A 144179-nucleotide genomic window follows, 5' to 3' on the forward strand; every position below is an offset into this window, starting at 1 on the left:
TGCGTTTATTATTTCTGCCCTATTTATGCATCGGGCTTATTCACGTTCATTAAAAGTATAGCTAATAGTTCCCCTATCATCATCAAACAGATTTTCAATATATATCTTCCAACGAAGCAGCTTCTTTTCTATATCTAATATAATACGCCCATCTTCGTCTTTCATGATAGTTGATGACGTTCCTCTCGCAATACCCAATGTTTCCTTTATCTTCTTGTAATCTTGTGCATATTAAAGGAATCGTATTTTCGTTGGAGATTTTCAATTTCTTTGCATTGGTCGGACATCCATTCTTCTTTAGCTGTACGAATTTTACTTTTTATGGTATTATGAATTCTCCTATATTGATTTTCATTTTTATTTTTCCAATTTCTTCTTTCGTCCAAAGGACAGAATCTCATCTGTCATCCATTTTTGCTTCTTAGCTGTTCTTTTATATGCTAATTGATTATTAGATATGGAGGAGAACACATTTTTTATCCTGTCCCACTTGTCTGTTATGTCAGAGGATGTAATGACTGAAGTTTTTAGTTGTTCTATTTCTGTGTTCAGTGCACTTTTTACTTGTTGTTTGACTTCGGGATCTTAACACGTTGGGTTGTTTATTTTTGGTTGGTTTTTACTGTAGCTACAACAGGATTGTGGTCAGATGAGATGTCAGTAGGTACCTGGATGTGTTTTAGTAGATGTTAGGCCATTTCTGTAACGATTGCGAATTAATATAATATATAGTCTATTTGATTTCTTACAATGTTATTGCCATCGTCTTGTGGGGATTTCCATGTATACAATCGCCTTGCTGGAAGTTTGAATAATATGTTACAAACAACCATACTCTGTTCCTGGCAAAATTGTAGTTATCTTTCTCCTCGATCATTTCTTTGTCCTAGACCAAATTCTCCTACTAACTCTCCACTTTTACCTTTACCAATCTTTGCGTTGAAATCTCCTATAATCACGGTAACTTCATAAGCTTTCGTCGATTTTAAAATTTCATTTATCTATTCATAGAATTCTTCTATAACATTGTCATCTTTGTCGGCAGTTGGAGCGTACACCTGTATTATATTAACATTACCCATCCACGATTTGAGTTGTAATAGCCAGTGACGTCCCTAGACAAAATCCCACCCCTAGGCAGCGTCAAAATGCCGCCCCATTTTTTTTATCATCCTTTCATTACTCCAATATCTAAGAAATGTGTTGTATGAAGCATGGCCCCCTCATCCTGAAGCGGGACCCATGTAAGGATCTTTGTCCCCCCCTACCTATCGCTAAGGATAAAAGCGGTGTGACGCTCTACAGTAATGTTTTCCAAATGGTGTACGCGTTAAAATTGATGTGTATATTTAGTGTTTTTTTGTATATTTTAATACATAGGGGAGAGTGGGTCACAGTGAATCACGGGGTACAGTGGATTATTCACTATAACTCAATTTGTATAACGCTTACGCAAACAAACGAACGCGTGGTTGCCGCTCGCCCATACCCCTATCCTACGCACTAGTCGCTGACGCGGTATCAAAGCGGGAAGATGTGCTATCACACTCCGGTCAGTAGGTAAGTAACGAAACTATTTTTTCACGTGGTTTTAAAATTTGTTTTGTCTCTAGGTGAATAAGAAATGTAAATGTTTATATTTTGTTTTACGCTTGTTATTTCTTTAATCCGTTGTCAACTATGTTGTTTTGTCTTTGAGTTAAATAGTTTTTTTTTGTTATATTTTTTTTACCATAACGGCCAATGGGTCACAGTGAATCATTTCGTTTTGGGTCACAGTGGATCGCTGATCCAGTGTAACCCATGAAGCTAATCTGTTCTTTTTTCGTAGGTAAAAATGTAAGAAGTCAGTAAAAGAAGTCGCTAGTGCGTTTAAAAGTGGGAGGAGCTTGTTAGTTCACAGTTTTAACACGTGGACAACTCGTGGCTAACTGGAAGGCGCTTCAATCGGAGTGCGGTTAAAAATGGGAGGAGCTTGTTAGTTCACAGTTTTAGCACGTAGCCAAGAAGATCCTGTTGGACAGTAGTATCGGACTTCATACTGAAGAACAGATGAGAAGCCAAATGTGCCCGATATTGCCACGGTTGCACTTCACGACATTAAGATGATTTTACCAAAACCTAAGTTTTCTGGCAACACAAAGAGAAAACAATCTATGTATCAGACTATCAATTTGACATTAATTTTTCCAACACAAATTTACGTTAATTTCATTTTGATCGCAAATTAAACCTTAACATTATTTTTTTAAATTATAAAACTGTCTTGAATATGTAATAAAATGTATCTAAGAGTACAAATAAATGAGTAATAATATGGAAATTGTTGTCTTTTACTGTATTTTTTTTATAGATCCAATGTGTCCCAGTCGATTCACTGTCACCCATGTATTGATCCAAAGTGACCCATTCCCATTTTTTTTAAAGTGGTTATAACTTGTAAGTTTAGGTAATACTCGCCAATAAATGCCCTTTTCTTTGAAGATTAGATACTCACATTATGATTTAATTTCAGAGATTAATTATTTGGCCATAAAATTTGGAATTGCAAGACTTGAAAAAAAAAGTGATCCACTGTGACCCACTCTCCCCTACACTTGAATTGTGGAGTTTTTGAGTATCGCTACACAATTATAAATTGTATTGTGTAACCACATAATTTTGAATAATATCATTATTGAAGGAAAATAGCGCCGCAGACGATTTTTTTGCTATTAGAGCAAATTTGTGATAAGTGTTTATCTCACTTATCGAGTCCGAGCCCCAGGTTAGAGCCCTGTCAGCCCCCCCCCCCCTTGTGGGGGCCATGGTTTGGATACATTACTAATAAAATATACACCTACCACTAAGCTGAAACATACAAAATTAAATTTAGATATCAATAAATAAATAAGCGAATAAATATAATATTAGTTAGACACTTACCCAAATCACCAGAGTCTGAGATGCCATTTGGTTAATATGTCTGACCAGCGCTCGAAATGGAAAAGTTTACGAACCGGAGCGCTCGGCAAATTTTCTGAAGATATTTACATAGTCATCAAATCGTATGTGTATTTTATAAAAATGTCAGATTTTCTATTCTATGGCCTATCTAGCTCAGACGGTCAACATATTTTTTCCATGAGACGGAGCTATAATTTTACAAAATTCACGAGCCGGAACGGCGCTCCGGTGCATTCCGTTCCATTTCGAGCCCTGTGTCTGACACATTTGGTTTGTATCATTTAGTAATACCTACGCAGATGTATTATTTTCACATCATTTTTTCTATGCTATTATTGTACCCTACAACATGTAAACAAAATAATTTTCCTCATTATTTTTTTAATATAAACCTAAATTTAATCATAAATACACTATTAATTAATAGTCTCAACATTCAACCGTTGATGATTGAAATAAACTACAAATCTACACTATTATCAGCAAAAAATATGTTGACAAAAAAACGACTCAAAAGAAGGTATTGCACAGTATTGTATTCACAGCACTTTTTATTACAATTAGCTGGTACTTAACGTAAATACCTATTATATGCACGAATACTAATTGATTATGTCAAATGTCAATAAGGATTAATAATCATTATGAATAGGTATCTATTTGCAATAGGTACATCCGGCAACTTTTAAATCTCGCGAATGACTGGCAAAAATATTTGGATAAATTAAAAAATACGGTATGTACCTACCTACCTATAAATCTCTACCATAAATTCTCCTTGTTTCGTTACCAACGTTGATATAATATATAATATTATTTTCTTTTAATAACTATGGCGCGACATAATTATTGGCTTTTGCGCAGTATACCTACCACTGTTATGAAAGGAACTCTTTAATCTGAGTAAATGACATTATATTATTATGACTGATTTATTATTCGTTTGTGATGTTTTACATTTATAAAAATATTCATAATGTGTATAGGCGCCAAGTTTATTAGCATTTGTATACGAAACCGAGCAGTCAAAAATAAAATAAAAAAATCTCTAGCGGAGCGTGGTGACATCATACTAAAATCGCTGCGAGTACCGACTGGATAATAATAAAAAAAAGCATCCGGAACAAAACATCTCCAAAGCTCTGGTTATAATATAACTAAGTTTAGGTAGCTATTTCTATATAATACCAAATGATTCTCCTCGATTTGCCGCCCTTTGAGTATCTGCCGCCCCCAAGCGACGCTCAATCTGCCTACCCCCACGGGACGTCACTGGTAATAGCATTACTCTGTCAGAGTAGGGAACAAAACTATTGACCAGTCTGTTAATTTTATCGGTCACTATGATACCCACTCCATTTCGATGGTGGTTATCATCATTTCCCGAGTAATACAAGATGCCGTTATCAGTTTTAAATCTGCCGTTTCCCTTCCATTTCACTTCGCTGATACCAAGGATATCTAATTTTAACCGATTCATTTCCATAATAACGTTTTGCAATTTTCCACTTTTATATATTGATCGCACATTCCAGGTCGCAATCTTCATAGCTGGCCTGGGGATTCTTAGCACTCTCTGACCATTTAAGGCCTGCCGGGGACTGAGGACCATGCAATTTGATTTTCCAGCCATGATGATTACTAGGGATATAGTTAATGTGGTAGTTTCCCGTTGCTTTCCACATCGCAGTGTCAAAGCCATTAACGCCGTTGCGACCATGCCTTCAGTTATCTAAATGTAAGCTGTACCGAAGTCCATCCTCTCCACCTTACATCAGTACTGGTAATTGCTGCTGCCCAATACCAGGGATATTTATTGACTTCCTAGGCTAGATCCGCTGTGTTTTGCGATACCAGGGTCACCTCTATGAGGATGTGGTGCTGGCACCACGCACAGACGGTCTCGGTAACTGAGAGGCTAATGATCTGTTTTAGATCTATATTACGCATCCACTTGCCTTGTAGGACAGCGAGGACCAGTGTCTGGTTTACTCAGAACAAAGGTACTACATCTGCAGTCCAACTTAACCCTTCATTACCTCTATAATATGTAAAATAAATAAATTTGAATAATTTGAAATTAATTTATGTTGCTACAATCTCTTTGGTTGCTAAGACTCTATTCATGTCTTGACCACTACGAAGGCTTTTCGATGACTTTAATTTTTTTCATTTGTGTTGAAGATTTCACGAAAATAAGTTAATTCAAAAATTCATAGAATGTATTTTGAAATAAAAGAAAAAACATTTCCTTATGAATTACTATTCAAATATTCTTTTTTAAATTGACTTTTTTATTTTATTTAAAATTAACAAAATTTATAAATATTAAGTGGCTGTGTAAATAGAGCGGTAAATAGCCTTATAAATTGACGTCAGTGCTGCCCGCGAAATCACAAACAAAAATTTACAAAATGTCAAACTGAAAAAGTTCACGCTGTCGGCTGTCAAAAGTAATTTAATTTAATATATCATAATATATTTCGAAAGTTTTTTCGCATAGAGTTTCTTGGTTGTCAGCTCACAAAACTTCTGCAGCGAAATGGCTGCCTTGTTAAGAGTGTACAAGCGTATACTATTTACATACCCGACTGTTACCCAATCGGTGCAGGCCGGGTTTTTGATGGGATTCGGAGACATCATAGCTCAAACTGCAGTGGAGAAAAAGAAATTTGAAAACGTGGAATGGAAGCGGACCGCCAGATTTACCTCCGTCGGACTTTTAGTGGCTGTGAGTGACGCAAAATTATTATCTTATCCCAATGTTATCGTTGTATTTTCAAGAACACATAATTCGCTGATGTAGGAAAATATCAACCGAAGAAGATTTCTATCGAATAGTGTGTGGAAGGCCCTAGCTTCAGTACCCAGATTCGTAAAGTTGACATCAATTCAAACGTTTTTGTACTTATTTAAAAACTGCTGTTAATCTCCATGGTATGGCTAAATAGAAATACAGTCGAACTCGGTTATTACGAGGAAGATGGGACCGACTGAATTTGCTCGCAATAAGCGTTACTCGTTATATCAGAGAATAGGTATTTTTAAATGACCGGTCACATAACACAAAAATACACAATTAGAATTTTTCCCCAAAACAAGCATGACTACAAAAGAAGTTATGGTAAATGTGCCACAGAGATTTTATAACTTTCTTTTTAGACCAAACCTAACCTAACTTAACCTACCCCGACCTAATATAATTTTTGTTTGTGATAATGATGCATCAAAATATATGAAAAATTCAAATTTTAAATTAACAATTATTATTGGATCAAAAAGCCTATGCGCCGACAGAAAAAGGTTTTTATTATAATTGTCTATATGTAATAAACTGTTTTCAAAAAAAAAATTATAAAAGCTCATGACGGCATCTGCGGCTCAATTACCAAAGTTGTTTATTGTAATGAACGCTGGTAGGTACCTACTTACTTCACAAACGTTGGATTTTTTTTTCAACCATATCCGTGGATACTTTTTCAATATTGTCGGCGAAAACACCAATTAGGTAGGTACTTAGACACTTCGCTAGTGTCATAAATGTAATCCGATCACGGCGGCATCCTGTCCGGTCAGATTTTGTTGCTTAGTGTCAAATTTTTTAACACATTAACAGTTTTAAGAAAATTTTACCTCGGTATATCCGATAAGTTGCTCGTTATAACAGTGAATAAATGTATGGAGAAAATCATAAACTAAAATGTCAACGAATGTTTCCTCATTACATTCGAGATCTCACTATATCCATGATCGTAATAACCGAGTTCGACTGTATTTGACATTATTTTTCCTCTGAAATACTCTGTTTCTCAGTAAGTAGATAGTGTGAACATCAATTTAAGTTTTTTTATGTATCTGTCATTTTATGTTTAAGATTGGCGAAAATTAATAATAAATTGGGTAAGTATGTACCTAACAAATTTGCAGACAATTTCAAACCAAAAATAAGAGAGGACAGTCTGTTTTAAGGGATGCACTTTGCCTAGGGACGTCACTAGTTATTGGTTACTCCATCTAGCCAGCAATTTTAGCCGGCTCTTTTTCTGCATCATTTTTCTGCATCATATTAAATTGCTTTCATTGTCATTCATACGGCACATGGCCTTGTCAACTCAGTCTTGCAATCTCAATTGATTTAACCGCTCTGCAATCTTCATAAAGACAGCATTGTATCTTACTCCATTGTCGCTGATTAACCCATGAATACTGTAGAGAATTTCTCTTCCATAAGGTTCAAGGCGCATTCATTTTGCAGACTTAATGCCCATGTTTCCAATAGATAGGTGAGCGCAGGCTTTACAAATGTCTTTTAAAGCGTACTTTTAGTATATCGAGGTAGTAGGCTGTTACAAATTAATTTTCAAGCTTTCTTGCAATTTGCTAAAGAATAGCTGATAATAAATTCATTTTAAACATGTGAATTGCGATCAAAATAATCTCTAGATTCCATTGAAATTATACAGATGTCACCGTTTGCTTGCAGTGCGCATAATTTAAATAAATCGATCTGTAATACTGATCACATATTGTGATTTAATAAATACTTGCATTAAAATGATTTCTTTATAAGTAAAGGTAAACGTAATCTAATCTATTGAACATATAACTTGAAAACTAGAAAAAATCAAACTTGCAAAAAGAAATACGATGCTCGACGGGATTTGACCCCGTATAACCACTGGTATCGCGCCAACTGTGCATTAACCAATTATGCTACGAGCCTCCTATCTAATTGTAACTAAAACTGTAAACTAGTAGGTCATACGTGAAATGCTTATCAAATTGCGTTATTATTGACTATCAGTTTTTGTGTATTAAATCGAGGAATATTAATTACCTTAATTACTAACCGACGCCCGGCTCTCGCCAAATATTTTAGTTATAACGTCTACTTGAACTTGCTAACAATTTTTTTCTAGTGAGTATATATCGGAGGTGTTTTTAAGTTATGTATGTTCAATATATGGAATGTTACATTCTCAAAATATTGTGAATTATACATTGAATAAAAGAAATGGTTTAGTAATCTAATCCATTACTTTAAGTTTTCACGATTGTCATGTACATTTGTCTGTCAGCCCCTCTTTACGACTGATTAATATTAATAAGCTATATTTTTGTTTCAGGGTCCTGTATTGCACGTATGGTACGGAGTCATGAATAAATACATCGGTTCTTCAGGGCCAGCGGTAGCTATCAAAAAAGTGATCGTCGACCAGTGCCTGTTCGCTCCCTGCTTTCTACTGCTCTTCGTCAGTACAATAGGAGCTGTGAACGGCCGGAGTTATACTGAAATTAAAGCAGATATGGAGTTGAAATATTTAGACATTTTAAAAACTAATTATTGCGTTTGGCCATGGGTACAAACGGTAAATTTCTATGTCATGCCGCTGCAGTACCAAGTCCTGTTTGCTCAGATTGTTGCCGTGTTTTGGAACACTTACCTGTCGTGGAAGACAAACAATAATCCGGAGACTAAACCTTAAATATACCTCAAACAATGCTGTGTTAAATGTTTACTTTTATGAGATATTAAGGTTGCAAGCCAAAGTTTCAGTCATGCACTGTAACATTAATTCAATTCAATTCAAGTACAAAATCATTCTTATATTATACCTAATAATCATCGACGTTTTTATGATTACTAAAATTCTTCTCTACTAGAGGTTGTAATCGAAAAGTCTCAAGAAATAATCAGAAAAGGCTAATCTCAAATCTCTCAGCCGAAAGAACTAAATAATAAAAAAGGTCTCAACTTGCATTGTGAACAGAATTTGATAAATTTCTCGTCAATATCAAAAAACCAATCTCGAATTATCTCGAGATATGAAAATAGTTCAGAAATTAAAAACTCTATTCTCTACTAGAAGGTTTCTAAATAATGTTTAAGGGCGGACGTGCTCAGCGTGGGTCAAAATTGAGCTTTTTTTTCTATTTTCAAAGCATGATCCTGGACATACCTTAAACGTTGTAGATAATCTATTTATATAATTTTGAAGCCTTATTATCCTTTATATTTATTTTAAACATTTAATGACTGCATAAAGTATTTTTATTACATAAAATAGTATTCTTTTAAACCTCTCGCTCTAATGTTTTAGAATATAGTCATATTTCAGTACATAAATGTGCAGTGCTGTTAAGATTTTTTACGTTTATTAATTTTTAAACGCATTTATAAAACCATCAGTATAATTTATATCGACATTATTATAGTGAAATATTTACGATAAAAAATTATATTGATAATCTCTGTGATAACCTAACCGAATTTTTTTTTTTTTTTTAAACGGTACATGTTCAAACACACGCGTTAACATCATTTTACTCCCTACCTCAATTATAGTTTGTCAATTTATGGCTACGGCCGTATGTTGTAGCTTAACCACTGGGGAATGCCAAAAGAAATGGCGTATTTCAAAAAAACACTACCTTATTCTTAGGTCAATAATTATTATAAAGCAATCATTATTCGTAGGATGTTTATCACACTTGAATGGTCAAAGACTTAGCTTAAAATACGTATCTTTAGAATTATCTTCAAATGTGTTAATCTTGCCCATTTTTTGAATAATAAAATGCCTAATTCTTGTCAAATTTGGGATCACAGAGATTATCAATATAATTTTTTATCGTAAATATTTCACTATAATAATGTCGATATAAATTATACTGATGGTTTTATAAATGCGTATAAAAATTAATAAATGTAAAAATTCTTAACACCACTGCATATTTATGTACTGAAATATGACTATATTCTAAAACTTTAGAGCGATAGGTTTAAAAGAATACTATTTTATGTAATAAAAATACTTTATGCAGTCATCAAATGTTTAAAATAAATATAAAGGATAATAAGGCTTCAAAATTATATAAATAGATTATCTAATGCTTTGAAAATAGAACAAAAGCTCCATTTTGACCTACGCTGAGCATGTCCCCCCTTAATACTAACTAAAAAAACATTACTTAGGACTAATATTTAAATTATATGCGAGTTGTTTTGGATTTCGGATTTGTTTCTAGCAAACTTCACACTATTATCACCCTCATCTGTCCTACATTCACTCTTAACTGTCAATTTTGCAGATATTGCTAACATAAATCCTGAAACTTGAATTTGTTACGAATAGATGATATTTTTTTTTTTAATTACTACATACATTGACCATTTTCGAATACGAAATATGTTTGACTTGTACCTAAACCAAAGCATTCATATCATAATACATTATGCAGCTATAACTGCCTGTGAATAGAAATTACTCTACATAGTTAGGTAGCTCAATACAGTGAACAATCATTTTTTAGAATGTTTAGATGTAGTCACAAAAAATCACAAACATAATAATGATAAGTCAAAATAGGTCACCATATTATTATATAATAGTTTATAGCTACCATCTTACAACGTGTCAACATACAGATTATTATTTTTTATATGGCTATCAATTCAACCAACCTAAAAACGTTGAAGAATCGCCTTCCAGTGTTAAATACAAAGAAATTATAATACTCTGAGGCCCTCCTCCCACGGCGCAACTGAAATCTGACGGAACTGGTTGGTGATGGAACTCATAAACTGACCAATGTGATGTTTCGCACACAGCGCTACTGAAACCCACTTGAAATAATAATCATATAACCTCAAACTGTCAAACTGGACCATCAGCTGTTTTGTACAAAAACTGACAACACGCACGCTGCTGCGTTTACTCAAATACAATTAGGTTATTTCAATTTTGCTTATCTTGTATTTTTGACGTCTTGGGTTGTTATGGTTTTTATAGCATGACGCTTGTTACGCAGTGTTACCAATTTTGCTAAGAAAATATGATTTTTCACCGAATCTACTGACATTGGTACCACTGTTTTACGGTGACTGGAAACTTGAGAGAACGCGCGAGTAGCATGTCGCGTCTCTTCGCGACCGTTTTGAATCTAAGAGATTCTAGTCTCGCCGTCAGCGAGCTGCCATTGAAATACATTAGCTAGATACTGGCTGGAATTTTAGTTTCAGTTCCGTCGGATTTCAGTTGCTCCGTGGGAGGAGGGCCTAAACTTGAATAGTCATAGATTATTTAATCCGAGGACGTATCGTTGACGTTACTCGATTTTCAGTATTTTTGATCCGTCCCCTCCCCGGATTGTCACTCTTCGTCACAAAATCTTTTACTCCCCCCCCAGTCTAAATTATGTCACTAGTTACGATCTATCGGTTTTCTATTATATCTTTGATTCTAATGGATTACTTTATTCTCTAAAACAAAAAATCTTTCGATTTTGTCAGTTTTCTGATGTCACATTTTCTACAACCCATCTACCATCCCTTTCATCACAAATCATGTTATATTAGACCCCACCCCCGCCTCTTTAGGTTGTGACATCATATTATGTGGACAACCCCTTATTTGGTTTGGTTAACTAATACTGTGATATGTAAGCAGAATCCATTTGGATTCATCCTCATAGAATAAGATAAACATGACCTGTTTTTTCGGCCCCATTTTTGTGAGCCTTGACAAATTTGTACAAAACTTGTAAAACGAATCAGTTTTGTTTGAGATTTGACATGGTGTGTGACCTGACCTTTAAGTTTACTGGTTTAGTTTGTTTTGTTCGTACATTTAAGGGTCACTTGAGCTGATGACCTTTCAATATGTTGATGTTTGTTGAATCTCTGTTACTCTAATAAATTATTAAAAACTGCACTATGGTTTTTACTCTACCGATAAAAATATGTACAGTAGGCGCTCGGTAATCCGGCGTTCACCAATCCGGCACGTCCAATAGTCCGGCATTTTGCAACTCAGCTCTCCTGCTCTATAATCTGGCAGGTTTCACATTAAACTGCCGGTTTACAGAGCGGAGAGCCGTTCGCTCGGCAATTTGGTGGCCGACCTTGACAGATAATTTATTATTTCCTGTAGAAATCCAATAATCCGGCATTTCCAACAATCCGGTGACAGGTGAAAAAATATGGTTACAGGATTACCAAGCGCAACTGTATCTACATATCTAATAACCCCTTGGATTAATAATTATTTTAACTCTATATGGGGATGTCTATGTCATAATTATTATAACTATATCAAAAAACCACATTACTCTCAAAAATCAAGGTTTTCAAATCTAAATGAAAATTTTATACAAATTTCAAATGTTTTCAAACAAGAAACAAAGTTTTTGAGTTGTTTCTGTAATGAACCAGGGATGGGGAACTTTTTCATGTTGAAAGGCTGTATTAAGTTAGCTATTGCCTAATAGCTCACATTCAATAAACTCCAATTTATTAACTAACATAATATGCCCATTGTGGCTGAGTGGCATAAGCGTCGGTTTATAATGTCGTTAGGTTCCAGGTTCGAATCCTGGGTCTGGCAAATACACATTTTTCAATTTGTGTTTTAAGTCAGAGTATGGACCTAATAGGTTGAGCAAGTGGCTAACATCCATTTCTCGTAAAAACAAAAATCTGTTAATACAACCTCCACACTGTGGAAGCCCATATCGTCGATGAAACTAGAAAATTGTGTAACTCACTACTTAAAAGGAGAGACAAAAAACAATATGGTTTCGTATAAAAATATAATATGGTTATGGAGTTAAATCATCCATGATTTAACAATTTTACATTTTTTTTGGAATTACATCATTTGCAAGACGGGTAGGTAATAACAACGGCCACTAGATGGCATTCAAAGTCAATTTTCGATTAAAACGGAGTTACACATTTTTCCAGTTTCAACGACAACATGATCCTTTCGGGATCGAACATGGTGATGTAAGTAACTAGTTGTTAAATAATAACACGTAGGTGCTAAATTTAAAAAATTGAAATACACATCTTTAAATAACTAGGGATGCACATCACAAGAGATGGCACTTTAAAAAGAGAACTTGTTTCCAAATGAGAATGGCTTAAACAACATGCAACTTAATGCGGAATATTTGAGATAATAGAGTGGACCACTGCTTCTCATCATGTTGAGAGTGAAGAAATGACGTTGGACCTGGCTCGCCTGTTCTTCAAAGTAAACAGATTTCAGCGCCCTGGAAGACCACTAAATACAAGCCACAGTGTGCATTTATTGTGGTTGAACTACAGGATGCTAGTAAAATCTGGTAAGATGCAAGAACACTGACGATCGACAGGGATTCCTGAATGTGCCGTATGGTAGTGGCAAGGGATGGATATTATTAGTTTTGATATTGATGCATCAAAATGTATGAAAATTTCAAATTTTAAATTAACAATTATTATTGGATCGAAAAACCTATGCGCCGACAGAAAAAGGTATGGTAATTGTGCCACAGAGGTGGACACGAGCTTTTATATTATTTTTTTTACGTAAACAGCTTATTCCATGTAGACAATTATAATAAATACCTTTTTCTGATGGCGCATCGGCTTTTCGATCCAATAATCTTTAATTGAAAATTTGAAATTTTCATACATTTTGATACACCATTATCACAAATTAGGATTATATTATTAGGTTGGGGTAGGTTAGATTAGGTTAGGTTTGGTTTGGTCTTAAGGGGGGACATGCTCGTCGTAGGTCAAAATTGAGTTTTTATTGTATTTTCAAACCATGATCCTGGACACTCCTTAAACGTTGAAGATAATCTATTTATATAATTTTGACAAGATGACGGCATAAAGTATTTTTGTTACATAAAATAGTATTCTTTTAAACCTCTCGCTCTAATGTTTTAGAATATAGTCATATTTCGGTACATAACTGTGCAGTGGTGTTAAGATTTTTTACTTTTATTAATTTTTAAACGCATTTATAAAACCATTAGTATAATTTATGTCGACATTATTATAGTGAAATATTTATGATAAATAAATATATTGATAATCTCTGTGATCCCAAATTTGACAAGAATAATGCCTTGATTACACGTAACGAGTACAGTGGCGAGACAGTGTTCTCGGCTGAGTGCTCGGTTGGTTCGGACTAGTAGGATCCCGAGACAGTCAGTCGGAACCTTTTCTATTTACTAGACCGAGTGCCCAACCCCCACACCCTACCGGCACTGACTCGCTAGCCTGCTCGGCATGTTTAATCACACACTCGGTGCCACTTGTATCATTGGAGTAATATTTTTAAAAATCTATTAAAACGTTCTACATCCATTGTCAGAAGCGCTCTAAATTCATCAGGCTCTTCTAACTCCAATTCACTAAAAAGAGTGTATGTTGCAGCACGATCTAGTCTCCTTAAAATCCATTGTCTTGTCCAAAGACGTTTATCTTCTTCGCGCAATAATTCATTCAATTCTTCTATCAGGGTATGAGCAGCTTAGTATTATTTTTTAATGTACGTTTTACGATCCATGTTTCGGTACACAAAACTAGCCTGCTTTTTAATCGAAAGCAAACTGACTCGCCGCAAAAGTTTAAAACAGAAAAATACGTCTAAACACTCTCGGCCTAGTGACATTTTGCCGTCTCGCCACTGTACTTGTTACATGTAATCAAGGCATTATCAATAGTATATCATCTGTCTATCTTGCAATATAGTATATACTATCTTATATACTATTACTAGTATATACTATCTTGCGACATAAGTTTATCGGGATATACCAAAGATAGGGCTTAGATCAGTGGTTCTTAACCTTGTTGGAGGTACTTACCCCCACCAGTTTCATATGCGCATTCACCGCACCCTTCTTAATTGGAAAAATAAAATATGAATTTTTTCAAATTCAAAACATAGGTATATATTTTACTGGCGCACAAAATGAACCGTGTATCAACATCACTGTGTTCAAAGAACAAAACCATTAAAACATGATTTTCACACAAAAACAAAAACATAATAATGAATATTTACTGCAAATCAGTGTGACTTCTGCTGTTGCCTTTCAGAGACCAGTTCAGAAGTGAGCGGGTTCACCTTGGCAAGTGCCACTCTCATGTCATTTTCGCCACAAAGTCTGTTCCTTTTCTTCGTTTTTATGTCGAGCATCCTTGAAAAGGATTGCTCGCAAAGATATGTTGTAACAAACGGTATGAAAATCTCCAGAGCTTTCTTAGCAATAACAGGGTACGTTACCATTTGTTGACACCAAAACGGGCGTGTCATCACGAATCATATGAGTCGGGTGTGTGTCTTGACCTCCGCCGAACTCCTGAGACTGACTCTCCGAACCCCTGGGGTTCGATCGAACCCAGGTTAAGAACCACTGGTTTAGATGGAGCCTAAATCTATTAAATTGAAGCAAAAAAAGAACCACTGTCCACTGAGTAAGTTGGCTACAAGCGATTTTGCAATGCAAGTTTATTTACAGAGATGTTACAGATTCACCCTGTTGCTATGACATTTATTTGCCAATTTTCACATGATGCAAAGATAATCGAGAGGAGAAAAAAGAGATATTATCTAGTATGAACGGATATAGAATATGTACTATTATTTGGGATACGTTGTGATTTTTCATCTAAATATTCTAAAATGTTAATGCTGGTTCATTGTATAAACCTTACGTAAACCAAGCCATAGACAAAAAAATCATCGCCTATAAAATAATTATCTAAAAATATTATGCCATCAAATCATACATCATTTTAAATATTTTATAGATACAATATTTTTTTATCTATTATGGTTTGGTTAGGCAGGGCTTAATCGAATTTGAAAAACCATCTGCGATTTGTATTCTTCTTCACGCACGATGGCCGCGCGGCTTAACGTTGGCCTATTGCGTCGTGGGTTCCAGGTTCGAATCCTGGGTCTGGCAAGTATACATATTGTTTTATAATTTGTGTATGAGTCAGAGTATGGACCTAATAGATGAGCAAGTGGCTGACATCTATTTCTCGTGAAAACAAAAATCTGTCAATACGAACCTCCACTCTGTCAAGACCCATATGATCCTATTAGGATCAGACATGGTCGAAAAAAAGAAAAAATTGTAAATATCAAAATGCTTTGCGTGGTGTAGTTTCTATTTTTTCCGGCAGGTTCGCCACTATCGTTCTACTGCGCAGGCGCAGAAATCGCACAAATTCCAATTGTCGCGTGAAAATTCAGAACTTTTTTGATCCATGAATGCAATCTTGCAACTTGCACGATAATACGTATTTACACGTGCATTTTCTTGTAATGGCCGCGATAATACCTACCGTCACCAGTACATCCATGCACTTGTAAACGGGTTATTATGATAATGCCCCGCAACTATTCATCAAAAGTGTTGAATGTGTCGGTGAGAGTTGGTTGGAATAATTGTTTGACAAGTTTCAAAAAGCCATGCTTCATTTCCAATAAAGGCGCGCATTCTAGTCGCAACATGAAATTAATCAATCTTTCTTTTTTTAATTGAGTCACTTAGTCGCCAAACCCGCTCTGCGCGATTTTTCAATAAAAGTTTTGAATGTACGTATGGTCTCAATAGGTCTACCAGCCTATCGTGGTGCGAGTTTTAAATTCTGCCCTGTTTCATCAAAAAATCAAAATGACTTGCCGTCTTGAGTCGCCAAATCCATTCTAGGATAAATAACAGGTCACTAAATTCGCTCTACATAGCCGACCGATCAGACGTCGCGATTCAAACCATGATTTTTAGCATATGCTTAAATCGGTATAGAAACATGACCACTACTAGCATCAACATCATCGTAAATGCACAAAACAGTTATTCGTGATTTCCTCGAAACTCAAATCACCTCCAGAGCGGGTTTAGCGACTTAAGGCGATACTTCAGTGAAACAGGAAATAATTTTCAACTATAGGCGCGACAAAATTAACGTCGAGGTGTGAATACGTCAATTTGTTTCGTGATGGCGACAGGGGGTATTAATTCTTAAATCGTGTAAAGATGACTAAAAACGTTACCCATTTACTTTAAAAAGAAAACATGTCTATGAATATATTATTATTGTTACTAATAGAACAATAAACAGAACATTAAATGGACGCATGTTGGATTTATATGACAAATTATATTTCGTTCGGCATGCGTCATTTGCACCCGCAATCCGCGCATCGCCTAGCCACGATCTTTTTAGACCATGCCTCAAATGAGGTATAGCCTTAAGCAATTCATATTATGTTTTTAACTAGGATTCGATTAGGATTTTCAAAAACCAGCGAAGCGACCCTATTTTATTTATCATTACACTGCTAGTGATGTCGATTATTTTGTTTTCCAGGGACAATGTCTTCTCATTTGTTTCTCAATAGCTGACAGAAATTCGTTGAAAATGTCACAAAGAAATGGCTACCGGAAATAAAAATGTACGTGCCTAAGAAACCCATCATGCTGATTGGTAAGAATTTCATACACAACGTCATAGTGGGGCCTTGTATAACATGGCGTGGTGACAAAGGGATTCAAGGGAGCGAATTCAATGGAAACAAATAAGCAAAACCTACTAAAACTGTTGCACTATGTTTGTCGGATCTCCACAGCCTACCTCCAACCTTCGCCACTGCTACATGGCAGATTAGATCAGCTTCTCTGGGATTGATTCTAAATTCTACAATAACCCAAGCCAAAAGAGTTCAATTAGATTGATATGAGTATATTTGTATTATTGGCACTTCAATCAAATGCGCGTCTTGACCACCTTCAAGAAATATCTCTACTCCCCTCTGTCTGTCTGAAACTCTCTCCACCTGCGTAGCCTCAGGAGTGCTATGTGTATTTTTACTTAATCCAACCACTGCAGTCTAGGTGTCCTGACCTTCCCTTACCCTCCTGGTAAAATAAACCGTTCTACGTTTGCGTTGCTACATTGGCGATTATTAGATTCACCACATTCTAATTTTATTTATTTTTCTAAATCGTAATTTATGTTTCAGGAACTAAAATTGATCTAAGGGAATCTGAACCGGATAGTCAGTTGATAACGTATGAAGAGGGATCCAAGTTAGCAGCGGAGATCAAGTGAGTTCTATCATGTTATTCCATTTTTTTAACCATTCCTTTAAACATATTATCGATGGTGTGGCTTGTTGCAACAAGCGGACAAACCATCACGTCATATTCCGCAGTTTCCCTGGCTCCACATTCACAGTTTGGAGGATACTGTGGTACCGAGCTGTGTGAAATTGAAGCAAAAATTTTGCATGGCATTTAAAAAGACTGATAAAGTTTAGTGTGCACTATTTATGGCGGATCTTAACAGCTTACCTCCAGCCTTCGCTACTGGTGTCTAATGGGTCGATGACATTGAGCTACTTTTTAAGCTGCTTGTAGGCGAATTTACAATCTGCCTGTAAAGTCGCCCGGCGATTGTGGCGACCTCCCGGTAAAAAACAAACTACGTTCTGTCAAAATAGTCGCTAGCTTGTTGGCTTCTCAGCGAATAGAAAGTTTTGTGTGTCATCATCACAATCGCAGTAGCTGAATCGCCCGCTTTTAAATTCGCCAACAAGCAGCTTGTAAAGTAGCTCAATGTCATTGAGGCTTAAGATATGTTTTTTTAATGTCTGCTTTTAGGGCTCACTCATACATGGAATGCTCGTCAAAGGAAAACCGAGGTCTGCAGGAGATATTCACTGAAGCTGTGAGACTCATTAAATCCAAATCAAAAAAGAAAAAACGGTGCAATTTCTTATAAACATTTCGATGGCTTATGATTGGATGACCAGACTAGATGATGCCGATCCTCGTTGGCAATTGTCAAACTTAAATAGTAATTACACATAATGATTCAACCATCAAAATTAATAATTGTCTAAACTTTTCTTTTGCTAGTGTCAAAAAATTATCTCTCTTGTATCCTATGCCTCTTTACTAAGAATGATAATCAATTAAATTACGAGAGTTGTCAACAATCTCTTTCCATCTGGAGGGATCCTTCTCTGATCTTGCTGCTTTTTGATGGTGTCACTCCATCTGGACGACGCACAGCTTCGCCACCTCCTCTCTTTGACTCCGCCAGAGATCTCTTCTCTACAGCTGCTCGGTTGTAGTTAGCTGAGATTAATATATTCTTTGTTGCAAAGCTCTTCCAGTACAGAGACATTTGTACGCCTGGCCGTCCATGTAATGCGAAGCATCCTCCATCAGCACCACATATTGAACGCATCGATTCTCTTCCTATTGGATTTTCTGAAAGTTCAGGTTTCAACACCGTATAGGACAGTGACGAAGGGTGGAGGTAGGCTATGTACATTCGACATAAATAGTGCACACAAAATTTTTGTCAGTCATACTTATTTGTTTTTATTAAAGTAAGAATGCAAATTGCAGATGGTGTCAAATAGTTTATAGAATTCAATCGATCGTTAGTCGACGGTTTAGCTGTAACACGCCTAGGTGCGCCCGTTGTCTTGAGGTAACTAAATGTTATTCAATCACGGTCGACTGATGACCAATAACTCAGTTGCGCCTGGACTTGCGGATTTTGATTGGAAAACTAACCAACACCATCTGCAAATTGTAGTCTTGGTTCAATAAAAACAAATACGTATGACTAACAAGGCTTAATGTGCACGGTTTATGGCGGATCTTAACAGCCTACCTCCACCCTTTGCTACTGCAATACACCATCTCTTTCTGTCATGTCTTGGGAGTTGCAAACATTCGGCTTGAGTTTTGGAAATCAATTTGCTCATTTTACGTAATAGCCAGAACCAGCTGTCAATATAGTTAATTCAAATATTTAGAATTAACAAAACAACCTTTATAAACGAGTTGTATGTACCATTTAAATGCTTTTTTTATATGTAAAAGATTAAAGATTAAAAATAATCTTTTATCTGAAAATAAATGAATGTTGAAATGTATTAATGTAATGTTATTTTTTATTCATGTAGGTATAATATATAATAAACCACGAGAAAAAACAATGTGTCAGTTAAAGTATGACGCGTTTGAGATAAAGAAACAATTGATAAGAGTTGACCAAATGAAGTGGCGTAGTGTGTCCATATGGAAATGACTTATTAGTAAGTAATAATTTTTGAAGATTTTTCCAAGACCTTTCAAGTAGCAGGTATTCAGGGAACTCGGAAATAATGGAAACTGAAATACCTAACGTGTGTGGAGTAATAGGCAACTGATCTCAAGTGTGGAATAATACGGGATAAACTTAAATACTGAACTGTTCTCAGTTTATGCAATGACGCTCATTGAATATTGGTGTATTTGAAGGTTGCTGCACACACTATTGCACGTCTATTATAATGCGTGGTTCATTTTCGTAGGACACTCACAAACCCTGCGTCAAAATGTAGTGTATTGGGATATAGCCTATCGGAATTCTATTTATTAATCTGTTCTGTGCAGGCACCCCACTTTTATAAGTGATGACTAGTGAATCACTGTACAATATGTACAGTAGGTATACGGTTCTATGGCTTAATCTGAAATGTCTGTAAACCATTGTAGGATTTATTTGGCTAGTTTTGAGGAGAAATTCATGATTTCAGATGTAGAGCTTCAATAAAGATCATGTATTTTGCTTCTTCCGATGCAGTAAATGCCTCTTTTAAGCTGGTACCGATCTTTCCACTATGTCATTATCACCGGCATATTCGACTCGGCAAAAAATGTTGAGAAAAACCTTTTTCTCCACAGCCTAATTGTATGAAATTTAAGTAAAAAAGGACCTCTAGTCTAATGATTAAGTTAGCTGCGTGCAGATTCATTTGAAGATAACTTCACACTACTTCTACTATGACATTCCCCTATAACCTCAGATTCACTCAATTAATTAATTATATACATGAGTAGAGACCGGATTATAATATGCAACATAAAAAGCTTAAAATATGCATGAAAAGTGTCAAAATCCCACCATTCAAGTACCAATTATTGCGTGAAAATTCAGAAGCTTCTGAACTCTTTTGTTCCATCCATGCAATCATACAATTCGCACGATAATATGTGTTTACACATGTATTTTCTTGTTATGGCTACGATAATATGTACTGTCAGCAGTAAATACATTTACAATCAGTATTAATCCGACTTCAATTTATAAAAGCAGATATTTGAAATGTACAATTTAGCTACAAATAACTGTGGAAAAATACTACTGCTTGAATTTTATGTAGGTAGCGAAACCAATGCATTAAAGTGAATAATCACTCAAAACACCGAGAAATACATACATAGGCTATGTAAACAAAGCAACAGATTTCAAAGCAGAATACAGCCACCATTTTGTTTTTGGGGACAAGGACAACGGAAGTAAACCAGACATCACGAACCAAAAAAAATTAAAGTCCTGTTAAAACTTTTATCTTCTTCTTCTTCCACGGCGCTACATCCCGGGGTGGGATTTGGCCTCCTCCACAACCGCTCTCCACTCACTCCGGTCTCTCGCCAGTTACCGGGTCTTCGTATATGAAGCCAGTCCACTTCTACGGCGTCAGCCCATCTCCTTCTTGGACGGCCTCTGGGTCTCTTCCGTTGGGGTAGCCACTTCGTCATGATCCTTGGCGCTCTAACTTCAGGCATTCTCTCCACATGTCCCGCCCATCGTAGTCTTTGGGACTTACAGTATCTTATGATTGTTTGCTGTTCAATCAGCTCTTCCAACTCGTGGTTCATTTTTATTCTGTAGTTCCCATTTTCCAACGTGGGTCCAAATATTTTTCGAAGTATTTTGCGCTCGAAGACAGCTTATTTGTTTTCCGTTAAAAACTTTTATAGTATGTACCTAATTAATATATAATTATTTTGTTTCTAACCAGTAAGCTGAATCTTTTAATGGAAAGATATTTCCGTTATTATTAAGTTTAGGTAGCTACCTATATATACCCAATGATTCTCCTCGATTTCCGCCCTTTGGATAACTGCCGCCCCCAAGCGACGCTTAATCTGCCTACCCCCACGGGACTTCACTGCGACAGCCTACAATATTTCCAACACGAAAAGCGATTCTTTTCTTTTAAGTGAGCATTTTGTGTCAATTACCCAATTTTATTTACTTCTCTCCATCATCCAACGCCACTGGTTAATGTGTTTCTCTTGATAGTGTTTTAAATGAGTAAAATAAAATATTTTATTTTATACTGTTGCGTGAATCATTCTTGCAACTTCCTGTACCTATTCACTGCTTGCGACAGAGCTGTACTTGCATTTTTTTATAATATATCCTCACCAGATGAGTATCAAACCACTGGTTTAGCAAATTCACGTATATTCAATGTGCAATGACCTAATATGTTGAGGAAGTGGCATCCATTTCTTGTAAAAAGAATATCTTTAGAAACTTCTTCAAGGGGCGGCCAACATCCATTACGGATTGTAGGGCCAAAGAGATGGATCTATATATGGAGCATAATATACCTATCATCCTATGGCAGTGATGTCATTCTGTATACTTGAGCAGTATATACAAGTCTTTAGACCAGTGTTCTTCAACCGGTGGTCCGCAGACCGGCGACGGTTCTCAAGAATTTATTACCGGTCCGCGAAAGCTTTCACCATGTTATCAACCGACAATATCGTTACACGATTTGGGGAATTCGCACTAGATGAAATGCTTGGAGAATTTTTAAATCCTGCTGATTGTCAGAAAGTCATATTCAACATCATAAGCCAACATTTAAAACCGTTAGCTGAAAACTTTAACAAATATTTCTCTGAAAGTTAAGATCTAGGTAAAGGCAGACCTCTAACCTCTGAATTAATAATCCCTTTTTGGAAGATATTAAATCATGCGCACTTGATTCTCATGAGAAAGAAAAGCTGATCGAGCTATCTTCTGATGTCACTCTGGTATCCAGACATAAAATGCAATCATTGTCTCAATTTTGGATATCCCTTGATAAAGAATATCTATCTCTGAACTATAAAGATCAGATTATTGGTAGTTTTTTTGACTTCCTATTTATGTGAAAACAATTTTTCATCTATGTCAGTAATAAAAACCAAACAGAAATCGAATGGATGTTAATGCAGTGCTTCGTCTCTCAAAAACAATGCTGCAACCATATCAAATATCGTCATATCAAATCGCCTTACAAAAAAGCAGCAGCAGATGTGGCATTAATCAAAAGTTGTAATTTTAAAACATAAGATTTAATAAATAAAATTCTATCTATAATGGTTATTATTCCTGGCTGATACCGGTGCGCGAAATATTTCTCCTATGTTCACCGGGCCACGGGTGTTAAAAGGTTGAAGAACACTGCTTTAGACTGAAAAGCGACATGAAAATGTTTGAATATGAAACCACGTCGACAGTTCCGAAAGATTAACTATAAACTAAAATGCATATTATTAGCTATTGAAAATAGCATATTCTTTCACACGTGTTAAGTTTATCCCATATTTTTCCACACTTGAGATATTTAGCCTGTTATAACCACACCCAGCAGGGTAAGACAGTTCCCATTAATTTTGTGTTACCCGCTAACCACTCAAGCCAAGCCTCATTTTCATATATCGTCGGTGTTTTGCAAAAAGAGTGAATCGACCATTTTGGCGAAATTGAGATTTTAATGAAAAAACAATATGTACCTCACTAGCTTTGTTGTGTAAAAATGGCGAATTTGTATCTCCATAGGAAAGTACTTAAAAACAATAATCGTAAGCGTGAATATCCACTTAGTATTACGAATAAAAATCGAATGTGAGATATTAGGCTTTTTAAAATATTATAATATAAAGCCATTACGCTGAGAGTGAAGAGGCAACGTTGGACCTGACTCGGCCACGTTCTGCGGATGCCAGAAGAGAACCTCAACCTGGCTTGCCTGTTTTTCAAACTGACCGGATTCCGGCGTCCTAGAAGTAATACTATCTATAGAGTGTATACGGCGGAGCTACAGGATGCTGTTTGACCTGGAACGAAGCAAGAAGACTGGCGAGCGACAGGGATTCTTGGAAGCGCTGCGTAGTGCCCATATGCTCCAACTAAGGGGCGGATATGGCCGAAGAAGAAGAAGACGATTTAAAGTCAGCATTGTTTCTAAGCTTTATTATAAACTTGTTAGACATTTCGCGAGTGGAGAACTACAAGGTTCTAAGTGTTTGTCCTTGGAGAAACAAAAGTAACAATGAGGCAGCTTAGAATACTACTTCATTGTTGGGTTTGTTTTTTCAAGGACGAACACTTAGAACCTTGTAGTATTCGGCTCGCGATTTATAATCATCCACAGGTAATTAATAATTAATCACACAATCGGTGCAATAACGTCATAAATGCACTTTTTTTCAAGAGAGGCATTTAAAGATTGTGAACTTGATAGAGTCACATGGTATCATGATTTGACATATTATGAGACCTTGGACGGAAACTATAAGAACTACACTTATGACATTGACGCACCAGTGGGTCTATTCTGTACTTATCGACTGCTAAAATGATAAAGTGATATATATTATCAAACTTAGGGTAGGTATGTATCAAAGTATTAGCACTTATTGTAACAATTACTATACGTTGGTTGTAATTGTTGCAATAAGCGTTTCATTTTAACAGCGTCTCTCGTGCTGCTGTTAAAATATAGCACTTATTGCAACAATACAACCAACGTATTGTAATTGTTACAATAAGTGCTAATACTTTGATACAAACCTACCCTAAATTTGATAATATCTATCACTTTATCTTAGCGGTCGATAAGTATAGAATAGACCCACAGGTGCGGACACCTATTAAGCATGTTTTTTGACATTAATCTCATTTTTGATTTTTTAGCGCCTGTGACGTTGTTGTCAAATGTTAAAAATCCTCCTGTAAAATGGCATTTTTACAAAACACCGACGATATATTGAGGCTCTGTCTTCAGTAAATTTTTCATCTTCGGTTTAAATTAACTTAGATATTATAAAAGTATTGTAGGGTATATAATAATATTAGTGCAGCCCTGTTGCCCATTGTTAGTTTTCTGCACAGCGTAATTTCGTAGATAAGTATATATGTATGGAATGGTTATATTATTATATTTTAATGTTATTAGGTTTGTTTGTTAAGTTGGGTTTCTAATCCTGACACGGAAACATCTGCATAAAATTAATTGGGTGGTTTTTTAAACCAATTATAAAACATTAAAATTTTACAAAGTGACTTATATTTTTTTATTCGTATCTGAAAGTTTTTTTAACATTTCATTATCGACAATTACTCCTGAGAAGTTTGAATTAAGTTTTTATTTAATGCAATACAAAGATTTTAAAAATGGCGGGTGCGATAATAAAGCCGATAAAAATGGCTGCTGTTAGCGAGACGAAAAATAAAAGTGGAATATGTTATTTGATCACATTTACAATCCACGATTCTCCGGAAGACTTCTATTTTACTCTGTAAGTATAATGTAGTACCGTTAATGCTCACCGTGTACTATACGAAAGAGATGCTCGTCTTATATCTCTACTGTAGAAAGAAGTCCGTTGTATCCTTCATATGGTCACTTCTATAAATCAGGAGCCATCTACGTCATTTGATTTTACTTCTATCTAAAAGCTCACTATCCGAATGGGAATGGCTGGAGCAACATTCATCTCGATGCGGAGTGTCTGGGACTCAAAATTTTACTTGATCAAAACCAAATGCCGCATATTCGACGCTTGCATTCTGACGGTGCTGCTTTACGGTAGCGAATCATGGCACCTTACGAAGGCTCAGAGTAATCGTATACTGAGCTCGAAAACACATATTTGCAATGGATACTGGGTGTGCGGTGGTACGACTTTAGGAGATAAGAGAACGCACCAAGCAGCCTCTCAGCACGCTGAGAGTGAAGAGGCGACGTTGGACCTGGCTCGGCCACATGCTGCGGATGCCAGAAGAGAACGTCAACCTGGCTTGTCAGTTCTTCAAGCCAACCGGATTTCGGAACTATCTATAGAGTGAAGACTGGCGAGCGATAGGGATTTTTGGAGGCGCCTCGTGGTATCCATATGCTCCATCTAAGGGGCGGATATGACCGAAAATGAAGAAGAAGAAAAGCCTTTACAGATCAACATTCCTGCGGGCGATATGACCAAAAAATTAACTGTGTCTTACGCTTAATGTCGAGAGCCAATCCTGGATGCTCAGTTCATGGAGTTTATAGCATGTCTCTCCAACACCACATCTCAAAACCATCCAATCTACTTAAAACCCTCTACAGATCGACATTGCTGCACGCAATATCACCAATAAATTATGTGTATCTTACGCATAGCGTCGAGAGCATATTCTGGATGCTCAGCTCCTTTCAGTCCATGGAATTTAAAGCATCTTTCTTCAACACCGAATCTCAAAACCGTCCAGTCAATTTATCCCTCACCTTAAATATCAATGTTTCCAAACTGCATAGGCATATGGTGAAATTCTAGTTGTCAAAGTTAGTTTAATATAGATTTAAAAATTATAAAAGTTCATCGCTAATATTGACAGAATGAAGAAGTAGTTTATAAGAGAAACCTACACGTGTTTCAGTCAATAATTACCAAGGTGATATTTTACTTTCAATAAAAAATAATTCATTGACGAAAATAGTGGTTCACAGTCATCTAGGGAGTTATCAAGTTTAGATTTAAAAATTTTACTCTCATGAAACCTTATGGTTTAAATATTATGATTATTATTAAATTTCCAGTCTTGCAAATTACGGATGTGATATCAGAGGGGACAACAGCGAAGAAGTGGACATGACTCCACTAGACGGTTTGCGACAGGAGAGCCATGACAGGATACGAGAACGGATTTGCTATTACCATGTAATGTCTTTTCTATATTTACATCCATGTTTTGAAAAAGATTCCAATCTATTTAAAATCGAGTGCGAAATGGAGAAATTATGTACAGGTAACCCTTTGATCGCGAGGCATATGTTTTGGTCACAGTCCCGATGAAGTGAAGTTTCACGATCTGAAAAACTCTATAAATATCAAAAATTTATTAATAAACTAAAAATTATGTAACAAAATAAATGTCTCACATAAAATAAAAGTAACCTCTCTAATGTTCAAATTCTTTGGTCCAAACACTTAGCTTGTGAATTTGTCAGATCCGGAATTTTCAGAACGTTCTGTTCAGGCATTATAACTCAATTCAGTAAAAACTGTAAATACCAGTGGCGAGGGGTGGAGGTAGGCTGTTAAGATTCGACATATAGTGCACACTAAACCTTGTCAGTCATACTTATTTGTTTTCATTGAACTAAGAACACAATTTGCAAGATGGTACTGGTTAGTTTTTAAAATTCAATTAAACCCTGCTTAAACCGAGCCATAATAATTTAGGTATGCTATGAGCGATCTGACAAAAAAAGTGTACACTTTTTCGGTCATACTTATTTATTACAACGTTTTTCTTAGCTCGTATTCTTATTTGTCCGGTGGTTCTTTGTCCGATACAAATCTTGCAATCAATTTTTAACTAACTTCCCGACCAGCTAGACATTTGAAACTTTTAGAATATATCAGCACACTGCCAATGCATTTTTATTTGAATGCCATCTTTAAGTAGAATTGCATTCATTTTCAGTTAATTCTGTTTATGAAAATGTGTATGAAAAGTTATTTCGACACCAACTAAATTATTCAAGCAACTAAATTATTAATATATACGTGCGTTATGAATGCCATAATGTAGTGTCATATCCTGCCAAGTCGGGAGCGAGAAGAGGAATGCATCTTTTCGCTCCGGACTTGATATGATATGATACGACCAGGATATGATAGTAGGTATATTACCGAAACATTAAAATAGCTGCCAAAGATAATGGTTATAAACAATGCCGCATTGTTTCAATGTGCCAACTTATAGTATATTAATTTTTCTGTACCTACCATTTCAACCTCGCTAAAATGTACCATAAGTACTGTTAAGTTCGTAGGGCTTTCACTAATAATAATCCAAGCTCTTAAGAATAACTTAAAGATTTCTATTATTTTATTTCAGAGCGATTGCTTCATCCTGTGCTTCTCAATCGCAAGCAAAACTTCTTTCGAAAATGTTGAGGACCAGTGGTATCCGTTAATAAAATATAAACGATTTTCAAAACGGAAACCAATTATACTAGTAGGTAAGAATTCAAATAATTATTCATACTTACTCACCTTTCCCTTCTTGCCGTGTCAGATGTGCAGCGGGTAGATCGCTCTTGTAACATCGCAGCTGTATGAAGCAGGGTCCGGCCACGATGATGAATCCGTGCGGCTGTTAAATGTCGCATTCTTGAACAGCATCTGGAGCATATATCTCAGCCTTGTGAGGCACATTTTTGTGATTACATCTATCACCAAGAATAGGCTTGTTTACTTACAAACTCGAGTGTTTGTGATGGGGCTGTACCAGTATACCCCTAAGATTCCGAAGAAATATAAATTTTGCCTCCCATCAGCCTTCGTAGTCCAACGCGGAAAGTACTGTTTTCACATCTGGGTTCCCGGTTCACTCTTGGGCTTTCATCACATACAGAAGCACCTTGAAAACCTTGAAACAGGCCGCTATTTTATTTGTACCGCCATCTTTAAATGCGCCAACATAATATGATATATTAATTTGTCTATGGTTACACTAAAAATTTTCTTTCCATCAAGTATAATATATAAAGTTCATGATTCGTTATGAAGAGCGCAACGCTGTGGCGAAGGGTGGAGGTAGGCTGTGGAGATTCGACAAGAATAGTACACACTTTGTCAGTCATACTTATTTGCTTGCATTAAAACTAAGAATATAAATTGCAGCACATCTATTCTATGCACAAGACTGCTATCGGCCGCTATCCATATTTTTTTATTAAAGTATTATAATTTTTACAATAAGTTAGTTGTAATTGTTACAATAAGTGCTATGTTTTAACAACACTTCTCTTGGCTGTGTTAACTTTTAGAGCGTGATAGACAGTTTTGACTGTTTATACTGCTAACTTATTGTAACAAATATAATACCTCAATACAAACATATGATAAACTACCCTCGATAACCGCCGATAGCAATCTTATGTATAGAATAGATACGCAGATGGTGTTGGTTAGTTTTAAAATTTAATTAAACCCTGCCTCAGCCAAACCATAATAATATTATATAAATAATATTCTTCTATCTAAAACACATATTATTAAAACTTCTTTGGGTCAAGTTTCTGTCTCTTGTCATATGGTGAAAACTGCCCGTTGTACAGAAGTTAACAATACACTCTTGCATAGCAAATCGGATTCAATGTTGAAAGTTTTTAAGTCTGTACAAGTCTTTCTTATTTCTCGAAATTGCAGTGCTAATTACCTATGTCATTGTGTCTCTCAAGGATGCTAGGTCTCGTTCAATGCTGTTCTAAATAATGGAATTATTTCCAGGCACGCAGAAAGAGCTTAGAGACGCTAAAGCTGAGAATTTAATAACAGTAGAAGATGGACAGCAGTTAGCAAAAAAAATGAAGTAAGTATCTGAGATCCCCGGGGTTCCAGCGGCTAGCTCAGGTGTCCATCGAACCCCGGATTCACAAAAAAAAGTACGATATATTTGAGGGTGGAATTAAATAAAACCACGTCTGTCTCGTGTAACTAGGTATTCCTTATATTTTACACTTTCTTTACATGTTTAGGTTTTTACAATTAGTTACGCAGGTCCGTATATGTCGGAAAGGGGACGCTTACTAATTTATTTATTTTTTTAAACTTCGCGTACCCACGCCATTAGTAAAAGGGACTAGTGATTGGCCAAATCTTGATCGCATGATCTTTGATTCGGCGAATCACGAGCCTGACCCTGGCGCCGGCGCGCGAGGATTTCACGCACAATGCGCGGCAAAATTTATTATATTTGAATACTTATATTTAGTCTTAAAATTATCGCTTTCATCCATCATCATTTATACTTTTTAAATTAAATTAAATTTATCTTAATTACACCTCCGCCCAATATGTGATTTTCACACACCGGACGAAGGACCTTACTTATAAATAAAAAATACTTACGTGGTTGAGCAAGGAATCAGATTAGATGTTTTATGAAGCCGTTTCTAGAGGTCAGGGTTACGTTTCGACTTGAGCTACTAAATGATTATTTTACACCGGGAGAAGCCCGCCTGTAACAGGGGTGTATCAATTCGCCCCATCTGGATTAAAGTCGAAAGGTACGCTCTGATCTCATCGGCCACCCATCCAATTCCTTGTTCATCCGTTAAGTACATGGCATGATAACAGTTTATAAAAAAATTCAACTACAATCTAACTATTCTAACAAAAAAAAAAAAAAAAAACTCTACACAACCTAACCGAATTTTTTTTTATTTTTTTTTTAAACGGTACATGTTCAAACACGCGCGTCAATATCATTTTACTCCCTACTTCAATTTTAGTTTGTCAATTTATGGCTACGGCCGTGTGTTGTAGCTTAACCACTGGGGAATGACAAAAGAAATGGCGTATTTCAAAAAAACACTACCTTATTCTTTGGTCAATAATTATTATAAAGCAATCATTATTCATAAGATGTTTATCACACTTGAATGGTCAAAGACATAGCTTATAACAAATATCTTTAGAATCATCTTCAAATGTGTTAATCTTGCCGATTTTTTGAATAATAAAATGCCTAATTCTTGTCAAATTTGGGATCACAGAGATTATCAATATAATTTCTTATCGTGAATATTTTACAAAAATTATCTCGTAATAAATTATACTAATGGTTTTATAAATGCGTTTAAAAATTAATAAATGTAAAAAATCTTAACACCACTGCACAGTTATGTACCGAAATATGACTATATTCTAAAACATTAGAGCGAGAGGTTTAAAAGAATACTATTTTATGTAACAAAAATACTTTATGCAGTCATCAAATGTTTAAAATAACTATAAAGGATAATAAGGCTTCAAAATTATATAAATAGATTATCTACAACGTTTAAGGAGTGTCCAGGATCATGGTTTGAAAATACAATAAAAACTCAATTTTGACCTTCGACGAGCATGTCCCCCCTTAACACGGCGTAACTTTGAAACAGGTTTAGCGCTACTGTAGAATATCCTCTTTCCCGTTTATAAAATTGTTTGCGATTTTCAATGTTAATGTTTTCGAATTCATTCATATTTACTTTATTTGAACGGAAAGAATTGGCGTCACTCTGCGAAGCGTTATTTTTAAAACTAGAATGTACATTTTTCTTACTAATGAACTTAAGTTTACAAGGCTCAGAAAGTGGATCCTTAATTAACTTTGTATCCGTAATTAGAAGAATTTCCGGATGTTTTATTCGTATAATCTACACATTTCACTTCCAACAGGAACTCGGCGTTCACCCTTGACTCGAGGGTTGGCGACTGGTCCTGCTTCATCTCCTCGTGGTCGAGCCTGCGCCCGCACAGCTTCTTTGATTCCTCTCAGCTTGCGCGCCTTCTCAGCCCTCTTTTGAGGCTCCCTGGCCTCCCGTTTCCTTTTTCTCTCCTCACCGAATATCCCGTGGTCGAATAGGGTACACAACATGTTGGTGATACCCTATGAAAATCGGCATTTTGCTCGCCGTTTTTCGTCGCGAGTGGGCCGTGGCCTCTACGAGCCCTCCTCGCTGGATACCGTCGATGATGTGTCTGGTCTCCATAGGTGGGATTTGTGCAGCCATTCGTCGTACTGGAGACGCGCTGGTGCTACGGTCTCCAGCACGACGCTAGGCGCGGTCAGCTCCGTATGTGGACTATCTTCGAACACCAGAGGAGGGCTCTCCCGGTTTGGTGTTGGAGACAGCACTTCTTCTTTGATAAGGGTCACGTCGGAGTCCACTTTTTAGTTAACCATTTCTTGGTTGTTCCGGCTCCTGGATCATAAACTTTTATTTAGCGTTCGCGGGCGTAAATTTTATTTCGCGGGTTCGGAAGAAACCATGCGATTCTTCGAGCTTCACGTTGCCAAGGCGCCATTGAGATCCCCGGGGTTCCAGCGGCTAGCTCAGGTGTCCATCGAACCCCGGATTCACAAAAAAAAGTACGATATATTTGAGGGTGGAATTAAATAAAACCACGTCTGTCTCGTGTAACTAGGTATTCCTTATATTTTACACTTTCTTTACATGTTTAGGTTTTTACAATTAGTTACGCAGGTCCGTATATGTCGGAAAGGGGACGCTTACTAATTTATTTATTTTTTTAAACTTCGCGTACCCACGCCATTAGTAAAAGGGACTAGTGATTGGCCAAATCTTGATCGCATGATCTTTGATTCGGCGAATCACGAGCCTGACCCTGGCGCCGGCGCGCGAGGATTTCACGCACAATGCGCGGCAAAATTTATTATATTTGAATACTTATATTTAGTCTTAAAATTATCGCTTTCATCCATCATCATTTATACTTTTTAAATTAAATTAAATTTATCTTAATTACACCTCCGCCCAATATGTGATTTTCACACACCGGACGAAGGCCCTTACTTATAAATAAAAAATACTTACGTGGTTGAGCAAGGAATCAGATTAGATGTTTTATGAAGCCGTTTCTAGAGGTCAGGGTTACGTTTCGACTTGAGCTACTAAATGATTATTTTACACCGGGAGAAGCCCGCCTGTAACAGGGGTGTATCATATCTTTTACTACTCTCAGTCGCTATTGACCAAGTTTTTGAAGCTGGATTCGGTTTATTATTTTATGACCTAAAAACCCGCTGAGTATCCTAAAATATTGCCAATATTGAATGCGCGTTTCTTTTACGTGACAAACTATAATGCTCAAATTACATTGGCAGATTGCGGCCCGATCATCTGCCACGATTGCCAAAATCTATTATCTATGGTTTTCCGGAATCGTGAACGATAGTGAGCAAATTGGAACCAATCCTATTTCCGTCTGCCACGATTCACAAAGATTCAAGCGAAGATTCCCGAGAACGTACGAAAATACCCGAAGCTACGGCCCGCTTCCGAGGTTAGGTTTGACAGCTGAGTTTTGACGTAAAATTGTGAGGGAAAACTGTTCAGTGTAGCCACCAATCTAACGAAGAAATAGTTTTCGGTCAACCTATATTTTTAATGATAGCAACACTATGATTATTTTAAACCTTGGACATTGGTCACGACGGTTGGCGTGGATTGTTGGATCTGGTTGAATCTGCATGTCTGCCAATATTGAAAATAATATAATATTTTTTAACATGTGTTGAAGTTTATCTCATATTTCATTACATTCGAGAACTATACCTTCTTATAGCCACATCCAGAAGGTAACCCAATTCCCTTATTTTTATGTTCCCTGATTAAAGTTAATTACAGTCGAACTTGGTTATTACGAAGAAGATGGGACTGACTGAATTTGCTCATTATAAGCATTACTCATTATATCGTTAAATAACATTTTTCGCACCACATTATATTTAAGCATAGAACATAAAAAATCTGAAAACCATCATAAAAATCACCGAAACTGAGCCGCCGGCGCTGGTAGGTACCTACTGACTTGACAAAGTTTGGAATTTTTATATGCAATTTCAACCATAATATGCGTGGATACTTTTTCAATGTTGTCGGCGAAAACACCAATTAGGTAGGTACTAAGACACTTAACTAGTGTCATAAACGTAATCCGATCCCGGCGGCACCGGTCTAGTTAACTGCCTGGTCGGATTTTATTGCTTAGGGTTGAAAATATTGTTTTTAAACGATCGACACATTAACAGTTTTCCTCGGTATACCCGATAAGTAGCTTGTTATAAAGTGAATAAATGTATGGAGAAAATCATAAACTAAAATGTCAATGCATGTTTCTTTACATCCGAAATCTCGCTGTTTCCGTGATCGTAATAACCAAGTTCGACTGTATTTCAATTGTCATCATTATATGCTACAAATAATGTTACCGTAAAACCCCCTAACTTCGCCAAGTGTCCCTAACTTCACCTAAATCAATTAAACACTAAAAACTCATGTTTTTACTATTGCACCACTTTAAGTCACTGAGGCGATTTTAAAGATAATATTCGTCCTGTCACCACACAATTTTCAAACCGCCATTATTTTCGCCGTGTTTGTGTTAGTACCGTTTTTTCGAGTCCGGTTTGAAGAGATTTTTTCGGAATACCTCTGAACTTTTGCTGATTTCTACGAATCTTGTAGAGGTAGGTTCTTCATATTTTTTATATACTATAGTGATATATTCTGCTTGCCAAATGTAACGTGCGATTTCCGATATTTATAATAAAACATCAATTATTTGAGTATGCAATGTCAGGCTATGTTTTTTGAACTACTTGTTCCTACACTTCCCCTGGCTTTAGGGTTGTCACAAAAAAACGATTTTCTTGAAATAAATGTGTTTTTTTATTTTTATTGTTTTTAGACTAAAAACTATTCATCACTTTGAATCACCAGTTAACAATTTTTCTCATATTTCCTTTATTAAAAATTTACTATGTAAATCAACACATAAAAATGATACTATAATGCTTTGGGTTTTGGCAGCCCTAGCGTAAATTGGTAGGTTGTATGAAACAGTCATTGAAGTGATTCCTATCTTCGCCAACGTAGTTTTTTTTTTTAAAATATGTCAAATTGTCTCTAATATAAGACCTGAATTTGCTTAAGGCTATTTTTTAATAGATTTCGTGAGTATCCATAGACAATATTTTTTTATTGTACCTACTAAAACACATTAGGCGAAGTTAGGGAATCGTGCCGTAACTTCGTCTATATAAAAAATAGTGATTTATTGTATTATTTAGTATGAAAAGGGTATTACTTCAATATAAATAAAATTAAACACTATCATTGTGCATTTCATAAGATCTATAAGATTTCATATTGGTGGATATTTTGGTGGCAAAACGACTTTCTGTTAAAAAACCGGGCGAAGTTAGGGGGTTTTACGGTACCAATATTGTTGGAAATAAACATCGTTTAATTATTCTCTAGTTTCGAATTAGGAACGTTGATAACTGTTTTGTGTTATCGTCGAAAATGCATCGCAATAATTATTTATTTTATTTTTTCTATTTATTTCAGAGCCTTGAAATACTTTGAATGCTCGGCCCTGATGAAAGACGGGCTGGATGAAATATTTTCGGCAGCCATCACCGAAGTTATCAAAGAGCGATCCCTGAAATCACGAATGTTGAGATTGTGTACGCTGTTATAGCAGTGAATTGCTGTGTGTCTATGGTCTTTAATCTACGGTCGGTAATCTATGCTGCAAATGTCTTTGGACATCAGTGGCGAAGGGTGGGGGGAGGCTGTTAAGATCCGCCATAAATAAGTGCACATTAAACTTTTTCAGACATACGTATTTGTTTTCATTGAAATAAGATTACAATTTACAGATGGTGTTGGTTAGTTTTTAAAATTCAATTAATATCTCAAATTATGCAATTAAATCATACATAACTTTGAATATTTTATAGATAGGATAATATTTATTATTTATTATAGTTTGGCTTAGGCAGGGCTTATTGAATTAAAAAAATGAACCAACAATATGTGTTATATGCATTTTTAATCCAACGAAAACAAATAAGTATGAATGAAAAAGTGTGTACAATTTTGTTGTATTGCCCAAAATAGACCAAAACTATTATGGTTTTGTTTAGGCAGGGTTTAATTGATTTTAAAAAACTAACTAACACCATCTGTAAATTGCAGTCTTATGTCAATAAAAACAAATACGTATGACTAACAAAGTTTAGTGTGCATTATTCATGGCGGATATTAACAGCCTACCTCCACTCTTCGCCTCTGATTACAGTACCACAAATTTATCTGTAGAATTGGTGGGGAAACCACAGTCAATAGCGCAATCAATATGGCATCATTAGACTCGTTGCGTATGTATTGTAGTTCCATTTGCTCTACGGGTAAGTTTGAGGAACTAGGGCTTAGCGCTTGGCCGTAGTCATGGGGCGTCTTCGACGCGGAATTGGCGCGGGGACGGGCACGGGTAGAGTGTCCGTAGTAGCCCGCGCGCGTCCAGTCATGTTCAGCGTCAAATCAGGGATAGGAAACCATTAACACAGAAAAGTTTTTACTGGAAAACTCCTATTTGAAATGGCAAAACTTTGCACCAAAATATGGGGCCAATGAAATCAATATGGAAAGCACTAATTTAGCAGAAGAATTTTATAACTTATACAAGAAACTGCGGGAACAACCAGACAAGTTTTTCGAAAAAGAGTAACATGAGAAAATATTTGATTAGGTATATTCTAATTGATCTAAGTTTTTATCTATTCTTTTTGAGTAATTTTTTGCGATCCGACTATCGCCTTTTGGCATCTTCAAACACCACCAATGGTGAATATACACTGTCATCTGATACAGTTAATTCCTGTTTATTTGGTAAATTTATATTTATGAATTTAAATTCAAATTCCATCAAGTACCCTTGGTCGATTTTATAATTTGATTATATATTGGATAATATGTAAGTTAAAGTTTAAAAAAGACTTTTCGGTTCATATGGTGTGAATGTAGGTGTAGAATGTACGCTTCATAACTTTGCACCCCGGCTCTAGGATGGAAATGATGTACCTACTTAATATATTTTATTTTTATTATGTTTATATTTTTTTATTAAGGAAAACATACAGTTACATAGACTACAAATATGTATAAAATAGACTAGAAAAAGATATTGCAACAAGCAAAGTTTCCATATAAATTATAATAAGTATAGTTAATCATATTAAAATTTAAATACAGAGAAATTAGATAAAGAGATAAATGAGAAAGAATATTGAATAATTATAGACAAAAAAAAACATTTTTTTATGTACCTACCTTTATAACTATAAGTAAAATAAGTATACAATATTATATGTGCGTTAAGAATTATTGAAATGTAAAGATATTATTTTTACATAATATATATTTATTTAGTACTACATATTATATTAATACAAGTGAATATATAATTTTTATATATAATTGATATAATTTTATGCGACGTAATAAGGCAAAGAGGCGTATCAGTGTAGTGAAAAGTGCAACGTTATAAAAAGTATACCTACTTTACATCACTTCGCACTATCTATGCTTTGTGAAAATAATACCATAAATACACCAGACGCACGCGGTAAGCTCATGATGGTTTGAGACACCCGCAACTCGCTCGTTTCCCGCGTCGGTGCCCGTCCATTCAGTGCGGACACCTCTATGCGCGCAGTATGGGAAGAGCCCGCCGCATGTACGATCTTGCCTGCGTTGAGCTAGACGCGCCAAAACAACACGCGCGAACACCCGTCCCCGCGCATTGTCTACGGACACGTCGAGACGTGTTCATACGTTTGAGTTGCCCGCCCCGCCGCCGCCCCGCGCCCGCCTAACCACCACGGACGAGCGCTTAGTTTCTGTGTACGGCTTTATCTATGGTCTTTATCTATGCTGCATATATTTATGAGTTTAGTCTCTGCCTATTGCTTTATGTCTGTGGTATCAAGTATATGATATAATAATGCTGCTTATGTCTATGGTCACAGTGTGTGGCTTTAGTCTATGTCTGTGATCGAAGGAAAACTTCTTCGCTTTTAAAAAAATGTGGCGTCTCTTATTTTTGGAGGTTATGTTTGTGTTGTGTACTTATCGGTTTTTGTAAATAGACGCCTTAGCTATTTATAATGTCTAATGTGCTAAAAATTTATTAGAAGTGTTTGTAAAAGATAAATCTATTGTACATTGTAAGATTAAAAGATTAAATGATTGACTGTAACAGAGGTAAGGAACTTAGGCAATATTGGTGCCCGATAACGTTATATTTATTGACACATTTTTACCTGTAATACATTATTAATTATTGTAAAAAATAAAATATTTAAAATACAACTCTTTGTTTTTGTTTTACTATTATGGAATTTAAGCCATTAGAGATATTGCTATCGAGACAGAACACCAACTCTAGTTTGATAACGTTTATTCCTCCATAATATCAAGCTCGAATTACATTGGTAGATTCTCAGCCCAACCGTTGCTACGATTGCCCCCGATCGTGAAAAGTCACTTGAGTCATTCCCTGGAGTTGTGAGCAGTCGTGAGCGAATTGGAGCAGTTTTTCTTTTTTGGGCACGAAAACAAAAAATATCCGAATTAACCTTGAGCTTCCATGAGGGGCCGTACAAGTATGTCCTGTCTTGCATTTGACATAACAACACAAATTTGACGTTTACGTAATGAAGGCTGCCTGACTTTACTCATTAATTTTATAGACAATAATAAAAACAAAAATAATATCCTAGAAAATACAATCAGCAACTCTCTTGTCTAAGTTTCATTGGTTGTTTTACTTATAATTGTTCACACTAGCAGCTCAGCATATATTATTATGAATCAATCAAATCTAACATCAATATAATCGAATTGGTAGCTTGATCGTTCCGTGCATGGCCCCCACAAGTGGGGGGGCTAACAGGGCCCTAGGCTGGAGGCCCGGGCTTAAGGGGGGCCCGGCGTGGCGAATCAACCAGTCAAGTGAGATAAACACATCATAAAATTGCACTAACAGTAAAAAAATGTCTCCTGCGGCGCTATTTCACTTCAAGCATACTAACCACAGAAAAGAAAAATAAATAGAACTCTGATCCAAGGTCCTGCAAACGCTGCAAATTGAAGCAGGATTTTAGAAGTGTGCGTTAATAGGGTGGACGGACAAAAAATGACCTTCACAGCGCACACAGAGCCGCATCATTGATGTCTACTTTTTATTAGAAATATATTTCATACGAAACAATATAATATTATAAATACATATTACTAATATTGGTGTTTTAACGCGTTTTTTAAATTAACATACTTTTCACACACAGTTATGAATATACTTTATAGAAATTGAAAAAAGGATATTAATTGTATTTTGTAGTAAGTATATTTCTATGTTTGTACATTGTACAGAATAATTATGAAAAATATTAAATATAATTATTAAAACCTCATCAAACTTATACGTGACATAATATATAAGATTAAGTAATAACAAGATAAGTACATAAATATTTACATACAAAGGTAATTCTAAATAGGCATAACATTAATCGCATTTATAATTATATATTAACAGAAAATATCATTATATAACATATAAATCAAATATCAAGTTTTTTGACTATTCTGTCGCATGTATAATGGAAGATCTCTCTAAACATGGCATCATCACTTCCCTTCCGAATAAATATGGGTAGGTACAAAAAGAAATTTTAAATAATTGCTTACTTGATGACAAAACGGTATCTAAATACTAATTAATAACTGAAACATTTTATCACTTGATTTTATTATTTTTATTTTATAATTAAAATGAATATTGACAGTAAATAAATGCACATTTACCTATGCAACAATAAATCATTATGATAAACGAAAACAGTTATCCCTAATTGATTATTATAAATATTGTCTAATATTCCCTGTCTGAAATGCGGCCCTGTTATTCAAACAAAATACACGCAATATATGCATTACAGTGGTGTGCGTTGCACTCGTCAATAACGTTTAACATTGTTTGTGCGTGAACGTCAAATGCCATGCAGAAAATAAATTTTAATGCATGTTACGATATTGACATAAATATTCAAAATAACAATAAAAATATGCTTACTTGTGAAATGTAGTTGCACTATTTGTTTTATTTTTCATATTTGTATCATTACCATAACTTTTTACTGAGCAGATTGCTATTTTCAATTTTAAATGAACATAAAACCGACAGTAGTTGTCAGGGCAACGCACAAGTTTAGAATAACGTTTTATTAACACGCGTTTAATGTTATCCTTACCCGAGATCGGTTGCCTGCGTAGCCTTACCAGTTGGGTATTTCAGTTCCCATTATTTCTGAGTTCCCTGATACTAACATTTCAAAATATGTAAGTACTTGTGCGATGCAATTTTTGATTATTGTTTGTTGAAATTCGACAAATCCGTAATTCAAGTGGGTGTATTAAAAAATACATAAAATCGCTATAAAATACCCTAAATTTTACTTTGAACACTATTTAGGATACACAACTGTAGGATCGTCATACTGCCTTTAACCTTAGCGATAGGTAGGGGGGGGGCACCGAAGATTTTAGCCTGGGGGCCCGCTTCAACATGTGGGGGCCATTGTTCTGTGTAATTGTTATTTAAAGCCGACGATCGTTGGGTCTGCGAGTCTGTTGTTCTAATTAGGCATTTATATATTTATTTCATATTATGTGAACCCAGTATAAATCCTCTTCATACTGATTTTGTATGTGCTAAATACAGAATCCATGTGAAGTAGTAGATGCCCCTGAAGCCGTGGGTTGTGGATTCAGAATGATGATTCATAAATGTGTGTTTCAACCAAAGCATGGACCCAATGGGTTGGGCAAATGAGCAAATACCATTACTTGTAAAATAGTCGTACCTAGTTATAAACTTACATTTTGTGGAGGCCTAAAGTATGGTCAGTGCTCAGATGGACGGTTTAATTGTTCCACAAATTATTGCAAATATTGTATTGAGGCTGCAGATCACAATTATTTAACTTGTTCTTGATAGAAATTTTAGCATATTTTCTGTCAAGCTTACCCCATCTGGCTTATTTTTTGTAAATAACAGCTGGCAGTACTGTAATGAACTGGTAAATATTTTTAAATACCTAGGTACTGGCAAGATATGTGTACCTATCTGTCAAAATGAAAATCGTTATAACCTCAAAAAACTGACAGTTGATTATTGAATAAATATGTCGCTAAGAACACTATTATGTCGTAGCAGACCAACTTACCAATGTTCGTCATTTCTTCAGTCAAAGCGAAACTCCTACAAACTTGTTTCACGAGAAGACGATGGTAAATTAAAAAATCCTAACCCTCCAAAAAACCAAAACGAAACAAAACTTACAAATCGTCTAGAACAACGAATAAAGCTTACGGGACCTATATCGATCGCAGAATATATGAAAGAAGTCCTCACCGATCCGTCAGCGGGTTACTACATGACAAGGGACGTTTTTGGAGCCAGTGGAGACTTTATAACGTCTCCTGAGATTAGTCAGATTTTTGGTGAAATCTTGGGCGTTTGGTTGGCTACAGAATGGAAGAAGCTTGGCTCTCCCAAGCCTTTACAGATTATTGAATTGGGGCCAGGGAGAGGAACTCTTCTGCTGGATATTTTAAGAGTAAGACAAGTTATTTAACGTTTATATCAAGCTAGGATTTCCATTCATTCATTCCAAGTCACAATATATGTAAGTAGGTACCTACACATGTAATTTTTTCATGCCTGGGTGTTTTTGTAATGTGTTCACTATCTACCGAAGTTGGATCTCATCGTCTCCTGTAGTATTAAAATAAATAGATTAATATTATTTTGCCTTAGACACAAAAGTACAAAACAAAGCCGGTTCATTTGCCGTTCAAGCAAAATTAACTTCAAGAAAATATCTTTGCAACTATATATTCTTTTTAGCACTAGAAGCCCAATGACAGTAGTGTGGTAATTATAAGTGAACCAATCACAGTTACACCCAGGCTTTGAGCATATCACATAAATATATTGTGACCTCACCAAGATTGAACCCGGAACCCCTGGATGAAAGGCCAACGAGGACTAAACTACGAAAGACTACTATAGTTATCATTTTGACTGCAAAAAAATTCATACTTACCACAAAATTGATCGAGCTAGTAAAAAAATAATAAAACTCAGTAATCCGCCGCTTGATTATCCGATAACTACTTGCTTTTCCCTCCACCACCCGCCACGTCTCCACACCCGTTATGCAGGCGTATACCGTGGCATAACGAACGATAGGCGCTGTTCAAATTTGTGCCGAAAGTGTCCCAGGAGCAACTTCCCAAGACCTTGGTCGGCGTGCACTAGAGTGTGCGTGATTCCGATAACTACTATAATCCGCCGTTATTTTTACTAATTGAAAACACAAAATCAAGCTCTATAATTCGCCGGTATTCGATTGTCAAATTCAGTAGTCCGCCGCGTACAAGTATACAACACAGATGAGACGGGTTTATTTTGGAAACTTCTCCTTCGTAAAACATACGTTCATCATGAAGAAAGTAATGTACCTACCAGGGAGGAAAGTGCCCAAGAACCGCATCACAATAATGCCGTGCTCCAATGCAACCGGGACACACGAAATGAAGCTTTTGGTCATAGGGAAAGCCAGGAATACTAAGCCATTCAAGAATATCTGCCTCACTGAACAACTGGATGTGTCAAGTGATTTACTGTTTAATATTTAGTTAATAAACTTTAAACTGTAATTTTCTAGTACAAATATCTCAAAAAAACAATTTTGACGAAATACCTGTTTTAATTTTTACCATATTTTGTCTGTATGCATGCACTATAATCCACCGCTTACACTAATTCGATACTTGTCTGGTTTTTGGAGTGGCGGATTACTGAGAGAGTACTGTACTCAGACATTTGCCTCAAATAAGAGGACTTGTCCGGTAAAAAGACATTGTCTGAGGAGCCAGTTATTAATTTAACTTCGTTTATGGATCTCAATAGTTATTTGATCGTTTTTATTATCCGATTAATATTATAGTCTCACTTTTCACAGGTAACCAAAAAAGTCGGCTTGGACAAAAGCATTGTGACCATTCATCTCGTCGAAGTGTCTCCTGCCCTACAACGATTGCAAGCCGATAGGCTTTGCTTGGCTCACAAGGCGTGTGAAAATTCACCATTCTACCATGAGGTAACATATAACTTCATTTATAATAATGTTATATTATATAATTTTACAGTCTTATGCATGAGTCTTCTTATATTTTAAAAACACCACAGTCGAATTTGGTTATTACGATCACGAAAATAGCGAGATCTCGAATGTAATGAGGAAACATTCATTGACATTTTAGTTTATGATTTTCTCCATACATTTATTCACTTTTATAACAAGCTACTTCTCGGGTATACCGAGTAAAACTGATAATGTCTCGATCGTTTAAAAACAACATTTTCGACCCTAAGCAATAAAATCCGACCGGGCAGTTAACTAGACTGATGCCGCCGGGATCAGATTACGTTTATGACACTTACTAGTTAAGTGTCTAAGTACCTAATTGGTCTTTTCGCTGACAACATTGAAAAAGTATCCACGCATATGGTTGAAATTGCGTGTAAAAAATCCAAGCTTTGTGAAGTCAGTAGGTACCTACCAGCGCCGGCGTGAATAGGTGAAGTACATGAATAGTATATATTGTAATGTTTCATTAAAATGATGGGAAACATTTTGCAAAGCACGAAAAAGATTTATTGAAAGGTTTTAGAAGACATTTTGACCATCTGGACTATTTCATTAATTTATTATTATAAATAGTGAAAATAATAATTTAACATACGCAAGACATTTTCCTTGGCAGTGGTAAAAAAAATTGTGATGGGATTAAGTACATACTGAATTTATACAAGGACTTTATAGTGTTAAAGCGACCAGTGAAGGCGCCTACTGAGGATAACCTTCTCTAACCTTGATAGAAGCTGAGGACTGTGAGGATTGGAGAGTCTTATGCTAGAAACACATTACCGTCATGTCGCGTGAGCTTTTGATAAGCTCACTCCACGGGTAAAAAGTATGCCATGTCTTTTTACTTGGTATTTAAATGTATCAGTTTTATTTTCTGAAGATTTACCTACACATTTTTGAGTCTGTGTCCAGAAAATTATACGTTTGCAGTTTTCCGTAGCACATTTCACCGTGAGCTGTTGTATCAGAAATATATGACCGTATAGCATTGAGATCAAATTCAATTCAAGTCGTGTTCTCACTTATTTTTGATTTTAATGGTTGGGAAGGGAACTACAAATGACAGGTAATTGACACAATGTTTGTGTAAGTTGTGAGACTCTAGTTTGTTTTTTCTCTAACTGATTACTTGTAATTTTTATTCTAAATGTCATGTTGTGAACGTCCTGAATTAATATTTTGTTATGTACTCAACGTGTCTTTTTTAAATAAATAAATTATTGAACATTCTGATGGTTCTAGTACCTATATAATATGATCTCACATGACGTTATAATAATGTGTTTCTAGCGTCAGTCGCAAGGAAACTGGCTGCATTTCAGGGTCGTCACAGGTGAGGGAACGATCAAGAAGAAAAGTGAATGTATGAAATGTCATTGCATGAATGTATGATATTATCACCGGCCTTCTTGCGCTCTTAGGCGGAGATGGCAGACCGTGATAATGTCATGGCCAAGAAGCGGGGGTGGGGGACAGAAACGCACAGTGTATTTTGTCAAGGCTGGTTTATTTTTATCGTATTTGCGATTTGGCGGGCTGCAGACGTGGTGTCGCGGGCTGGGCTACTTGTTGCTTGGGCTGCAGACATGACTGGTGTCGCGGGCTGGGCTACTTGTTGCTTTGGCTGCAGACGTGGTGTCGCGGACTTGGCTGCTGGGGCTTCGCATCCGAGGCGATGCTCGCTGTCCGATGGGAGATAGGATCGGGGCTTGCGGCTTGGCGTGCTGCCGATGTGGTCCTTTGTTTCCTGGAGATGCTTGAGAAGCCTGCCGACGCGGTCCTTTTGGCAGGAGATGTATCTTGGCTTCGTGTCCGAGGCGAGCAGAGACGATGCTCGCTGTCTGGCGGCCAATCGAAGAAGAGGGCTTTTCACGCGTGTTCAACCGTCAGATTCGGCGTCATCCCGCTCTCGGTCGCGAACCTCCCTGTTTTACCGACAAATTGACCGGTGGCGGCGCTATCGGTAGGCCGCGTCTGTTTTGGCGGGATCGCTGACGAATTTGAATTTTTGATTTCGAGGCGGGCTCCGCTTAGCAGAGAACCGCGAAGAGTGGACGTAGGCTGTGGTGTTCTGGGAAAGTTGCTGGTTCGGTCCGCCCTTTGAGGTAGTCTCCTGTGGGAGACTTCCATCTGGTATCAATATTTTTATTTTCCAGTTTTACATACTTTCCAGTAATTCAACATCATACATAGCTCTCGTCTCTTTGATATCTCCCTAATTACAATAAGTTGTCTTTTGTTTAGTCCATTGACACCCTTAGTTACTTGTTGTTAAGAATATTCGATTGGTGTGATTTCGACTATTGCATTGTACCTACTCAATATTATATTATTGATCAACCCCAACTTGTCCACCCTATCTAGCTGTGTTTCCACACGCATATAAACCCTTGTACTAAACTAAGCTTCACTAATATTATTTACTTATTTTTTTATATTTATAACATTGTAAATTATTCAAATACCATTCGACTTGTTCAAACATAACTCAGCTCTACTCTCCAAATTGTTTTACTGCGGATACAACTCTCCTGAGTTCTTTCACTTTTATTTATACCATGTACCCCATACCTTGAGATTATTTGACGAATAAACAACAGTGAAGGTTAACATTCACTGAGTTTTATAACTGACATTCACCTTCCACTGGACCACGTGGAAGGATTTCCGTTGCCGAACAGATATCATAGTAATGGATTATTAAGATTATACTGTAAGTTGTATTATAAATTGCAGGGAGAAACGATAAGTGGCTACAGAGTGTTCTGGTACAAAGAATTGAAAGACGTTCCCAAAGGATTTAGTTGGGTCATCGCTCATGAATTTTTTGATGCTTTACCAATACATAAATTTAAGGTATGTTTCATTATATAATCCTGTGTGTTAATAGTTTTCAAACTTATACATTACAGTCTTTTAAGTTTCAAAGTCGGTAACCTTTAGCCGGTTCTCACATACAATGTGTCAAATACGATGACATTATCGTTATTCACAAAACACACGTTGCCAAATGGACCTCCGCAGATTGGTCCAATGCGACTGTTTCGTTTGAAAAAAACATTACTGTTGCAATCGACAAGATGCATGCTTCTTGGGCTTCGAGTCGAAGACGCCAAGTCGCATACAAACACCTACGAATTGGTCATTCCTATACCGGCTCGCCGATCGCCGCATTCAAATATCCATATTATGTTTCGTATGCTACGAGCGACTGTCGCTAGGTAGATATGTGCGGTCTTCACTAGCAACACTGAATCGCCGTTTTCGGAAGGTTTGATTTATGGCTGTGCGGCACACAAGGCGAGTTTAGATGTGAGAGCCAACTTATAGTCCCACCATTTTGAGATAATCGCAAGAAACCGCCTAAGCTGCATAACATTTAGAAATGCAAATTGAATATTTTCTTTATGTAAACATATTATTTAACAATAATTAGAAAAAGTGAACAGCAAGTTAAAATATCGTTAACATCATTGATTTTTTTGGGGCCCCTTCAACATTAGATCCAACTTTGGCGGCTTGACTGGGAATTAATCATGATACTGAGGGATATACTTAAGAAAATATTTGCTATACATATTAGCCCAGTTGTACATTGAAGATCGTCTCGACTGGGATATAGTCATAAATAAAAATTCGGAGCAATGTTGCAACTTTCTTCCGTGCGCATAGGCCATGTCAGGATAGTGACGTCACGCGGCTAGCTGAAACTAATGAAGAAGCAGCTCCTGCACATGTGCGAATGCAACATTTTAGTATTATACCTGCCCCATGGCGAGTTATATTTAGCTGTTTTTTTCAAACTAAAATGTCGCATTCGAGCTCCATATACGTTATGAGAATTCCAGCAAAATTATATCGACATATTCGACGTGTTGCAGTCAACACAAGTTTAGATGTGCGACCCGGCTTACTTAAACTAAGAAATTGTATACAGATTCTAAGTGTACGTCCTGAGTGGCAGCGTTCGGCGCAGCGTTGAGCATTTTGCGCAACTCAAACGTATAACCGTGGGTGACAAATTTCGTAGACAATGTCTTTTTATGGTTATACATTTATACGGTTATACGTTTGAGTTGCGCAAAACGCTCAACACTGCGCCGCACGCTGGCACTGAGGCCTCACACTAAGGAGTAATGACAATTATAAGGAAACACAGTTAAATTCAGTAGAAGTTAACACCTACATACTGCCAGTCTATTTATAACTATTAAAACTTGTTTTAGAAAACTGACAAAGGGTGGAGGGAGATTTTCGTGGACGTAGACCCCTCAAAGTCATCACCAGGTGATGCAAAATTCAAATATACCATTTCCAACAGCGAGACAGTTGCATCAAAACTGTACGTGCAGGCCGCTCTGAGTGACGCAACCTTAGACCAACTTGAAGTCAGTCCCCAGTCTTTGGTTATCGCTAAACAGTTAGCCAATCGGATCGACGAAGACGGAGGCATAGGATTGATTGCAGATTACGGACACAACGGGACAAAAGGAGATACTTTTAGGGTATATATCTTTTTGTGTTAATTTCACAATTCCTGCCTTACGATTGGCCAATGGAATATGAGCATAGAATGCTATGATTTTCAGTATTTTTTTGTAATTCAAAGGACAATGCCGTCAATTGATCATCTGGTATGAAAATGTTAGTATGTTAAACCATCTAGTGTCTGGAAATCGGTGGCGGAGGGGGCCTGGTTTGTTGAAGGTTGGTGGCTGTGGTAGATAACTGAAAAAAAATTTCTAGGACAGTCATATTTACAGACCTGAACCGGACCCGAGACCCGTTGTGTGTGCACCTGCAAAAAAAATAAACTCCAAGTTTTATGCTTACCCTGATAAAACAGCACTTCGGTTTGCGCACTTAGCGACACCGGTGGCAAAACAGCTGTCACATAATTACGTTTTGGAAACAGAAATAGTAAATATAGTTTTGAAGAAAGAAACATTGTATTGATTACCGATTATCTACCCAAACACCAACCAAAAATAAATGATTTTTTTGAAAGCAATTGAAAAGTAACATCTTATTTAATCGATGAAGTGAACACGGTGAGCGTATTGCCATTACATTATATATTTGGCTAGATTTATCTATCTGTCTGTAACACTTATGCTGTTTCTCTATGATGCATGTAAATTTTCTTGTGAAGTTCGTATCTTTTTTTTGCGCGATCGCATAAATAGAACAACCATGTTACATCCCTCTCATGCACGCTGCACTTAATCGCTTAGTCACGTATATGCATTTCACTCCCACGCATAAATTACACCGGATTAATCGAAATAGATACCCACCAATCCATATTAATATTCAAATTGACGCTTTCTTTAGCTACTAATATTGTTACCCTATATTGCTTTGCTTATGATGTTAGTGTACGATCTAGTATTCAATTAGGTTTACCCGCCGTGCTCGCATTTGGAATAATAAAACATTGATAAAGTAGCCATTAGATTATTTCAAGTTTGTATTACTATGCGCCCTCTATATATTGTTATACGTCACGGCGCTGTATGCAATTACAGTATTACGCCACGGGTTTTTTTCATGCTAACGGTATTGCAACGGTTAGTTCCAGAAACAACCGCGGTGACGTGTATGTCTCGATATAGAAGCCGCAGCATATCTATTACTTTATAATTACCTATTCAATTTATACTGTGCAGTTTTCATATTATTACCGTTATAATTGCGGGAAGCAACGTTGCCAGTTTAGTCACGGTTTCGGTATCTTGTCATTCCATTTACATCTAAACACAACTTATAATTTTGATTAGATTTGCATATCATCGAGATTCTATGTATCAGGAGTTAAATTGTAATTCTAATTTCAGGCTTTTAAGAATCACACCCAAACACATCCCCTGGAGAATATCGGTTCATCAGATCTCACAGCGGATGTCGACTTTCACCAATTGAAACAGGTCGCAGCGGATGCCAAGGTGTTCGGACCTGTTACGCAAAAGCATTTCCTTGAATCGGCCCTAGTACAAGTTCGGTTAAAGGTAAATAGAATCTGAATGATATTAAGGTGATTGCCCTCAATATGATCCGAGTGGAGCTGTTTACCAGGGTCCGTCCACATACGGGCCCAATTGGCCACGCCGACTTGATATCAACCAAGGCCAACTTTGAGGCATCTGAAAAATTTTCTGTGTCAAATGGAGGACGGAATAATTCCGACCCCTCCTTAGATTCATTTCGGCGGCAGAGTTTCAGTACACGGGTGCAGAGGAAACTTCACGTCATTAAAGATAAATGACGGCAGAGCAAGTCAAAACTCTTTTTATTTTCTAAAAAACTCTTTCTTTAAGCACTAAGGTGCATGGTTGTTACAACAGTCCCGTGACCGTCGCTTCGAGACAAGGAAGTGTGTCACTAAAATCTTTTCATTCTGACACGTTTATAGTGTCATGGAAGGCGGCAGTGCACAATCAGCGGCTGCATATACATGGCGGGTGGAGATGGTGTAACTCAAATCATGCCCTCAATATGTATTTTTTCAAGCATTATTTAAATTAACCCACATTAGCCATTTTATTTTCATATGACTTTATGAATGAAATCTTATTAGGTACGAGGGTGGGTCAATAAATCCTTAGAAAAGCCGACAGGTGGCGCGACTAGTACTGTAAGCGGTTTGTTTTCATGCAGCGGCACTACCGATTCAGTATGCTGCGAAGTTTCAATCAGATTGGTCGGGTTGTTGTGTGTTTCTCGTACATTTAAAAAAAAATTTGCTTGTGGAAAATGGAAAATGGAGAAAATTGAGTTTAGAGCTGTTATTAAACATTTTAATATAAAAGGGTTAACAGCAAAGGAAATAAAAAATGAGTTGGATTTAGTTCACGGCATATCTGCTCCTTCACTTGCAACTATTTATAACTGGTTAAATGAATTTAAACGTGGTCGTACATCAACAAAGGATGAACCACGCTCAGGACGTCCTGTAGAGGTGACTACACCAGAAATGATCAATAAAATCCACGATATGGTGTTAAGTGACCGAAGATTAAAGTTGAGTGAGATAATTGAGGTTACAGGGATCTCAAAAGGTAGCGTCATTTCTATTTTACATGACAAATTGGGCATGAAAAATATTTCTGCAAGATGGGTGTCGCGTTTGCTCACAGTCGACAATAAACGCAATAGGGTGGTGGCCTCTAAAGCCCTGTTGTCGCTCATGCAACGCAATCCGGATGAATTTTTTCGTCGCTTTGTGACTGTAGATGAAACATGGATACACCACTATACTCCCGAGACGAAAGAACAGTCAAAGCAGTGGATTGCGAAGGCAAACCATGTCCAAAGAAGGCGAAAACCGTAAAATCAGCTGGTAAGGTTATGGCTACTGTATTTTGGGATGCACGTGAAATTATTTTCGTTGACTATTTGGAAAAAGGAAAAACAATAACAGGGGATTATTATGCATCTTTATTGGACCAGCTAAAAAACAAAATTGAAGAAAAACGGCCTCATTTAAACAGGAAAAAAATCCTCTTTCATCAGGACAATGCCCGTGTTCACACATGTTTACGATCAATGGCTAAAATTGAAGAATTGAAGTTCGAATTGGTCGACCACCCACCGTATTCGCCAGATTTAGCCCCCCCAGTGACTTTTTCCTTTTCCCAAACTTAAAAAAATGGCTAAGTGGACAACGTTTTTTTTCAAATGAAGAAGTCATCGATCGGACAAATGCTTATTTTGAGGACCTTCCGAAAACTTATTTTTCTGACGGTTTAAAAAAAATTGAGAAACGTCTAACCAAGTGTATTGAGCTCCAAGGAGATTATGTTGAGAAATAAAAAAAAAATACAAAAATAAAAACTGTTTTAATGCTTTTTTCTAAGGAATTATTGACCCACCCTCGTATCTCAGGACTATGCTGACAATTTTATTGCTTTTGACCAGTAATGGACCGTTATTTTCTTTTTAGATTTTGTTGGAGAATGCAACTCCGGAACAACAGGAGAGTTTGAAATCTGGATACAACATGCTCACAAGCCCCGAGAAGATGGGGGAGGTCTTCAAATTCATGGCAATCTTTCCTAATATTTCCGAAGACCACTATAAGAAATTTCCTGTGACGGGTTTTAATAATTAATAAATATTTATTTCATTACACACTTTGAGTTTCATTTTTGAGGTGCTTTTGACGGTGCAGTTTAATCAGTCAGAATACTTTGCAACATATCAGAGGGTCTTCCATATATGACATTACATGATTATTTGTAATGAAGGGGATTAGAAAATTTGGTCACAAAACCAACAAAATATAACTTCATAAACTGAAATCGATTATTTTCAAAATGGATTTCATTGGCAAAATCTGTGTCTTTAAACGAAATACTGATCTAAATTTGGATTCTTATTTGTGAATTAGAAACTTCATAAAATTAACAAAGGGCGGATCATATCTGACAGTGGCGAAGGGTAGACTGTTAAGATCCACACTTAGCTACTGATATCTGGATGTAAGCCAGTGTCATCGATATCCAAAAAAGTCTTTGTATGGCAGCCAGGGGGAAATAAGAGTCAGTCAGGTAGCCCTGGGGTACGGGAAGAGTTTGGTGGGGGTACGTGCTGCACCGAGTTTTGGCTGCGCCTGGTGCAACAAGCATTAATACGACATCAATACAAAATCCATGCCCGAAGGTTTATCACAATTGTTGGAATTAGCTTCAGACGAATTCTTGAAAAATAAATATAAGGAGTGTATCTACTTTATCATCATTTTGTTGCAAATGTATTATGTATATACAGTTTTAACAGAGGAACTCCTGAAATACATCTTGCCTTTTCCAACTTCATATCTATATGAAGTTACTTTTTCAGCATTTTGTAGATATAAGTCAAAAAAAAGGAACAGACTTTTGGATGTGGAACCGCATCTCAGATTAAACTTAACAACCAGGGAACCAAATTATGATGATCTGAATGATGAGCATAAAAAATTTCGTCCTTCTCATTGATTGTAATGAATGTTATTACAACGTTTTTCTTAAGGTGACGCATCAGTGAAACGCCAAATAATGTTCAACTGTACGCGCGACGAAAATTTGTACTTGCTTCGCATTCATTGAGAGAACGTGGAGTCGGACGCACGTCACTTTGCTGCGTGATGGCGACGGGCCAATTAATTCTAAAATCGTGTAAAGATGACTAAAAACTTTACCCATTTACTTTAAAAAGCAAACATGTCAATGAATATATTATTATTGATACTAATAGAATAATAAACAGAACATAAAATGGACGTATGTTGGATTTATATGAGAAATAATATTTCGTTTGACAGGCGTCATTTTCACCCGCGACCCGCAATCCGCACATCGCCTAGCAACGATCTTTTTAGACCGTGCCTCAACTAATGCATGGCCTTAACTCGTTTGTATTCTTCATTGTCCGGTACAAATCTTGCAATCGATTTTTAACTAACTTCCCAACTAGCTAGACATTTGAAACTTTTAGAATATATCAGAACACGATGCCAATGCATTTTTAAATACTTTTAGCCATCTTTAAGTAGAATTGAATTCATTTTCAGTTAATTCTGTTTTGTATGAAAAGTTATTTCGACACCATATCGGTTGCTAGGGCTCTGGGGTCCTAGATGGATTCTAGCAACTAAATTATTAATATATACATGCGTTACTATGGAAATCAATATGACATGTACAAATTTTTTTGATCGTTTAAGCTAGTCAAGTCAAGTTTATATGGTTAAACAGAAAATTTAAAAACGTATTTAAAATGTTCTTTTTATCTTGTAATTATTTATAATATAACTTTTAAGTATATTAATTTATTATGAATGAATTTTATTTTTTGTTTATGTAGGTACTTTATAAAAAGGAAAAAATAAATAAGTATATTTTGATTGTTACAAAATTACGAAAATTATAGAAGCGGTACACAGATGTCGAAAGTTTGGTAATTTCAGTGATTTGAGGTAGTGTATCCGCAATTTCTTCAATAAGTTCGATAAAAGTTGTCAAACACAATTTGATTTAATTCAAATATTTTTTATTAATTTTTTTATGAAAAAATATACATTGTTTCGTTTCAAATTGAGCCTGTTGTATATTAATTATAATGTTTAAAAACAAAATAACTAAAAATTCATTACACTCACAGGCCTCTTGCATAAAAATAGATACATAGATAATATAGACTAATCTCTGGAAGTTTCTTTAAGTATCATAGACTAAAAAATATTATATTATGCTGTACAACCAAAGAAAGAAATTTTTAAAAATTATTTGACACATAACGGCCATTAATATCGTTCATTCGTTAAAAAATAAAAGATCACTTTACAAAATTCATATTCTTATAAAATTAACAATATTGAACATTTTTAGAAATTGGATACCCAGTTATATGTAAACTTTCATTAATGTCTACATAATTTATAGCTAGATAGGAATATTGTCAAGAGAAAAAAATGTGATTTAAGAGTTTAAGATCTAATTAAGCAGCTCCATGGAATTATACATATGATAGCTCGCCGGCAGGACATGAGACTTTTCTTTTCATTTTTTAATTCCTAATCAAATGCACCGACATATCGCCTCTATAATAATTATAAAAAGATACGCTGACATCTGCAATCCTTTTATGTGCCGTTTCAAAAGCTTATTTCCTGTATACCCAGAGACTTGAAATTCGGTACACAGGTGATAATGCAGTGACAATACATTCTATTAAAATTTGAAGGTGATCCAATACTCCAAACGAAAAAATCTAACATTTTTGTTAAAATCCTAGGTATTCTCGATCTACTTTTCGAGATAATGGAACTTATGCATTGCATTACTGCACATCGTTGTTTTTCACACACTATAAAGTAAGGGTCTTCCCACCGGAGATATACAATATAAAAGAATTACAACATGTGTGTACAGATGTGTGTTTATCTCACTTATCTGGTCGACTCGCCTCGCCGGGGCCCCAGGTTAGAGCCTTGTCAGCCCCCCCTTGTGGGGGCCATGCTTAAGTTTATTGCTCAATGACTTTGTACCACATAATCGAATATTAAAACCGATTACGTAGTCAAAATGGCGTCATAGATTATTTAATCAAATTACAACTGGGTATTCAGTATCTAGAAAACCAGCGACTAAAGAAAATATAAAGATTAGAAATATGATGCTGAAAAATCGTGTATTAGAGATTGGTGTGATTTAAAACGATCTTTAAATGCAATTGTAAATATGGGATGTCACGATAAAGGTAAAACCATGAACTTACAAGCATTATTACTTATGCGTTGACATTTAAGTAGTGGGCGACTCGTATGGGCATGCCGTAACTTAAGGATCCTGTTCTAAACAAATAGGGGAAGGAGTCGTTCAAAAATATGACGAAATTTTGTTTTATGACGATGGGTAATGTGACGCATTCAAGGATGACGTCAAAGTATAATGGTACCCTCGGAAACCAATATTTTAGCATAATCTTATATTTTCTTCAATCGCTGATTATGACAAGTCTTTTATACATTAAGATTTCTCTAATATTCTTACATAATTACATTATTATTAATATATCTATATTGTTTAATGATTTCTTTATTCTAAATATTCCTTTGCTTTGCTTTAAACGTCATCAATAAATATTTAATGACTTCGATCGTCATTATACCTCGTTTACACGTGCATGGATTTACTGCTGACAGTACGTATTATCGCGGCAATAACAAGAAAATGCACATGTAAACAGTGCTAGTTGCAAGATTGCATGCATGGTTCAAAAAAGTTCAGAAGCTTCTGAAAAAATCTGTCAAATAATACCATACAATGACAACATCAGATCTCGCTTACAGTTGAAGAATGAAATTGGAGAGACAGTCAGTACTTTTACGTGTAAACAATTTTTATTGTGATGGTTTAAAATTGGTGCCAGTAAATCCATGCACATGTACAGGCGCTTTTACATTTGTAATAAATTTTTAATTTATCGTGCGTGATTTTTAATTTTACAGCTAAAAGGCAAAAGTGCAGTCTCGTAATGACTATTCTACAGTAAAACATGACTTACAATATGTAATTATATTTAAAGGGCTCGGGATAAAATAGAGTCAACCCGAAATAATTTAGACTGTGTCATACACTGTCTCTATTATGACGTTTGAACGCAAGATTTTTCTCAAAACTAACAATATTCTTGACACTTTTATTCCGAGCCCTTCATTTCTGCCAACAATTGGTTCAGGTTCAAGCAAACGTGAACTAAATCGCTGTCCTAAAATATGCCTTATTCATGCAACATGTATGAAAAAGACAAACTACATACAAGTATGTCAAATATTTTATACAGATTTTGAATTAATTCATAATATTCACTCACACATCCAAATATTGGCAGAAATACATAATATTATACAGTCGTAAAGATGGTTTTTACATAGTTTTTTACAATATACCTATAGAATACAATAATATACGCATGTACCAATGTTCCGCTAAGGTGTGCGAATAATTACTTCCTTATTACGTTTAGTACTTTATTTCGCGGTGTTTCATTTATCTACTGCTTTTTTTAAAATTTTGATTATATGGATTTGAATTTCTATTGTATTTAGGGTAACCATTCATACTGTGATACAATTTTATTGCATATTTCAAGTTTTTTTTGTATTTGTATTGCCCTAGTTCTTTTTATATGGAAACAATTCATAATTGCATGGTTTAGAGATGTAGAAAGACATTTTCAATATAATTCATAAAATCGAATATCTCTTTCTGGCATTAATCAATAATTCAATACTATAGTATGCCTGTGTCGATTCCTTATTTAATTGTAAAATTTTATTGACGTAACCAAAATAAAAAACAGTTTTTAAATTAAAATAAGCTTTTTACAAAGGTTTTTTCAGTTATTTCCCTTAGGGTACTGTATATTGTGTACCAATTATCAGGGTGGGGGGGTTGGATTATTGTTCTCCCTGTAAATGAATTGAGCGATTAGTTTGACAGAAATTGGTAAACAAAATAAACACAGCGTTTGGTTCCTCTTCAAGAGAATCATGAACTTCAGTAATAAATATTCTATTGAGCTACATATTTGGAAGGTTTTTATACAACAAGGAATCATCAAGTACATTTGCAGGCATTCTAATCTTCATATCTCTTATGAGCCAAGTTGACGTTAAAATCAATGGTATTTCATCCAAGACTCCAAGCAGAGCTGCATCCTAAACAGTATATGCTATCAAAACCTTATATTTGAGCGATTGGGTGATCATGAAAATTGACAGTTCTGCACAAATCCTGTTATAACCTATTCATTGATCTGACAGAAAAATTTGTTTCATTTGTTTTGACTTTTCCAAATTTAAATCTGAATTTGTACAAAATTCGAATTGATTCAAAAACCCCTCTCAAATCATGCCACCCTGATACTTTTCGAGATGAATTTTATTTTGGTCTGATATTTCCTTCTTACTGCCGCCAAAGTTTTATAGCTATCTCCTAGTAATAAATACATAAAGTCAACCGACATTATAGATGTGTTAAGAGTTGAGGCGAAGCAATACTCACACAGATGCATTGTTTATAAACAGGATATTTCAAATTTTTAAATCGACATCAATGTATACGCATGTTGTCCTCTTTTCGCTAAGCACAATAAGTAGGCGTAAGCAAGACAAATGTCTGTTTCTCGTTGACGTTGTGCAATGCCCATTGCCTCAGAAATGCACTAATACACACAATCTTTCGTATCTGTGTTCGCCTCAACTTTCATTGCGTGACCACCTATACTTGTACTAAACATGACATTTATTTGTTGTAACGAGATTCAATAAATTATTCTATGACCAGCGTGTCAAGGCTGCGATTAGTGTAATGGATGATACGTGAAAGGGAGAGGTTTGTAGTTCCACCGATCACCACTGAGACATCCGCAGCCAAGATATAATATACACGATTTAATCAAAATACAGTTGGTACCCTATTGCATAAGAACATTATAGTTACATTGGCCTAATTGAATTGTACATTATTACAATCATTATCAATCAACATTATTACAATCATCAGCCTGAACCGAATTCACTGCCTCTCCAAGCTAATTATTTTCCCCTCGATTTTGTGCATTATGTTAACACGATTTTCATAAAACTATCTCAACAATCCATTTTCTGGATTTTTACACCGATTATCTCTACTTGGAACAATGTTTCCTGCCCAATTCAATTCACAGTTATTACTAAATTATTTCATTTTTCTCTTTTTACTGAGGATCCATACGTGATTAGGGAGAGTAGAATGGTGTCAGATTTTTCTGGCAGTGCAGGCGAGGAAGTGATTTGACCGTTGCGCCTAATGTGTACTGTCAGTGCTCACGTATGCATGTAAAAACATGGACATCCAAAATTAAAAAAACACGGAAAGATGCATGTTGGGCAGAAAACACACAACAAAAACAAAGAGATAAGGCAATAGACAAGAGGTTGTGATGCCATAGATGTAGCCAGACTAAGGGTGAATTTAATGTTGTCGTACAATGGTCCCTAGAGGCATTAAATGGCCACCGAGCTGTTCTAAAACTGTCTGGATAAGCGAATTGATTATGTGAGCAAACATAATGATCGAGAAAAATGAAAGTAGCTAAGAAAGGCATTCATCCAGCAGTGAATGATAACATATAATTAATAACAATTAAATGTCAGGTGGATAAAACGAATTATTATTTTTATTCATTCGGCCAATTGTGTGAAGGATTAGTGGAAAAGAAATCAGAAAACAATGTGCGTTGAAATAAAACTATTGGTTAATTTCTTATACTTAAAAATGAATACATAGGCGATGAGACTAGTAATCATTAACATATTTATATAAAAATGAGAACATGTTTTTTATATAAGTAGACCTGCGACTAGTCGAACAGTGCTTTCCCTGCCATAATGGTAGTTTTCGGAACTGACAATTATTCACTATGCCCCGGCTACGGCGATGGTGATGTAAGCATTGTTAGACCGGTCACAGTATCCCAACGATAGTTTAAGAGTACTCCACAGCGCAAATCATTTAAATAATGTCTCATTTAAGGTCAATCGCGGATATTTCTCTTTATTCTGATTCTGTACGTACTTCTCCATCGTATGTATATTCATAAAATATCGAATACAGCTCTGTTTGTTTTTGTGTCAGAATTAAACCGAATGTTCGTATTTAAACGCCATTTTTTATATTTTACGACTAACTTGAAACTTGATTTTTTTATTAATTTTAACGACGTTAAGACCATTTTATTTTTAATTGTTTACTAATACAATAAACTATTTCTTTTTCAAGCTCATCACAATATAAAAAGTATTGAATGATATGTCAAATGTTAAGATGTGGCGCCTCACTCAGCGGACAACTTAAAATGGTGGATCTATAGTGATTATATTATATTCCTCTGACGTGTTTTCAAATTATGTATGTTTACTAATGCTTAGAAAAAGAAAATATTATATTTGCAGTCCTAAATGTGCTTGACAATATTTTGCATCTCAAAATGGCGGAATATTGAGGTTACCAACATTGAAACTAACATCGTCATATGTCTTATTCGGAGTCTTAATTATTGTGGAGTACAGTTAAACTATCATTGGGTGAATTTCTGGCCTGGACATTCATATTATTATTTGATATTATTTACATTGATCATCTTAACTTAAATGCAGTTCAATCGTCACTTATAGCATAAATCGTCCCTTCCATATTTTACAATCACTCACAAAAAAACAATAACAACTGATTATTTTTAAAACGGCAACACATTATAACTAATATGGAGTATTAAAATGGTGGTAGACTAACGCTTATAAAATTAATGTCTCTTTATATTTCTGATCACATACTAAAGCCTCGTCCAAACCAAGAACCATCGTAGAATAATCGTTCGTAAATGTTTGGAAGCAATTTTGATACACAGTTTGTATACAATGTTCACTGAACGATGAAAAAAATACAGATTAAACACTGACTTATGTTTCGCATTCCCGTTATGGCGCAAAACCTACTGGAAGCAGCGTGGATATCGCAATAACGGTGTGTATTGCAGATATTTTTTCATGTATTTTACCTATTTTGCTAACGTGTCCACTTTAATATTGAGATTTTCTATTGAAGCGTATAAGTCAGTGGTATATTCAAATGTTACAGGTGACACAAAGTGGTCAATGTGTGAGTGTGTAATATTTTTTTGAATGAGCTTGTGAATCCGTCTGCGTGTGCAATTAACTTGATGCGCCCGCCGTGTAACGTTGTAACAATACGATAATATGTGTCAGAGTTCATATTGTCCGGTGGTAATCTACGCAACCAACTGCTGCACTCGCGCGAGCAGGGCATCGCACGTCTTCTTGGCGTCTCCCAGCAACATGGCCGTGTTGGGTCTGTAGAAGACGGGGTTGTCCACTGCGGCGTACCCAACGCCCAGAGATCTCTTCAGTACTACCACCTGCGGGAAAACACATTTTAATTACTATAATTACTATCCCGTAGCACATTTTGAACCTTTAAACTAACATTGTCGGTTGTCAAAATCTGCCGAAATCACCAGAACAATAATGAGGTCACCTCACGTTGAACTGCACTACATCGACACCTGCATGACTCAATGAACATTTTTATCTTCTACATGCCTACACTTTTCAACTGTCATGTCAAAATCAGGTTTTTTTTTGTTTTTAGCGGTTGGCACTATGTATTTTCTATAAGAATGTTAGCTATTATCTATGATCTGCAGGTTGGGTTCTGTTCAAAATATCATCAATGGATGTCATGTCGCAAGTAATTTTAACGCACGCACACGTAGAAACTGTTAAAATTAATTGAAATTAGCATGAATAATTAATAATAATTCAAATTACTAATACATTATAGTTGGCACTCTTCATCGGTGTCATTCTACAGTGAATTTACGGAGATGGTGATCGTTCAAAATATTCTGCAAAATTACGAAACCATGGACTAAATTTGTCGCGTCGACAGTGTGACAGTAGGCGACATGCACCTCAATTTCAAGGAGCCTTATACGATATTTCTGTTATGACAATAGAAATTATTTTGCAAACCCATGAAGCATAATGGATAAGTTGGTGAACTCTAAAAATATTAACATTGTTCAGTTGTCACTCTGATTTTCTTACTCACACAAAATGGCTACCATTTTCTAATGTTCATTGAGCTTTATACTACTACTCGAGTGCTGTTATAAACGGTTTTACACAAATTTTACATGATTTTTCAACTAAATAATTATGCCGAAGTGTAGTATTATTGACTGCTTATCTTCTCATCATGATGGATTGTCTTTTTATACGCTCTACAAATTGGCAAATAAATGTCATAGCAGTAGTGTGAAGTTCTCTGCAAATGAATCTGCAATGCAGTCATTTATAGATCAACTTAATCAGTGTGTTTTGCTTTAATTTCATACATTTAGGCTCCATCTCTATAGAAGAAGGTGTTTTCAACATCTTTGGGTTGATCATACCATAGTTCCGGTCCATAGGATTGAGTCATGGCAATGTAAAAAGGGTATAATATTATCATTTCGTTGATATTTTGAAGAGAAAACATTAAGGCCGTACATCAGTTGAGGCACGGTCTAAAAAGATCGTTGCTAGGCGATGCGCGGATTGCGCAGGTGCAAATGACGCCTGTCAAACGAAATATTATTTGTCATATAAATCCAACATACCTCCATTTTATGTTCTGTTTATTATTCTATTAGTAACAATAATAATATATTCATTGACATGTTTTCTTTTTAAAGTAAATGGGTAACGTTTTTAGTCATCTTTACACGATTTAAGAATTAATTGGCCCGTCGCCATCACGAAGCAAAGTGACATGTCTCTAGCTCGACGTTCTCTCACTGAATGCGAGCGAGTCCAAAATTTCGTCGCGCCTACAGTTGAAAATTATTTGCCGTTTCACTGATGCGTCACCTTAAACATTACTATTTTTATTTATTTAACCAGATTACTTGAAAGTCGTTTTCAAATTAACCATGAGGACGCCGACGTTACCTCGTCATGTGCCTTCATTCTAACTGCATCACTTTAAAAAGGACTCATAGTCTACTGTTTGAATTATGATTTCGTCTTGCGGATTCATTCGTAGCAATCCTCACTATTTTTAATCGCATCTGTCAAACTTTTCAACACAGTTTTGGATTCACCAGAACAATTAATTTCATAAATAAATTACTATGATCATTTTGCTCGATTTATGAAGTAACTTTGAATAGTAATGAAATTTGAATGTTACCTGTTGCGCTTGCCAAACTTTGAGAACAGGCATGCCGGCGATTGGTGAATTGGGATCGTCTTCCGCCGCACTGTTTACTGTGTCGTTAGCACCTGAAAAAATTACCATTAAATAAAATATTTAGATTAATGTAAACGCTACCTACTACCTTCCCCATGCTCACTGCCTTGGCTTGTCGAGTCGCCTCTGAGCAGAAATGGGTTCAAGTTGATATTGAGCTTCGGGGCAGAGAAGAGCTGTGACTTGTAGATGTCGTTGAGAACGTCAAGGACCTCAAATGTGCACTGGCATTGGGAAAGACGAAAGAGCTCGCAATTGTGTATTTTAGAGAGTAGACCTCAACAACGGATCCTCAATCAGAGGAAAAGAGGCGATATGACAGCGGGTCGCAGTGAAATCCTCAGTAAAGTTATAAAAAAACTTCTTTTATAAAGACGAAATCAAAATATTTAGATTAATGATTTAATTACACGGAAGTCATTTCGCATTGCAAATACTTGGTTATTACGATCACGGAAATAGCGAGATCTCGGATGTAATGAGGAAACATTCGTTGACATTTTAGTTTATGACTTTCTCCATACATTTGTTCACTTTTAAAATAAACAAATTAATTGAAATGTTATCTCACCGATGACGAGTACCAGCTCCGTGTCGGGGAAGTCAGAGTTGATCTCCTCCATCTCGAGTACGTCGTCGTACGGCACACCGGCTTCAGCAAGCAGCACATTCAACTGACCAGGCATACGTCCTACAACAAACATTCATTCATTGAATTCACAAAAAAAAATTGCTCCAGTGTCCTCCAGGTGTCTGCACCGGCCACCTTCGATTGTTTATTGGCACTGTCAGCCACCGAAGTTTGGACCTGCATGTTTACCTGTATCTGCTGTCCAAGATCTGTGTTGCCAACTCTCATCAACAGAAATATTATGTATTTACACATAAAGTAAATTAATCTGTTAGGACCATGCAGTCTTTTGTAATATTACAAGTGAATTAATCTTGAAATTAACTGATATATAAATTTATTCGCTATACACCAATAGCTCACTTTATGGCTGAGAAAGATTCTTGGAAAGTTGACTATAATGTGAAATGTGATGTGAAATCACTTAAAGGTTCTTAATTATTTTATTGAAATTGCATTATTTTTATTTCAAAATTACATTTCCCTCAAAATCAATTTGAAGTAATTGTTCATTACTCCTTCGAAATGAGAAAGCGGTTTTGATCCATCGACGTTATCTGTCGGCCAAGTAGTTTTTGTCAGATGTCATTTAGGATGCAGGCGTTCATGACTTATCGTTTTGCATCCAGTACAAATATTTTCATCTCCAATTATTTGTTTTAAATACTTTTAACAGTGCTTTTGAGAGGGTCAAGAATTTCGTGTATGTGGGGTCCTCCATTAAAAGTGAGAGTAGTCTAGAAATCGAAATAAATGTCGCTTCGGTATAATGAAGGTGCTTCGTACCAAGGTATTGAACCGAAACTTAAAACGTATCTTGTAGAAAACACTAATAAGATCAGTTATCATGTAAAGCATGGAAAGAGTGTTGGGCTCATTTGACCGGAGCGTGCTGCATGGTATTTTGGGGCTGTACGATTTGTACGGGCACTCTTTACAAAACACTTGTAAAGCCAGTGCTCACCTACGCATCGGAAACCTGGACATTAACTCTGCGAAATGAACGAGCCCTGAACATCTTTGAAAGAAAAATTCTCCGCCGTATATATGGACCGATCAGGGATGGCACCAATTGGAGGAGAAGATATAATGCTGAGCTCTACGGACTGTACGAAGATTGCAGCGCAGTTCAATCAATTAAGATTGGGAGACTGCGATGGCTAGGTCATGTGCACCGTATGAATGACAATGAACCGGCAAAGAGAGTGATGTCCAGCAATCCAATAGGACGTAGAAGAAGAAGGAGGCCAAAGATTCGCTGGTTAGATGGAGCTGCCAGTGACTGCCGTATTCTGGGGGTACCAAATTGGAAAGCGGCCACACTGGATAGGGACAGGTGGAGGGAGCTGTTGGAGGAGGCCAGGACCCACACCGGGTTGTCGCGCCCCTGATGATGATGATGACGATTTGTACGGGAGCCTGCATATTGTACAGTCCATCAAATTGGGCCGCCTTAGATGGCTGAGTCGTCTACACAGAATGGACGAATCATGTATGACAAAAAGAAATTGACATTCGAAAAGCGGAAGACAAATGAAGACCAGGTCGGCCTTGTACAAAATGGAAGATAGTGTCGAGCTGGATTTAATGACTTTGGGTGTCTTAAACTGGAGGGAAACGGCTTTGCACAAAGAGCTAGATGTTAAATGTGCATGTCTCTCTTCTCCTGATTAGTTGTATTCTCGCTTCATAGAAGTAAGTAGATTGAACAACTCACCGGCCACAGGGTGAATGGCGAACCGAACAGTCTTTCCCATCTTCTTCAGCATGGTGACCAACTCAGCGATGGGATATTGTGCCTTCGCAACACACAGACCATAACCTGGAAAATATAATAATTATTTGTTTGATGAATTGGAATTTACATTGGTCAATTCGGCCCCTTAGAGTCAAAGAAACATATCTTAATTCTTAGCAAATTTGAGTTACGTGTGTTACCATAAAATAACAAATTACGTAAGGTGACAAAGAGACAAGGAAATCAATTGATAAAAGATGATTCAATACACTTTGTGTAAATGTCAGTGGAATGTAAATATACTTGTGTTTGGGGTGTCTTGTAATGTAAAGAAAAATGAGATATGTTTCTTTGACCCCAAGAGGCCGAATTGTTCTACAGTTAAACGATTATTATCAACCGAGGTCGATCCACTGCTGGATAGCTCCTTTTAGCTATTTAGCACATCTAAGCTGGCCTTGTCTGCCACACAGCCATAAATGTTGCATATGAATAACGCGCACATAGACGCCTAGCGACAGTCGCTCGTAACGTGGAACTCGTGAAACGTGGATATGTATGGGATGCGGCAACTGGCAAGCCGGTATAGAAATGACCAATTCGTAGCGTGTGCGTATGCGTACTAGCGGCTTTGACTCACAGCCCAAAACACATGCAATTTGTTGCTAGCAGCAATAGATGTTTTTTCAAACTCGTCGCATTCCACCAATGTGCTGAGCTTTATTTGGCAACATGTGTTTAGTGAATAACGTTGACGTATTCGACACATTGCAGACGAGACGAGTTTAGATGTGCGAGTCGGCTTACTCGTTTTGATCCCTAGATTTTCAGTGCGATGTACATCTGACGTTTTAGTTCAGTTATACATTATTTCCCACTTGGGCCCTCATAAGGGGGGGGCTGACAGGGCTCTAGCCTAGGGGACCGGGCGTGGCGGGTCGATCAGATATACTAGATAAACACGCGTCCAAATTTGCTGTAATAATAAAAAAAACGCCTGTGGCACCATTTCACGAAGGGGATATTAACATTTAAAAAATGAGGTTGTAAGATACAATTTTTGATTGTTTTGTGTTGTTACTAGAAAACTAAACCTATAAAAAATCGCTAAAAAGACTGAAGGCCCTTACTTTTACCGCTAAAACAATTTTGAAAACGCTTCTGTTGTTATTTCATATTTTTCTGTTGTTGTTATTTTTGTTGTTATGCCATTAAACTTAGCGATAGGTAGGGGGGCCCGCCAAAGATCCTGACTCGTTTTAGGCTGTGGGGGCCATGACGACGGTTGTCTACTAGCTCATTGCTATTTTACAGTTGTTAGTCATGCTATACGATTTGAACACACAAAAAAAAAGCGGTGGTCTGTATCGTCTACTACTCTATTGCAGGTGCAGGAATAAACTTTATTATGGAAATTATCCTAACAAGCATGCAAAGAATAAGAGCCTGCATGAACGAGCCTGAATCTACTGTTTTCATTATATCATAAACCGATAAATATGGTTGAAAATCTATGCTGTGATAAGCATGCCCCCCACATCCTGAAGCGGGCCCCCGGGCAAGGATAGAGGCGGGCCCCTTACCTAAGGGCAGCGTGATGTTCTACAGCAGTGTTCCCTAAATGGTATTAAGCGGAACCCCAGGGTTCCACAAGGTAAAATTAAGGGCGTTCCGGGTATCTTCATCGTATTTTTAAATAAATTTAGTCATTGGTACTTGGCATCATATTAGAAGCACTGATAGAGACTCTTTTTTGTGGTAGCCAAGTAATATGTGACCCTTCGCCATATTTGATAAATAGCCATTTTACAACATTTTTCTTAGCTCGTATTCTTATTTGCCCGGTACAAATCTTGCAATCGATTTTTAACTAACTTCCTGACTAGCTAGACATTTGAAACTTTTAGAATATATCAAAACACGATGCCAATGCATTTTTTTAATTCTTTTAGCCATCTTTAAGTAGAATTGAATTCATTTTCAGTTAATTCTGTTTTGTATGAAAAGTTATTTTGACACCATTATCGGTTGCTAGTGCTCTGGGGTCCTAGCAACTAAATTATTAATATATACGTGCGTTACTATGGAAATCAATATGAAATAAAATGATATTAAGTACAATTTTTTTTGATCGTTTAAGCTAGTCAAGTCAAGTTTATATGGTTCAACAGAAAATTTAAAAACGTTGTATATAAAAAGTTCTTGTTATCTTGTAATTATTTATTAGTCAGAAAATACACTAAAAATAATTATAAAATAAAATTCTTCACGTGAATTATTATTTATTTATATTAATTATCATACCTATCACATCAAATTCCATCACACAGCCAAATAGTTTAAAATATTTAAGTGAAATAGCAAATACGCTAATAATGACTATTGGAGTAAATTTTGTGGTGTGTTTATCTCATTTTACTGGCCGACGTAAAGCCCTGTCAGCCCCTCCTCTTGTGGGACTTGTGGTGATAAGGGTCATTATTGCAAATTATGCCTTTCCAACATTGTTGTCCTACACAGCTGCAGTCATCTGCTTGAATATTTCCATATACACATAAAATGTATTCATTGCAAATTCGCGTATGTCTCTAAAACATTATAAAAACAATATTTTTATGTGGACAATAGAAGATGTCACATTCTTACCTGGCGTAATGATGATGGAGCTAGCCTTGTGAATGAGATCGGAAACGGAGTCCACGGTCATCTCCGTGTGAGTGGCTCCCTCAGCGCGCGCTGCCTGACCCGACGATGTCACGCCGTAGCCTCCCAGGATCACGTTTGGAAGAGAGCGGTTCATCGCCTGTGAATAGAGAAAATGACCATTATTTTATGCAAGGCAATAAACAGCTCTATTAGAATAATGCTGTTTTTCTACCTTGGGGCTCAAATTTTACAATAATTTTCAATGATACGATAAAATGGAACTAGTCAAGTCGATTCAACAAATTGCTGGGCCCATCGGACCATCCGACCTGGTTGCCACAAAGGCCAATTTTATTGCTTTAAAAAAAAATTTTGAGTGTTGCAGATCTCTTCACTTTTTGCTAGTTTGGCAGTTTAATATTGACATTTGATTTATATTTCTGTCTGTTCTCTGTGCTCCTCTTACCCATAGATACTATTAACTTAAAGTCAAGGAAACTCAGTCTAAGCACACTTGAGTGCAAGGTGACCTCAGTCTTGGGTAACTGCTCCTGAGACATTTCCTTCCAAAGCATAAACAGCTGGTGATACTTTACATCCTGTGTGGTGCGGGACGGATTGATTTGGAGGGTCTATGTTTGTGTTGTCTCCTTACCTTGCACATGATGTAGGAGAGGATAGCTCCTGAGGATCCAATGAGGGCACCGACCACCGTCATGAGCGAGTTGTCAAGCATGAAGCCCTCCGCACACAGCGCCCATCCAGAGTAACTGTTCAATACGGTGATTACCACTGGCATATCGGCACCTGTAACAATAATAATACACCTTGTCGGTCTATCTTGTATAACTCGTAAATCCCATTTTGGTCAAAAAATTTGTATGGAATACAACAGCGTGCAGTTTACAATGATACAGTCGAACTTGGTTATTACGAGGAAGATGGGACCGACTGAATTTGCTCGTTATAAGCATTACTCGTTATATCAGAGAATAGGTATTTTTAAATGAGCGGTCACATAACACAAAAAGTCGCAATTCAAACAAAAATACACAATTAGAATTTTTCCCCGAAACAAGCATGACATTCATAAACTACAAAAGAAGTTGTTTATTGTAATGAACGCTGGTAGGTACCTACTGACTTCAGCTTGGATTTTTTACATGCAATTTCAACCATATGCGGGGATACTTTTTCAACGTTGTCGGCAAAAACACTATTCAGGTATTTAGACACTTAACTAGTGTCATAAACGTAATCCGATCCCGGCCGCATCGATCTAGATAACTGCCCGGTCGGATTTTATTGCTTAGGGTCGAAAATGTTGTTTTTAAACGATCGACACATTAACAGTTTTGCTCGGTATACCCGAAAAGTAGCTCGTTATAAAAGTGAATAAATGTATGGAGAAAATCATAAACTAAAATGTCAACGAATGTTTCCTCATTACATCCGAGATCTCTCTATTTCTGTGTTAGTAATGACTGTAATTCTATTCTATAGATTAGAGAATTAAAATCATACAACCTGCCCGGCGAGGGGCGAGTTCCCAACTGTGTTACCTGCAATAATTCTCAGGTAACAGCAAGTGACAATGCTATCTAACTGTCATCCCTTTCTGGTGCCGAGTGTCGGTGTGACCTTTTCGGAAATGGCTCACTGGCAGAACATTCAGGTGAAGATATGTTTACAATCTTATAGAAAATTTATAGAGATACATAAAATACAACTAAATCTTAATCTAAATCTAAATTTAAGCTAACTCCTAGTTATAAAACCACCAGAAGTTAGCTCCGACCTAATCACCAAAGGCGAATCAATATTATTGTGGGTTGGCTGGTCCAGTCTGGAACTAGTAGGCTGGTCCAGCTGGAACAGTCAATAAATAGAATTCTGATAGGCTATATTCAATACACTACATTTTGATGCAGGGTTTTGAATGTGAGTGTCCTTCGAAAATGAACCATGCATTATGGACGTGCACTAGTGTGTGTAATACATCAATATTAAATGAGCGTCAACGCATAACCCGAGAGCAGTTGTCAGTATCCGACGTATTACGTATTCTTGACACGTGTTTAAGTTCATCTCGTATTCTTCCGCACTCGAGATCGGTTGCGTGCTACTCCTTACCCGTTAGGTATTTCAGTTCCCATAATTTCTATCTATGTGTACGATTCTTGCACATATAACGCATCGAGAATCAATCCACAGGAAACCATGTAAATCGTGTCCATATCAATTTAAAATTATGTATGTTTGCATATTGAAAAATTCGCAGCTTAAAACTATTATTTTTGTTTATGTTTATTTTTTACCTCCGATAGCAGCTGTCAGTGTCACTCCCATGATGGAACTGAGTGCTGCAGTAGCCCCCAACAGCGGTAATCCAGGCACTTCTGGCATGGCCAATAGAGCCACGGCGCAACCACCACTGCTTGCCAGCAGGCCAGCGTTCAAAAGATGGCGGCCAGGCAGAAGGAGGGGTGCTGACGAGAGCACTCCTTGGAGTTTGCCGTATGCCACCAGGGATCCACTGGAATGTAAAAACACATAGTCAGTTGATATACCAGATAATTTAATATTTCTAAACCATTGCGATATGATATAGATGTTGCCTAATATCATATAGCAGTCGGAAGCCAACAGCGGTGGAGTGAGGTTGTACAACTTCGCTTGCGTATTCGTGTCGCTATTCGCCTGGTTACTCGCGAACGGTTATAAATACGGGATACAACAAAAATAATATTGTTTGTAAATGAATTTGACAATAAACTCAACATGTGTGGTCCCATGTGATTTTGACAATCAGTGCCAGTGCTTGAGAAAAAGTGAAAAATATTTATTGTTGCACGGATAGTGCACTTTGTGCGGGGAGTGCGTCAAACGCTGTGAAGCGAGGGGTTGTCCACACTGTTTTTTGTTCACACTGTTGCGCGAATTCCAAGACCGCGTGAACGGCAAAAACAATAAAATGGAAAACACCACAATGGAAGTGAATGAAACCAAAAAAACGAAGAAGAAAAGAAACGATGATGAAGAGGAAGTGGTTGGAGAAAAAGAAGAAGAATGGCAGACGGTGACCTCTGGAAAAAAACCCAGAAGAGACTCTGGGGTCACTCCAAAGGGAAACCAAAACATCGTCATGATAGCGACGGGAAGTAAAATTCCATTAAAGTTAAAAATAGCGCAGATGCTGCATAAGGCAGGAGTAAAAGTACAGAAAATTTACAATAAAAATTTAAAGACGTACATCCAAGTAGAAGACGAAAAAGAAGCAGATAAAGTGAAACAAGCTGGAGAACTCAAAGATCTCGGTTTTGTGACCAAAGAGAATGACTCCTGCTCTTATGGAGTAATAAGAAAAGTCGATATTGATATGGACCTCCAAGAACTGCAAATGGAAATCAAAAGTGATGCAAAAGTAATCAACCTTAAGAGGTTGACAAGAAAAGGTGATACAGGAGAGCTGACAAAGACCTCGTCAGTCAGTATTAAATTTGGGGAGAAAATATTGCCGAGAACAATTTACATATATGGAGTCTCTTTTGCTGTAGAACCGTATGTATTCAGGGTTATGCAATGCTACAAATGCTGGCGATATGGGCATATCGCGAACAATTGCGGACGTACAGTAGAAACGTGCCCTAAGTGTGGTGAAAACCACAAAACCTGCGAAAAAAATGAGGAAATTACGTGCATCAATTGCAAAGGTAACCACGCGGCAAACAGCCAAAAATGCCCAAAGTGGCAAGAGGAAAAGAATTGCAAAGAAGCAATGAAAAAAATGAACATACCTTTCAAGGAAGCAAAAAAAAATATGTTAAATAATAGCTATGCTGACATATTAAAACAAAAAAAAATCGTAGGAAGAGATGAAAGCGAAACAATTCAAAAAACTAAGGAAATCAAAAAGAAAGAAGAAGCGGTGGTAGAAGCTTCAGGCTCAACAATAATAGCTACAGGTAGTAGCGTAAAGCCTACAAAAAATAAGAAAAATTCAAAGGGGAAGACAGAGGTTAACGCGATGGGAGAAATTATGAAAGTCTTGCTGAAAGGGGGAGACTGGCAGCAGATCATTAAACAACTAATAATTAAAGCAGTGGACTGGGTATGCAAACAATTCAAAGAAGGACACTTAAAGGAAATTCTAGGAGAGGTTCTGGAGCAAAATGGATAGTAAAAAACAAATTAGGATTTTACAATGGAATGCCAGAAGTATGAAGCAAAAAAAGGATGATAATTATAGAGCTCTACTTAATAAGACAAAAAATTTCAATAGCATTAATCTCAGAGACTTGGCTGAGGTCTGAATTAGACTATCTGAAATTCAATGATTACACGATGTATAGAAAAGACAGAGGGGATGGTTACGGAGGAATAGCTATTCTGGTGCATAAAACACTGGCGTCTAAAGAAAAGACCCTACAAGGCCTTCCAACTAAACTGGAGGCATGTCAAGTCGAAATCAGAGGGACACAAAAACTAAAAACAGTGACAGCAATATATTGTAAACCCAATGTTACCATTCGGAAAAACGCATGGAGCAGGCTCTTCGATCAAATGGGAGAGGGATCAATTATGGGTGGGGATTTCAATGCACACCACCCAATGTGGGATCATATACTTCGAGACGCAAGAGGAGAGGATGTCGCTGACGTATGCCTTGACTCTGACTTAGTAGCGATTAACAATGGACAAAGTACCAGGGTCGCCCCTCCAAATCAGAGAGGAGCGGCACCGGATATAACATTTATCTCCAACGAGCTGGTACTGGAAACCGATTGGAAAATAGACTCCGATACGATGGGCAGTGACCACTTACCCATTATCATCGAGTTTGTGGAAAATCAATGCCAAACAGAAATCATCCCAAGAAGAAATTACCCTAAAGCAAACTGGGAACAATATCGAGAAATAGTCTCAAATGACATAGACAGACTTACAGAACCTACCAGAGATGCACAAGTAGAGTATGATAAATTGGAGGCAATATTGAATAATGGGGAAAATTCAAGCATTCCGAGACTCAAAGTATGCAGTCACCCAAACTTTAGACCAAAACCATGGTGGAACTCCGAAGTATCAAAGGCAATCGCTGAGAGAAGGCTTGCCTATACTCGCTTCAAAAAAATCAGCAAGCCACGACTCGAAAAGTAATCCTAAAAGCCAAAAGAGAAAGTTGGAAAACATTTTGTGACTCCGTCAACTCGGAAACTTCCTACTCAGAAATGTGGAGAAAAATGAGTTGGATGAAGGGCAAATCGGGAAACAAATTCAAAAATCAACTGGATGAAAGCATGGCGTCACTCCTCCTTCAACAACTAGCAAGTAAAAGTGACGAAACGAAGGAAGAAATCGCAGAACAGGAAACATATAATCCTAATGATACAATGAATGAAATTCTTACAGTGGCGGAACTAAGATCAGTAACCAAAAATAAAGACACTGCCCCCGGCATGGACGAAGTTTCATATTCCATGATCGCTCAGCTGCCAGAGATCGGAAAAAATAAACTAGTGGAGATATTCAACTTAATCATGGAAACCGGCAAAGTCCCTAGGCAATGGAAGGAAACGATGATTATCCCAATCTTAAAACCAGGGCGAGACCCTACCCTAGTGTCGTCAGTCAGACCAATTGCACTCATATCATGCATGTGCAAAACGTTCAACCAGATGATTGCAAGAAGAATCGAATGGTTTGCAGAGAAAAAACAACTATTTCATCACAATACTACGGGATTCAGAAGGCAAAAGTCGACTCTGGAGAACATAGGCAACCTAGTACTAGACATCAATGCAGCACAGGTCAAAAACGAAGTAACCCTGACAACATTCCTGGACATCCAGGATGCGTATAATAATGTGCATGTGAAAGAAGTGTCAAGGGTGTTGAATGAATGGGGAATCGGTGGGAAGATCACTAAATATCTTAAGCAGTATTTAAATGAAAGAAAAATCACCATGTGCATTAATAATGAAAAGAAGAGTACGGTATGCTCAAGAGGCCTTCCGCAAGGAGACCCCTTATCCCCATTACTATTCAACATTCTTACAACTGACATATTAAAGTTAATGACGAGGGTCAACATTGTACAATATGCAGATGATTTCGCACTTTTTTGTTCGGGAAAAAGAGTAGATGAATGTCAAAGGTTAATGCAGAAGAGTCTTGACGAAATGAAATTATTATTGGAAACGCGAGGCCTCAAAGTAGCTCCCAGCAAAACTAAGGTGGTTCTTTTTGCCAGAGGCAAGAGACAAAACCAGCTTAACTTAAAAATCGACGGCACTATAATAGAAAGAGTAGACACTTATAAATTTTTAGGTATGAACCTGGACTATAGACTAACGTGGAAGCATCATATTAGTCATTGCGCGAATAGCCTGACATAACCTCTGAACATACTCAAAGTACTGGCGGGAGGTGGGTGGGGCGTACACCCCATTCATATGAGAAGGTTATACACGGCACTCATTAGAAGCCGATTAGATTACGGGAGCATGTTTTACCACTCCGCTGCCGAAACTAATTCGGTGAGGCTAGACCGCATCCAGTCCAAAGCATTAAGAATATGTGGAGGATTTATCAGGACAACACCCATTCACGTGCTCCAAGCGGAACTCAGCGTACCTCCACTGAATGTCAGGAGATGGGCACTGGCTACCAAGACATGGATGAAGTGGAAATCTATAATAGATAACCCCATATTGGCAAAGGTGAAACTCCTATACGAGCTTGTTGAAAGCAATACATACTATGAGAAAAGAAAGCTCCCTCTACTGGTAGGAATCCTAAAAGCCACAGAAAGTTGGGAGGTATTAAATACAAAATGCCTAGGTATGTATTCGCTGAGGAGGCCAGTTGGTACCTATGACCTCAGCTCTGTTATCCAACTAGAGGTCAAAGGAATAGAGAAACCAAAACGGAGCATAGTATCCGATAAAGGAAGAGAGCGTGTCGAAAAAATGCTGACAGAGAGGTATGCAGGATGGAGCCACCTTTATACAGATGGATCCAAAGATCAGAATAGAGCAGGAGCAGCTCTTGTGATACCAGAAGTAGGTATAAACAAGAGCTGGAAGCTAAACCCAGCAATACCAATAATGACGGCGGAACTCATCGCGATAAACGAAGCAATTAAATACACTTAAGCGATGATTTCTCGGCGCAATCCGCTGTCATTTTAACAGACTCCAAAAGCGCTTTACAACATCTTGCCGCAGCAACTCGCTCACATAACAGTAAAACCATAGCATACCACATCCTTGACCAGATCGACGCCAAGAGAAATAGAGGAGGAGATCTATGCCTTCAATGGATCCCATCGCACATGGGCATTGAGGGAAATGAAAGGGCAGATGAGCTGGCAAAGGTAGCCGGCCATTCAGGGGTACCATATCAGTGGATACCAGAAAACCTGGACTGGAATGAGGCTATAAAGAAAATGTGCCATAGTATGTGGATAGATTTTCACCATAGGGCATCATTAGAAAAGGGGAAATGGAGTAAGTCGATTCTACCAACACCACGAGAGGTGCCCTGGTTTGTAGAGTCTTCTTTGACGAGGAATGAGCTTAAGTTAATACTGAGGCTAAGAACAGGGCACACCATGGGCAAAAGATTTGATGTCCTCATGGGAAGAAGCGAATCGCAGCTCTGCGATGAATGTCATGTTTTAGAGGACATTGTACATATAGCACTGCAATGCCCCAAATATGAAGTTCACAGAGTACAGCTGCGAATTGCAGATATCTATGAGAATGTCGACGAATTGAAGGGTGTCCTGGCGGTGGGTAAGACGGAAGAGCTAGGCAAAATTGTAAAGTTATTTAACAGAATAGGAGTGAGGACCTGATCGACGGATCCCCTTCTAGAAGAGAAGAGGCGATATGACAGCGAGTCGCAGTCAAAGCCTCGGTAAAATCACAAAAAAAAAAAAAAAATATCATATAGGTTTTACATTTCACGTAAAGGCCTGCTCATTAATCGGCTTATTGCCATGCAGGCAATGAGGTTTTGAGAACCAAAAAAAAGAATATCAAGGGAGGATACACTCGGGAAAAATTTTGGAGGGTAACTAAACTCTCGAAAGCACCACTGTTTTTAAGTAATTGAAACTGGCATCTGCCAAAAGAACGAGATGAAACTTGAACATTCCAGCGGACTGAAGAGTGGAAATGCAGCGTTCTTCATTAAGAGTCTGTTCACGTCCAAGTCGTTCTGTATGGGTGAGCCTAACAGAGAGATAAGAAGGCTAGATTTCAACCCAATATAGTCAATGCCTTGGTGCAAAGACCATGGCCCCCACAAGGGGTAGGGGGCCCGCCGTGGCGGGTTGACCAGATAAGTGAGATAAACACACATCACAAATTAGCTTTAATAGTAAAAAAAGTCACCTGCGAATTATGTACATGATTGTGCAATATACTTTTTGATTATTGTGCGTCAATACTCTACAACTCCATAATTAAAGTAGATGTATTAAAAATCGCTAATAATACACTGTGTAAGTACCCTTAATTTGACCTAAAACACAATTTGAAAAACATTAATGTAGTGCGTCACACTGCTTTTGACCTTAGCAGTAGGTAGGGGGCCTGCCAAAGATCCTAGTCTGAGGGTCCGCTTCAAGATGTGGGGGCCATGGTGAAGACTCAGATGAACTAGTTACGCTGTTAGATGCAATGGATCTAGAGCTCTCAGTCCCTGGGCAGCCTCCGGAGGAGATGGGTGGATAACGTCAAGAAGGACACAGAAAGGCTGGGTGTGACCAACTGGAGAGAGCACAGGATCGAGATCTTTGGTCTGTAGAGCCAGCTTTAGTAAGTAAGAAATGTGCAGTTAACTTCATCTTCAGCTTCCAGAAATGCGATGAAGTGTTCCGATACTAAAATTCTTATTATAGTTAAAATCGTTTATATTTTTAATACTATTTATTACACCAGAATTGAGGATACCATTTGTTTATCAGCTTTATCCATTGTGATTAATGAATATACATCAAAAAGATTCAATGTTTGCGAGAATTAAACATTATTTCAAAAGATTTGTACCTGAATGTGACTCCTCCGATGTAAGTTCCGAGAAACAGCGCTGTCTTGATGGCGTTTGCGGCGGGATCTGCTGCCATGGCGGGGAAGTCGTGCATGTAAGTGGCCAGGCAAGTGAGCATGGCCGCCATGCCTACCAGGCTGTGGAACCCAGCAACCAACTGCGGCAGATCTGTGATCTCAATGCGCTTGGCAATGAGGGCACCCAGACCGCCACCGATGGCTGCGGTGCCGCCCATTTGGCAGAGGACCTCCATTGACGGGGCCAAAGCGCCCAACGTAGCGGCTATTCCACCAGATACACCAATCTAAAATTTTTAAAATAAAATGTGTTCTTCCTTAGCTATGGTGCTAATTTGTATATTGTCTATTAGCTACCGCCGACAGTTTTTACATAACTTCTGTCGTATCGGCTTGTCTCTATCGAACCTTGTCTTATGATTTGACACATGTTAGATGGAAGTGATAATTAAAAAGACCATTAAATTGGGTAGCGTTGTCGACCAATGATTTGTCATATGGCAAAAAAAGGGAGTAAAGTGACATCACAAAAAACACCTATCAAAGCATGTGAATCTATCAACGATTGCATGGGATTATTTTTTTGAATGTCTTGCGGCACCACTGGAAATTAATCTCCGGGACACCGAGGTGCACAATTTGAATACCTCTACAATATGACAATAAGCAACAAGTGAATGTTTACAAATTTTGTAAAATAATATATCATAAAAAAATAACAAATGCAGTGCTTAAAAATTATGGCCAATAGGCCAAGTGAAAAAAAAATAGTTTCTAACCATGCCAAGGTAGTTTCCTTTACGGGCAGTTCCTTGGGATGCCAGTCCGGCTAAAGCACCCACGCAGCACAGCGAGGAAGCCAGGTAAGCCATCTGATGAACCTCCGGGTAACCCTGGAACCAATCAATAAACCATTATAAACACTCGTTTTCCGTGGCACGGACGAATTAACTCGCCAAAGCATATATGTCACGTCAGACCACGAACGAATTAACTCGCGGGTTCTTGTAAACGTCATAACTTCTGAATAAACATTCTGTGTATATTTTCTAAACAATATTTATCATTTTAGTGTGAAAATATTCACGACAAACTCGATAAACATGTTGTGTTGGTAAGTTTTCACAAATATTTATCATTCCGAAAATAGCTGGCCTACAAGTGTCCGCCTTGTAAAAATTGGCTGGCAGTGATAAGGTTAAAGTAGGCAATATTGAGCCTGACAATATTAATAGGAATGTCATGGTTTCCTGCACTTTCAGTCAAACCCAATATTCCATCTGGTATGTCTGGTCGTCACAACTAACACAGCTATACAGTTGTACAGCACAGTTAGGCTGAATTAACGGCTACATCTCTGCATTTGGCCGATAGTGTTTTGAAAGTGAATGACAATGATTCGGTGCAAATAATAATGCCCATACCTGCATAGTGGTAGCAAGGTAGCCTCCGAGAAAAGCCACAGCAGGAATTGAATACAAGCTGCCATATTCCTTGGGATCTCCAGGCCTACAAACAAAACAAAACTTATTATAACACAAATTTCCATTACTCGGTGCTTCTAATAAATAAATAGGAGCGGTCTAAAAAAAATACCAATCGGTGGTATGGATGAGGCATTATTTGTTGATAACGGAGTTTCTCAAATTATGGTTTATTGTACCATATTGACTATTTTTGAAACACAAAACAACGGATAGGCCATTCGGCATAAGTAAAGTTATCTAATAAATTAAACGAGGCGTCTAATTACAAAAAGCGACAGGTCCACAATATGATATTTGCGGGAAACAACGTTTTTATGTTTCTAGCTTCAATTATTTGTTTTCACGTGAGATTATTTTTTTCGTTGTATTCTATGTCGAAATTAGAACCAAATGGCAATTTGTTTCAGCCGATAAACTCTTAAATGTAATAAATATAGGCAAAATAAAATTGGATGTAGCGCTACTTGTACCTAACTTTTTAATTTATTCCGCATAAGGCACATATTTCCGTGACACTGTCATGAGTTTACCGGATGCTACACCATGGTAGACGCCATTTCCAATATGTTATATAACGTTCCCTTATTGGTTGACTTAGCACGAGCGAAATCAACCATGCTTTAAATAATATGAAACACGGACTTAGCGCTTTTTGTAATAAATCGAGACTTAAAATATTTTTTTTGGTAGGGATTTGTCATGTTTTGGAATTCATAGATGAATACATATTGTGTAAAATTATACAAAGAATACGTGCGTATTTTTTCTCAATTTTGACCAAATGTGGACTTATCGCTTTTTGGAATTAGACTCCTCAAATATCCGATTTGGACTCTGTGCGTAATGTCTGCGGTAATGGAAGAGTACAGTATGTATGAAAACAGTATGCTGCATTATTTGTTGTTTGCATTGTCTTGCTATGTTTTCAGCAACAGAAATCCTTACCAACGGGCCCCGATCCTTCACGTGGTCTAGTGGAAGGTGTATGTCAGTAATAAGACTCGATGTATGTTAATCTTCAGAGATGTTTATTCGTCATGTCCCAATTTACAGTTACATGGTGTAAAAATAAAAGGGAAAGAACTCTGGAGAATTCGATCCGCAGTGAAACAACTCGGTGAGCAGAGCTGAGTTAAGTTTGAACAAGTTGAATGGTCCGAGTTGAATGATATTAGAATCATTGACAGTAGTATAAATATGAGATAGTAAGTAATATTAGTGATGCTTAGTTTATGTACAAGGTTTTAATACTTGAATTACGGTATCTTTAATTACCTTTTGAACATGTCCAACATGCGCTGGGTGACGAGGAATCCACCGAAAACGTTCACGAATGAGATGAGAGCTGCTGTTGCTGCCAAACCCTGAAATTGAAACCATTTATCAATCACACATACATCACCATGTGCGATCCTAAGAGTATCATATGGTGCCAAGCGCCGATGTGACCTTATCAGAAATGGCTCATTCGCAGAACATTCAGGCAAAGGTAAGTTATCATCTTCCAGCTATCAAATTTGTACAGATACATAAAATATTACTAAATCTTAATGTTTTTCTTTACCATGTTTGATCCTAAGAAGATCGTTTGTCCCTCTGCAGAGTGGAGGTTGTATTAACAGATTCTTGTTTTTATGAGAAATCAATGTTAGCCACTTACTCAATCTATTAGGTCCATACTCTAATTCATACACAAATTAAAAAACAATATGTATACTTGCCAGACCCAGGATTCGAGCCTGGGACCCAAGACACTATAGGACGATGTTTAAGCAGCGCGGCCATCGTGTGTTGGATTAAACAACCATCGCTCGTTAAAAAAAGTCTTAATACAACGTCCACTCTGTTGAGGCCATTTACTTTTTTTAATTCAAGTGTATTCAAATTATTTTGAAATCGAGGTAAACATTGAATTATCCTGTAGAATTGAGTCTTTGCCAGTGGTATCTAGGGCATTAGGAATCCATTAGTAATGTTATAATTATCATAACGTACCTGAACAGTATTGGAAGGAAGATAATCGCCGCCCATGAGCAGGAGACCTCCAACAGCTGTTATTCCGGAGATGGCGTTAGTCACGGACATGAGTGGCGAATGAAGCGCTGGCACTACTCCCCACACCGTGTGATAACCGACAACACCTGTAAAACATTGATTAGGAAACTGGATTATGAAAAATATACTTTCCAGTAGTAATTATATTTTTCAAACAAACACTGATAAATAGCTGGTACTTTTAGAAAACCACATATGACAATCGATTAATGATAGTAAATGATGAATAACTTACCGGAGAGCGCGAAAGTCGTGGCCATTGTTGTGAATGCCGCGTTGGGTGAAACCATTCCGAGACCGAGTAAAGTTGCCATACCTAAAACAGATTAAATGATTAAATTATTTATATAATTCTGAATATGTTGAAAAAACCCAAAGTATTCTTGTTCACAGTTTGTATGAAAATTAGTAGACCAGCAGTTTTACTCCGTATACCCACCGCGAGTGCAATATATTATGCTGTGTCACGGTTAATTATCACCTCGGTTACTCTGGCAAACTCATGGTAATAATTGAATAATTTTCCATCACATAAAACTGTTTTGTCTTATAATTGTGTAACTTTTAATAATTAATAATATATCCAAACTGTGCAGTCACTTTACATAATCTATCCATGTCTCTACTTCAAAAATAATCCATATATCTGTCTTGACTCTCACATGTGCCTGTCCTCCCGTCAAAGAGGTATCGCCTCGTCAGTCAAGGAGTGCCAGGAAAGATGAGACATGCCAAGGTGCTATCAATATTTTAAGAAAAGTATTCACATCGTTACTCACCTGAAGTAAGCAAAAAGCTGTCCTTCAGTCGTACAGTGAAGGGATCTTCTGGGACGGGAGCAAGTTTAGCGGCAGCAGGGACGGAACGGCAGGCCCGGTCTTAGCTAACACTGGTGGTGGTGGTGCCGGCCACATCAGCTTTCCCTCGTGAAGGATTATACTGCCGCGGGTTACTTCATCCAGAAGGTTTATGTTAAAGTGCTCCGATGAACCTACAAACAATAATTTAGGTAATATGGTAATTAAGTCGCGCAGTTTTTTACGGAATGATCGATTCCATCGACTGTACCCTCATGACAACGGGATGATTGGACTACGCATAAAATACATGGTACATTACAATCGGAACTAACAAGCAGATAAGCAACTTACCAAGACTGAGCAAGAATCCAGAGATATTGTTTCCGTAGAGGGTAGAGGATTGAGCCGGCATCCTGGACGGCAGATCAGTCAAACCGACGTGGGTGACCCCGTATACTTGAGCGACCTGGCCTGGCTTGGTGGTCTCCACGTTGCCACCTGCCTCCGCTGCTAAGTCCACCACCACGCTGCCCGGTGCCATGCCTCTTATGGCATCCTGCGCAATTAACAACAAATTTACATGACCGCAGTGTTACACGGGTGAATAGATGGATTCAAGTTGTTGATTATTGGATTCGCCATCTTCTACCCTAGATAGTAACTAATGTCATACATGTTTAAATCAAGTGTTACCGCTTGTGAACAATGTTCTGCGCATGATAATCACATCATAATGCCGTCCTGCTCGTAGACTGAACGTAAAAATTACGTTTGAACGCTGGCTGCTAGTTCACACAGTTGCACAGCAGTTTAATTTGTTTACTCGAAGTGATTGGATGGCATTTATTACTCAATTCAATAAGTTTTCAATGGTTAGAAGTAGATAAAGGTGACCCTGGGGGGTAGCATATCATGATTGAAAGTGAAATATCAGATAAAGTTATGATCTTGGAAAATGAGGATGGAAGTGAAGATAGCGACGAAGATGAAACAATACGCCCAAAAATAAAGTTATCAGTGATAAGATGAAATTCAACTATATTACACGCATTTTCGTAATTTTAGATAGTAGATTATAAAAAAAACAGCAGTCTTCAAAATTTTTTTTTTAAAGCAGAACATTAACGTCACTCCACAACGGGTGTCTGGATACATCATTCGAAGACGAATAAACAGAATTTTATTTGTGTTTTTAGATAACAGAGTTTTGGCTTTAACAGATACCCCCTCATCCGCATTAGTATGTGATATCGAGGTTCCACTGTATTAACTATGTATGTTTCAATCTGGTAAAAGTGTGGATGAAACAAGAAGCGAAATATTCACCTGCAATATAAGTAGAGGTGCAGGTTTTCCTGGGATGAGTGCAGTAGTGATGACCACATCAGCCTGTCTCGCCTCCTTTCCCAGGAGATCTCTCTCCGCCTTCAGGAAAGCGTCACTCATCTCTTTGGCATAACCTCCAGTGCCACCGCCGTCTTCCTGTGAGACAATAAATTTACTAAAACTTGTTCTTATTTTAATCGTGAAAAGATTGTAATTTCTGGTGTATAAATTCACCAGTATATTTACAATTTCTGAGCTATCTGGGTAGACTCTCCGTAATCCACTTTTTCAGTAAACTCCTCGTTTCCGGATAATGACAGACTCTTTCTTTTAAAAGGTTAACTAATGTATAGCCCTATCTCCTGTCAATTGAATTGACTATCTAATTTAACATAGTATTATGTATCGCTAACACTTTCGACATTTTATACATTGGCACAACCAATTGGGTGAAGGATGAAATACAACAGCTATACCTGCATGTCCATTGTCACGAACGTTGCACCGAGTGATTCAATCTGCTCCCTGACGGCCGGCCTGGTGTCGAAAGCTCTCACTTTGGCTCCCATACACTTGGCTTGGGCAGCCGCGGCCAACCCGGCGACACCCCCACCTACCACTAAAACGCGGCACGGCGGTACACGACCAGCTGCTGTGATTTGGCCTAGAATATAAAAAAAATGTATTAAAAGCCGGACATCGTACCAGGTCGATAGACAGATTAGAGTCAGACTTAAATATTTTCATCATCAGGATTTATCTTGTTCCTATATATTGTGGCCGCATTCTAGTTCGGTACACGATGTATACACCTGTCATTGGTAGTTTCATCTAGCCTGATTCCAAATCGTGAACTGAAATATTTTAGAAGTCCAACAATGAAGGGAGGTGGCTTTGGGCAGACTTGGATGGAGTACTGTCAGTGTGTGATCTGACTCGTGTGGTAGTGGCGAGGGGTGGAGATAGGCTGTTAAGATCCGACATAAATAAAGCACACTAAACTTTGTCAGTCATACTATTATTTGTTTTCATTGGAACCAAGAATACAAATTTGCAGATTATGCTGGTTAGTTTTTATCAATCAATTAAACACTTCCAAAACCAAATCATAATAGTTTTGGTATGATATGGGCGATCCGGCAAATATAGTGCACACTTTTTCAGTCATATTTATTTGTTTTCGCTGAATTAAGAATACATATTATTATTATACATAGATGGTGTTGTTAGTTTTTTTAAATTCTGCCTAACCAAATCATAATAGATAAAAAATATTCTTCTATCTATAAAATATTTGAGTCTACATTTGGTCAAAATCGAGAAAAAAATACGCACGTATTCTTTGTATAATTTTACACAATATGTATTGATCTATAAATTCCAAAACGCGACATAACCCTACGAAAAAAAATATTTGAAGTCTCGGTTTATTACAAAAAGCGCCAAGTCCGTGTTTCATATTATTTAAAGTTTGGTTGATTTCGCGCGTGTTTAAGTCAACCAATAAGGGAACGTCCAATATTGAAAAGGGCATCTCCCATGCTGTAGCATCTGGTAAACTCATGACAGTGCCACGGAAATATGTGCCTTATGCGGAGTAAATTAAAAAGTGAGCTACAAATAGCGCTACGTCCAATTTTATTTTGCCTATATTTATTACATTTAAGAGTTTATCGGCTGAAACAAATTGCCATTTGGTTCTAATTTCGACATAGAATACAACGGAAAAAATAATCTCACGTTAAAACAAATAATTGAAGCTTGAAACATAAAAACGTTGTTTCCCGAAAATATTGAAATGTGGACTTGTCGCTTTTTGTAATTAGACGCCTCATTTAACATTATATATGATTTAATGGCATAATTTTAGATATTTATAGGTAGATAAATACTTTTTGACTATTATTTATTATGGCTTGGATTTCACAGGGTTTAATTGAATTTTAAAAACTAACCATCTGTAAATTTTAGTCTTATTTCAATGAAAATCAATACATATAACTAACAAAGCTTAGTGTGCACTATTTATGGCAGATCTTAACAGCCTACCTCCACCCTTTGCCACTGATGTATTGCATTGAATAGCCTGACTGTTATTAATTAATCATTAAACCAAAACAGCCTTCAAAACTCTTGCTCTATGGCGACTAACTTTTTTATCTTATTGATTCTGTATAATCTGGAACGTCCTTTTCGACGATCTTTTCAGAATCCCGCTTCTCGAGTTTCGAGTTTAATTGAATTTTAAAAACTAACCAACACTATCTGGAATTTGTAGTCTTAGTTCAATGAAAACAAATACATATGACTGACAAAGTTCAGTGTACACTATTTATGTCAGATCTTACCTTAACAGCCTACCTCCACACTTCGCCACTGCTGTGTGGAGTATTTACTGTGGTAATATTCACAGTATACACACTACAAAATTGCTATTTTGACATTCCTGGTAACCACCTGAAACAATGCAGAATAGAACCCACAAAAAGAGTAGTGTTTGCATTCGATATTTTGAATAAAATTGAGGTACTCTTTCCAATAATTATTGTTGTATAGTAAATAATGAAATAGTGCATACCTGAGAAAAATCTTGGAAAATGATTTGAGGCTTCAATAACTGCTCTGTATCCGGCGACGTTTGCCATGGAGCTCAGCGCGTCCCACACTTGAGCGCGACTGATTCTGGGTATGCAGTCCATAGCTGAAAATAGGTAATAATAATATCATACAATATATTAATGTTCACATTACATATTATGTAACAAACTACACCGCTTTACGTTCCAGTCTCAGAGCATATTGTAAAAAGTTGTCATATTACACAATCAAACTCGATGACTCGGTGAATTGATACTCGAATCGTTCGTTACTTATAATTGCTATTAAATTTAAGTTTGACAACACCTTTCGACGATCGGCGTGAGTCGTCAAGTCTGCCCTTGTAATAATTAGACCATAGAAAAGCCTTTTTCCATGTCAATCATGCAGCGTGTAGATCTCGCTGTTATAACTACGGCTCTGATTTCGTGGAACAAAGGGACCACAATAAAATAAAATAATAATTACCGAAAGCATTCATCTTCTTGTCACCCAGAAGTTTGATGAGCTGCTGATTCTGGGCAGGGTACAAGAATGAGATCACCGTAGCCTGGTCTTTGAATAGAGGAACTTCCTTCTCCGAAGGCTGTCTCACCTTCAACACAATATCTGGAATAGAAATAGCACCTCATCTAAATTATAGTTTTGTCATTTCTTGATCCATATAAGGTTTAAATAAAGCAATAGTCATTTTTAATTACACACGATGCTTAATCAGTTAACATGAATGGGACGATTCGGCGCCGCCAATTGGTCGACGAATATCTCGGCTCCGCACAGATGTATGATATGCGTGAAAATTCATGTAACAGCAATTCGACAAGTGAGCTTAATGTAAAATATTTCCCCGACCATGTCCGATCCTGATAGGATCATATGGGCCTCCAAAGAGTAGAGGTATGTATTAACAGATTTTGTTTTTTACGAGAAATGGATGTCAGCCACTTGCTAAACCTATTAGGTCCATACCCTGACAGACACAAATTGAAGAACAATATATGTGTACTTGCCAGACCCAGGATTCGAACCTGGGACCCACGGCGTTATGCTTAAGCCACGCGGCCACCGTGGGCGTTAAAAGTATTTAAAGTATTTACTTGTAATAAAGTGAGGTTCATTTGGACCAAAACTTAATAATCATTAGAAACAAATCACTATACCGAAAACTACGCAATGCATTTAAATGCACTTTTGATCGGCACAATAATATATAATACAAACAAAGCTTTACTATAATAACCTAATTTAAGATTACAACAATAGTGTGTAGTAAATATTGTCCAGATGTCACATCGTCCAGTTGTCCTGGCATCCAGTCGGGGGGGCACCACATCGTCTTAAACTCTCACTTAATATAAATGAAGGCCTTCAAAATTATATTTCATGGGTCTTTTAGTGTTTAAAAAAACCACTGTGAAATGAAACGAAACGTCTCAGGGCGTTGAATATTATTAAGTTATCTTCTCACCAGATTGGAATGTATTTTCAGTATTGGCGACTTTGGCTCCGGCCTGCTCATAAAGCTGATTTGAAAAGGTTGCCAATGCTCCCGCATTCTCTTCAACTGTCACGTTGAAGCCCTTCTTCACAAGGTTGGCTACCACTGTCGGTGAGATGGCTACCCTGGAATGAAAGAATTTTATAACAGCGACAATTTATCTAACGCATACATCTTATTTGACATATTCTGCAGTTTTTTGGACATCTTATTCGGAGCGGACTGGTGGTTTTGGGAAGCCTTCAGGGAAGGCGATGCAGAGAAAGAGCGTCACAGTTTCAAAGCTAGACACCACACCATTTGATCATAGGGATGAAAGGTACCTATGCGTATTGACAATCAAAACACTGTTCGTTATTCATACTGTATCGTTGTGGTGAAGCTGACCCAATATCGATGATTTATTTTTCTTCATGGTAATACACCCCCTATAAGGCTCTTGGCCTCCTCTTGACGCTATCCCTCCATCTTGTACTAGGTCGACCAGGTCATTTCTTGCCTTCCGGCTTCTCGAAATTCAGTTTCTTTACATTCTGTTTAGACAGCCTAGCCATAAAAGACGGCCCAATTTGATGAACCGTACGGTGTACTGGCTCCTGCACCAAGCTTAAAGCTCGCTGTTGAATCTCCATCTCCGCCTTGAGTGTGTAATTGATGGGTCTAACGCAATGACATTTAATATGGACGAATCATCTGGAAAATAAAATGACACTCACTTTGTGTCGGGTCTGCCGGATGGCGAAATTCATATTTTAATATCGGTATCCTTCGCACAAATGAACATTCCGCTTGCAAGCGGTCTGGCGACATCGCTGGGTCTGCCCATACAAAATATCGGTTGTTACTTTGTGAAAATTTGTAAAAATTGTGTTACAAAATGCCAATGTGCCTAGTTAAAAATTGTAAAAAAAATTCTACTAAACACTCCAAGAAAGATGGGATAACTTTTCATGTGTAAGTATTATTTATTATTGATAAAATACCATTTTTAGATATTGACGAACGTTTATTCGATGCAATTCAATGACAGAACAATTGGTCTAACGATACCACTCTGCACTAATGAGTCCAGAACTCGATCCATGTTTTTGGTCATACATAACATGATTTCATCTACACTACATAACTTTATCAAACACAGAATGAATTTAGTATAATCTGTCACTATTTCTTATAACTCACCTTCTCTCATTGGTCCACGACTCCTTTGGCACTCCGACAGTCAGTTTGGTATAGGGGATGCCGACGGGGGCGGGTTTCGCACCGGCCTGCGAAGCCATGAGCCTCCACGGAGTCGAGCGTCTGGCGCTGCGCCCGACCCGGAGCGCAAGCCCCGCGTGGGCCATGCTGCGGGCCGCGCACACTCCGCACATCGTGAGGGATTAGCGCTCTACCTCCGCTGAAAAAAATTAAATTACTTTTGTCATTAAAAGCTTATTAATAATATAATTAACAGGGAACTCAGAAATAAAGGGAACTGAAATACATAACGGGTAAGGTGATAGCAGGTAACCGACTCGAGTAAGGAAAAATCCGGGTTAAATTTATACACGTGTCAATAATACGTTGTACGTCGAATACCAAAAACTGCACTCGGTTTATGCATTTACGCTCATTTAATGTTGGTGTATTACACACACTATTGCACGTGCATAATGTGTGTTTCATTTTCGTAGGACACTCACACATTCAAAACCCTGCATCAAGATGCGGCGTATTGAATATAGGCTATCGGTATTCTATTTATTATCTGTTCTGTGATAATTAATAATGTAATGCTTATTCTTGAAGAGTATTTGCATGCTATTTTTATATTTATATTGTGATCTGTCATTTATTATTAAGTATTATAGATTTTTTTCTCTTCAAAATAACGTATTCGGGTAACATCCAAAATCATCTTGCATGTCATAGGTTGGCCACCACAGATAGGTATTTGTTGTTAATTTTGAAATATATTTCTGCTATAATGTGTGGTTTTTATTACACTATCGACATTTTTTCGATTTTTCGATGGTACGCGAAAGCAAAGGTATCTTCGGACTTCGTTCTTGATAGAATAAGTTAATTTACTTGCAATTTTATTTCCACAAAATCTAGTGTTTCTTTCCTGCCGAATAGCTTGCTCACTTGGCAACACTGGTCCTCTTTTCTATTATGATTGATTACCCATTCGCTGCGGACCTTTTAATTAATATTGAATTACCACATTTAAATAACATGCTAATTATATCTAATGGCCACCTGATGGGCAACGCACCAATCCGTGGATCAGTGTTGCCAACCGTACTATAATTATACTACTTGTACTATAATTTTCGTCTGCGTACTATGTACGATATAAAACAGTACAGTTAATATACCCAAAATACGTACATAATAATAGTACAGTACGCCCAAAATACTATCATTTTGAATATTGGAAAAAATACGCAAAAAGTACGAAAATTTCGTTATTTCCGAACAATAAATCGGCGAAACGTACTAAAATTAAATTAATTAATAAAAAAAAAAATTAAACGGTACATGTTCAAATACGCGCGTTAACATCATTTTACTCCCTACTTCAATTATAGTTTGTCAATTTATGGCTACGGCCGTATGTTGTAGCTTAACCGCTGGGGAATGCCAAAAGAAATGGCGTATTTCAAAAAAACACTACCTTATTCTTAGGTCAATAATTATTATAAAGCAATCATTATTCGTAGGATGTTAATCACACTTGAATGGTCAAAGACAGCTTATAATTAGTATCTTTAGAATTATCTTGAAATGTGTTAATCTTGCCCATTTTTTGAATAATAAAATGCCTAATTCTTGTCAAATTTGGGATCACAGAGATTATCAATATAATTTTTTATCGTAAATATTTCACTATAATAATGTCGACATAAATTATACTAATGGTTTTATAAATGCGTTTAAAAATTAATAAATATAAAAAATCTTAACACCACTGCACATTTATGTACTGAAATATGACTATATTCTAAAACATTAGAGCGAGAGGTTTGAAAGAATACTATTTTATGTAATAAAAATACTTTATGCAGTCATCAAATGTTTAAAATAAATCTAAAGGATAATAAGGCATCAAAATTATATAAATAGATTATCTACAACGTTTAAGGAATGCCCAGGATCATGCTTTGAAAATAGAATAAAAGCTCCATTTTGACCTACGCTGAGCAAAATTTCTTGTATTCGTCGGTAAGCGTTTTTGGTTGGAGGAGGTACCTAAATAAAAAGGGGTCTCGGAATTTCTAAAATTCTTCGTTATTTGTTTTGATGAGAAGCAAAAAAACAAAAAATAAAAAATCAAAATATGACAACGCGTACTATAATGTTTGCCAAAATACTATAATTTCTTGGATCGCGTACTATAATTCGGCGACAAAAAGATGGCAACACTGCCGTGGATGGTTAATAATTATCTTCCATACTTGAGACTAGGGAATCCAATCCCGAGCCAAAATTCTGATCCCGGGATTTCGGGATTACAATTTGACAATCCCGGGATCCCGGGACTGGTCCCGGGATTGGCATTTTTTTCCATTGTTAATATAAAAATTTTATATTTACAAATAACATTGATAAAATCGGTCAAAAATAAATCTAGTATAATTTATTCTATTTAAGTCATTTATTGTTAATATTGTATGCATTCAATCTTGGAAATACACAAGTTTAATGGAGTAAATAATATTGAAATATAAATAATAATGTGAATTTAATATGAGATTGCTGTTTCTGATAGTAAAGACATAATGAATGGATTAGCGAGATTTAAAATAGAAAAGCAAATAAACATGGCGTACTTATGGTCTTTCCGCTTCATAAATCTAATTAGTCAGGAAAATATGAAACTGCCGTAAAACGTATGAGATCATGGTGGAATTACTTTGTTAAAAGTGCGAAGCATTGTTTTTTTCCAATCTTTCTCATTTTTAATAATTCATAAGAAAAAATAAAATGAATCGGTTACCTACACATGGGTATAAATCAAACTTTATTCAAACTCAGTTTATTTCTAATGTAGCTATTTTTTATTAAACGTATTTTTTCTGTTATATTTTATTTTCCATTAAAATTGATAAAAAAATCAATCCCGAAATCCCGGGATTATGTTTATCAATCCCGGGATTCATAGGTATCGAAAATAGCTCGGGATCCCGGGATTGGAATCCCTACTTGAGACATGGCCTACCCAACGCTGTCGTCGCCCTGCTTCCATGTGTCAGGCGACGTGTACCTTTATATTATACAACTACAAATTCATTTATTATTGCTCACCCATGCAATTGGTTTTTTGTTTCAGCTGTTGATAACAGAGTCGCTTTAATGGGGTCAACAGCGCAAGTTATTAAGTGTTATCAACTCCGGAACGTAAATTATTAAATTTATTATCATTCACTACAATACACCGCTTGCTAACGCGTCATACTTACATACTCCATCTGCAAATATCTCAACTCAACTGAAGAAACCAGTGGCGGCTTAACGAAATTTTGGGTGGTGGGGTTTACTTTACCCATTAATTAATAAATATACTTACATACTTTATCATATCATATATTATCCCAAGCTACTTATATTAATATGATTTTGACATTTTGGGTTCCATGATCAAACAGAACAGTGACAAAACAGAACATGACAAAACAGAACAGTCAGGGGAAAAATGAAACATTAATTTTCGTGGTATCTATTTAGGTTAGTATCACTTCCCTCCATTTTCGAAAGTGAATGGCAACCTATCACTTTTATTTTGGTATGGTTTTTCGTCTGGATTCGGGATGTGGAGGTGGACAATTAACACACCGGAATTGTGATCAGAAACGGCGAGGTTTATTTAAGTTAATATTATATAATAGTTACATTTTGAATAATTTATTTTACGGAGGACGAAATGTGCGTGTTCACTGTTTGGCTGTTTACAATCCGCCATCTTGTGTTTCGCTTTCAACGAGCGCGTTATCGAAAGACGGCGACGTTGCAATATTTTTAACCGTCATAAGCTACGGCATTGCCGACTCTATTATTATTTATTTTCGTAATCAGCGCTTAATATTTGTTGGATTTGATACCGACTCGGGCCTCTCCAGATACACAGAGACATCCCCAAATGGGGACCATACGGGGGTGTAACATTAGGTTAGGTCAGGGGTCGGCAAACCGCGGCTCGCGAGCCACATGCGGCTCTTTGCCAAATTCCCAATTCACTTTTTTTTACAAAAAAGGTATGATTGTTGTCGTTTTAAATCCGCCCATTGCAATAGTCGACAAATTAAATTTTTCTCCATTTCATATTGACACGAGCACTTTTGAAATAATTTTTTTTTGGTGGATTTAACAAGCAAAGAGTTATGTAGCTAAAAATTTGTAGGTCTTGCCACCAAAATTGAGGATTTGGAGAGAGAAAAATGCAATTTAATTTCACAACACAGCTAAAACACTAACAACAAACACTAAAAGATCTACATAACAAGCTAGATACTACGATGAACAATATAAGTAGCATTTAGAGAAACCAAATAACCGATGAAAATTTGGAGTCACGCCTAAAATTGAAAACTACAAGACCAAACATACAGACACTCTCCAAAGAAATGCAAGGAAGGTCATTGTTCACGTTAGTTTTAAGGAATGCGTGAAAATTGTATGTAACTCATTTTCTGTAAAAATTATATTTATAATGTCAACAATAAAAATACTCATATTTGCGTTAGTTTTATTCGCAAAACTTCTTCACTTGATAAATAAACAATAACATTCACTGAAATAAATCATATTTATAAAAATTTATGTATGGCTCTCGAATTTTTTTTAACCATTGTGATACTCATATGGCCCACGGTGGCCGCGCGGCTTAAGCGTTGGACTATAACGCCGTGGGTCCCAGGTTCGAATCCTGGGTCTGGCAAGTACACATATTGTTTTTCAATTTGTGTGTGTCAGGGTATGGACCTAATAGGTTGAGCAAGTGGCTGACATCCATTTCTCGCAAAAAAAAAAATCTGTCAATACAAACCTCTACTCTGTGGAGGCCCATATGATCCTATTAGGATCGGACATGGTCGAAAAGAAGATACTCATATTTGGCTCTTTTGGTCCAAGAGTTTGCCGACCCCTGATTAGGTTAACATGACAAAATAGAACAACGATAAATATAAATTTAATATTGAAATTATCCTATCTCTATTATGTTGATAGATTTTTAATAGCACAGATTTTCGATACGCCATAATAAATCAAATTATATACCTAATTTCTGCATTCCTAATCGCTAGAAAGCCTCAAATAAACGGGACTTTGCCGGCAAGCTTAGGATATCTCATCTTAATCAATATAATATGTTCAAAATGATTGGGTGACTGGTACAACGAAATAATGACCTAACCTAACCTGACCTAAATAGATTCCACAAAAATTAATGTTTCATTTTTCCCCTGGCTGTTCTGTTTTGTCATGTTCTGTTTTGTCCGGTTACCGATTTTTGTTAAGGGTGATTGAGGGTAAGTTTATATGTTAAATACCCTTTTCAGAATAAATATCACTATTTTGAAATGTAAAATTAATTCGATAAGGTATGTAATTAACTTACGTCGGGGATATTTTAATCCATCATCAGTATGCACTAACGATAATGCATTCGAGTCCTGTGTTAATAAAAAGGATTTCAAGTTATACACATTTATATTTTTAAATAAATATAAAAAATATTAAAACGATGAATTAGTCAAAAATCTACACGGTAAAAATTTGAAAACTTAACATTAAATTTTAATAATAAATATGACCATAAAATATAATGTAATAATAACGTAACTGTTGAAATAAATATGTAACAAATTAACATTTTTTTTTCAATTGTAAGTTTATATTTGACTTAAGGCGATACTTCAGTGAAACGGCAAATAATTTTCAACTATAGGCGCGACGAAATTTTAGACTCGCTGGCAGTGGCACTCGGAGAGCGACCGTCGAAGTGTGAATACGTCAATTTGTTTCGTGGTGGCGACGGGGGTATTAATTCTTAAATCGTGTAAAGATGACTAAAAACATTACCAATTTACTTTAAAAAGAAAACATGTCAATGAATATATTATTATTGTTACTAATAGAACATTAAATGGACGCATGTTGGATTTATATGACAAATTGTATTTCGTTCGGCATGCGTCATTTGCACCCGCAATCCGCGCATCGCCTAGCCACGATCTTTTTAGACCATGCCTCGACTGAGGTAGACTTAAAAAAAACTTTTTATTGTTTTCAGATACATATTTATTAATTAATACAGTTGAAATGGAAATTATCAAAAAATGTCTCAAATTGCAAGCTTCGTATTTTTCCGCTAGGTGCCTCTACTGGTATAAAGCATCTGAGCATAGGATACGTCCTGTTAAAATGAACCGATAGTTAGATAATTATTAGAATAGGGTACATCACTGTTTGTCGTAACAATTTACAAAATTGTACCTACAACTCAATGCATAAACATTTAGCTCATTGTTCGACGATATTACAGGTAAAGTTCGTTACGCATATCATCAGGTAATTTCTTATCACTACTTTTAGACAGTTATTGACCTAGTTGTTATTTTTTTTATTGTAGAGAAAAAATATTCTATTTTTACCGTATTGGTTGGTCCCTCTCTGTCTAATATTATTTAAAATTAAACAAACATGAGAAATGTTAGGAGCACAGTTGGATATTTTTAAAGATATGTCCTGGGTCAGGGAACACAAAAATAATGGGGAATGGGCTGCCTCCTGAACCAGACTGTAAGTAATTTTTAATAGTATGGGAAAATGTAGAATAAACTACACCATGGCTTAAAGAAAAGCTACCTATGTTATTTTCAATAGTTAAATCTGTTTCATAATGTTTATTAAAGTTTGTCACATAAACGAAGCGCGCATTCAATGTTGATAATATTTGAAGACATTCCGGAGGTTTTGTATTTATTATGTTTTATGATGTTTTAACCATAAAGACATAAACCAAAGCTGGCTTCGAAATCTTGGTCTATGGCGACTGGCTATCGTATTTCTAACTTATCAATCGGTTCTGCGATATAAGCGTATCATATACAAGGACCCTAGAACGATCACTTTTTGACAGTGACAGTTTAAGACACGTTGTCCTAGGCGCTGACTGATTTCGAGCCCCAATGCAATATAAAATAATAATACAAACAATATGAGAAATTCAGTTCCCAGCGTTTGTTAGTGTCTGTGGACAACGTAATATATATTCTTTTTAACACTACAACAGGCCTGCCCTAGAGCCTCAATTTATTGTTTTTTATAGACGATCAGATCCAGCTTGTGGATGCTTTATGGGGGGACATGCTCAGCGTAGGTCAAAATGGAGCTTTTGTTCTATTTTCAAAGCATGATCCTGGACATACCTTAAACGTTGTAGATAATCTATTTATATATTTTTGAAGCCTTATTACCCTTTATATTTATTTTAAACATTTGATGACTGCATAAAGTATTTTTATTACATAAAATAGTATTCTTTTAAACCTCTCGCTCTAATGTTTTAGAATATAGTCATATTTCAGTACATAAATGTGCAGTGGTGTTAAGATTTTTTACATTTATTAAATTTTAAACGCATTTATAAAACCATCAGTACAATTTATGTCGACATTATTATAGTGAAATATGTACGATAAAAAATTATATTGATATTGGGCATTTTATTACTTATTTAAAAAATGGGCAAGATTAACACATTTGGAGATAATTCTAAAGATACTAATTATAACCTATGTCTTTGACCATTCAAGTGTGATAAACATCCTACGAATAATGATTGCTTTATAATAATTATTGACCTAAGAATAAGGTGTGTTTTTTTTTAAACACGCCATTTCTTTTGGCATTCCCCAGTGGTTATGCTACAACATACGGCCGTAGCCATAAATTGACAAACTATAATTGAAGTAGGGTGCAAAATGATGTTAACGCGCGTGTTTGAACATGTACCGTTTAAAAAAAATCGGTTAGGTAGGTTAGGCGTCAAAGAAAATCGCCGCTGATAATAAATAACTTATTATAATTCGGTGTGCAACACTGTGACATTGTATAAAAAATAAGAGTATACAAGTTACCCTGTTTACACTATTAAAAGTAACATGTTATTATGTGCGTATGGCATCCGGCAACTATAATACCTACGTAGGTAGGTAAGTAAATATTTATTTTATAAATAATCTGGTATCAAAGACATTGAAAAGAAACCTTCTTTATAGACGTATGCATTTAACTCTATGCTTGGCATGCGGTTCATAATAATTATAATTACAGATAAGTACCATAGTGTTTACATTCGTCACTGTAAGTAATTATACAAGTCAGCAGATCAGGAGTTCCCAAACCCCAATGTTATCACGGGCTTAAAATTTAATATAACTGCGGATCTATTCTATACACAAGACTGCTATCGGTCGCTATCGGCAGTTATCGAGGGCAGTTTATCACAGTGTTTGTATTGAGGTATTATAAGTGTTACAATAAGTTAGACGCAGTGTTGCTAACCGTACTATAATTATAGTAAGTACACTACTATAATTTTGATTCTGCAAAAAATGTAAAATACTATAATTTTACGCCGAATATGCCAAAATACTATAATTTTAAAGGATTCGAGCCGAAAAATGTTCCTGTAATATATTTTTTACAGAATACTGAAATTTTTAAGCCTTTGTACGATAGTCAGCATAGAAAAATATGGCAACACTGGTTAGACGTCTAAACAGTCAATTCTGTCTATCTCGCTCTAAAAGTTAGCACAGCCAAGAGAGGTGCTGTTAAAACATAGCACTTATTGTAACAATTACAACTAACTTATTGTTAAAAATATAATAGGTAAGTACATACTTCAATACAAAAATATTTAAAACTACCCTCGATAGCGGCCAATGCCACTGTGCTGTGTATAGAATAGATGCGCTGGAACGAGTCGTGTGAACTTTTTGTATGACAGCACATAGATAATGACGATTCCCGGTCCCCAGTATATTCAGGCCAAAGGACGAAACCGTAAATTTCAATCGTGGTGCTAGTTATTGCTTATACTTCGAATGCAATATGATAAACTGTAGAAAATTTCATATTGAAAAAAGTGGTATTTAATACGTTAATTGTGATATTAACGAAATATCGAAAATATTCATTTACAACATGACGTTATTACGTTGTATTCTAAATGAAGCAATAATTAGCACTACCATCGGAACACGCCATTTAGCGCCGTCGCCTGTCTACGTATAGTTATTATATGACGGCATAGGGCGATTTCGATTCCGTACATGATACAATAGTAGCAATCTGAGAATACTAAAATAAGTGTAGTTTGTTACCTTCCGAGTGTGTGGCTGTAAGAAGATACAATTCTGGTTGTAGAGAAATATGGGATACACTTAAACACGTGTAATTTTCAATAGTTTCGTCTTTATTTAGACTTGAATTTGAACTCAATGCTTTACGGACATCGGTATCCGATACAACGTCTCACGGTGGACTGCGATACGGCCAACTGCATACGTACAATTCCGAACACGGATAAACAATATTATGAACCAACTACATTGTATCACTACTTACACCATATAGACGTATTAGTGTTTTTATTATTTGGTCAAACAGATTTTAGAGTTAGGTAAATAACAAAATAAAAAAAAAACATAACATGTTTTATCTCTCTGCCATAATATAATAATATTTTTATTATTTAAAACTCTACCAAAGTTCAAGGGGTTGTGATCTTGTAATAATACGATGCACGAAAGATGAGCGTATAATTTTAATGTTAAGGCGATAATTCAGTGAAACGGCAAATAATTTTCAACTATAGGCGCGGCGAAATTTTAGACTCGCCGGAGATCGAACGTCGAGGTGTGAATACGTCAACTTGTTTCGTGATGGCGACGGGGGTATTAATTCTTAAATCGTGTAAAGATGACTAAAAACGTTACCCATTTACTTTAAAAAGAAAACATATCAATGAATAATTATTATTGTTACTAATAGAACAATAAACAGAACATTAAATGGACGCATGTTGGATTTATGGATTTATATGACAAATTATATTTCGTTCGGTATGCGTCATTTGCATCCGCGACCCGCAATCCGCGTATCGCCTAGCCACGATCTTTTTAGACCATGCCTCAACTGAGGTATGGCCTTAAGGTTATACTTCAGCTGGGGCACAGTCTAAAACGATCGTGACTACGCAACGCGAAGATTGTGCAAATGACGCGTGCAGAACAAAACATAATTTGTCCTAAAAAGTCAACATGCGTCCATTTAATGTTATGTTTATTGGTCTATTACTAATAATAATAATATATTCGCTAATTATCTAATATATCTAAAAAGTCAACATGCGTCCATTTAATGTTATGTTTATTGGTCTATTACTAATAATAATAATATATTCGCTAATTATCTAATATATATTCTAATATATTTACTAATAATAATGGGTAACGTTTTTTAGTCATCTTTACACGATTTAAGAATTAATTCCCCCGTCGCCATCACAAAACAAATTGACGTGTTCACAGCTCGACTTTCGCTCTCCGATTGCCAGCCAGTCCGAAATTTCGTCGCACCTAAAGTTGAAATTTATTTGCCGTTTCGCTGAAGTACCGTCTTAAGACATGTTTTATTTGTTCGTAAAATTGTACGTATGCAGTCGGCTGTAGCACACATGTTTTTTTTAATATAAATAACCATCTCCTTGCTTTTTCGTACAAGGTGGTTGGGAGGGTTAGTTGCATTGATGTGTAGTTAATTATGCTCCTCCGTTTATATTTTCTTTATGGCCTGAATGAAATATGCTGTGTAGTGTTCTTGTGTTGTTTTGTTGTTTAGAATTTTGTAAGGTTTTTGGAGATCAATAGCATGGTTATGCTGTCTACATACTAGTCCACCGCTACTTTTTCTAGTATAGGGCAGTCGTTGATGACATGCCACAAAGTTTGAAATGTGTAGCCGTCACGTGGACAACAGTCATCGTCCCTCAATTTAAATCTTTTTAGAGAGGCTCTCACTGCTCTGTGGCCTGCTAGTATTTGTGTGAGTTCGTGTGATATTTTTATGTTCTTGGCAAGAGTGATGGCAGAGTTTATGTTGGTGAAAAAATCACACATGGTTAACCGTGAGATGTTGAATCGGAAACCGATTGCCGTATAGCATTGACATCAAACCCATGTAAAAATAATAAAAAGTCGTAATAAAAACCACCGGAATACAAGGGAAATACGGAAGAAAATTATAAATACATCGTACACATACATTGTACGATTCAAAAGTAGGTTAGCTCGTAAGTACCAAGTCGTGCCTATCAAATATCTGATAATAATGATAGCGATATTATCAGATGTTTGATAACAATCACTATAAAATGAATGCTCTTATTAAAACTAATAAAATGCGGACATTACTGTGTGCAATGATTCACTAACACATCGTCATTTTTATCTCAATGCTACACGGCCATCTCTTTCCGGTACGATAGGTCAAGTTGAACTGTGATACGGCGAAATGTAATACGTACATATTATATAGTTTCCTTAAGTGTGAGTTAAGACTCAATAGTTTGAACATTGAAGTTAACAACCGCACCAAACCAACAGCCCCGCACCACACTCGATCTGAAACGGGCGTGTCACGGGACCCCTCACGACGTACGACAGCTCACAGTGAACCGTGATACGGCGAAATATAACACATACAATTTACATGTAACTCTCTGTAACAATCTCCAAGTAAGTAATATGAAATAATAAAAAACGGACAATTTTAAATTCAAGCTCAGAATCCGCTGCAAACACCTGTTTTCGAAGCTGAGTATACGATTGCTCGGGTGTGGAGTAACAGGCAACCGATCTCGAGTGTGGAAGAATATGGGATAAACTTAAACACGTGTCAAGATTACGTCATTCAAAGCTTGTCCTTCGTTCTGATAACTGCTCTCGGTTTATGCACTGACGCTCATTCAATATAGGTGTATTTGAAGGTTGCAACACACACTATTGCACGTTTATAATGCGAGTTTCATTTTCGTAGGACACTCACACATTCAAAACCCTGCTTCAAAATGTAGTGCATTGAGGCTATCTGAATTATATTTATTAATCTGTTCTGTGGTTGTAGACTTTCCGAATTCCGTAGCGAGTTGCATCCTTTCGTCGTACTATACGCACCGTATGCGGACGTCTCATACCATTATCATGGATATCACAGTTGGAATAACTGTGGTTTGGGCAAATTATTTTAACGGGTATTATTATATTATTGGGATCAAAATAGAAATTTCATCGCTCACTTCTTTGCGGAGAACTATAATGAGGTTATTTGAGATAATAAAATATAGATGTCCCATGTTCATGTAGGTGTAAAATTTGCAAATCAACCACACAATGCAAATTAATAACGTCAAGTAAGATTACCTACCTGTTTTAATCATTCAATTAATTAAATATATAGCTACTAATCATTCAGTTTAGTTTTAAAAATGAATTATTTATTATTAATATTGATTCTTTCTTTGGGATTTAAGTTTTTATTTATGATTATTACAGGGGTAAATGAGTTATTAAAAGTTATACCAAATTAATATGTAGGTACCTACGTATTGAACAAGATTTTCTGGCAGATTTATGAATAAAATACGGTAAATAAAATTGTTACATCGTTTTAAATATACAACACGCGACAGTTCCCTTGATAAGTGTGCTAAATGAGTTGTTAAAAATAACAAAAGAATAAAATTATTATCATCAACTCGACGAACACGGGAGAACAGCTGGCTTTTGTGCCGCATGCTGTTAATTGATAAATTAATTTCAACCACGAGAAATCTTATGTACGAAAATTTTAATAAAAAATACATACCACTTGAAGGATCGATGCTTAGATGTTTATCAAAGCAGTCAATGGCATCAGATTTCACTTAAATCCAATAAAAACACTGCAGTATTGCCGCCAAATTCGTATGAATCGTGGTGCACCAGTCGAATTTATATTCACTGTAATATAAATATCACTGATTTTAAATCGAATGCGGTTTTTTCGCGGACACACGCGTTCGCGGACGACGCAGGGGTGTTGTTTATTTCGTTTTTTTGTTAATTTTGATTGAATTAGTGTGAGAAATTGGTGCAAAAGCCACTGACCCCCGCGCGCCGAACAAGTTGAATATCCAAAAATGATTTGGCAAGCGAAAAGCTCCCGTTCGCTGCCGGCTCACGTACTCGCTTAGGGATGACTGCGATCACGTCATTGTGGTTTATACATTCACGCTCGCGATATTATATTTTTCAGCATCCATCCGCGAATGTCCATATATTATTAAAAAAAACTCCTCGATCTGGATGGAAGTTGCAATTTTTGTACGAGCATCAATGTTTAGATGTAAACAAGAACAAAACTTGTGATAACCTAGATTCTTCGACTAGCTCTTAATTATCTTGTTAAATTACACACTCAAAAATAGGGGCCGCTTATTGGAGCGCCACTGATTTATTTCTACACACTTTAACTTATATTACTAAATTATATACATATTTCTCGTTGCTTTTATTTTTAAAGTAACAACTGTCACTATGTTTAATCGTTTGTTTACGGCATTAATCGTTTAGGCAACGGAACAGTTCTACAATCAAACTTGCGTTTGTATACAGCTGACTGATTCGCAGCTAACTTCATACTGTCGGGCACTTTTGTAGCGGTATTCGCGCGCAGCTCTCAATTGCAATCTCTACCAAACGCCCCAAAAGAAGTATAACTTCAAAAATACCTTTAATTAACAAATTTAGTGCAGTCTAAGGTTGGCTTAGAAATAATAGTCATACAAATTAGTGAATTAAAACTGCAATGGTGAGCAGTATTATGGCAATCATGCAGTGACGTCCCGTGGGGTAGGCAGATTGAGCGTCGCTTGGGGCGGCAGTTACTCGAAGGGCGGCAAATCGAGAAGAATCATTAGGTATATAAAGAAATAGGTACCTAAACTTAGTAATCACGAAAATATCTCTCCATTAAAAAATTCATCTCACTGGTTGGAAACAAAATTTACCTATTAATTAACATAGAATGTTTAACTGGATTGTATTTTTTTTTGTCGGGTTTGCGATGTCTAGTTTATTTCCGTTGTCCTTAGACGACACATCCTTGACGTGCAGATTTGATAATTATATATGAATTATAGGTAGGTACGTACTTAGCTATTTAATTTATCCAAATATTTTTGCCAGTCACTTGCGAGTTTTGAAAGTTGTCAGGTGTATATTTAAATGTATCTGAATACCGTGGACCCGCAATATTGTTTATTGAAGTAGAGATGGTATTTAAATTAGATTTAGTGGTATATATGTCATGGAAAGATGATAAAAACTGTATAAAAAATGGGATGTCATTTTGGCGCTGCCTAGGGGCAGCATTTTATCTAAGGATGTCACTGCAATCATGCCCGTAGACAAATCACGTATAGATGTTTTTCTTCGTCGTATAGAATTTTCAATAAATTAAGTGTCAGCTCCAGAAATCGTAGAGGCAATACGATTTTGCCCATTTTCCTCAAGATATGAACATGTCTTACACGGAAATCGGTGCTTGGTGCTTTGCATGTACAACTTTCACAATCCATCATAACAATGATAAAAAGGCGGCTCTCGTGGTGCAAGCGCTGACCTTCCACCCGAGAGTTCTGGGTTCGATTCCGGTGAGAACACAATATTTATATGTTTTTCTCAAAGCCTGGGTGTTTTTGATTGTTCAAAATTACTAAATTGTACGAAAAAGCAGGGACATGGTTATTATTTATTAGTAATTCTATTCTACTCTTTCAAATTATCCCCTTAATATACTCTATTTTTTTATTATTAAGTACTTACTTTTCACTGCTTTCCTATCGAAGGCGAGAAATCTTATTATCCTCGGCTCAATTAATTGATTGATTATATGTGAAAGACTATATTTATTTTTTGGCCACCCGTCAAATCACAAAATCCCGGCATTTAAAATTTGTCATAATAAATTTGCAAGTAGCAAGTTTTTTATCGCTATATGATTAGGTCATATAATATAGGTAGGTACACTTGGTAACTTGGACTAAATTAAAGGTCGCCTTGTCAATATTACAGCACTCATAGTATTCATCTAACGTATTTATAGTAGTAGAATCGATGCTACTGAAAATTAATATATTGCAAGTTGTGACAATGTTTATAGTCGCCATTTTTATCTTTTCCAGTAAAGTTACCGTTTCAGCACATAATATGACACGCGATTTGGTAGCTTTTCATAGATATGTTCTGAATAATAATTGTATTAAGTAAGTAAGTAGTATTTAATTGCCGTTAATTTCACCTACAATAATTTACACTGTCTTCTTCTAAAAGTTAGATTTGCGCTATAATGTTTTATATGTTATAATTAATGTTTTGGTTCCGGTACCAGTCAACCAAAACCGATACGAGTACTATCGAAATCTACATGTACCTAATAAATAATAAAACATTATTTTATCTTGGCAATAGCTACACATTCAATAATTAATTTATTCATATGATTTACTGTTTAAGTGAATTTAAAATATGTTTAAATATTTGCGATATAGTGTCTTGTTGAGAACGTTTTCGTCGGTGACTTTAATACAATAATTATATTTTTAATATTAGAGATGGTCATTATAAATTCACTATAGTGTGTAATTTATATCGATATCTTATTGTGGTGATCATAGCAATTGTTTCAGCGTGGTGCGCCTCTAGTGGCAGGACGTAACATTAATTTGACAGAACATTTTTTGCAGACCTTTTTCTCAGAACATGTGATAGAAAAAATAATGTCAATCAGATTAATTTTTTTGCCGTTTGAAGTCCCGCTAATAATCATACAAATAAATCTGTAATAAAGAATAACGCTATCTTACTTATCTACACTTTCTCCGTAAAATAAGTATCCATAGATATCGGTGATCAAATAAAAGATAGGTAACCAACCATTCATAATGAATTAGGGCGAATGAAGGTATCCCCACTAAGTCGACTGCGCTTACTATAGTGAAAGCACTGGTAGCAGGCTCGTACAAAGGGGGACGATTTATGGTCCAGAGTGTCCAGACCCCCTCCCCCAGAAACGAAAAAAAAAACAAATTATTTAGGTAGGTACCTACTTAAATAGAATAGGTATTACTTATTTTTCGTCAGGGCCTCACGACCGGATCGTGTGGTTTGCTTGAGAACGATACGTTAGGCAATTGTCTGGGCATTCAATGTTTACTTTAATATTCCGTTGCGGCATGTCTTGAAGATAAGACAACGCGGACGACACAATCGGACACCAACGATACGAATAATATTATGACCGTTCAGCCGCGCGCATTTGATAACCAATTGTGAACGTGACAGCTCGCAATAACTCGTAGGTGAAGACCAGATGTTTATCGATAATCGCTGTCATCTCTGTTGAAGAAGTGGGGGGTGGAGGAAGGGGGGTATTACGATGTTTAAAAACTGCGAGCTGATACTATTTTATTCGGCACTACACCACTGGTACCTGCGATAGTATAATAAAATAAATATACAAATGAGGGTAGGTAGATAATAATAAATTATACTATCTAAAAAAGTCGTGATACGGTGATTGCGCCGCAGGCGAAAAAATCATATAAGTGTACGAAAGTTTAAAAGTAGAATAACCGCATGCCTTCCTTAATTTTTGATGTTATAGGTACCTACTTCTTTTGGAGAGTTTGGTAGAGAGGGAAACTGAGAGATGCGCGCGCACACCGTTACGATATTGCGTGACAGTATGAAGTTAGCTGCGAATCAGTCAGATGTATACAAACGCAAGTTTGATACAGACCTACAACCATATCTGAAGAATGGGATAGGGGAGCCACTGTCGAAAACTAGCTAATCAAGACTCGTAACTGGACAAAATCTGACATTCGAATAACATTTTCAAAATGGCGTCCTATGGTAGTTCGAAGTTCCATTTTTAGCCATTCTACAGATAACTTTCTAGGGCTGTAGTAGAATTATTCCATTGCCTAGGCAACGAATTTATTATTGTCGGCCATCGGCCAAAATAAAAACAACGAGAAATAATTATATAATTTAGTAACATAAATTAAAGTTTACAGAAAAAAAAACCAACGGCGCTCCAATAAGCGGCCCTTTTTCTTGAGTGTGTAATTTAACAAGATAATTAAGGGCTAGTCGAAGAATCTAGGTTATCATAAGTTGTGTTTTTGTTTTGTTACGCCAAAGAAGTATGTATAACTTCTAACGCGCGTATATCAGTACACAGACCGATTTTTTACTGCTAGAATATTGTATCGACCGGACCCAGTGCATCGCCACGGGAAGTCACTAATAATAATATTAATGATTATCATTGTTACATTCCCCCCAAAAGACGATCTCAATGTAAGTCACTTAACTTAGTCTAGCCCGCTAGCAAATTAAAAATTATGAATAAAGAATAAATTACTTGGAAAAGAGGACATTCTTGTACAGGGATGGAAAATAGGATTTGATCGGCGTGCCAAAATAAACCGAATTTTTTTAATACGTGGCGCCGGCCATTCCTTTTCATACACACGATAATAAATTATCTAAACCAATTAATTTATTGAATACCTATATTAAATTAAACCAATTATGTACATTGGTAACTATATTGTTTATTGAATATAAAGAAAATTATACACATAAAAAAGTCGATGTGTGTACTTATGTACGCGCGTTAGAAGTTATACTTCTTTGTCGTAATAAAACAAAAACAAAACTTGTGATAAATTCTTCGACTAGCTCTTAATTATCTTGTTAAATTACACACTCAAAAAAGGGCCCGCTTATTGGAGCTCAGTTGGTTTATTTCTATACACTTTAACTTATATTACAAAATTATATAATTGTTTCTCGTTGTTTTTATTTTTAAAGTAACAACTGTCACTCTGGTGCTTAATCCTTTGTTTACGTAAGGAATTGCAAATGGCCGACAATAATAAATTCGTTGCTTAGACTAAGGAACAATTCTACCATCAAACTTGCGTTTGTATACAGCTGACTGATTCGCAGCTACTTCATACTGTCGCGTAGCTCACAATCACATTAATGATAGGTACACATAAATTCTTTCGACCATGACCGATCCTAATAGGATCATATGGGCCTCCACAGAGTGGAGGTTTGTATAAACAGTTTTTTTTTTACGAGAAATGGATGTCAGCCACTTGCTCAACCTATTAGGTCCATACTCTGAGTCATACACAAATTTAAAAACAATATGTGTAGGTACTTGCCACTACTACTACTTCTACTTAAGAAGAAGAAGAAGACACATAAATTAATGAAAGAAATATAAAAACATTAAATTTAATAACAGGCTAATTTTTGTTTGAGGTTTTTTTATTCGTGTTGTTCACTTTTTACACCAGGCGGATACATGATTTACATATTATGTCGTTGATTGCAAATTAATACAATCTGCTGAATTGTTGCAACCTATTTTCTAGTCTTTGAATGTATAATGAATGTATAGTACCTATCTATGTATGAATGAATGTATTTATACATGATTCAATATAGAAAAAAATACTTTCACATGAGTACGTGGAAGAAAAAATGGCCAACAACGAGATAGCTAGTTTTATAAGAGATAGGTATAAAAGTATCAGGCATGCTTTTCCACGTTTTCAATTCGGCATTCCGATTCATCAATTTGAGAAAGCTGATGACATTCCAATAATTCTTCAATACATTTTCACATGTTTACAATTTTTTGAGTCCAAATGGTCCAAATAGGATTTGATTGCAAATCAATAATTACAGTACCTACATAATAATTATACAGTGAATAAACCATAACCGAATTGAATTTTGGCGCGAAACCGAATTCTGGCGCCAACCTGTGCCGCCTCACATATAGAAAGATCCTTGAGATACCTATGCACAGTAAAATAAACTCTAACAATGCATCTAAAAAGCGCATTGAAAGTAAAGTAAAATCGAATTATAATATTTTTATTATCAGAGTAGGATGTTAAAAGTGATGAATGAATTTGTCTCGCAGGCCATTTACTGACAGGAATCTCTGTTGAAAACAAGGTACCTATGCAGTTCTGCTTGCTGGAATAAATGTTCTGAAAAATATTTACTAAAGTACTTTTTAGTTCAGATGATTTCCCTTTGTCTGGTGTTGGTGTGAGTATTACAGTGACGTCCCGTGGGGGTAGGCAGATTGAGCGTCGCTTGGGGGCGGCAAATCAAACCATTTGGTATAAATATATATAAATAGCTAAACTTATTTTGTTTACATGTATGCAAAAATAGTGTGAAAATAATAAATTTGTGTATTGTTGATTGGTACAAACCAAATGTGTCAGAAATATCAACCAAATAGAACCTCAGACTCTGATGATTTGGTGAAGAATTTGGATGAAGTGTCTAACATAATTAATTACTTATATTATATTTATTCTCTTTTTATATCTAAATTTAATTTGTATGTTTTAATGATATATATTTTTGTTAGTAATGTATCCATACAACACATTTCTTTGATATTGGAGTCATAAAAGGATGATAAAAAATACTAAGTTGGGTAATTCCGACAGGAATTTCTATAAGATGACTAGAGGTTATATATTTCGGTTAATTATTCAAAGTGTTTTATATTTACTGCCATTATTGTTTTACCTCTGTGTACTTAAAGAAAAGATGTATGATAAATATATATTAGATTCTTGAATATATAGTTGGGTTCTTTATTGAGAATTTGAAATATTGAGTCATTGTTTTTGGCACTGGGGAAATTACGAACTATCTTGGGGTAATTCCGAAATTATTCAAAAGTTGATTTTATTGCACTTTGACCGAGGGTTTACCTTTCTTTTTCGACCGTAATTACTCCTAACACAAAATATCATCAATTTTGTTAATAGTATCCATAATCCCTAACTTTTGATACTATTAGTTCGGAATTACCCCAAAAAAAGATAGTGGTTCTCAACATTTCAGTTAAGTACTTAGGATTATAGGAATTGTGGAACGGGATGGAGCAGAACAGGCTATTCTAGGTTGTCACTACCAGTTTTGTTCCCACCGGTGACAAATAATGAGAAAAAATATCCCAATATGACACAAGTATCTACCACCTTAAATTTATTGATTAAAGACGAGGAAAATCAAAGAAAGTGATAATTTAAAAAAAAAATATAAGTATTTTAGTCTACATTCTTATTTGACTACCTTGATAGAACAATATTTTTTATAAAGATATCTTTTGTTAACTTACTGCTTTTTGCATAGCAAAATAAACTTTCTTCATACCAATACAATTAAATTAGTCAACATTAAAAATGTTAAATTAAAGTCGGAACTTGTCTTTTTAATCATTTTCATCTACTTTTATGGCATAAACTTATAATATTTATTCCTGCTAGCAAACCTAAAACTAAAATGCGGGCTACACTGTTAAAAAAATATAACAGAATTGCTTAAGACATGGTCTGAAAGCCTCACATATACATAATAATGATCTATTAGTTTGGTACGCAATCAGTCAAAATAAATTCTATCTTTATCATTACATAAGTAATATTCTTTTTCATCAGCACTTTTTTTTGTACATCCTATCTTCTTCACTATTAGTGACTCTGGAACGTTGTCACTATCTTTTCTTTTGGTCGTAATAAAGGTTAGCTGCTGCTGTGGTCTCATAGTTTTTAAGAAGTTGATAGAGAAGTATGTTTCCTCATGTTTTATTTTTTCTTCTATGAACCCAATATAGTACCTCCATTTTTTCTGATTGAATATCTGACATGCACTGAATCATTTAATTTGTAATTTTCCATCATGGCAGGGTCCTTATCTTGAGTTTTGTATACTATATCTTTATTTTTCAGTTTTAGTAGCAGTTGTTCATCTTTGTCTTTTTCGTTTGAGTCTTCTCTAGTTGTCATATTTTTTCCTTTTATAAAAACATCAATGTTGTCTTTGTCATCTCTTTCAATGTGTCTTTTCTCTTCGTTTTTTTATCTGTTTTATCCGCTTGATTTTCTTTACCTTTACTTTTTTTGCCAACACCTTTACTCTTAGTACAGAGAGAATTTATATCGTTGTTGGTGAGTATCTTTTCGTCAGTTAAACTTTCACCATATTTCACATCTTGTGTTTTTTTTGTGACCTTGGTTCTTCCTTGTATATTTTAAAATCATCTTCAGAGTATTCATCCATCAATTCTTCAAAATAAAGATAATCTATAATATCAGAATCGCTATATTCGCTCATGATGTCGGATACACTAGTTATGCTGTTAAGTGAAGGCTGGCGTTACCGCACTTACCCAAGATTATAATAGGACGTGCGATAGCTTATTATTAGGACGACGCTAAATTTACTTACTTTAATATTAATTTAATTAAGTATATTATATACATCTAAATTAGATATAATTTTAGTTTCTTTACAGATTGAGAATCACTGCCAATTACTATGAAAAAGTTAAGTGGGCTATAATTGCGGAATGAATATATATCGGAATAACTCCAAAGGCGTATTTCCGAAAAAAAATTAAGAACACAGCTATGACGTTGTGTTCCTCTCATAAATTCGTAAAAAACGGTGATCTATCTTAAAAGCAATCACTTATTCAAATAACTTACCAGAATTCCGATATATGTAAGTTGGGGTAATTACGAATCAGCAAAAATGGCGCGAAAAACACTTCTCCGAAAAAACTTGTATGCACGCATTGTTGACACTAGCGACTAGCGATGACTGACGAGGCGAGCACAATGAACATGGCGTCTAGACTAAACGTTGCCAATAGGAAAATATCGCTTCGATTGGTAGAATTTTTGAACTTTCGGAATATAGCCATATTCGGAATTACCCCAATGCACCTTATATAAAAAATGGGGCGGCATTGTCGCGCTGCCTAGGAGCGTCACTGTGAATATCAATATGTTCGATTGATTTAATATTTTCCGCAATAAACGTTTTGAATATTAATAAATAAAAGGAATTATTTTTTGGCATGCGTTTGTATTTGCCATCGCTGTTATAGTAGATTTTTGTATAGACCATCATTAGGGCGATCTTCGCTATATCAGTTACTGCCCGGAACAGTTCGTTGGAGTCGCACTAGCATCAATCACGATGGCGATGGTTGTAAATCCAAGAAATGCGATGTGGTTTTCTAATATGTTTACCATTGATCTTAGCTTGGATAACGAGTTTGGAATGCAGTATTTGTTATACTCTCATAACGTAGTCGAGATATTATTGTAGTTGAATGCAATGAGAGAGAACTTTGGAAACCAGAGAGTTGGAGCAGACCCTTTTTTGAGTAGCTCCACTCCAGCTCCGCTCCGGGACCTAATACTTGCTCCAGCTCCGCTCCAGGGTCTGCTCCGCTCCGGGTTAAAAGTTTTGATGAGTGTTATATGTATACATATGCCATTTTTATTAAATCGTCTTTCATTATCTGCTTCTTCTGTCAAAAAAGTGAGGTTATTTACCACTCGGCAGTGTTGCAAACTGTCAAATATAATATTTTCATCGGATTATAGGAGGAATACATATATTAGTAAAAAAAAACATCCAGAGCAGTGGAGCAGTACAAATTTTCTGTGCTCCGGCTCCACTCCTGCTCCAGGTAAAACCCATTACTCCACTGCTCCGTGCTCCTGCTTGGACTGCTCCAACGCTCTGTTTGAAACAACGATAGAGCAAAATAAATCCTGGAATAAAAAAAAAGTTGGTTTTTTTTCGTCTGTGGTCAATTTATCCGCGTCAATTTTCTATATTATCATTATTATCACGTTTCGATCACGATTTACATACGTAAGTAGGTACCTTTTTATTTTATTATTATTATGTAATAAAATAATCACATTATAATTACTGCTACAAAATAGATTTATTAATATGCCTACAAGGAATATAACGCCATGCTAATCAGCTGACGCTTTGAATAAATTATCCTAAACGAGTTTTTTAGGTTCAATAAACTATCTACACAATATTATACATATTTATGCTATTTGTATTGCATAATAATGAACGATATACCTACTTTACAAAGGGTAATGACCCTTGGGGGTAGGCAGATGCAATGGCGACACATTCTAGGGGGTGACAAATTACAAAGGAATGAAAATATTAACATAATTTTGTCCCCCTAGATTGAAACTTTTGCGAGTAGGTTACGTGCAAATTATATTGTTTTAGTACCTAACTAAATATAAAACAAACTACTGATCGTATCTTATGTAAATATAGGCTCATACTGGGGGACTCGACCGCCCCCGTGTGAAATCAGTAGGGCTAAGCGCGCACGAACCATTAATTAATCGGACGATCGTACTCAGCCGATAGTAATGTGAACCGTTTTTTATAAGTGCGCATGAGCAATTAATCAGCCAATATGCTACCCCGCTAGGGCATATTACGATTTTAGTCATATTGTGATACGCGTGTTACCTGTAGGATGATATAAAATTAAATCATGCTAAAATTCGACCTTATTATGCAAGAACATCTTCCGGCGCATCTATTATACCTACACACAAGACTGCTATCGACAGCTATCAAGGGTATTTTTTCATATGTTTGTATCTAAGTATTATAATTGTTACAATAAGTTAGCCGTCTAAACTAAACAGTCAAAACTATCTATCTCGCTCTAAAAGTTAGCACAGCTAAGTAAGCCAAGAGAGGTGCTGTTAAAACATAGCACTTATTGTAACAATTACAACTAATTTTATTGTAATACAAAACTACCCTCGATAACTGCCGATAGCAGTCTTGTTTATAGAATAGATGCGCCGGTGTGTTTACTAAATATGTGCCTAGGTATATTCAAGAAAATATCATATTCAAAAATAGATACTTGGCATCATGGGAGATGTAACACAAAACAACATTGGTACGTGAAGGTGGTAGACTAACGCGTTATTTTATAATGTCGTTGGGTCCCAGGTTCGAATCCTGGGTCTGGCAAATACACATCATTCTATCTCTTCGCCATCATCCACCGCGAAACATCGATGCAATGCAAAACATAACTAAACTTAATTTCTTTCATCGTGTTAACTGGAAATTCACGGTGGCACTGGAACTGGACATATCGCAACCCCAGTCCCAATACGATTGATTCGTTTTGAATTAAATCGAGTTTGAAGATTCAATATGAATATATTATGTGACGTTATTAGATTGAGCAGAATTGATTTCCGGATAGTAAAGACTCGAGCTGATTGATAAAATATGGTAATGCCAAATGAAGAGAGACCAAAACTGCACACATTCACGATAACAAACGGCAATTATTATTCTAAAAACCATCACTTTTGCTATAACAAGTTTGAAACAAAGTGACGATTTGTAAGATACATACATAATAATATTATGTAATAATAGCAATAAGCCGGGGTGTTAAGGGTGCGTAAGGCATAAAGCCCACCAAAAAAGCGTTCGGTGCGCTCACTACTGAATAGGCCTCCTCCCACCCGCGCATTACCCTTCACCTATGTAATAAGGGGCTCAAGGAGCACAAAATAATTATTATTATCAGCGTCTCTCATAACAAAGCAATAAAAATATTATTAAATTTCTCGGGGCTTGTAATTAATATCGGACACGCAATAACTAAACAAAGAGTTCGCTGTTCTTAAATAATGGCTTCTCGCTCGTCTATCGACGACGCTTCGAGAAGCGTGATTTTGCTTGCCGTGTTCAATGAATGGACTACGTTGTATTTTCATTAATTCGTATCGCTGAGAAGCGAAAAACGGTGACTCATGGGGCAGGCGGGCACAATGCGTCGTCAAATCCAGTGTGCGCTGGCGTATTTGATTACGTTGTATTTTCGATGATTTACACGCCACTTGTGAAATTTTGCGCGAGAGCCCCCACTCGCTCCGTTAAGTGAGTTTTACGCCTCACATATTATGCTTACAAGACGCATATTATGCTATATAAACCAGTGTTTCACAACCTTTTTACACCTGGGGACCACTGAAAATAGGAGAAACGATTTGGGGGCCGGGCCTGTTAACGCAGAAATAAGAATACATATTAAGAATTCAGCGGTATGAAACGACTGTATTATTATTGCAAAACAATACATGCAAATGAAACCTCTGGCCGCGGTTGATTTCGTCACGAAAAAGCGAGTTATCTCGCTGTATAAGGCCGTGATGGACAGGCCGCACATATAAATTTTGCGAGTTATCTCGTCCGACTTTAAACTCAAATTACTAGCCACTGTCGATTGATTTGCATAATCTAAGAAATAAACGCACATTGACATATGTTTGAATAATTATGAAATACTAAGCTAGAAATTATTGGTATTACAGCAATTGTAGTAAGAGCTTCGCTCTGCATTCAATGTCAGATATTATCATAATAATATCGTGAGGCATAGAAAAGATTAGAACACTGATGCATAAACACTGTCAGGTGTACAGATTTTGAAGATTTTATTGGAATTTTTAGCATAGGCATTTAGACACCAAAAATTCGCGGACCATCAGAAAATTTCTGAGAATCACCGGTTGAGAAACACTGATATAAACTATTATTAAGGGACATTCATTTCAAACACTCACATATACTCTTGACCATGGCCCCCACATGGGGGGGGGGGGCTGACGGGGCTCTGGCCTAGGGGCCCAGGCTTAGAAGGGGCCGGCGTAATGGGTCGACCAGATAAGGTAAATCAGCGCACCATGTTTTTCTTAGCTCGTATTCTTATTTACCGGTGGTTGTTTATCCAGTACAAATCTTGCAATCGATTTTTAACTAACTTCCCGACTAGCTAGACATTTGAAACTTTTAAAATATATCATAACACGATGCCAATGCATTATTTTAATACTTTTACCCATCTTTAAGTAGAATTGAATTCATTTTCAGTTAATTCTGTTTTGTATGAAAAGTTATTTCGGAAGAAATCCGTAATCCAATCCATTATTATTGGTTGCTAAGGGGGTGGTCCTAGCAACTAAATTTTTAATATATACGTGCGTTACTATGGAAATCAATATGAAATGTCAAAATGACATTTCAGTATTCTATATTTATTCAGTATTTCTATCAAGTACAAAAAAAAGTATTTATACTATACATAGAATTTATATTATACATAGAATTGTCAAGTTTATATGATTCAACAGAAAATTTTAAAACGTGGTATATAAAAAGTTCTTTTTATATTGTAATTATTTTGTTATAATATTATGTCCTATCTAGGTCAGATGGTCAAATTATTTTTTCCACGAGACGGAGCGGTAATTTCTGGAATTAGCAATCAATAAGAGTGTTTTACGCGATTTTTTCCGAAATAACTTTCAATACAAAACAGAATTAAGTAACTGAAAATGAATTCAATTCTGCTTAAAGATTGCTAAAAGCATTTGAAACTTTTAGAATATATCAGAGCACGATGCCAATGCATTCTTTTAATACTTTTAGCCATATTTAAGTAGAATTGAATTGATTTTCAGTTAATTCTGTTTTGTATGAAAAGATATTTCGGAAGAAATCCGTAATCCACTATTATTGGTTGCTAGGGGTCTGGGGTTCTAGCAACTAAATTATTAATATATACGTGCGTTACTATGGAAATCAATACGAATGTCAAAATGACATTTCAGTATTATTTCTATCAAGTACAATTTTTTTTGATCGTTTAAGCTAATCAAGTCAAGTTTACATGATTCAACAGAAAATTTAAAAACGTTGTATAAAAAAAGTTCTTTTTATCTTGTAATTTTATCATTATTTTGGTATGAGATAGACACTATTCTTTTGTAGATTTGCTGCAATTTTAACATTTCCGCACACACCTATTTATGGGTTTGGGTCGAAATCCCGAAGGCCGAAATCCCGAAGGCCGAAATCCCGAATGCCAAAATCCCGAATGGCCGAAATCTCGAATGGCCGAAATCCCGAATGCTGAAATCCCGAATGCCGAAATCCCGAATGCCGAAATCCCGAAATCCGAAATCCCGAAAGCCGAGATCCCGAATGGCCGAAATCCCGAATGGCCGAAATCCCGAAGGCCGAAATCCCGAAAAATATAAACAGTATTAATTTTAACCAGCGGTACCCCAAAAGGGGGCGCTTTTTCTAGAATTGTATAATTTAAATAGATAAATAATAATATAGTCGTATTAAAAACTATTATTAATTATGGAATGAAGCAAAAATATAATTTTCAACCAGCGGCACCCCAAAAGGCGGCGCTTTTTCTAGAATGGTATAATTTAACTAGATAATTAATATAGTCGTATTAAAAACTATAATTAATTAAGGAATGAAGCAAAAACATAATTTTCAACCAGCGGTACCCCAAAAGGGGGCGCTTTTTCTAGAATTGTATAATTTAAATAGATAAATAATAATATAGTCGTATTAAAAACTATTATTAATTATGGAATGAAGCAAAAATATAATTTTCAACCAGCGGCACCCCAAAAGGCGGCGCTTTTTCTAGAATGGTATAATTTAACTAGATTAATAATATAGTCGTATTAAAAACTATTATTAATTAAGGAATGAAGCAAAAACATAATTTTCAACCAGCGGCTCCCCAAAAGGCGGCGCTTTTTCTAGAATGGTATAATTTAACTAGATAATATAATATAGTAGTATTAAAAACTATTTTTAATTATGGAATGAAGCAAAAACATAATTTTCAACCAGCGGCTCCCCAAAAGGCAGCGCTTTTTCTAGAATTGTATAATTTAACTAGATTAATAATATAGTCGTATTAAAAACTATTTTTAAATATGGAATGAAGCAAAAACATAATTTTCAACCAGCGGCTCCCCAAAAGGCGGCGCTTTTTCTAGAATGGTATAATTTAACTAGATAATATAATATAGTAGTATTAAAAACTATTTTTAATTATGGAATGAAGCAAAAACATAATTTTCAACCAGCGGCTCCCCAAAAGGCAGCGCTTTTTCTAGAATTGTATAATTTAACTAGATTAATAATATAGTCGTATTAAAAACTATTTATAAATATGGAATGAAGCAAAAACATAATTTTCAACCAGCGGCTCCCCAAAAGGCGGCGCTTTTTCTAGAATTGTATAATTTAACTAGATAATTAATATAGTCGTATTAAAAACTATTATTTATTAAGGAATGAAGCAAAAACATAATTTTCAACCAGCGGCTCCCCAAAAGGTGGCGCTTTTTCTAGAATTGTATAATTTAACTAGATAATTAATATAGTCGTATTAAAAACTATTATAAATAATTATGGAATGAAGCTTAAACATAATTTTCAACCAGCGGCACCCCAAAGGTGGCGCTTTTTCTAAATTTGTATAATTTAACTAGATAATTAATAAAATCGTATTAAAAACTACTATTAATTATGGAATAAAGCAAAAACATAATTTTCAACCAGCGGCTCCCCAAAAGGCGGCGCATTTTCTAGAATTGTATAATTTAACTAGATAATTAATATAGTCGTATTAAAAACTATTATTTATTAAGGAATGAAGCAAAAACATAATTTTCAACCAGCGGCACCCCAAAAGGTGGCGCTTTTTCTAAATTTGTATAATTTAACTAGATAATTAATAAAATCGTATTAAAAACAATTATTAATTATGGAATGAAGCAAAAACACAATTTTCAACCAGCGGCTCCCAAAAAGGCGGCGCTTTTTCTAGAATTGTAAAATTTAACTAGATTATATAATATAGTAGTATTAAAAACTATTTTTAATTATGGAATGAAGCAAAAACATAATTTTCAACCAGCGGCTCCCCAAAAGCCGGCGCTTTTTCTAGAATTGTATAATTTAACTAGATAATTAATATAGTCGTATTAAAAACTATTATTTATTAAGGAATGAAGCAAAAACATAATTTTCAACCAGCGGCACCCCAAAAGGTGGCGCTTTTTCTAAATTTGTATAATTTAACTAGATAATTAATAAAATCGTATTAAAAACTATTATTAATTATGGAATGAAGCAAAAACACAATTTTCAACCAGCGGCTCCCAAAAAGGCGGCGATTTTTCTAGAATGGTAAAATTTAACTAGATAATATAATAAAGTAGTATTAAAAACTATTTTTAATTATGGAATGAAGCAAAAACATAATTTTCAACCAGCGGCTCCCCAAAAGGCGGCGCTTTTTCTAGAATTGTATAATTTAACTAGATTATTAATATAGTAGTATTAAAAACTATTATTAATTATGCAATGAAGCAAAAACATAATTTTCAACCAGCGGCACCCCAATAGCCAGCGCTTTTTTTTAATGTGTAATTTAACAATATAATAAAGTATTTGCATCATTTGTTTAAAAGTTAGTCAAAGTTATTGTCAGCATGTTAAATTATTATACTATTTAATATAAAACAAATACCGCAAAGAAACGGAATTAATTTTCACTTATATAGCTACTTTAAAAAACTACTCAGTAATTAATATTATCCTAAAATTTGAAGTACTTATATTAATTTTGATTCGCTTATTTAAATTAATTCACTGCATGATAAAGACCTCTTCAAGCTCTCTCTAACTTTTTTCGGTTGATTACTCTCCCACATAGATAACCAACAACATATTGAAGTAAAGTTTAAATTTGAAAATTTTATATTATTTAATAGAAAACAAATATCATATATAAAACGTTATTTATATATAATTATATTAAATTACTTTGCAGTTACTTACTTAACTTAAAATTAGTTTGTAATGTTCTAATATATAAATTTAATTTACATAAATACCCAGTAGAAAAAGACATATTTTAATTAAATATTACTATCACTAGAAAAACAAATATTTTGCACCTAAAAAGGTAACTACCTAAAATATTATGTTTTAACTTCAAAATGTTATTTTATCATTAGTAGAAAATGACATTACATATTTTGGTTAAATTAATCTTGCACAAAGATAATAAAAAATCACTATTATTATGGTTCAGTTTGAAAACATTACTAATTGCGGACAATTTTTTTATGATCGAACCAAGTTAAACAATCCTTTTCATTGCGAATGCTACATTTTGCGTTTTATTAAATTAAATTAATATTACAATGCGTTTCACCATGAATTGACAGTTAACACAATAAAAGAAACACTATTTTTTAGGTTAACCAAATAAATGAAGAGGCAAATAAATGTTATTAGTATAGAATATAGATACACTTATTATACATATTTAAAACATTAGTATTTAAAACGGTACTTCATTGAAACGGCAAATAATTTTCAACTATAGGTGCGACGAAATTTCTGACTGGCTTGCAATCGGAGAGCGAAAGTCAAGCTGTGAACACGACAATTTGTTTTGTGATGGCGACGGGGGAATTAATTCTTAAATCGTGTAAAGATGACTAAAAACGTTACCCATTTACTTGAAAAAGAGAGTCAATGAATATATTATAATTAATAGTAATATAACACTAAATATAACATTAAATGGACGCATGTTGACTTTTTATGACAAATTATGTTTTGTTCTGCTAGCGTCATTTGCACAATCTTTGTGTCGCGTAGTCACGATCGTTTTAGACCGTGCCCCAGCTGAAGTATAGCCTTAATAAAAACAGATATTTTTAATCCGTCTTAATCATTCTCGTCGACATAATAAACTAATGAAGTTGTTGGAATCCTGCGATCAATATATTTTTTTAAATTCAGCATACTCATTCGTATGTCATCGATATAGAGTTGATACACGGGTTATATTAATTATTCAATGTCACAGTATCAATATTCTCATTAACACTTTTGAAATATCTTTATCAAAGCTTAATATTAAAGCAGAATTATTTATGAATGGCTTGCTTTGGAAATAGTATAATAATAATGAACTTCGTCTAAATATCATTAACACGTGTCTACGTAAAACATTAAATAACGAATTATTTTTAGTGAGGGAATCTACAATAGGAGATAATAAAATTTTCCTGTTCACCACAAAATTAAATGTGGAGCGGCTATCACGTGCCCAGTATTGGATTATGGACGGTACATTTAAGACTGTCCCAACCATATTTTATCAGTTATATACAATTCACGCACCAGTCGGTTTTGAAAATTATCGATGTTTACCGTTGGTGTACATGCTAATGACCAGCAAAAGCGAAGAATGTCATAAACGGATGTTTCAAGATTTAATTGACTTTGGCGAAGAACATGAAATAGTATTGAAGCCACCGACCATTTTAACAGATCTAGAATTGGGTGCAATCAACGCATCAAAAAGTGAATTTCCTGAAACATCAAATAAAGCTTGTTTCTTCCATTTAGGACAATGTATTTGGAGAAGAATCCAAGCAAATGGTTTGGCATTTCGATACGGCACAGACGAAGAATTTAGCCTGATACTGCGCCATTTGTTTGCATTGGCATTTTTACCAACAGAAAATATTCCTGAGGCATTTGACGCCATTAGGCCTCATTTGCCACCAGAAGCTGCTGATATTGCCCAGTGGTTTGAAGAAAACTACGATCACGGGCGAATACGACGTCATTTACGTAATGGTAATGCTGTTCGCGCCCCACCATTATTTCCACCAAATCTTTGGTCAGTTTACGACTCAATGCAAGTTGGTATCCACGTATTCATTTCATAATTAATAATAGTTTTTATTACTACTATATTAATAATCTACTAAAATTATACAATCGAGAAAAAGCGCCACCTTTTGGGGTGCCGCTGGTTAAAAATTAGGTTTTTGCTTCATTTCATAATTAATAATATTTTGTAATACTATTATATTAATTATCTAGTAAAATTACACAATCGAGAAAAAACGCCGCCTTTTGGGGTGCCGCTGGTTGAAAATTATGTTTTTACTTCATTCCATAATAAATAATAGTTTTTAATACTACTATATTAATTATCTAGTAAAATTATACAATCGAGAAAAAGCGCCGCCTTTTGGGGTGCCGCTGGTTGAAAATTAAGTTTTTGCTTCATTCCATAACTAATAATAGTTTTTAATACTACTTTATTTATTATCTAGTAAAATTATACAATCGAGAGAAAGCGCCGCCTTTTGGGGTGCCGCTGGTTGAAAATTATGTTTTTGCTTCATTCCATAATTAATAATAGTTTTTAATACTACTATATTAATTATCTCGTAAAATTATACAATCTAGAAAAAGCGCTGCCTTTTGGGGTGCCGCTGGTTGAAAATTAAGTTTTTGCTTCATTCCACAATAAATAATAGTTTTTAATACTACTATATTAATTATCTAGTAAAATTATACAATCTAGAAAAAGCGCCGCCTTTTGGGGTGCTGCTGGTTGAAAATTAAGTTTTTGCTTCATTCCATAATGAATAATAGTTTTTAATACTACTATATTAATTATCTAGTAAAATTATACAATCGAGAAAAAGCGCCGCCTTTTGGGGTGCCGCTGGTTGAAAATTATGTTTTTACTTCATTCCATAATTAATAATAGTTTTTAATACTAATATATTAATTATCTAGTTAAATTATACAATCGAGATAAAGCGCCGCCTTTTGGGGTGCCGCTGGTTGAAAATTATGTTTTTGCTTAATTCCATAATTAATAATCGTTTTTAATACTATTATATTATATTATCTAGTAAAATTATACAATCTAGAAAAAGCGCCGCCTTTTGGGGTGCCGCTGGTTGAAAATTAAGTTTTTGCTTCATTCCATAATTAATAATAGTTTTTAATACTACTATATTAATTATCTAGTTAAATTATACAATCGAGAAAAAGCGCCGCCTTTTGGGGTACCGCTGGTTGAAAATTAATACTGTTTATATTTTTTTATTTTTCGGGATTTCGGCCTTCGGGATTCCGGCCATTCGGGATTTTGGCCATTCGGGATTTCGGCTTTCGGGATTTCGGCTTTCGGGATTTCGGCATTCGGGATTTCGGCATTCGGGATTTCAGCATTCGGGATTTCGGCCATTCGGGATTTCGGCCATTCGGGATTTTGGCATTCGGGATTTCGGCCTTCGGGATTTTGGCCTTCGGGATTTCGTCCGGCACCCCCTATTTATACCTGCCAATTCTCCGTCACACACCTGTATCTCGCTGCAACAGGTTGATAGAGCCCGTGGTATAACGTAATGCAATTTTATGTGCATGCATATAACTTTGTTTAACGCCTCGTTGATTTTCAGAATGATAACAACATTAATCTCGAATTAATATTCAACAAGTTATCAACAGAATAATAAAAGTAATACCTAAGTAGCGTGTAATATCATTGGCGTTATGCAAGGCAACACAGTTTCTACAAATAAGTTACAAATACTGATGGACGGAAGTAAACGATAATAACAAACCAGGCGTGTACGCAAGGGGAGGTGGTAATAGGGTCCGGACCGCCCCCCCCCCCAACGGAAAAAATACAAATTATTTAAGTAAATCGAATATTACTTCCTCTTATTCTTCGTCGGGACCTCATGACTGACCTGACCTGACCCGGATGAGAGCGGAATCTTTGAAATGCAGGGGGTACAGATATATTAAACTCCCTTTCTTTTGATATAAACTTTACCAAACACGAAGTCCTGACTATCATTCATATTCTCTTTTATTACTGGTAACCATGGCCCCCACAAGCGGGGGGCTGACAGGGCTCTAGCCTAGGGGACCGACGTAGCGGGTCAACCAGATAAATAAGATAAACACATATCTTAAATTTGCTCTAATAGTAAAAAAAGTCACCTGTGGTGCTATTTTATTTCGGGGTTATTATACCATTTTAAAATATAAGGTTGTGCGATGCTATTTTTGGTTGTTATGTGTTGATACTCGACAATTCCATAATTCTAGTGTTAAATCGCTAAAAATACTCTGAATTTTATTTGACCTCGAACACCATTTATAAAATGTCACTGTAGAGCGTCAGACTGCCTTTAAACTTAGCGATAGGTAGGGGGCCTGCTTCAGGGTGTGGGGTCCATGCTGGTGACACAACTATAAACATGCAAAGTTTCATTGACTACTAACTGATTCTGAATACGAATGCAAAATGTTAACTAGTTGTCGACAATTATTATTTTTGCACGTTCAACGAATGCATGCCGCATGAGGCGGCTGCTCCGCTCATTCACCCATTGCTACGGTACTCCTTACTTATCAAACCACCCTAGTAATATTTAAAGATGTCGCCAGTTCTTAGGATTGTTAAAATAATAAATAATGTCCATACAATACATTCGGTCAGTACCATTCTCTCAGATTTAGAACAAGATTCTTCATCCTATAAATATTATTTTTTTCTAAATATTAAGTATGTACCTAGTAAGTCTAAATATATAATTGTAAATGGAAATTCGCCAAACTTTTTTTCTTCATTTACCAGTAACATATTAATTTTCCAGGATTAACTTTAATATTTGGCAATAATATCTAATATTTTCATTTTTTTTATAACAGCAGATACCTGCGTCATATTATCGTGATATGTTGATTATTTTTTTCGCGGTTTGTGTATTTTTGAAATTTTAAATTTAGAACTCAACAGTCGTAAGTAGTTTAATTCCAGCTCGAATCATTTTTCACACTGTTTGCAAATGTTATTTTGACAATATTATGAATGTAAATATTTGTATCGCACGGTTACTATTACGTCAAAGAAAAACATGTATAAAGAGTGTATCTATGCGAAAATTAATTATGAAAATTATATTTGTACACCCAATGACGTAGGTACCTACCTTATTAAAACGACTCCCTTATGTTCGTTATCACTGGCCTTCCAGACAGTGACGTCCCGTGAGGGTAGACCTAGGGGCGGCAGGTTATATGAAAGTATGGTGAGGCAGGCTGGTAATCAATTTGCGGCAAAATTCATTATGGGTACGTTATAATGACCAAAGTAAATCCTCCGTGATGCCCTGCATTTTTTTTTATCTCGTCGCTCTTTCTCGTAAGTTGTCGGCTATTATTGGCCTGCTTCATTCAGTTGTATGAGAAAACCGATTCCTTGCCCCTCTTTTTATTTAATACCTCTATGGGGTAGACAGATTGAGTGTCGCTTGGAGGCGGCAGTTACTCGTAGCATGGCCCCACATCCTGAAGCAGGCCCCCAAGGCCAGGATCTTTGGCGGGCCCCTCTACCTATCGCTAAGGTTAAAGGTAGGCTGACGTTCTTCAGTGACGTTTTCCAGAGAGAGTTCAAGGTCAAATAAAATTCAGTGTATTTTTAGCGATTTTTTAACACATTGACTATCAACACATAACAACCAAAAATTGCATCGCACAACCCATACTTAGATTAATATACATTTTGCACAACCATATATTATTTTAAAATGTTAATAACGCCACGGTAAACTAGCGCTGCGGGTGACTTTTTTTACAATTAGATCAAATTTAAGATGTGTTTTTACCTCATTTATCTGATTTATATTTATTTATATTTAATTCTGCAGTTTTTTGGAAATATTATCAGGCGCGGACCGGACAACCTGGTGAGACTGGTAGTTTTGGGTGGCCTCCAGGGAAGGCGAAGCAGAGGAAGAGCTACTGCGGGCTGGAGCTACCAAGTGAAAGAGCTGACTGGGGGGCACCATCCATTCTGCCCTGAGAGAAGCGGAAGATCGAGAAGGATGGAAAAGTCTTTGTCGCTCAAAGGATGGCGAAATTCAAATGTGGTCACGATCCTCAGCCATACGTGCACGACCAAGAAGAAAGAAAATTAATGTTTAAATAAAACACGGTTCTTGTCGGTTTACACTTTACAGTAAGCCAGCAGCAAACAAATTTTCAAAAATAGCCAATTTAATGGATTATTTGTTAGGTTAGGTTAGGTTTTCATTCTTGAATTCATGAATTTTGCCAAAATCAGATGAGACTGTAATAGTATAGTATGCGGTCATCTCTTTTCGATAAGGAAGCTCACGGCGAACTGTGCCACGGTGAAATGTTTTACGTACAATTTACATGTAACCCTAAAAAAAGGGTCCGCTCCAACCCTCCGGTCAAATCCGTTCAATATGAAAGTAGGTACCCAATTCGCCGTCACAACCGGACAACAATCGCGCGAATTTTTATCGCGCGATATAATCCGATGAGTGTAAAACTTAAAACTATGAACGTATGTTAGTATGTACTTGAATAAATAATAATTTTGTCGGTATGTTTGCGTGCTGCGTGTAAAATAATCGACTGACCAAACAGAAATAGATACAAAAGTGGTTATCGGTTACCTACTCGCATGAATTTCCGTGTGGTTTGCAACACTCTTGAAATAAACAGATATGATCACCAGCTGCATGCTTTTATTAATTCTAAGTTATTGCGGCAAATTTAAATATCTACCACGACGTGGCTAGAATGAAGCGATTGCCCGCTGAATCAAACTGGAATGGACACCGTAATCGGGCGCCAGGGTATCAGGACCGTAGTATAGACAGGGATTGTGAGCAGGTCTGAATTTACCGCAGGGCTAAAGAGGCTATAGCATCGGGCCCTCAAACTGGCAAAGTCAGTCTTTTTTTTAAATCGCCTCAAATTAAAAACACCAACACAAACATCGGCCTCTCCAAACCAACCCACCCCGTATTACGCTTATTACCTACGTTTATCGGCAGTTTTTTACGCCTGTGAATGATAAAATACCCAAGGTTGAGGTCGCCACGCACTCAAGTGTGCTTTGATTGACTTTGCAGAGATTTTATAATAAAATGTTCTAATGGGAGAGAGGAGCGCGGTGCTAAAAAACAAAGCCAAAACAAAACAGACGTACAAAAATATGTGAAGAGATCTTCGCGTCTGAAATAAGACGACGTAAAATGTTTAAAAGGAAAAAAAATTGGCCCACATATCTTCCCTTTCGGAGCAGATTCTCGGCTCTTTGAGCTTAGACTTGTCATCCGATCAACCATGTCCATGTGGCGGAGAACTGCTAGGATGCAGCAGTTGTCGTTAGTGGCGCACCCAGGGGGGGGGCAGGGGGCCTTGCCCCCCCCCAAAATATGAAAATCATCAGAATGATTTTACATATTGAAATCGAAAGCCAATAAACTATACCTTGGGCTTAGACAAACAACACGGCAAAAAATTATTTGTAATTCTCCAGCACCCTTTTAAGTAATATTTCTTAGATTTTAATTTCTAATACAAAAATTTCGAAACACTAATGTCAGGTTTTTTTAGAAACCCGTTCCCTAATGAAATTCTCGGTGTCCACCCGAATTCCGGAGTGGTATAGGTCATGGCTGGGGAGGGTTGACAGGGCTTTAGCCTGGGGGCCCGGGCAGTGGGGGGTTCGGCGTATCTGGTTGACCAGATAAGTGAGATAAACACACATCATAAATTAGCTTTAATAGTAAAAAAAGTCACTATTATACTTCATGACTATGAACATTTTAATTTATATAAATGTCAAATATATTTTCTGATTATTATGCGTCGATACTCGACAGCTCCATTATTAAAGTAGATGTATTGAAAATCGCCAATAATTCACTGTATAAGTACCCTCAATTTGAACTAAAACACAATTTGAAAAACGTTAATGTAGTGTTTCACACTGCCTTTAATCTAAGCGGTGGATAGAAAGCCCGTCAAATACCCTAGCCCAGTGGTCGGCAAACTCATTAGTCAATAGAGCCAAATATCAACAGTATAACGATTGAGATTTCTTTTGAGAGCCAATTTTCTTAAACTTAAATTATATACGTAGGTAGTAAGTAGGTACACTGCTAATTTACTAAATAAACTTTAGTTAAAGTCCTAATTAAATTATAGGTAGGTACACTGAATAAAACTGAATATCATACGTAATAATGATCTTATTTATTAATAAAAATTAAATTGTAAGTAAGGTATCCATAAAATTGAATCATGACAATGACTGACAAACTCAATGTGAATATTGCATCTCCTTGTAAAGTTTGGGTAAGTCAGGTTCGTATGTTGTTGATTTAATTTTAAGCACGATTCCAGGTTCTCATCTATAAATCGATTTCTCAATTTATTCTTGATTTCCTCTCTTGGAAATCTTTTTACTAACCACAAAACTTGCATATTAACATTGTTGAAAGATTTTATTCAGTACCTAATTAAATACAGAACTTTATTTTTCTTGACTCTTCTCCTCAGCTGCTTTCTTCCTTGCATCATCGACAGAATATTTAGCGCAAAATTACGAGTTTTTAGTTGTAGTATCTCTCTAAATTTGAATGCGTCAATTTTTCCCGACACATAAACAGGTCGGGAAGCCATTTAAGTTTTGAATAAACGCGAAGTCTCGGTCTATTCAACATTACATTTACGGTTATCCTCTTCCATTTTCTTTGCTTCTTCTTTGTAGCCATGTCAAATATGACAGAGAGCTTCTGTGGCAGAGCCGCACTCAAGGGGCCAAAGAGCCGCAGTTTGCCGACCACTGCCCTAGCCTGTGGGCCCGTTTAAGGATGTGGGGGCCATGGTGTAGGTACACCGAGTGCAATATACAAAAGACCGATAAACGAGATATAAGGCTGTGTTGTATTGAGTAGGTTGTGTATAATTTAAATGCAATAATACTTTTTTTGTCCATTTTCAATTAATATGTTGGAACCTCAATATTAAAAAACCAAAAATCTGCGATAAACATTCTGCGAAAAGAACGACTACACCCACTACGGTGGTGGTGTAAATCAAAAGAACATTTTTTTCGATGGAATTCGGAATGAATATTGTATTGTTGTTTTAATTTAATAAAACGCAATTTTTTTTAGTACTTATTCCACTTTTATTAAATAGATTACGAGCGGTTTCGTCCGCCTCAACTAGTTGAAAATGTCCCTATGTATATCGCCATGTATTGTGAAAATATTTATATGAAGAAGAAAAGAGCCTATGGGACTAATTTACATTCTCCTCCTTGCCCCCCCCAATAATAATTCCTGGGTGCGCCACTGGTTGTCGTAATAGATGTAATAGATTATCGGGCTGTAACCATGGGGCTGACAGGGCTTTAGCCTAGGGGCCCGGCGTGGCGGGTCGACCGGATAAATGAGATAAACTTTTAAATTTGCTCTAATAGTAAAAACAGTCGCATGCGGCATTAATTTACTTCGGGGTTATTATAGTATGTAGTACTGCGATACAATTTTTTGTTGTTGTGTGTTGATACTCGACAACTCCATAATTCGATGCGTTAAAAAAATGCTAAAAATACACTGAATTTTATTTGACCTCAAACACCATTTAAAAATGCCACTGTAGAGCGACAGACTGCCTTTAACCTTAGCGATAGGTAGGGGGGCGCTAAAGATCCTGGCCAGGGGGCCCGCTTCAGAATGTGGGGGGCATGGTTATAATTGCGTGTTCTTAACGAAATTATCGAAGTTCACTGTAACCGACTCTTCCTCACAAACCCCTTCACTTTAAATTTAATTTAATTTAAAAATTAGCCTTCTTGGTTTAAAGCATTGCGTTTTTTTAAATATTTTAATGGTGTCATATTAATTATGTCAATTATAGCGACGTCCCCTAAGATCGCGAGGGCCTAGCGGTCAAATCGCTCTAATACTGGCCCTGTTACCGACACGTGGCTTATGCATTAACCCAGTGACGTCCCGTGGGGGTAGGCCGATTGAACGTCGCTTGGGGGCGGCAGCTACTCGAAGTGCGGCAAATCGAGTACAATCATTAAGTGTAATATATAGAAATAGGTACCTACCTAAAATTAGTAATAACGGAAATAACTTTCCATTAAAAGAATCACCTCACTGGTGTGAAAGAAAATGTAGATAAGTATTAATTAACATACAAGGTTTAACAGGACTATATATTTTTTGTCTGGTTTGCGATGTCTAGTTTACTTCCGTTGTCCTTGGACGTAACGTTCTTCATGACCAGCAATGGCACGTGCAGATTTGCGAATTATATTTGAATTATCGGTAGGTAGGGGAGAGCAGGTAGGATTCGTACACAGGGAGCATTCGTACAGTGGCGATATCTTCACTATCCAATTCATTGGCGTGCTCACGTTTGTGTGTAAGACTCCCGCTCATACGCATAGTGTAACCGCGGGGCAGAGCATCAGTGCGGCCAACAGCTTCGACGGAGCACGCCGATACGTGTTTTCGCTCTACGTAAGTATTTTTTGTATTCACTTTTGAACACGCTTAACTGTTATAAGTTTTGCACGAATGTTATAAGTGACTTAGTATAGTTTATGAAGTGATAACTTTGTTTAATATGTAAATAGTCATTTTAGGCTAACTATAGCGGTTATTTTTATTTTCAATTAATTTGTTGATTTCTCAGTTTGGGGTACCTTCGTGCAGTTATGAGTGGGGTAGATTCGTACTGTACGAATGCTCCCCATTCCTAACTGCGTGGCAGTAGAAAGGTTGTCCACCAAAAATATTATTGTTACAGAACCATGCCGCGAATATATGTGAAAAAGGGGACAGGAACAGGAGACGTTGATGAAGATGCAATGATGCAAGATGCAGCCGTTAGAATCCACGTAAGGTGGACAATCAACTTCTACAGCGGGCCAAGATGCCAATGTGCCAGAAACTCTACCTGCAGAAACAGAGATTACTCAACAAGATCTTTCATGGAGCTCAGCGCCAGTATCACCCTCCTTGCTATCACCTACAACTGCACCTGCATCTTCATCAACTGTAGGATTAATAACTTTATCAATCAATATAAAGAAATTATCCGGCCCTATTCCAGAGTGGACAGAAATGCGTTAAAAAAGTCGAAGAAAGGAAAACTACCAGGAAAATCGAGAATATATACAGATACCCCTGAAAAAAATAGACTAAAAGAAATAGAAAAAGCAAAACAGTTGAAGAAGCAAGAGCAAGAGAGGAAACAAAGGGCTAAGGAGATGAAGCGAGCATTACATTTACTGTCAGATACAAGAACCAAAACAAAGAGACAGAAGAAAACTTTAGGGACAACTAAACCAAAGAGGCAAAATAAAACTGTAAAGACTGATAGTCAGGATGAAACTGATTGTGAGGATGAGGCTAATATGAGTTTAAGAGAAAGTTCTTGTTTTCTCATTGAAGAGACGTCTGAAGGATCGGATACTGACAATGAAACTCCAGTTACGTCATCAGAGAACATCAACGAAGAACGCTTTGTGATAGTAGAGTTTAAGAAAACAAAGACCGTTTAAATTATCTTGGGCAAGTGCTTAAAAAATATAGTCCCGTTGAATACATAGTTTCATTTTTGAGGAAGAAGCCTCATACCTGGAAATTTGTCTTTCCCACTACCAAAGATGAAGGAACAGTTTACATATCAGATGTAGTATGTGTTTTCCCGCTATCAAAATCTGCTTTTACAGCAAGAACAGCCCGGATAATATTTAGCTTAGAAAAAGACCTATCTATATATAATGTTGGATAGTACAACTATTAAATACGATTAAGACCTATTACTCTAATGGTTAATTTTATAATGTTGGTTTATTCGTTCCTTTATTAACAAAAAAATAAATAAAAGTGTTATGTTTTTATGACTAAGTAGTTTAAGCACTTTAAAAACAATAACTGTTAATTATTATTACATGAAGACTGATTCTGTGTTAGCTTTGATCTCAATACATGATTATATTACATTGAATAAATAGCATTTTCTTTGACTGTACGAAGGTTCCCCATTATGTACGAATGTGCCCCACACTATGTACGAAGCTACCCCACGTGTGGGGTAGTTTCGTACGTTTTCCATTTTTCAGAAAAGTTACCGTAGCTTCGCCATGCTGATTTGTATCTAAACTATACTTCACTATTATTAAAGCCAAATATATTTGATATATAACAGCATTGAAGCTATTTAAAAATATCTTACAGTTTTGTTTTTATACGGCTTAGAGTAAAAAGTGTACGAATCCTACCTGCTCTCCCCTACATACTTACCTAATTAATTTATCCGAATATTTTTGCCAGTCACTCGCGAGTTTTGAAAGTTGTCAGGTGTATTTTTAAATGTATCTGAAACCGTGGACTCGCAATATTGTAAATTAGATTTAGTGGTATATGTTTTGTTAGTAATGTATCCATTCATTCCATTCAACAAATTTTTTAGATATCGGAGTCATGAAAGTATGATAAAAAATACTGTATAAAAAATGGGGCGGCATTTTGCCGCTGCCTAGGGGCGGAATTTTGTCTAGGGACGTCACTGCGCTGGGTGCAGACATTTCGAATTGTGTTATACATAGTTATCTACTATTTTCAACAAATCTGGAATCGTGGCGTTTTATTAAAATTTTGTGTTCCCTGGTTCCTTCATTAGCCGCCTCTTACACGCCGACTAGCTTTCTTCAAGGCATGCTCGCCTTCCATTCTCTTGAAGCTCGTAGGTTACTTCTGCTCCCTGCTCTTAAGTGGTGTAGTTTCCAATCCTGATATTCTAGAACATTTGAATTTATGTGCACCCGTCAGCCACGACCTATTTTGGGTGAAAACTGTTTCCTCATGTCAAGCTCACCAGGCACCAATATCGAGGGTTGTGCGACTAGTCAATGCATTCCCTAGAGATGTAGACATTTTTAGTGATGCGTTATGTATTTTGTTTTTAAACTTCTATTTTATTGTTTAATTTGTATTTTTTCTGAGTTATTTTTTTAAATTTCTTAAGTACTTATATTTCTTTTGCTATAAACATGTTTTTCTCTACTAATTCTATTTACCAGTAAGTAATTTTTATTATAAATCTCATGTTTCGAACGTCTTGAACTAATAATTTGTTATGTGCTCAATGTGTATTTTTTAAATAAATAAATAATCTATCGCCCACCCCTATGCATGGCCTGCCTACCCCCACGGGACGTCACTGGAAATTAGCTGAATGACATTTTTGAAGATAGAATTTTTGAAACAACTTACTGAAATTATTTATTATCCTTATGGATAAATGTACCATGTACGCATCATTTATTTTAGTAGGATTATTGATGAAAAAAATGGTGCATACACTTGTCCATATATATAATAAATAACTGATTAGTAGGAACTCTTCTGCAAAACATTTCAAATACTAGTTCTACATTCAGCTGACGAAGGTACAAAATTTTGAAACAATCTCAGAAAAATATAATTTGTTATATATTATATTATAATAAAATAACCTATGCCCTATGTTTAATGCAGTGAAAGAATAAAATTGATAAAAAGGGCACGACAGACACACCCAGAAATGTTAAAATCGTCTGGCCATTAACATATATTTATTTAGGTCATTGTCACACGAGGCGACGCACGTGACGAAATAATAATTTCATAATCGTTGTTTTTCGTTCACGTTTTGTCTGATGCCAGAAAAATAAAAAAAAACTATTGGGTGGTTTCTTAGATAAGTAAATTTATCACCGAATCTTTGATTTCTTCTCGTTGATGCTGCCAGAGCATGGGCTCCCAGCGATCCCAACGATCCCAACACCTTCAACCCATGATTCGCTACCCAGAGAAGGCAGAATTCACAGAAAATACATTCTACAACATATACTTATTATTAAATAATTACAAGATAAAAGAACTATTTATATACAACGTTTTTAAATTTTCTGTTGAATTATTATGCTCAATATGCTCAAACTTGTACTTGATATGAAGTAAATAAAAAACAAACAAATATAGAACACTGAAATGTCATTTTGACATTTCATTTTGATTTCCATAGTAACGCACGTATATATTAATAATTTAGTTGCTAGGACCACCCCCTTAACAAGCAATAATAGTCTTTTACTTTTTAACTTTCCATACAAAACAGAATTAACTGAAAATGAATTCAATTCTGCTTAAAGATGGCTGAAAGTATTAAAATAATGCATTGGCATCGTGTTCTGATATATTCTAAAAGTTTCAAATGTCTAGCTACTCGGGAAGTCAGTTAAAAATCGATTGCAAGATTTGTACTGGATAAACAACCACCGGACAAGCAAGAATACGAGCTAATAAAAACGTTGTAAAATATAATAATATATTCAATTCAATTGGGAACGTAAACTGAATCTAATGTTAAAATATATGAATTGCATAGAATTATAAAATATGATTAGGTATATGTCATGCTTGTGCAAACATTTTAGTGTTCTCCATATTTTTTATTCGGTGTCGAGTCATGGACCCTGAAGGTAAGGGAACGAAAAACTATTGATGCGTTCGAGATGTGATGTTGGCGTCGAATGCTTCGTATTTCTTGGACAGAGCTCAGGACGAACCAGTCAATCATCCAGAGACTGAAGCTAAAGGAACAACCTGTCATATACACATGAATTTCTTACCGCATACATCGTCGGCTCTAATAGACGACATTAATCGTTTCGAACTCAGTGGGCTGCAAAGGTCATTTCCGTTTGAGCATCTATTGGTAAATATTATTGGTAAAAACATAATATAAACCGAAGAAAATACGCATGGCTATGTCATCACTATTTTTCAATATTATATAATACTTATAGGTATTACTACCCCTATACCTTATACTATACCCATGGCCCCCACAAGGGGGAGGCTGACAGGGCTCTAGCCTAGGGGGCCGGGCTCATTAAGGGCCCGGTGTGACGAGTCGACCAGATGAGTGAGATAAACACAGACCACAAATTTGCTCTAATAGTAAAAAAAAAGTCGCCTGCGGTGCTATTTTACTTCAATAATTATTAATAATTAAAATATTTGATTGTACGATGCAATTTTAACTGTGTGCCGATCCTCGACAACTCCATAATTTAAATGGATGTAGGTACATAATAAAAATACAAAAATCGTTAAAAATACACATTAATTTTACCGCGTACACCGTGGAAAACGCTAATGTAGCGAGTGACGCTGCCTTTACCCTTAGTGATAGGTAGGGGGCCCGCCAAACATCCTAGCCTGGATGCTCGCTTCAAGATGTGGAGGCCATGACTATACCTACTTATATTTATTTCTAAAACTTTTCTGAAAATATATTTTTTTGATTATTATATTTTTTTCTCTTCGAAATTAAAATATTTGCGTGCCTTGCAAAATCATCCCGCGTGCCACTAGTGGTAGGTATGCGTGCCATAGGTTCGCCACCACTGCTCTATATTATATTATAATATTATGTATGTTGACTACTTAGTATGTACTTACTGTTTAAAGATGTAACGTGTGTCTATTTATGTATGCATTTGATTCATATTTAGTGTCGCCAAGATGGATGGCGTGCAGTTATCCTCCCATTCAATTGGCACCATCAAGATAGGTAGTCTTTAGTTAAACTTACGTTTAGTTCCATAATAATAATATACATGTTTCGACTGTTGTATTTCGATTGAAAGCATGTCTGTCCACAATGTCGTTGCTAATAAAATGTCAAAAATCCATAGATAGACGTTGTAGGAAACTATTCTATAAGCCGTCTTTTTTTGTGATTTCGCTGTCATATCGCCTCTTCTCTTCTAGAAGGGGATCCGTCGATCAGGTCCTCACTCCTATTCTTTTAAATAACTTTACAATTTTGCCTAGCTCTTCCGTCTTACCCACCGCCAGGATACCTTTCAATTCGTCGACATTCTCATAGATATCCGCAATTCGCAGCTGTACTCTGTGAAGTTCATATTTAGGGCATTGTAGTGCTATATGTACAATGTCCTCTAAAACATGACATTCATCGCAGAGCTGCGATTTGCTTCTTCCCACGAGGACATCAAATCTTTTGCCCATTGTGTGCCCTGTTCTTAGCCTCCGTATTAACTTAAGCTCATTCCTCGTTAATAAAGGAGACTCTACAAACCAGGGTACCTCTCGTGGTGATGGTAGGATATGAGCCGTCTTCTTCAACATGTTTGCAAAAATACAATACTTACATCTCAAGTAGGCACCTGCCCGTTCCTGTAACAGTGTAAAACAGAAAGATTACGCCAACAGGGAAATTATTATTATCAACCGGCCTTTCATCTTAGAGTTTTTATTTCGGTTTATTTTCTGCAGTGCGATAATTTACACGTTTTGGGACTCTAAAAATATAAAGAAACCATCAACATTTCAGACACACGTCGCCGACAGTAATAATATATTGATATCATTTGCAGAAAAGTTTGGCAAAAAAATGGGACATAATTTATGCGAAAGATAAACGACAGAATAATATTATGTCCGACCTCCTCGTGCGTCAGACTGTCAAGTGGGGATGAATATTATGTAAATAAACTGTACAAACTCGTGAATTTAATAGCGCGGCGCAATACGAAACGATTTGATGCGCGCCGCCACAGAACAGATAATAAATACAATTCCGATAGGCTATAATACCAATACATTGAAGTTAATCCCTCCAAACCAAACTCGCCCAGCACCACACTCGGTCTTAATCGAGCGTATAACGGGACCCATCAATTGGTGATGTGAAGCATCTGAAATCAATTGGACTGGGAGTGTGTCCTGGGAGAAAATGCCCGAGACTTTTTTGCTACGCTCAGAGTGAGCTCTGACTGAGTTTATTTTAATGCAAAGTGCCAGGGAGAGAAAAAGCACATGGGAATTACGAAAAAGAAAATGAAGTTACGTTGGGTATAAATCAAAAAGAACGAATCTAATCATACGGACAGCAAAATTTATGTGAAGAGACCTTCACGCCCGCAGTAAGACGCGGCAATTTTTTTAAAAGCAAGATTGGCCTTTGTAGCGACCAAGTCGGACGGGCCGATGGGCCCATACATACCAATACAGTAAATTTTGACGCAGGTTTTTGAATGTGTGAGTGTCCTACGAAAATTAACCACGCATGGACGTGTATCGAATTAGCGGAGGTAGGCTGTTAAGATCCGATATAAATAGTGCAAACTAAACATTGTCAGTCATTTATTATGTATTTGTTTTCATTAAACTAATACAACAATTTGCAGATAGTGTTGATAGTAAAAATCTATAATTAAACTCTGCCTAAACCAAACCATAATAGTTTAGACATGCTATGGACGATCAGATAAAAATTGTGCACACTTCTTCATTCATACTTATTTGTTAGTTTTTTTTTTAAATTCATTAAGTCCTGCCTAAACTAAACCATAATTAAAATAGATTAAAAATATTCTTCTAGCTGTAAAATAATATCTAAAACTATGTTTGGTTTAATGGCATAATTTTAGAATTTTATAGATAGACAACAATTGTTTGGCTATTATCTAACTATGGCTTGGTTTACTCAGGGCTTATAATTTAAAAAAAAACTGACCAATATTATCTGCATAAATTGTGGTCTTAGTTCAATGAAAACAAATATGTATGACTGACAAAGTTTAATGTGCATTAGTTATGTCGGAACCTGGGACCGACGACTTTATAGACTGACGCTTAAACCGCTATTTAAAGGCATAATTTTCATATTTTATAGATAGCCAACTACTATTTTTTGGGTATTATCTAACTATGGCTTGGTTTACGCAGGGTTTAATTAATTTTAAAAACTAACCAATACTATATGCATTTATTGTAGTCTTAGTTCAATGTAAACAAATATTTATGACATTATAGGCCGACGCTTAAGCCGTTCGGCCATCGTGGGCCGTCAAATCCTGAATCTGGCAAATACGTATATTGATTTTCATTTTGTGTGAGTCAGAGTATGGACCTAATAGTCCTAATAGGTTGAGCAAGTGGCATTCCTCGTAAAAAAAAAAACAAAAATCTGTTAATACAAACCTCCACTCTGTGAAGGCCCACATGATCCTATTAGGATCGGACACGGTCAAAAGAAGAAAGAATTTATGTCGGATCTTAACAGTCTACCTCCACTCATCACCAGTGCATGATACGTAGGTATGTTGATTAGTTTGACGTGGTTCTGTAGTGGGGTTGACTTGATGAATACCATACCTACATTATTTTTTATTTGGTTGTTGCGTGTACCTATTATGATAATATTATTACGAAGGCAAGGCTTAATAATGCAAAGATGTACATTTTGATACGTAAATTATAATAACGGCTATGAAAATCTGTCAGACGAGCTATTTTCTTGTTGACACAGGTTTATTTGACTTAATTAATGAGAACGATACTATCTCACCTTCAAATAACTTCAGAGTTTACTCAAGACATGATACAAATTCAAGGTTGCATTTGTATAGCATCTGCACGATATTAGATTGTTTGTTTAGGCTTTAGATACATATTAGTCTGAAAAATCAATCTATTTTACTTAACAACACTACGTGAAAATTTATATATATTACCAACTGAATAAATGGACTGAAAAATTGATTGCTCGGGTCATGAGCAACGTTCCCTCTAAATTTTATATTGTGTGTGCGGATCATCAACGCATCCCTTTGTGGTTCAAGTTTCAACACTACAAGCACATACAGAGAAGATCATAGTGGATGGACATGGTGAATATTCATTATTGGCAATTTACTTTCCCACATTTGTTCAAGCCTATAATATTAGCCATGGCTACGGTTTTGGCCTTCCGCTCACGAGAATGCACAAAAAAGACGAGATTGAAACTAAAATTCCAGCTAGTATGGGGAACACGTTTTACAGAGTCATTGTTGTACGGCAAAAGTGCTTTGAATTTGTATTGGTGTTGTTTGAGTGTATGCATTGACGCTTGTCATAAAACCCTAATTAGTACGGCCTGCAATTATTACCTAATCACCAATTGGTTAGACGTGCAGTAGAGGGGCGCATAAAGGCGAAGTTTCTATTGTTATTGAGATTCGATGGAAATAAACCATTGCCGAATCAAGTAAAAAGCCGAAACATTCACGACTGGTCCTACCTTTTCCGCCATTCCCGTTGTCTATAGGTGACCTGTCATTGTTCTATAGAGTGCTCACACTGACGCGTCTGTTGTGTTCGCTTGTCGGAGTACCTACTCTTAGTTTTACATTAACTAGCATTAACACACCTTCTACAAATGTAATGCATAGATTAATGCTACATATTTTTTGAAAATTGATATTAACACCGATTTTTGTGTGAAGGACTAGTCTGACTTTGACAGCTGATGAATAAAAGGAATGTATATATTATTTATAAATAACACTGATAGTTAAAATACTTGATTTGACATTTTTTTATAATTCAATTTGAAACGAGAAAGGGCAAATCAATATGTCAAGCAATCTGTGATCTGATTTTGACAGCTGAACAGTGGACCACTCGTTGCTTGTGCAAAAAGATATGCTCAGGCTTTATTAATCTAAAGATGGCGCTGTAATAAACCCATTATTTGCATAAACTTTTCATCGTCTACAGTGTGTCCATAATATACTGATTGTAATCGACGATTTTGAATACTGAATTATAATGTCCCGTTTAATGTTCACGTTCTTGACAAAACAACACGAAATTTGAAATTTATAAAACTTAACCGGCATGTTTAGCAACGGTTTACAAGCCTTGCCGATGCATTATCATGATTGTGAAAGTTTCTACGTATCTAGTACAAAGCCCCTTTATCAGAGCAATCGAAAAAATCAGTGATACTGTCAATAAAACTAACGCTGGGTTTCCCATTGTTAAATTTAATTATCGTTGACATAAATCTCAGGATTTCTGTGTTATCATTATCAATGCATTTATTGGATTACACGGGACTTATTTTGTAAGTGCTACGTACGTATTGTGACATATTCTGGGTACAAGCACATATAAAAATAGGGGGGGTCCATTTCGAAGAAAAACACCCATTATAATTATTTATTTTTTATTTTTAAAAAATTTTAAGACGGCGTGTGGCGACGAGTTTGACAACATCTCGCAGTTCCTTATTTACTCTGCTTACTACTTAGGGCACTTAGGCCATCCGCTCACGAAAAGACGAGACTGAAACTCCAGTAGGTATCTGGCTAATGTATTTCAATAGCGGCTCGCTGACGGCAAGACTGGAATCTCTCAGTTTCAAAACGTCCGCGACCGAAACCGAAGAGACGCGACATGCTAGTACCTATTCCAGTCTCTCAATATCCAGTCAGCCATAAAACAGTGGTACCAATAGCAGTAGATTCGATGAAAAATCATATTTTCTTACCAAAATTGGTAGCACTGAACTGAAATAAACAAGCAATAACAAGTCAAGACGTCAAAAGTTAAAGGTGGGCGAACCGATTGTGAATTCAAAATATATGGCAGATGTTGAGAAATACTCCTGCCTGTATAATTACAGTCTATCAGAATATTCCCGTAAGATATTACGTAGATAATGAAGTAGGAAAGACTGGGCTTGACAGTTTGAGGTTATGAGATTATTAGGTTTCAGTAGCGCCGTGTGCGAAGCATCAGTCACTGGCCAGTTTATGAGTTCAATCACCAACCAGTTGGTCAGATTTTAGTTTCTGCGTGTGCGGATGGCCGTAGGTACCTATGACTTCTCATCGCATCAGCCGCGGACCCTCGCACTTTTTCAGGTACAGTCCCCCTACCCAGACACTCCGATATTTTGATCTTGCGTACTAAACCAGGGTCGTAGCAAGGGTAGGTACATGGAAAATGTACCACTACTTTCTCAAACTGGAATTAAAATATTTTAATACCAGGATGTTTACAGCATTTCTTTGTTTATTTTATAGTTGATGTTATAGTCCAGTCGTAAACTAGAGTTGTTGAAAGTAAGAAATGTGAAACTATAGCAATGGCGGGTTTAGGGACGTGGAGGCCTGACGCAGCGACTGTTTCTGTGCCCCCCCCCCCACGCCCCCACCCCACGATATTTTCTTTAATAAAAATCATAAATCACATGACTTAACTAAAAATAATTAGTTATTGAGTGTGACAATGTTGACACATAATAATATTGAGATTTAATTTTTTTGTGTACAAGACATTATCTGTTTGAATGACCGGACAAAAAAGAACAAGAAAAAACAGAACACGACAAAACAGAACATGACAAAACAGAACAAGAAAAAACAGAACACGACACAACAGAACAAGACAAAACAGAACACGACAAAACAGAACATGACAAAACAGAACATGACAAAACAGAACATGACAAAACAGAACACGACAAAACAGAACATGACAGAACAGAACATGACAAAACAGAACATGACAAAACAGAACATGACAAAACAAAACAAGACAAAACAGAACAGTCAGGGAAAACATGAAACATTATTTTTTGTGAAATCTATTTATTAATTAAATTTTAAACGAAATACATATACTTACATATAAATAAGTATTTAACATTTAAAAAAAATTTTTTTAAAGTGAAATCATCAAGGTATACTTTAATTTTTTTTACAATACCGTTATTTTGAAAATAATGCATTTTTTTATATATAGAGTATATAAAATTGTATGATGTAATCACTGCATGTTGGCTATTCGGCGTAAATACCTCAATTTATCTGTTTGATTTTGATAATCATGCACAACTATTGCTACTCGATTACTAAGGGTCTCATACTTTCTGTTTATAACTTCAGGGCGACCTGTATGAGCACTAGCTAATAATAATCGATGGCAAGCTATATCCCGCCTTAATCCATCTAATAGGTTCCAAATGCTTGGGTGACTACAATGAAACAATGAGTTTAAGGCATTGTGAAAACCTTCACAACAATTTGTAGTCTTAGGACATCTCTCAGAAGCAGCCTCAAAATGATTCCATGTTCTAATTGGAAAGAGAGGTGATCTTCCTGCAACTCCTTCGATGTAGGTTGAGAAGAAATATGTAAGAATTTCATTGTAGTTATCCTCATCTGGAAATGTGGCAGCTAGTTGGTCAAATACAGTTCTTACATCTGGTATTGGCACAAAGGAGAGAGCAGCTAGGGACTTCAGTTTCAATTTCATGTCAATATCAGACTCGTACACTCCTTTTAAGCCAACACTCCTGATCTTTCTAACAACACTCTGGCAAAGATGAAAGTAACACCCTTTTACTTCTGCTTGTGTAAAAGCAACTTGAGCAGCAGACATACATGCTTTTTCAAAGTCCAGCAAAATCTTTTGGGGTGTTATATTGGGCACCAATTGTTTTAATATGTTAAACATTCTGTTGTATGTATCCATATTCTTTTTTTGCAAAAGAAAATAAATACATGGAGGATATGAATTTCCAATCTTTGCATGCCATGTATACAGCTGATAAAACATGCTGGGTGCTTTATCAAATGTTCCGTCTCCATAGATGACATCTTTGTTTAATTCTGAGAGCAGATCACCATTCCCAATTGCCAATATTCTTTCTCGGTCATCAGCTGCCGTATCATGCAAAATGAGATCAGCATACATCTCTGGGATAGTAAAATTAATTGTAGCTGGATTGGGAATATGAGTTGCTTCTTTATGTCTCAAGAGACTTCGCGAGAGTGAGGATTGCTTTGGTAAGTGTTCCAAAACATCTCTATTCGCTTCTAATAAAATATTTCCCATAACATTCCTCGGAGTTGCACCAACTGTCCGCATGTCTTGCGTCATCTTAACCTTTAAAATATTTGCTTGTCCTTTATGAGGATTAGAATCATGGCAGTTTTGTGGGACCTCTCCGATGCGATTACCAGCGCGTGTCCTCAATAATGCGTTGCATTTGGCGGAAAAGTAGATTCTGCATCTCCAGGTGATCACTCCACTTCCGTTTTCCCTATACTTGGTATATTCATATCCTTGGTACAGTAGAACTTGATTGCCTTTATTTGTCAGTGAAAACTCCATGATAAGGGATCTGTGATGTTATTTGCAGTGATTTTATTACGCTCTGTATACTTTTAAAATGCTTTTTGTTTCATTTTTTGTTTTGTGTTAATATGTTAATAATTTTAGAATATCTTGTGTAGTTGTCCTTAATGATGTACCTAGTAAAGTAATGTCCAATCTCATTAATTTTAATTTAATTGTTAGTGACAAAATAATATTGGACGGATAATGCTATGTACCTATTGGTAGATTATTTGTGTCGCCTTTATAATACAGTACGGTACATGTTTTATGAATATTATTCAGTTGAAAATGTCCATTTGAGGCGGACGAAACCGGTCCAAATTTATTAAATAATAAAAGTGGAATAGGTACTAAAAATGCGTTTTATTAAATTAATCAATAATACTTTTAAATACGTTTATTTTAAAGTTTTTTGTCTATTGAATTAATTGTATGAACGGTTTGAACTGTTTCGAGGCCCCCTTTTAAATTTTCCTACAAATCGATTGCGTTATCTGCGACAATGAAAATCGCCGATGCACTTTAGTTCGTTTGCGTAAGGCACTGGCTTTTCGTCCAGGGGCACCGTCAAAATACATATTATAGGTATCTATGTGATTCTATCATAGGGCAAAACCTGGGTTTCATGTAATTGTTTATTTGCTAGTACTACTACACTACTGCCATGGCCTGTTTGTGGTAAAACAAACTGATCAAAACATGATTATTATTGTTTTAATAGTTTTTATAGTACCTAAGCTTAATGAAGATGTTCTTGCAGTTAATTGCCACGGTACGCTTGGCAAAAGAAAGGCGTGCTGAAGATGGATTGAATTCTTCTTCTTTTGCGTTCGTTGATGATTCTGCCAATCTTTCGCCAGGGTTCTGAAGACTTGAATATCAATGTTATTCGTATCTGCGAAACAAAATACACTGACATATTGAAAAAAAGACTACACGCAAACTGTCAGACATTACACGCTTATACTACGAAAAAAACTGTTAGATCTGTGAGAAAACTAATATTATTATACATATAATACTCACACTGGAAATTCTCCCGGGGAAAACGTAATGAATTATGTTGTTGACGATAATTGAACGGCCATCTTTGAAGAAAAAAAACTACTTCAAATTTAATTTATGATGTTTTCAAATTCGAATCTGCGATGTTGTAATAGTAATAATAATATGGCTGGAATATTTTTCAGCCCGGCCAATTTATTTTATATCATAGATAAAACTGAAAGCTCCGCTTTTAACTCTATAGACGTCATAGAGATTTGGCGATGAAAGTTTAAAACGTGTTCATTTTTTATCGCCAAATTGGCAACACCGATTTATTTATATAATTTATTATGACCCTAATTAAAAATCATAAATAAATCAATAAATTAGTTATGGCTTGCTTATAGCATTCCTTGTTTTTCTCTTCACCGGCCGCGTCTGCAATGGCAATTATTGGTGTTAATGCATTAGAATGTGCACGATTTATATCCGAATTATTAATTTGTTTTGGATTTAACCCCAGGTCCAGACCATGAGATCAAGATCAGGATATAAGACAGCAAGAATCAGATTTGAAAAATATGTAACGTATCTTTTCTGTCTGGGTATGGTCGAATTTACCATGAGGCTGAAGTGAGTATAAGCAGTGACGTCCTGTGGGTGTAGGCAGAACATGCGTTACATAGGGGCGGCACATTATAAAGGGCGGCAAATGAAGTAACGAATAGAGGAGTGGTGGACGGTGGTTTTCCATGAGCATAGATGCGATGCCAAACAATAATAGTTTAGGTACCTATGCTATGGGCGATCTGACAAAACAGTGCACATTTTTTCAGTTATACTTATTTGTTTTCGTTGAATTATAATACATATTACAGATAGTGTTTTTTTTTCAAAATGCCTTTATGGATACCTGGCATTTACTATTGAGGTTTCTTTAAAGACTTTGGCACGAAAACTACTCTACTTGATGCTAGTCAAATGAAAATTCTGCCGGCTGAGAAAATATGCCTTATTGAAAACTATTCTTCCACCCGCAACGGGTATTGCTAATTTGAATTCGGCCAGGGCCTATGAAACCGCCTTGCAAAAACCCTGGAAAATTCTTTGTAGCGCAAGGCGGTGGTGATTCTGATGAATATTTTGTCGTATTCATTGGGAACTGAGGACTGCGATTTATAGCGGAGTTTTTCCCGTGGTAAAAGAAATGTTGCATAGGACTGATATTCTGAGCATATACTTATCCTATCTTATATGACTGCAGTCACTGGATCTGAAAGGCATGAATCATCATTACAATATGTCACCATTTATTATTTTGATTCTTTTTATTACATCAATACAGAAATTAAAAAGTGCATCCCTTCCGGCCTCGTTAGCCGTGGTCCCCGGAAGGTCTTGAATGTATTAGAGATGGTGTTGGTGAGTTTTTTAATTTATTAATCGATAAAAAATATTGTTCTATCTATAAAATATCTAAAATAATGTATGGTAAGTTTTGATATTTCAATGATTATTTATTTTCATCGATTATTGTTTAATTAAATTATAAAATCTAACAAATACTATTTACATAATTTATTATATTTTGTTTTAATCATTTTATATTTTATTTTATCATATATTTTAATTTCGTTGATACCCGCTTAAAAAAAGAAATAATTAAATTTTATATAAAATTTAAAGAGAATTGATGTAATTTATATCTCTATAAATTAGTGTAGTCTTGGTACAATGAAAACAAATATGTTTTACTGACAAAGTTTAGTGTGCACTATTTGTGTTGGATCTTAACAGCCTATTTCCACCCTTCGCCACTGTTTGTTTGAAGAATAATAATTATTGAAGTGAGTTTTAAGATTAACTGAAGAGTGTGCATTATTTTTGTCGAATCGCCCATAGCATACCTATCTATATGTACTATGATGATGGTTTAGTTTAGGCAGGGTTTAATTGAATTTTAAAAACTAACCAGCACCGTTTGCAAATTGTATTAGTAGTTCAATGTAAACAAATAAGTATGACTGACAAAGTTTAATATGCACTCTTTATGCCGAATCTTAAGGGGGGACATGCTCAGCGTAGGTCAAAATGGAGCTTTTATTGCATTTTCACAGCATGATCCTGGACACTTCTTAAACGTTGTAGATAATCTATTTATATAATTTTGAAGCCTTATTATCCTTTATATTTATTTTAAACATTTGATGACTGCATAAAGTATTTTTATTACATAAAATAGTATTCGTAATGTCGACATAAATTATACTAATGGTTTTATAAATGCATTTAAAAATTAATAAATGTAAAAAATCTTAACACCAATGCACATGTATGTACTGAAATATGACTATATTCTAAAACATTAGAGCGAGAGGTTTAAAAGAATACTATTTTATGTAATAAAAATACTTTATGCAGTTATCAAATGTTTAAAATAAATATAAAGGATAATAGGGCTTCAAAATTATATAAATAGATTATCTACAACGTTTAAGGAATGTCCAGGATCATGCTTTGAAAATACAATAAAAGCTCCATTTTGACCAACGCTGAGCATGTCCGCCCTTAACAACCTACCTACACCCCTCGACACTGCCTTACATCAATGATTACTGTTTTATTTAGGTTACACGGAGTGTAAAATGTAACCCAATGTCAATGGTCGTACAATAATCTAGAATCAATCTGGCGATTTTCCAACATATAAAACTCATTATAAGTAGTGGTGTATTTTTAAATCAAAATACCTACACACATATTAACTTGCGTGAACAGAAAAAGCGTGGTCACATTTTTGTAATTCATAATATAAAATTGAAATGATACGATTTCGGTGGATAGTAGGGGGTACCCTGTTAGGTTTTAAAATTCAAATAATTACAAGATAAAAATAACTTTTTATATTACCACGTTTTTAAATTTTCTGCTGAATCATATAAACTTGACAATTCCATGTAAGTACTAATAAATACTTTTTTTACTGTATGAAATACTGATTAATATGATAATCATATTATACTGAATAAATATTATAGAATACTGAAATGTCATTTTGACATTTCATATTGATTTCCATAGTAACGCACGAGTAGTAAATATTACTTTTAACGATTTTTTTTCCGAAACAACAAAATTAACTTAATTAATAATTAAGTTAATTCTAACTGAAAATGAATTCAATTCTGATTAGAGATGGCCAACAGTATTAAAAGAATACATTGTCGTCGTGTTCTGATATATTCTAAAAGTTTCACATGTCTAGCTAGTCGGGAAGTTGGTCAAAAATCTTCAATCATCCAATACAAATCTTGGACAAACAAGAAAAATGTGTACTGTACACACAAGAAAAAATCTGTACCGGACAAACAAGAATACGAGGTAATAAAAACGTGGTAATAAGTGTGTTCGCTTTTCTATTATTTGGCGTATCTCAGATGGTCAAATTAATTTTTCCACGAGACGAAGCGGTAATTTTTGCGATTTCATGTACCGGAACGAAGCTCCGGTGCCCTCCGGTCCATTTCGAGCCCTGATTATATCACAGAGCTGTGGTTATCATTTTTGTCACTACAATCCTTGGTGAGTCTTGGTTACCTCCAAAAACTTTTTCTGTCCAAGACATCCAGCGCCGACCCTGTCCAGTTGGTTTAAAGTGGTTTAGTTCAAGCATGGCCCTCACAACGGGGGCTATCTAACATTTGCTCTTAGTAAAAAAAAGTCGCCTGCAGCATATATATATTAGCATTTAAAAATATGTGAGTAGTTTAGTATCAAAGTGGAATAAACGCCACCTCCCATTAAATTCATGTTTTAATTGATTATGGTAGTGCAAGTGATGCCTTTTTCAAAAAATTCACCAAGATTTTTGAGTTTAAAGTTGGTATGTCATATGAAAAACGGACACTTTTCACACGTCATGTTTGTGAGTCACCTGTAAAATTTTGTAAATGGCCTCAAGTCCCACTTTGATACTAAGTTACCCATGTGCTTTCGCGATGCAATTTGATGTGATATTACGATTGATATAATTACAATGATAATTCACGTGTAGCATTTCTCTTTCCTGAATAATAAATAATTACAAAATAAAAATAACTTTTTATATAAGTACAACGTTTTTAAATTTTCTGTTGAATCATATAAGCTTGACTTGACTAGCTTAAACGATCACAGAATACTGAAATGTCATTTTGACATTCATATTGATTTTCATAGTAACGTACGTATAAATTAATAATTTAGTTGCTAGGACCCCAGACCTCTAGCAACAAAAAATAGTGGATTGTATTACAGATTTCTTCCGAAATAACTTTTCATACAAAACAGAATTAACTGAAAATGAATTCAATTCTACTTAAAGATGGCTAAAAGTATTAAAAGAATGCATTGGCATCGTGTTCTGATATATTCTAAAAGTTTAAAATGTCTAGCTAGTCGGGAAGTTAGTTAAAAATCGATTGCAAGATTTGTACTGGATAAACAACCACCGGACGAACAAGAATACGACCTAATAAAAACGTTGTAATAAAATGGCTATTTCTCCCATATGGCGAAGTGTCGCATGTTACCCGGCTAGCACAAAAGGGGGTGCTTTATTTATATGACCGCGATATTATATATCCGCGGAATACCATTTGAGGAACAATGCTGTAGTCAGTGACGTCCCGTGGGGTAGGTAGATTGAGCGTCGCTTGGGGGCAGCAGTTACTTGAAGGGCGGAAAATCGAGGAAAATTATTTGGAATATATAGAAATAGCTACATACCTAAACTTAATAATAGCGAAAATATCTTTACATTAAAAAAATCAGCTCACTGGTTTTATTGGGTTCG

General features: G+C 36.1%; 4 protein-coding genes across 5 annotated transcripts; 3 read left to right on the forward strand and 1 right to left on the reverse strand.

Annotated features, from left to right (window-relative positions):
- Nucleotides 1–5341: 5341 nt before the first annotated feature.
- LOC147069053 (mitochondrial inner membrane protein Mpv17-like) lies at nt 5342–8706 on the forward strand. Its single transcript, XM_085951715.1, has 2 exons — nt 5342–5677; nt 8073–8706. Exons 1-2 carry the CDS (start codon nt 5489–5491, stop codon nt 8430–8432), a joined length of 549 nt encoding a protein of 182 aa, XP_085807841.1. The 5' UTR covers nt 5342–5488; the 3' UTR covers nt 8433–8706.
- An 8496-nt stretch (nt 8707–17202) lies between these two features.
- LOC147069054 (ras-like GTP-binding protein RhoL) lies at nt 17203–37604 on the forward strand. The gene is made up of 6 exons (XM_085951594.1): nt 17203–17236; nt 17772–17856; nt 26460–26580; nt 27767–27890; nt 29164–29245; nt 34797–37604. The coding sequence occupies exons 1-6, from the start codon at nt 17203–17205 to the stop codon at nt 34927–34929; spliced, it is 579 nt and encodes a 192-aa protein (XP_085807720.1). The 3' UTR covers nt 34930–37604.
- Nucleotides 37605–40387: 2783 nt separating this feature from the next.
- LOC147069055 (protein arginine methyltransferase NDUFAF7 homolog, mitochondrial) lies at nt 40388–50643 on the forward strand. 2 transcript variants are annotated; one of them, XM_085951245.1, is made up of 6 exons: nt 40388–40915; nt 42326–42463; nt 45251–45370; nt 46741–47019; nt 48352–48522; nt 50457–50643. In XM_085951245.1, exons 1-6 carry the CDS (start codon nt 40481–40483, stop codon nt 50622–50624), a joined length of 1311 nt encoding a protein of 436 aa, XP_085807371.1. In that variant the 5' UTR covers nt 40388–40480; the 3' UTR covers nt 50625–50643. The 2 variants fall into 2 exon arrangements, with proteins under 2 accessions (XP_085807371.1, XP_085807372.1); XM_085951246.1 differs by having other exon boundaries at nt 40455–40586.
- A 4430-nt stretch (nt 50644–55073) lies between these two features.
- On the reverse strand, nt 55074–98954 carry LOC147069056 (NAD(P) transhydrogenase, mitochondrial-like). Its single transcript, XM_085951716.1, is given in 23 exon segments — nt 55074–58978; nt 60796–60887; nt 61427–61546; nt 63204–63308; nt 65871–66027; nt 66526–66677; nt 68189–68406; nt 74930–75234; nt 75727–75840; nt 76372–76456; nt 77710–77798; nt 78430–78575; nt 78725–78805; nt 79269–79347; nt 79350–79480; nt 79641–79845; nt 80616–80771; nt 81092–81279; nt 83194–83316; nt 83682–83822; nt 84682–84836; nt 85894–86110; nt 98635–98954. Coding segments are annotated over 22 exon segments (3180 nt in total). The 5' UTR covers nt 86085–86110; nt 98635–98954; the 3' UTR covers nt 55074–58831.
- Nucleotides 98955–144179: the final 45225 nt, after the last annotated feature.

The sequence above is a fragment of the Rhyacophila brunnea genome, unplaced genomic scaffold (assembly GCF_057557595.1).
Source record: "Rhyacophila brunnea isolate RB1 unplaced genomic scaffold, BYU_Rbru_1.0 scaffold_24, whole genome shotgun sequence".
In the NCBI taxonomy this organism is placed as follows: Eukaryota; Metazoa; Arthropoda; class Insecta; order Trichoptera; family Rhyacophilidae; genus Rhyacophila; species Rhyacophila brunnea.

Bases quoted from the DNA above. Each gene is read 5' to 3' on its own strand.
- LOC147069053 (XM_085951715.1), top strand. From the start codon at position 5,489: ATGGCTGCCTTGTTAAGAGTGTACAAGCGTATACTATTTACATACCCG. The intron at 5,678-8,072 runs GTGAGTGACGCA...TTTTTGTTTCAG, and splicing joins CCGTCGGACTTTTAGTGGCT to GGTCCTGTATTGCACGTATG.
- LOC147069054 (XM_085951594.1), top strand. From the start codon at position 17,203: ATGTACGTGCCTAAGAAACCCATCATGCTGATTG. The intron at 17,857-26,459 runs GTGAGTTCTATC...TTAAATTTCCAG, and splicing joins AAGTTAGCAGCGGAGATCAA to TCTTGCAAATTACGGATGTG. The intron at 26,581-27,766 runs GTAATGTCTTTT...ATTTTATTTCAG, and splicing joins AACGGATTTGCTATTACCAT to AGCGATTGCTTCATCCTGTG.
- LOC147069055 (XM_085951245.1), top strand. From the start codon at position 40,481: ATGTCGCTAAGAACACTATTATGTCGTAGCAGACCAACTTACCAATGT. The intron at 40,916-42,325 runs GTAAGACAAGTT...CACTTTTCACAG, and splicing joins TTCTGCTGGATATTTTAAGA to GTAACCAAAAAAGTCGGCTT. The intron at 42,464-45,250 runs GTAACATATAAC...TATAAATTGCAG, and splicing joins ATTCACCATTCTACCATGAG to GGAGAAACGATAAGTGGCTA.